Source organism: Protopterus annectens, chromosome 4.part0, assembly GCF_019279795.1.
Source record: "Protopterus annectens isolate FY-2018-M chromosome 4.part0, PAN1.0, whole genome shotgun sequence".
In the NCBI taxonomy this organism is placed as follows: Eukaryota; Metazoa; Chordata; order Ceratodontiformes; family Protopteridae; genus Protopterus; species Protopterus annectens.
The window spans coordinates 1,994,283,847-1,994,428,025 of NC_056733.1; the positions used below are offsets into that span (position 1 = coordinate 1,994,283,847).

At 38.0% G+C, this 144,179-nt stretch overlaps 1 protein-coding gene across 1 annotated transcript; it reads right to left on the minus strand.

Moving 5' to 3' along the window:
- Positions 1-10,197: 10,197 nt before the first annotated feature.
- Positions 10,198-101,290, minus strand: LOC122800517 (galactose-3-O-sulfotransferase 2-like). The gene is made up of 4 exons (XM_044069955.1): positions 101,238-101,290; positions 97,597-97,725; positions 91,303-91,543; positions 10,198-12,236 (listed from the first exon to the last, which is right to left on the minus strand). Exons 1-4 carry the CDS (start codon positions 101,288-101,290, stop codon positions 11,457-11,459), a joined length of 1,203 nt encoding a protein of 400 aa, XP_043925890.1. The 3' UTR covers positions 10,198-11,456.
- Positions 101,291-144,179: the final 42,889 nt, after the last annotated feature.

Here is a 144,179-nt window from a genome sequence, read left to right on the forward strand (position 1 = left end):
CCTGTTGTTTCATCTTGAAACATCTAACAATGTTATATAAACAAGTTGTGCATGTGTGCATGAATGCGGACAAACAAGATCTGGGGGATTAGTGGTGGTGCATCCTGGGATAAGAAATAGCTCAGCCAATAAGAGGCCTTGCTCTATAGCATAGCGTGCCGAGTTGGAGCCGCGGGATCGGCTCCGAGCCCATCAGTACAGAATGTAGGCGAGATGGATCCCAAACATCTAAAGTTATGGTAAGTACATAACTAAAAGTTAATGCATTCTGCAAGTCAAGTAACTAAACACACCTTGCACTGTGGTTTTGATGCCCTAGAAGCTTCTTGCAGGGCAGCAGTCACCGGTTCTATCCTTAGAAGGCATGCATTGCTTAAGGAACAGCCCTTGCTAGACCATGTTAAATCTAAATTGGTGGATGCCCCCTTGCACATAAGCAGCTTATTTGGCACTAAGGCAGAAGAGGTCTTAAAAAGGATGGAAGAAAAAGCAAAATCTATGCAGACAGTTAAGGATTTCTTACAGGTCCAGCCACCCAGTTTCAGCAGGCATTGTCCCTCCAAGCACTGGTCCTTTCCTGCTCCCACCAGGTCAGTTCAGCCCAGACCCCAGGGAACCAGACCTCACAGACAGCAGCTGTGGGAATGCAGAGATTTAAGCAATGGACTACCTCCATTTCAAAACCAGGGAGTTCTAAGCCGCCCCCTTATAGTAAGAAATCGCAATGACTCTCCTTCCCCACCCCCCTCCCTCTGTTAACCTCAACTTAGCCCTAGGAGGAAAACTCTCCTTTCATGCAAACACCTGGGCCACCATTACCAACGACCACTGGGTTCTCAACATAGTCTTCCAGGGATACAGATTTTCTTTCCACACCCTTCCAACCCCAAAAGGGTTCCCAGATCTTCCTAAAACCAGTGGGCAGAGGCAGAAAAGCAAGTTCTTTCCCTGCTCTTCGTGAGGGCAGTAGAGCCCCTTCCTGCAGAACAGAAAGGCCAAGGTTTCTACCCAGACTTTTTCTGGTATCCAGGAAAGATGGCACCTAGTGCCCCATCCTTGATCTAGCCATTTTAAACACCTTTGTGGTCATCCCAAAATTCAAAATGCTCACCCTCCAACAGCTGCTACCCATGCTGTCCAAGGATACTTGGCTAGCCACCCTAGACCAAAAGGAGGCCTACCTCCACATTCTTATCAGGGAATCATGCAGGAAATATCTCTGTTTCAGGGCAGGATCTCAGCACCTTTAGTTCTCTGCACTTCCCTTTGGCTTATCTACTGCTCCCAAAGTTTTCACAATATGTCTAGCTCCGGCCATTGCCTTTTGCAGACAAAGGAATATCCAGATTTACCCATACTTAGACGACTGCCTAATTCAGGCAGACACTCAGAAAAAGCTGCTCAAGCACCTGGCCTTTGCAAAGTCCCTACTAACCTCTCTAGGGTACACAATCAACTAAAAGAAAGCCAAACAAGTACCCACCTAAATATTATATTCCTCAGAGCAAACCTGGACACAGCATCTCAGATGGCATTCCCTACACCAGAAAAGCAAACTTTCCTGACAGCCTCCTTCTCTTAAGTAGCCACCAGACCCCAACTATCTGCAAGAAAAATCCTGCAAGCTTTGGAGTTCATGGTATCTTGTATTCTACTCCTTCCATATGCCAGACTGTATATGAGGAAACTTCAAAGGTACCTAAAAAGCCTTTGGTATCAACACTCTCAAGACCTGGAGACTCTTATACCTGTAATACCTTGCCTCAGAAAAGATTTTCTTTGGTGGGCAACAGCATGCTCCGTCAACAAAGAACTACCTTTCTCACCACCCCACGCCACCCAGACCCTCACCACAGATGCATCAGATTATGCCTGGGGTGCATACCTGGATGGCAGTTGCTTACAGGGCCAATGCAGCATACAGCAAATCCATCTGCACATCAACCAAAAAGAGATGATAGCTGTCCAGCATGCCTTGATAGCTTTCAAGCCCCTTCTATCCCCAGGGGCTCTCCTGATCAAAACAGACAATGCAACTGAGATGTGGTATAGCAACAAGCAGGGAGGGACTCAGTCCTACCCTCTATGCAGGCTGGCCATGACCCTTTGGCACACAGCCTCTGCCATGCAACTCCACCTGTTGGCACAATTCCTACCAGGTTCTCTCAACTCTCTGGTGAACCACTTAAGCAGAAGTCTTCTGGACCCTCGCAAGTGGCATCTGAACAGAAGAACATTCGCCCTAATAACTCAGAAATGGGACACCCCGAAGGTCGAACTCTTTGTCTTCCACACCAACCATCAGCTCAGCAAGTTCTGCACCAGGGAGCATCACTGCATGGCTTAGAAAGTGGATGCCCTGTCCTTCCCCTGGGTCAATCTATCAGTCTATGCCTTTCCTCCACTACCTCTCATCCACAGGGTACTGCTCAAAATAAAGGAGGAAAAACCAAGGACAATTCTTATAGCTCCAGACTGGTCTCACTAGCACTGGTATCCCTTGCTGTGCAGCCTGTCCCCTCTGTCACCTTGGCATCTCCCTTAGATTCCAAACCTCCTGACCCAGGGGGAAGGGGAATTCATGCGTCCCCAGTTGCAGACACTCAGTTTGGCAGCTTGACTTATTCCGTAACTGCCCATCAATCTGCCAACCTCAGCAAACAGGTTCTAGATGTTATATATGAGGCCAGACACCCTAGCACTAGGAAGTCTTATGCTGACAAATGGAAAAGGTTCTGCACCTGGATTCAGGCAAAGGGAGCCAATACGGCACAGCCCTTCCCTCCCTCTCATCCTGGATTAGTTAGCTGACCTGCTACACAGTGGACTCTCCTTTTCCTCTATTAAAATTCATGCCTGTGCTATCTCTGCTCATTTTCCCACTGAGCAGCCCCTTTTCTCACACCCTGTGATCACACAGTTCCTAAGAGGGGCTAACAACTTAAGGCCACCCAGAAGAGCACCAACCCTAGCTTGGGACCTTAACTTTGTGTAGGAAACTCACCCCCCCCCCCCTTTGAACCTGCCTCTTCAGCAGAGCTAAAAATTTCTCTCCTGGAAGACAGCTTTCCTTCTGGCCATCACTTCAGCCAGAAAGGTCTCCGAGCTGTAAGCAATCATGGCTGTGGAACCCTTCATCATCTTCCATGCTGACAGGGTATCCCTCAGGACTAACCCATCCTTCATGCCCAAGGTGGTTTCCAGTGTGGCTCTCAGCCAATCCATTAATTTGCCCACCTTTTTCCCTAACCCACAGAACAAGGGGGAAAGGATTCTGCATTCTCTAGATGTGCACAGACAGCTCATATTCTATCTAGACAGGACTAAATCCTTCAGAAAGTCTGATCAATTGCTGGTTAGCTTTGCTGCAGTGGCAGAGGGCAAAGCCATCTCCAAACAAGCCATCTCCAAATGGATAGCACACTGCATCCATTTCTGCTACACACAAAATGGAAAGCCTCCCCCCAAGGGGGTCAGGCCTCACTCCACCAGAGCAGCCTCCACTTCTGCAGCTTTCCTCAGAGGAGTCCCCACCAGGGACATCCTGGAGACTGCCACCTGGGCATCTGTTCACACCACCAAACATTACCACCTGCCTATCTTCTCCAAATCCAGGGCAGGGTTTGCCTCTGCGGTCTTGCAGGGCATCCTAGCCAGCCCCTAGTTTTCTTGACTGCCTCCACCCTTTTCCTCAGCTTTGGGAATCAACCCAACTGTGATGATTGCAACAGTGAAACACAAAGAATATAGTACAGTTGTGTACACTTACCATAAATGTAGATGTTTGAGTGTATTCACTGTTGCAGTCCTGGTTTCCCTCCCTCCATCCCCCTCTTCTTTCTTTTTCCTTACAAGGGACATATTGCAATTTACTTTCTACTGGTGGAGTTCTTCCACCAGAACCTGGCTGTCATTTGGGAGCTCCTGACATGTTAAGGCAAGAAAAACTGATGTAATGGTGTTGGCTGCCTTACTTTATACTACTGATGACCTGACATCTGTCCTGAAGCTACAGCAACAGATGCAGAAATACTAAGCCTCTGATATTCAGGCCGGCCAAGAGCTACCCTGGCAGGGATAACCCAACTGTGATGACTGCAATAGTGAATACACTCGAAAATCTACATATATGGCAAGTGTACACAACTGTACTTTCTTTTATATTTGTAAGACAAGCGTATGGATCATATTAATGTTCACAAATGACATAGAAGTATTTACAAAATTTCAGCTAGCTGAGCTGGCAGCCTCACAACACCATGGCATCTTTTTCATGCCACAGAAAATATCTCATTTAGGGACATGTGAGATGATGGATTGCTTCAAACAGCAGGTCAAAGAAGCCAAAGAATCATCTGCCACACAGCAATAATATATCATCCTTCTGGGCCTGGATGCAAATTTAAGCAATGGCCATTTCTCCAGACCTGGAGGGTTCGAAGGATGCATTTAATGCAGCATCATTGGAGATGGACTCAGCCCCATCTCTCCCTCCAAAAAAAAAAAAAAAACTACTTTCAGGGGGAGTGCTCTTCTTTCCTCTATATGAATCCCGTTGCTGCTTCAACTGTGGTGTCCCTAGATCCCAAAAGGGCTTAAGCTGGTTCCAGCCTCCAGCATTTCCCAATGACCATGAAAGGTATATCTTGGACCATTTTTTTTTTAAATAAGAAACACCTTTATTAAATTATCTCTTATGACATTGGCAATCCTACATTTATATAAATTAAAAAACAAACCATTCTTCCAGCCATAAAAAGAAGGACTGACTGTGGGACCAACAGTTTGTTTCATGATCTAGCTGAAAATTGTGCCTCTTTTCCAGGGAAAACAAGCACTAAATGCTGGTATAAACTAAATGTCTTTAAAAGTCACTTTTTCACAGACAGGTACATTCAAAAGCATTTTGAAATACTTTGTGAACTTCCACAAGGTAAAATAAACACAATTTTTCCACAGAAAATTTTCAGTTATTTTAAACAACTTTTAAACTGACAAGAAAAAAGTGCTTCCATTTAAAAGCACAGTACAGTCTTATGACAGTCCATTAAAACACAAACTCCTACCTATACAGTAACTTTCCTGATGAGGAAAGTATTACAAATAAACAAGAATATTGAATGGAAGTTTTTTCCTTATCTGCCCAGCAAATGAAAAACACAGTCTGACCATCGAGCTTCAAAAGCCTCAGAGGAGCATACTCTTCAGCGGCAGTAAAGCTTTGAAGGCCTTGGCTACCAAACTTGTCCTTTAGTTAGCTTAGCTCATACTGCCAGACAATTTAGGTACATGGAAGGTGACCTGAACATTTGGACTCTGGCCAGCTGTTACATCCTTTGCAAGATATAAACCCATAAAGCTAAGGCTATTGCAGCAGTGGTCAATATGATGAACATCTTCAAGAAAAATTGTTTAGCCTATTGTAAAAAAGTGAAACTACAGCTCAGAAGACAGGCCTTTACAGGAAACTGGGTACACAGAATGGCCTTAGTCTATAGTCACTCAAGAAGGGCCTACATCAAGAGTACAACATTTTCAACTATCCATACAGATGGCTTAAGTTCAACTTTAAAAGGTAACTGGGATGGTGCAATAAACTCAAAAGTGACAGACTATCAAGAAAGAGAATGGCACTGTTAGATGTACTGAACTACCTGTTAGATAGCAGGATAACCTAATATATTCCACATAGTATAACAGAAAATGGAAGAGAAATCAAAGAAGCAACATTAACTGCAAGCTCAAGTAAGTAAATTAAATTCTCTGATTTCCCCAGCAGCATCTTAAAATTGCAATGCTGTGAAAACAGGACACAAATATTATGGAAGTGTACTAGAGAAACTGTATGGACAGATGTATTGCATTACTGCTACTGAAAACTATTAAAAAAATTCAGCCTGTGTGAGGTAAATTCAATTAATATCATATAGTGATATGCTTATAACTTTTCTGATTAGTTCTAGTACAGAACAGCTCATTGACACCAAAGGGAATGCTGCTATGACCTAATTCCAATAAACTGAACACAGTGAGACTAACTAGTAATATATTTTTTCATATTTACGCTATAGGATTAAACAGAAGCACTTTAAATAGAATATGGGGCAGAACAAAGACTATTTGATGACAGTGTAAATTCAGGACATAGATTCATTGGTTCATAGGTGAGTACTAGGCTAGCTGCACCTGCAGGCCATTTTAAGCCAAGCCAATTTCCCTTTTTGTACTTGAAATAACCTATCCCATTTGGCTAAAGATTGGCCTTACCCATTCCATGGTCAATGATTATATATTACCCCTAATAAGAATAATTGAGATCATACCATAGATACACTGAGGGGACACATGCATGGGATAAAGAATTTAGGAGCTGCCTCTGTCCATTAGTATTATAAGGGGCAGTCCTGTGGTAAATTTTCTGTTTTCTATTCATTGATCTAAGTTGAGCTTGAAAATGGACAAGGATGAACTTGTTTTAAGTGGATAGCGAGTTTGTTCCACAGCAGCAGTACCCCCTGTGAAATATACCTGTTCCTCCAAACTGTTCTGTTGATGTTGAAGAGGTTTAGATCCCTAGACCAAGTATTTCTGAATCCATTTGACTTGCTGATACGCATTAAATCCTTCAGTAATGGGTCAGAGAATGCCTTGCATGCCAGACATAAGCCGTCTCTTAGCAGAATGTAGGATATCGAGTACAGTGATAGAATTTTGAGCCAATTATGGACAACTTATCTTTTGTTTCATTTCTTTGTTAGGAAAGGTGTGAATGAGCCATAAATGATATATTAATTTAATTTTAAACATAATTTTTTTCTAGTTAATAAAACACAATGAATGGTATCCAGAGATGTAGTCCATATTGTACATGGCTATAATACAGTTACATGCAAGGAAGGTTTAAAGTTGCTGTCCATGGACTACTTAACAGACAGCTTACAAAAGAATGCATTCCTGCACACAATGCAGGCAGATAATGAATTCTACGTATACAAAAAAGCTACAGATGATTAGTATCTGTATTTTTTAAACACCTTTATTGAATCATCACTTGTGACAAACTCAAATTTACATTTATGCAAAGTAATTAAATTGTATTAAATTAACATTATAAACATTATACTTCATTGCTATGTATCTTATAACCTAAGCAACATTACATAAATTATTCAATTCTTGCCCCCTTTCTAAAAACAAGAAACATCTTTATTAAACCATCACTTATGACATAAACAGTATTAGCACAATTCTGAGAGAGAGAGTTATGACATGCAGAAGACCTATATAGTAAAATGTCAATATGTCATATTTCCAGAGGTACACTAACAGAAGATAGTCCATTGTGCTTATATGAAAGAAAGTACAGTTGTGTAAGTAAACTTACCATAACAGAATGATCACAGCTGCAGCAGCCTTAGGTATATAGGGTTATACCCTGATAAGGATGTAACTAACAGCTGGTCATTTTCCAAAGCTTCAATGGCATTTTCCATGTGCCCAAACCATTAGTCAGCTCAAGTTGAGCTGAAGAAAAAGTTGGCTCATTTGTGTGCCAACAGTATACATTGCATCCCTCATAACATTACATTACACTAGTGTATGAAAATAATCTGTAGGTAAGGGCACAGCTGGCTAGGTTAGAAGATGAAGCAAGACTCTTTTACTTTTAGCATCTGGAATTACTATTTAACTGTAGGCTCCAAACAGGCTTTGTGCCTCATGAATGGAGAAAGACAACAGTCATCCCTCTCCACAAAGATGGGCCATCTACAGACCATGCAAACTACAGACCCATAAGTTTCACTAGTTTTATATGTAAAGCCATGGAAATAATTATCATGCAGATGATCAACAGAGATACAGTAAACCTCCAGACACTGGACCCAACCCAGTTTGGCTTCGTCAAGGGCAGATCATGCCTACTCAACCCGGTGGACTTCTTTGAAAAGGTTACCAAAGCAATGGATGAGAGCAAAATCGTTCACACTGCCTACCTTGACCTGGCCAAGGCATTTAACACAATATCCCACTTGGGCATTGGTGACAAACTCAAGAGGTTAGATACAAACCCATATGTCACCAGGTGGATAGCCAACTGGCTCACAGACAGGACCCAGGAAGTTAGATTTGGGGAGTCCACCTCTACAAAGAGGCCAGTCACAAGTGGAGTTCCTCAGGGATCAGGCCTGGGACTGCTCCTTTTTGGCATTTACTTCTCAGAAGTCAAGGCCAATGTCAGCGGTCTCTGGCTGACTAAATTTGCAGATGATTGCAAATTAGGAGCTGTCACTGAATCTCACACTAACACAAATGTTCTCCAGGAGGGGCTGATACAGACAAACAACTGGTGTCAGAGCCGTGGACTAAAACTAAATGTCAAGAAATACATAATAGTATCCTTTGGGAAATCATCCATCCCTGGTAACTATCATACTGACAACACACCCCTTAGAGCTGACCCAGTAATCAGGGACTTAAGGACACACATAGTAATCTAGCCTTTGACCATCATGTGTCTACAGTGGTAAGGAAATCATTCTATGTTGGGCAGCTTATGAACAAAGGTATGGCATCTAAGTCCAAGGAAGTCATTGTTCTACTGTATTCGGCATTCATCACACCTATCATTAAGCACAATGCCCCCTTTGGTATGTACCTAACGAGCCATATCCAACAACTGGAATGTCCACAGAGGTTATTCACTAAAAGAATACAGGGTGTAAGTAAAATGTCCTATGCAGACTGCCTCATGGCCAAATCCCTGTATTCTGTCTCTGACAGGCTTTTGAGAGGGGATCTATTTCTGGCATACAGGGCATTGTCAGACCTCACTCTGATGGACCTCCTGCATATCCACAAAATAAACAGCACCAGAATTACCCATTCTAAAGACTTAAACTTTGCCTGAGATATAAACAGGACCTGCTGGAAATATAGGTATGTATCCCAGGGACTACCCTGTCTATGGAACAGGCTCCACATCCATGTGAAGCAGAGTTCTTCCCTAACCCAATTCAAGTGGAACTTAGACAATTGGATGGGAAACCGGAAATTCATCCCTGGTTTGGCACCCTCTAATGGACACAGGAAACCTGTAAATGGTTCATTTCCAAGGCCCATGCTTAAACTTATCAAGGGTATTAGAACTTGTAAGAGATTTGGGATGCATGGCTAGGCTTAAAAAGCCATTGTGGTCGATAGCCTAGTAAACACCTATGAACCTATTTAAATGTTTGTGTTCAAAAAAGCTGCTTCGACACAATTACAACAACCGCTTTCCTTGCAGAGACCATCAGTTGAGTCTGCTTTATGAACTACGGTGGTAAAACCCTTGCTTGTGTAAAAATGATTTTCTAAAGTAACTTAGCAGCAATCAGAACATAGCCATGCAATAGCAGAACCATAATAGTTCATTAGGTGAGATCCCAGACATAAAACATTGAGATAAAACTAGTGTCAAAAGAGCTAAGAGATATTCACTAGCTTCTGGCCTTTAGAAATACACTAATCCAGAAATGTTCTGCTGGATTGTTATGTACTTTTAGGAGATACAAGGTTAGTAAAGTAATAAATAATTATTTCAAAGAAACTTTGCAAGTTTTAACTGAAATGTCAGGAAAGTTAAGATTTAAAGTTTGGAAGTGGTGGTTCTAACACAATGGACTTGCATCTGCCACAGCCTTTCTAAATTAATAATGTATGCAGAAAGAAGCTGCAACAAAGCATTAGTTTATTCTGACCATAAGCCCTTATTGTCCGATACAAAACACATCTGTTACATCTTGCACTTGAATGTGTTGTGCTTCACCCCCAGCTCTCGTGCTGATATGTTACTGCATCATGGACAGATATGTTGTATCTCAACATGTTATTTGGTAACAGCAGTGCTCCGAGAGTTGCCTGTAGTTGGCTCTTAAAGTTGCTTCTAATTTGCTTTGCTTAATGTCACACTGCCATTTCACAATGTGCTGAAAATGGAAGGCAGTATCACTGACCTCTCAGCTGTCAAGATTTTTGTTTCATATTTTTGGTCTGTTCCTCGTAACATTTGTGGTCTTCTGGCAAATCATTGAGAAAAAAATTAGCAAATAATAACATATGTTTGAATTTCAGACTTCATATCCTTTAGAAAATGCATTCTAACACAAATCCTGTTATTGTAACTTTTTAAGTTTATAAGAGCAATATTTGCTGTCACTATTTTTGAGCTTTTGTCAACCCATTATTTTAGACTTTGCCCAGCTTTCTTGCACTAAGAACACTAAGAAGTTGAGAGAGAATGTTACTGAAATTTGTGTTTTTGTTTTTAATAGTCTTTAAATTTAAGCTCAAAATTCTGCTCCAAGTCTGTCAGAGTATTGCTTCCGTACACATCTTTTTGAATTTATGCTTCTCTGAATCAAAAGAATGTGGCTGCATAAAACTTTGTATGGTAAGTAAATACAGATCTTTATTAAAAGATTGAACAGCCAGAACATTGAATCCCAGTTCATTGAGACCACAGCATCGAAGAATGCAATTGTTGAAAGCCAACTTGTTTGAATCTCACCTCATCAAATCACAGTAGTTGGCCTACAGCTGAGATAGTAACATCTTCCCTATTTCTTTTGGTATGTATAACACGATGGTGGTAAATATTTGTATTGATTCTGACTTAACATACAGATTTCTGAGCTGTTGGCCAACTACTGCAAATTGTTATGGTGAGATTCAAACAAGTTGTCTTTCGACAATTGAATTCTTCAATGCTCTGGTCTCAGTGAACTGGGATTTGATGTTGTGTCCATTTGATCTTTAAATATAGATCCAGTAAATGCATAGTTGAAGTACAATAAGATAAATACAGCAACGTCTGGTGACAGCATACATACACTTAACACTAACAGACTGCAGTTGGTGATAGAACACACTTTTGTTGCAATATAGGACTGCACCAGGCAAATACTGTTGAGTTCTGAGATAGCTTTTCCTATAAGGAAAGATGGCACAACCTGTTACAGTTGGGATCCATAGTGAGTTTAAGCTACTGAAGCTGTAACAGCCTGTTGTCCATGTGAAGCACTTTATGACCTTTTGGTTTTCCTTTGTGAGTTCCAGTGTCTGTGTACCTTAAACTAAGCAAGTCCCATAATTATGCCTGCACAATAAAAACAACAGTGCTAATAAACAATTGAGGTAATCTTATAAAAATCTTGCATTCACTAAAGACTACTAATTCTCCAGTTGCTATAATTTGTGTTTGAACTTAACAGAGGCATTTTCTGGAGTACTACTTGGTTACAGAAATATTTGATTTAAGCTCTGTAAAATAGCTTAATACACTAAATAGTATTACAGAAGACAATGGTTATTTTTTTTTTCACAAAGTGTAAACTGAGTCCATGCCCACACTGAAGCATGGATTGGATTTTGATGGTTGCATTTTTTTAAATATTCTATATCATTTACTGTTGTTTCTAGGTATTCTGCCTAGCATATAATTGTTGTGTAAACACCTTCTCAGAAAGTACCATTCTTTGGCATTGTATGCGGGTACTTATGTTCAAATCTGTTTTAAGGTTATAACCAAAGATCTGTAATTTGTTAGGCTGAAAAGGGAGAAAGGATATATTTTCAACTTTAGAAGGTTCCACTGCAATTCCATTTTTGATACAAGTATTTAACAGTTCTTTTTGCATCAGTCTAAGTAACTGTACTTCTTTCTTTAGCTTTTCTATTCCAATTGTCTCACTGATTCTTCTCCAGAATGTCCTGTTGAAGTGTAAATACAGCTTCCAATCCAAAGAGTTCCACATTGTCATCATATTAACTGTCTGTGTTGTCAGGTTCTGGATACTAGATTTTCCCCTGCTGTTAAGTATGAAGTAAACAACATCACTCATACTCCAGCAGAGTGTTTCCTTCAGAAGGATCATGGACTCATCAAAGTATTCATTGATGAGTATTAGCTGAAAGTTGCTCTCAATTTGTGTTACAACAGACTCAAAATATTCATTGTCATCGTTATGATTGTGGTCAAATCCAAAATCATACCAGAGCAAGTTTTTAGCAAAAAAAGAATTCTTCCAGTTTGGCTTATAGTAAGTCCACGGAGCCTTCATAAATTCATTCAAGTCCTTCACCTTCCTGAATATTTCACTTTCTTTATTGCAGTACATAAAGGCTGACTCCATCACTGAAACTGGATGGCGAATTATTGAGAAATAGAATGTGTCACTATGCAGGACTTTTGAGACCTGGAAGAAAACATAAACTGAGTGTGAGAAAATTATAGTACAACAGCGGTATAATCATCTGTTAAATTATGTTTTCTAAATATTAAAGTGAGTAACTAAAATCAGAAATACAGAAAAAGGGAAAAATAAACAAAATATCAGTCAGTGGGATGAAATTATGCAGTTAAACAAAGATGAAGGACTGAGAAGCTTTTTGCTAAACCATGCAATGAATTATCCTATGAAATGCTGAATGTGTACATTCATAAACTAGCAAAAGTAATGTAAGGGTTTACAGAAACAGATAATTTCTGAGGCTCATATGAATTAATTTGAAAATCATACAGGTTTGTATGTATTTATTAGGCATACAGTCCAGGAGACCATTAATGAGCCTAGCCCACATTTTCAAGTGCCCCAAAGCACTGTCTAGTTAAATGAGTTGCTCAAGGTCACATGAGGGAATCAAACCCTTCTACTACATTAAATAGCTCATTAGCAGCTCATAGCCTAAACCTTCTCTGATACCTGACAGACTGCTGAACATTTTATTAGTTTTACAGTCTTTTTCTTGGAAAGTAGATACCTCAAGGAGACAAAGGTGTGAACACATGAAATCTTTAAGCAAATACTGGAATGTCTTATTAATAGACAGCAAATGGTATTAAATGATACAAGAAGCTTGTTAAGATTATAAGGTTATAATAAGCCAACCTTAAAATATTCTACACAACTGGTAATCAGTATAAATCACGTGAGACTTAAGTGACGGTGATTGCTTTGAAAGACCTTCCCATTAATACTCGTTACAATGCTTATTAGCTGTAAATAATGGATTCATATGGCATCACTTCCTTGGAATAGCAGCTGACAAAAGCTGTCCTTAAAGTCACAAATGCATGAATTAATTTATGCATACTTCCCAGTGGAACTAGGTACTTTACCTCAGAGACATTATAAGCATGCAGATTTTACATTTGGTGATATCTGTTGTTTCATGTTCAGGGAATTGTGGGATATCATGTCTTTGTTATGTATCTGCTCCACTATTGTGAAATAGTATCAGGTCATATGAACTTCTTCCCATTTTGCCATCTGTACAGTGACCACATGTTCTGATTCATCTAGGTTGGGTTTCTCTTGCTTTCTTGCTCTCTTACAAGTCAAAGCCAACTCAGAAAGAGCCTGCAGACAACCACTGCTACTTGCTGCATTTTCAACATAAAGGTGTTTTGTGTGTGTGTGTGTGTGTGTGTGTGTGGGGGGATGAAGTAGCTTCCCAGGTCTTTTCAGTATCACACACATATGCAGTCACAATTACACTCAATTTAGAGTCCCTGATCTGCCTTGGCTGGATTTAGATGCACTCAAATTCACTCAATTATGCATGTCAGAGAAATAGATTTATTACAGAAATATCCACACTGCATATGGAATTACTATATATGTAGCTCAGAGTACTATTTTCATAACAGTAAATTTGCATATTTCATCAGGTGATCTCTCCTAATGTTTTAAAAAAATACCACTGAACGAATAGTCCAAATTAATTCTGTTCTGTAAAGGAAGACTTTTTGATAAGAGATTGCAGAAGTTAGTTGTCGGAAGCTGCATTTGAACAAAGCACTTAAAAAACATCTAAAGATTAATCACCCTAGTCCATAGCTGATTTACACATTTTCTAAAGGACAATGTGAACAGCAGTGTCAAATACTACTAAGAGAGATTAAGCAGAGTTAAGCTGGAATGAGAATTTTATTTTGTTTTTCACTAGGAAATCATCTGTCACCTGAACAAGAGTTTTCCTGGTGCTATACCCTTATCAGTGAGAAGCAAAATAAATGCAATCAGTTACATATTGTTTGAGTTACTTAGCTGCTCACCTTCTTTAGAACCTTCCCTAAAATGAAAGGTTGGCTGTAGATATAGGTAACTGGCTGTTAAGGAAGGATTTATCCAAGAAAGAGGTCTAACTAAAGCCACAGTTAAGGGGACTGGTAAGATATCATATTCCAATGAAGCCCTGCAAATCCTACTAAAATGAGGGCATAAAATGTTTATGTAACCTAGAACTAGGAGAACTGAACTATATGACACGTTATTGAAAGCAGACACAATCTGCTCATATAACCTCAAGTATTCCCAGTCTTTGAGAAGAGCAAGTCTGACCCAGCAAATGTAAGCAACAGCCATAGACTGATAGCTTTACCATCCCAGGAATGGGGAGGTATCCAGATGGATATGATTGTGGCAACCCTCTCCACACAGGAATAAGACAATTTCTCATACTAATCTTGGATGAAGAGTTTTCCAGAGTGAAAACAGGCTGGATTTTGCACTCTGTCTTTGAATTTTTAAAAGCTCTATTTGTTAGTTCTACCAAGTAATGATGTATATTTGACAGGAAACGTAGTGTGTCACAAGACAGTGCTAACTGGTAGGGTTTATACTAGCAATGTATGCATTCAGACAAGGCAATATTTCTTCCAGCATCTCTCTAACCTATGTGTCTATCCAAGTCTGTTTCTCAACTCCCCAGTAAACTATAGGTTTCTGGGATGAACAGAAAGGGGGCAAACAGTTTATGCTGCAGTTCTAAGCAACTGCTACAAAAACCACTTCATTATGAACCATGTCAATCTGCTGAATATCCTTTGTGAGAATACCTTCTGTACAAAACAAATTTTCCAAAACCACTTACAGTGAAAGATATTTTTGCAGAGGGCATGCTTCCTGCACCACCCTTGTGGGAGAAATACCCCACAACGTTTATCTACCAGCTCCATGGTTGCACAACTGTGATGAAAAGTGCAACACTTATGATTGCTGAAAGTTGTTTTTGGTGAATTTAATTCATACAAATGGTACTCACAAAAAAGGCATATGGCAGATTGACTGGGTTCCCTTTTTTATAACTGGTCACAAAATTAGGATCTTAAGCATCCTTCTGTAATAGGAAGAGATTAAATAATTGAAGGTCCTCGTCTTAAGTGTCATTACTTAGTCATTTCCATATGGGTAATGTGAAACAAGGTTTTAAAAAAAGAGGCTGATTATGTGATGTCATATCATGCAACTGGTTCCATCACCACAAAAATTACAAGTCACAGTCTTCAATAAGAAAGTCCAGTAGTTGACCAGCTGTAGCAGGAAGCAGAGGAGATCAAGTCTACCTTTAGGCCCAGCAAATTCATAATCTAATTGAAAATATGTTCAGAACAGTTGGGCTGATCATCAACTCTTTCTGTGAAACAATTTGGGAAAGGCTCATGACATCGATGATAATAACTTTTTTCCTTATAGAAACACTTTCGCATATTTGGTCGATAGTAAACCTTCTAACTAATCACTTCATCTCAGCTTTTATTATTGCGAAAACCAAAGAGTAAAAAGGCCATACAGGCAAACCAATTAGTAAAAACTACAAGAAAATAACTAGCCAAGCTAGAGTGGTGTGATACCTTAAACCTCCTGTAATAGAGGCCCATGGGCTATATGCAAATGACCCCTTAAGAGCATCAAGTGTTTCAGCAATATGGCTTCTGAATGTCCATGACTTTTTACTTTTTCTTTTTAGGCCAGTAAAGCTGAACCCCACTAGCTGTGGACATGCATGTTTCGACCTTCTTGTCTGTGTGACCTTTTTACACTTTGGTTGTATGTTACTTGGGATATTTTTCAGACACCTTAATGGTTATAGACATCAGCTGGATGTAAAGACTTTGTGTTTGTAAAGTATAGCAAACAATCCACTTATTCTGTGCTGATGAGGTCATATGACTTTACACTTGTTAACCCACTTCCTATATTGCTAAACCTGTGAAGAGTTCATCAAGTAAGAACCATTTACCTGACATTTCTTCATAAGTGAACTTGTACTTAGCATTACAAGACCTTTCATGTCATGCTCATCACGGTCTTCAGTCCTTTATATAATCCTACAATAGTATTATATAGAGAAATAATTTATAGTCAAGATCATCATTGCTTCTGTTACCTAACAAAAGCTTCTTCATGATGGGTATTGATATTACACCATCTATCCTTTAAAGCCACTGAGTATATGGGTATATACTTACACTTGCTGGCAATTATGGCGGCTGCTAACATTACACATACCTGTAAAGCTGTTAACAATTAATTTAACATGAATATACCATATGCAACTAACAGCTTAAAAAAATCTCTTTAGCTATCATTTGTTATAAATTGAACATGTATATGTCATTTTAAGAACTTTTGTGATGAAACACTCATTTTTCACACAATCTTTTAAAAAAACATTAACTTTAACATGTTCCTATTATTTTAAGAATTTTCATCAGTAAACATTTATTATATCATCAGCTTTTGAAAACATTGTTTCCAAAACATATATTAAAATATACAATCCTGTCAGTGTCCAGTTGTAAATCAGTCACCAAATTCTAGCACAGTTGAAAGACACACAGTCTAAATGTTATATATGATATAGCCAGCCTAGAATCCTAGCCCCCACATGGTCTTAAAAGTCACTTCTTCTTCTTTCGGCTTTTCCCGGTTAGGGGTCGCCACAGCAGATCACCTGTCCGCTGATGATTGGCAGTGGAGTTTTACGGTGTTGAGTTGCCAGCCCGGCGCCCAACCTTCCATAGAAGGCACACACATGCACGCACTCACACCTAGGGCCAATTTAGAGTGTCCAATCCACCTACAACATGTCTTTGGGATGTGGAGGAATATTGCTCTACTAAAGCATAGAAATGTCCAGTTCAAAAGCAGCCATGAAGTAGTAGCAAAACTGAAAAACACCCTGTTTGTTTACTTTCATTGGGTGTCTTTAGACCACCTAGGACTCGTTACTCCAGAAGTCTCCAGTTTAACTTGCATGGAGTTGAATTTCATATTATGGATATATTAATGAAAAAATGTGTGAACAAAACTTCACCTCCATGATGCAGGTGTCCCTTTACAACAATGCAAAGCATTACATTGATTTTAGCCAACTTAAACTAATATTGTCTATCAACTCTGTGTCCATTCACATGGTCAAATGACAGTTTCCTTCCCATCGCATACCTTCCATAGGATCATAGGAACTTACTAGGTTATTGGCCTTGAGGCCCTTACAAGCCTAGCCAAGAATTTAGCCCATGTTCTGACAAGTCAGCACCCATTGCCCCTGTCCAACAGAGACACAGGTGGAATCCCAGTGGTGCATTTTCTGTTCCTCATCCAGTTATCCAGGTTGTGCTTAAAAAGGGTTAATGAGTTACTCTGCTTGATGTGGAGAGGGAGTCTGTACCATAGAAGAGGGAGCTCAGGGACAAAAATCTGTCCCACCAACAAGTCCTGTTGATGTCACAGACCAGGTTGAGGTCACGCATGTGGATTATTTGAGTGGAGCTTGACTTGCAGATATGCAGCAGTCCCATCAAGACAGGGTCTGGGATTGCTTTGTATGCCAGACAGAGGTCACCTCTGAGGAGTTTGTATTAGACTGAGTAGAGGGACAGGGCTTTTAGCCTATCTGTGTAGGGTAAATGTTTGAGGCCCTGGATTCTCCTGGTGAGAAAACTCTATGTTATTTCCAGCTGCTGCATGTGCTTTGCCCAAAGGGACATTGTACTCAATAATGGGTCTTATAAGGGATGGATACAGGGATGTTATGACCTCCTTGTCTCTGGATGAGATACCCTAATCAGGTGGGCCATGTAGAAAGCTTTCCATACAATGGAGGCAATATGGTGGTCAAAAGTCAGTTTGCTATCATCCTGGGTGCCCAAGTCCCTCATGACTGATTGTGTGCTTAGGACTTTGTTATTAATGTGATAATTTGTGGGGACGTCACTCTCCCAAAGAGGATGATGATGCATTTTTTGGCATTCAGTTTGAGGCCATGTTTCCGGCACCAATCATTTGTTTGGGTGAGACCCTCTTGGAGGATGTCCACATCACTAGGGGAATTGATGACAGCACCCAGTTTGTAGTCATTTGCAGACTTGGTCAGCTGCAGCCCACTGGTTTTGGCCTGCACCTCAGAAAAGTATATCCCAAACAACAGAGGCCCCATGACTGATCCCTTGGGTACACTGCTCATTACGGGTCTACTCCTTGAGGTGGCTTCCCCTAGATTAGGTGGGTTCTATCGCTGAGCCAGTTTACTACCCATCTGGTAACATATGGATTGATGCCTAGTTGAGAGAGTTTATCTATTATACCAGAGTGGGGAATAGTATTGAAGGCTTTGGCCTGGTTAAGGTAGGTGGTGTGCACTGTCTTCCCCTCATCCACGGCTTTGGTGACTGTCTCAAAGAAGTCAACCAAATTTAACAGGCATGAACTCCCTTTGATGAAACCAATCTGTGTGGGATTGAGTGTTTGGAGGTTGCCAGTGTCCTTGTTAATGAGGTCCAGGATAATCTTTTCCATGGCCTTGCAGATCAGGCTAGTTAGGCTGATGGGTCTATAATTTCCTGAATCAGTGGACGCTCCACCTTTGTGTAAAGGGATGACAGTGGCTGTCCTGGGATGAAGCCGATACTCAGACTTTTGTTGAACAGGGTGCCTAATAGTGCTGCAAGTTCCTACCTGAGTTCATGTAGGATGCAGCCTGGGATTTTATCAGGTCCTATGGACGCTGTATTTTTTAGATTTGAGAGGGCAGTGATGACTTACTCCCTAGAGATAAGGGGAGGGGGGCAGGTGCTGGGGATGTCCTGATTTACTGATGGTGGGACAGAGGGGTGAAGTTTTCACTGAATCTGTCTGCCAGCAGTTTGGCTATATCTACGGTATTTGTGTATGTGGTGTCCTTGACCACCAGTTCTGAGCAGATTTGAGTGGTTCCTTTGAGACTGCAGACATATGTGAAGAAGCCTTATGATTGTCTTTAGTAGATGTGGCCAGTTTGGACTTGAAGTTTGCTTTGGAGGATTTCATTAGTGCTCTTATTTTCTTGTTCAGGCTAAGGAGACATTGCTTCCAATTAAGCACCTGCTCCTTCTTGTTTTTGGACAGCAATTTTTTCCTTTTATTATAGAGTTTATTTATTGCAGATGTCCACCAGACACATTTACTCTTCCATGAGGAGGATGATTTTGTCCTGTTGGGTATTCCTGATTCCATGCAGCTATATAAATTGCTCGTATAGTACTTTGGTCTAGATTTGGAAATATGTCCCTGTTCCTGTGGAGGGGGAGGGGCTGTGAAACTATTTATACCTTCCCTCAGGAGGTTGTAATCAGCTTTGGAGAAGTTTTTTGTTTGACCCTAGCTGGGGCAGTGTCGGGGGAGATGGTGACTTTGAAAGTGACTGATTTGTGGTCAGATCATACCAGCGATGCTGCAGTGGTTACTCATGTTGGTTAATACCAAGTCCAAAATGTTATCCCCTCTTGTGGCATGTTGACCAGCTGGTCCAAGGCATTTGCATTGACGAAATCAAGGAATGTCTGGGCATTTGTGTTTTGGCAGAGTATTTCTTCCAATCTATGGTTGGATAGTTAAAGTTGCCCATGATCAGGGTAAAGTGTTGAATCTTGATAGATTTGAAGAGGTCTAGATAGGTGGAGTGGCATATTGAGTCAAAGTTGGGGGCCTGTAGCTAACTATGATTTGAATAGGGTCTAGTCAATGGTTAACTGCACCTGGAGTGTCTCTTGTACGTCATACTGTTTGACCAGCCTGGAGGTGTGTATGTCTTTAATATATATTGCAACTTCACCTCCTTTTGCTTTGCTGCCCATGGTTTGCGGTCTGAATGTGTGACAGGATGAGTAACCATGGTATGGCTGGGGTGCTCTCCACAGCTTTGAAGCATGTTTCTGTAACTGCACAAATGACAGCATCTTCCAGGGTTAAGAATGCTTGCAATGAGTGCAGTTTCATGTTTAGACTCCTAGCATTTAACAGCATGGCTTTTAATTTGCGTTTTGATGACATTTTCATGTTGGTAGTTTTGATCTCATGGCATTGCCTAAAAAGGCATGTAAGAAAAACAGAAACTTAAGAATTATGAAGCCTGACAAGGGTGGGGTGGGGTGATTTTTATGGACAAAATACTATATGAAGGAAAAATGTTGGATAGTTAGGCGATGATAGTAAATATAGCAGAATTTCTTTAAATGAAGTGCATATTGCCTACAAGAGGATATATGTATGTTTGAAAGATTTAGGAGTCTAAACATGAAACTGCACTCATTGCAAGCATTCTTAACCCTGGAAGATGCTGACATTTGTGCAGTTACAGAAACATGCTTCAAAGCTGTGGAGAGCACCCCAGCCATACCATGGTTACTCATCCTGTCACACATTCAGACCCCAAACCATGGGCAGAAAAATCAAATCAACTTAGATGGTGATATCCATCCCAACCCAGGACCCAACAATGTACCAGATTCTAACCCCATTAAACTAACCAGAAAACCTACTGACTCCCTTCTAATATTACATCAGAACCTAAGAAGCATTAACAATAAAATTCACAACCTACATGCCATGATAGAAACTCACTCTCCTGACATTATGTGTCTAACTGAAACATGGCTAAAACCTTCCACTAAAGATCAAGAGATCCTCCCACCAGGATATAATATCTTCAGGGCCGATCGCATTAAGAAAAAAGGGGGCGGAATAGCTGTTATGTTCAGAAATACCCTGAGTATCCTTAGAAATCCGTTACAACCCCCTATTATCTCCAACCTAGAACTTATAGCCCTAAAAATATGCCTAAACACTCAAAAAACCATCAACCTTATAGTTACCTATATCCCACCAGGGAAGAACACAGAAAGCCTAGAGCAAACCCTAAGCTGGTTAGCCACCAACTACCCACAAGAAACCATAGTACTTGGGGACGTCAATATTGACTGGTCTCTCTGTTCTACCAACACTACCCCGCAACCCATTAACCTACATGGTTTTTCCCAACATATTTCATCCCCAACTAGGATAGGCAATAATCTACAAAAAGAAAGCACCATTGACTGGATCCTTACCAACAGAGACTCAAACAACTATACCACAGGTACCCTTCCCAGTGATCTCAGTGACCATCTAATAACTTATATTATTAAACATAAATACCTAACTTCCAACCCCCCCCCCCTATATAGACTTATTAGAAACAAAAATAAATTTATCCCACAACTATTTCTTGATGACCTAAAATCCTGCAACTGGACCCTATTAAAAACTCTACCCCTCCAGGAGAGTGTGTCCCACTTCAACTACACTTTCCTTAAGATACTTGATGCACATGCCCCACATAGACAAATTAGATCCAAAGTCTGTATAGCTCCCTGGCTAACTAGTGAAACAAAAAATAAAATTAAACTCCGTGACCAAGCCTGGGATACATGGCGAGCAACAAAAAACCCCCCAAAATCGTACTAAATTTCAACAACTAAGAAACACTACCAAAACAGCCATTACCCAAGACAAAAAACAATACTTCTGCCTCCTCCAGGACAAACACCAGAATAACCCAAAAAAATTCTGGGCTGGTTTTAACAACCTCCTGCGCCCAGGTAAAACTACTACCCCAACCCCCGAGGTACTTATTGAGAAAAGTCAGGAAGATGTAGCTAATACCTTTAACTCCTTCTTCACCGAGACAATCCAAACACTAGCCAATCAACTTACCTCCAATCCCCCATCAACCACAAAACCACAAGACACTGTCCCTACCCCTTTCACTTTAAACCCAGTCTCTTCCGCTTACATACGTACCCTCTTAAAAAAGCTCAAACCAACCACCCTTGCGGCTGACCACCTCCCAGCGGAATTCTTACAAATTGCGTCTGATGTAATTGCTTACCCTATATCAATCCTTATCAATAGAACCATAACTGAAGCCAACATCCCTTCTATCTGGAAGATCTCTTACATCATTCCGCTTCACAAAGGAGGTAACTCCACAGAAATATCTAACTATAGACCAATAGCTATACTGTCCCCAATAGCGAAAATCATGGAAAGATGCATCCACAAACAACTTCTTCACTATTTAACCTGTAATCATCTCCTGTCCAACTCCCAGCACGGCTTTCGCCCCCACCACAGTACCACCACGGCCCTCCTTTCCTTTGTCGACTCCATTAATAACAATCGTAACAACAAACTAATATCCTCTGCCCTCTTTCTTGACCTATCGAAAGCTTTCGATATGGTCAATCACCAGCTCCTTCTAAACAACCTTAGAACCCTACATCTGGACACCCCAGCACTAACCTGGTTCCAGGCTTACCTCACTGGTAGGCAACAAGCTGTCCGGTGGCAAAACAGACTATCAGGCCTACTCCCCAATACCATTGGCGTTCCTCAAGGCTCAATTCTGGGTCCACTTCTGTTTTCCATCTTCATAAATGACCTACACTCAGTCATCCCTAAATCCACCTGCATCTAATACGCCGATGATTCCACCTTGATCTGCTCTGATGTCTCTCTCCTAAATCTCCAAACTACCACTCAACAATGTTTTTCCCAAGTAGAAAAATGGTTCACCGACCTGAAACTCCTACTTAATCTAACTAAAACCAAACTACTACTATTTTCTCCCAACGTTTACTCAACCCTAGGAACAGAACTCACAAGTAACAACAATAAAACCTTCCATGTTAAATCCAGCAATGGGACTATCATAACCCCTGTCGCCAGTACCAAACTACTAGGTGTAACTATAGATCATAAACTCAAATTTGACATTCACATTACACAAACTGTAAAATCACTTAACAAAAAACTAGGATCCATGTACAGAATAAAAAACTATCTAACCCCAACTGCCAAATTAACTATTGCCCGCACACATCTTCTCTCCACCCTCCTCTATGCCTCCCCAATCTTTTCTTTCCTCAACAAACGTGAACTTAACAAGCTATCTACTGCCTACAACCACATTGCTAGATTTATTACTGGATCCCCCTATCGCACCCACCATTGTCTCAACCTAAGGAAACTTGGCTGGTTGGAACTCCCAAATCTTCCCAAACTTAACCAACTCACTGAAGCCTGCAAGCTAATCAACCAACCGGATAGAACTCCCTCTCTATCTAGCATTTTGACCCCATATACTAACCTCAATAGCCTTCGATCATCCAACAGCACCCAGATCCGAATCATCACTGCTAAGAACTCAGGTGGTGATGCACTCTTTGCCAACTCCATTGGCAAACCGTGGAACTCCCTGCCAAACTACCTTAGAAGTACAACCTCACACCATCAGTTCAAAAACAACCTAAAAGAATATCTCAAAAAACAATGGCTATGCCCATGTCGTGAACCTGACTAAACATATATTCTCAACCCCTTCCAAATGTCCAAATCTATCAACAATGTCAAACATGTTTATTCTTCTTGAAATGCTCTATTTACTATTTGTTTATAAGATACCTCAGCTATGTATAACCTTCTGATTGCTCTGCTGTCATTTTAACAACTATGTAAAAAATTTCTCAATCACCGTGTACTTTGGAAAATGTACATTATTTTTTTTTACTGTTTTTACTTGTATCTTTGAATTGTATTAACTACTATGTTGGAGCTTTTCTCCTCGGGCCTCTACTGAAAAAGGATATGTATCCAGCTAGACTAGCCCGGTTAGCAAATGTAAAATAAATAATAAATAAATAAAAAATTGTCTGAAGGTCTTATAGATAGTGACATTTTTTTCCTTCCTTCATGTGGACAAACCTAGGGTCCCTTCCATTTTTGGCATTCCGAAGATCCACAAACACGTCCATAATCCACCCCTCAGGCCAATAGTTTCTGCTGAAGGTTCAGTTACAGCTCCATTAGCTAAATATATTGATTCAAAATTAAAGAAACTATCATTGGAAGCGACTAATGTTATGAAAGATTCTTGGGATTTGCTATCCAGAATCAACAATGATTTATATTCTGAGGACTTAATATTTATAACTGTTGATGTTATAGACCTATTTACTTTTATTCCACATGATACTGGTATGGAGTAGATAGAAGAGGTTTTATTTGATAACAAAAATATTACACCTAATGATTCTCGTACATGTTTAATTCTTATGGACTTGGTACTGAAGAATAATTTTATTTATTTTGAAGATGAATATTTTAGACAATTGAGAGGGGTAGCCATGGGGGCTCATTGTGCACCGGCATATGCAAACATAATGTTATCATGTTGGGAAAACAAGTTTGTTTTTAATTGTGAATACACACAATATTGGAAGTTTTATGCTCATTTTCTGGATGACATTTGCCTTTTTTGGATTGGTTCTGAGATGACGTTTTTAGAGTTTTTAGATTATTTAACTAATAGCATACAATTTCTTAGGTTTACATATGAAATAACTTATAATGAAATGAACTACTTGGATGTTAAGATCTCTAAAGTTGGGGACAATTTAAATCTAACATATACAGAAAGACACTTCTTCAAATTTGTACTTGCATTATGGTAGTGCGCATCCATCTTACCAAAAAAAAGTGTGGTGAAGGGACAATTTGTACGTCTTAGCAGGCTGATTTCTGATAGTGAAGATTTTAAAAAAGAATGCATATATTTGATGGAACTTTTTAAAGCTAGGGGGTACCCAGATGGTCTTTTAAAGGAGATACATCATGAAGTTGTAGGGGCCAGGAATACAAGGTTTGCCCCACTCTTGGGAAAAGGTGTTGTAGATACTGCCCTGAAAAAGAATGATGGAGACATTACTTATAACAAGGTATTGATTATTACGTATGATGGAGAGGCTAAACTTGTCAAGGATATCATACAGGAAGGATGGAAAAGGTTTGCCAGTATTTCTGATTTGAATAATATATTTGAGAATCCCTTTAAATGTATTTATAAAAGGGGTCAGAACATAATGTTAGTTTTGGAAGGTGGTGCATTTAGATATAAAGGTACAAATTCTAGAAAGAGAGGCACATATAAGTGTGGCAACTGTGCCCAGTGTCCCTATATGAAGGTAGGGGAAATGGTACACTTAATCATAGGTTGGTACTAGGCTATCAGCCCTAGGGCCTATACAAGCCTAGCCATAACAATTCCCTGGCTATTTCTTCCCACACTATTTACTTCCCTGGACACCTGTCTAGCAGGGTGACTGACGTGATCCCTGGGGTGAATTTCCTTTCTTCCATCCAGTCATCAAGGTTCCTTTTAAAGATGGCCAAAGAGGTGATCTGCTTGACATGTATGGGCAGTCTATTCCAGAGTCTGGGGAGTCTCTGGGTCAGGAACCTATCCCTCCAGCATGTTTTGTTTATTGTGATGACAAGGTTTAAATCCCTGGAGCGTGTGGCTCTGAGGGATTGGGATTTCTTTAAGTGTAGCATGTCCAAAAGCTCTGGGTTTGACATGGCCTTGTATGTTAAGCAGAGACTGCCTCGGAGTAGACGATATGCGACAGAGTATAGCTGGAGTTTTTTAAGGCGGTCAGAATAGGGCATCTGCTTTAGGCCTATGATTCTTTTAGTGAGGTATTTCTGTGGCCTTTTCAGTTGTTGCAGATGTCTTGAGAGGTACATACCAAATGGGGCGTTGTATTCTATAATGGGTCTAATGAGGGATGAGTACAGTGGGACAATGATCTCTTTTTTTCTGGATGAAAAGCCCTTAGTGATGAGGTGTGCCACATAGAAGGATTTCCTGACTGTTGTAGGAATAAATTTATTAAAACCAGGGGGTATGTGATTTGTAGTACAAATGGCATTATTTATTTAGCTTTATGCGATCAATGTGATGCGTTTTACGTAGGGAAAACCGAGAGGAAATTTAAAATGAGGGTTTGTGAACACATGTATGATATTAGGAAGAAAAATATTAATAATGCTTTGTACAAACACAATCAAACCTGTATTAATGCCAATTTTATTTTTTATGCTATAGAAGTGTTACCTATAGATCCCAGGGGTGGTCCTTGGGAAACCTGTCTTGAATATAGGGAATTATATTGGCAATTAATTTTAGAATCAAATGCATACCCAGGTTTGAATGAAAATGTATAGCTTTGAAGCCTGTGTTGAAACTGAGATCAGCTAAGTTGTAATTTATAATTTAGTCAGTAGATGGTGATATTATATAGGTTTTGACATACATTGCATTTATATATGTATTTTTATTATTTCATATATTTATTATTTTATACATTTTATACATTGATGTGTTTAGTATTGTGCAATATGTCTAAATGTGCAATCTTTGAATGTTTTTAAGCTTTTCTAAACAGTCCTTTTTTAAAACAGTGATTTTTAATCAGTTATTTTATGCAACGTTTAAGATATGTACTGTTCCTTTTAATTTCATTGTTCCTTTAATCATTTAGTTTATTTGATTGGCTTTTAGGTTTTTAAACACTGTATATAATTACGTTTTTTAACTGTTGGTACGCTCATCTGATGAAGTTATAAGACGTAAACGCGGTGAATACAGTTAAAGTGTTTGTGTGGATCTAACCTTGCTGTCAGTGTGCTTTGTGTCTACAATAAACTTTTCTTGACTGATATCCAACCTGCCTAACCAGTGCCTTGCTTTTAGGTTTATTGCCTAAAAAGGCACTATGGGGGAGGCAAGAGCCTTTGTCAAAAGCCTGAAGCCCAAGGGAGACAGATGCAGGCCATCTCTGGCAAAGCATCGTGGTCTGTTGATCGACTTCTCTGGCTAACGAAGTTCGCAGATGACTGCAAACTAGGAGCCATAGTCAAGTCCCCAAATGATGTGGACATCCTACAGAAGGGACTCACTGAGACAGATGCCTGGTGTCAGAGCCATGGCCTCAAGCTCAATGCCAAAAAGTGCAGTGTCATCCCATTTGGTAAAAACTCTGTACCCATGAACTACCACATAGGCAGCAATCTACTTAACACCGAATGCGTGATAAGAGACCTTGGGACCCAGGTGGACAGTAGTCTCTCCTTTGATGGTCACATCGCCACAGTAGTCAGGAAGTCCTTCTACATGGCACACCTCATCATAAAAGGGTTCTCATCCAGGAAAAAAAGAGGTCATTGTTCCCCTCTACTCATCACTCATTAGACCCATTATAGAGTACAACGCCTCTTTTGGAATGTACCTCACAAGACATCAGTAACAGTTGGAAAGGCCACAGAAGTACCTCACAAAGAGGATTATTGGCCTCAAACAAATGCCCTACACTGACCGCCTCAAAAAACTCCAGCTTTACTCCGTAGCATATCCCCTACTCCGAGGTGATCTCTGCCTAACATATAAAGCTATGTCAAACCCAGAGCTGTTGGACATGCTACACCTAAAGAAATCCCAATCCCTCTGAGCTACACTCTCTAGGGACCTAAACCTTGTCACTACAATAAACAGGACATGCTGGAGGGATAGATTCCTATCCCAGAGCCTTCCTATACTCTGGAACAAGCTACCCATCTATGTCAAGCAAAGTTCTTCATTAGCACTCTTCAAGAAAAATCTTGATGAGTGGATAGGAAATAGGGAATACACCCCGGGGATTACTTCTGTGTCTCTGCTGGACAGTGACACTGGAAAATAACTTTCTTGGGTGGCATAAGCTATGGAACCTTGCTGGTTAGGCTTACGTAGGCCCTTGGGCTGATAGCCTAGTACCTACCTATGAACCTATGAACCTATGTCTTCCCAGGCTGTCAGGTACTGGATCCCCTTGGAATGACACCAGAAACTAAGCCAATTGTCAAAGTCAATCATTTTCTGTTTGTATTGAGGCATCATTCTGGGTAACAGTAGAATGCTGCTTAAGGCTAGGAACATACCTGCCTAGGACACATATTCCAGGGAGGTACGTCTCAAGTCATTTACACCAACATGGACTATGACAGAGTCATAACAGTACCTGTTGTTGAGAGACTTGAGTGTATGGGTGATATGGCGGATTCTGGCACCTGACAAACAACTAACTGTGACTTTCTCCTTATCCAGTCTGGTGAGGGGAACATCTGTGTGTCTTACACTAGAGTCTCCTATGACTAATATGTTGGGTTTATGGTTAGACCTTCATGGCTGTGAGACACAGATGTGTGGACTACATGTGGTGTGTGGTGAGGTGAGCAGTTGAGTTCACTTGTGTTTTTGTTTTGGAGGTCTCTGTTGTTTGGGAATGTTTTTGTTAAGGACCTTCGCATATGTGTGTGTGTGTGGATTCACTTCAGAATCTTGAAATTCCGAAACATCAAATTTCATACGATGGAGACCATATGATCGATGTTTTGGAATATTGAAATTCCAAAACAAATCCAAAAAAGTCCCCAACAACTTAAATGTTTCTGCAGGGGGGCAAGTCCCCCTGCACCCCCAACACCCCTGCTACTTAAATATTCCAACTCTGAGATAGCACTACAGCAAGGAAAAGGGAAATCTCCCATTCCGCACTGTATGCAGATCTCCATTCACAATGTCGGGATTCCAAAAGTTTGATCATATGGTCTCAGCTGTATGAAATTCAATCTTTCAGGATTTTGGCATTGTGAAGTGTTCCCGTGTGTGTGTGTGTGTGTGTGTGTGTGTGTGTGTGTGTGTGTGTGTGTGTGTGTGTGGTATTTGAGGTGTGGTGTTTGTGTTGACAACGTTCTTAGTGCCAGATATACTGGCTTGTGAGGGAGAGAGCATAGACTCTAGGTTCTTAATGTAATTGCATCTCTCACAAATTGTGTTCCAAGGTGGTAGAAGCAGAGGGTTGTCCATGTACATGAGGCAGTGCCTACACTGTCTCAGGATGCCCACATCAACCAGATTGGCAGGAGAAACTGTAGGGAATTGAGGCCAGAGAGAGTTAAGGGGTAAAGGGTGAAAGGTCAAGAGATGTACTCAAGGGTTGGGAATTAAATACCAAAAGGTTAAAACCTAAAACAACTTTTAAAAAGGATTAAAAAAAACAATCAGGTGCTTACTCCAAGCCCTAGATTAGCCACCCTTCACCAGCCAGGGACCAACCAGCACAATCCTCTCACAAGAGTGCAGAAGGAGCCTTTCTAATCCAAGATGGCCTGGAAAATGTGCTGGAACAAACAGCAACTACAAACAAACAACCAGGCCCAGAAACAGCATCCCTGAGTCTGGACTATGCTACAGCTACTAGCTATACTATTTTAGGCAGAAAACACTACAGAAATGCTTACTATAGCAGAAAAACAGCAGTGAGACACTAAATAAAAGTTTTAAATGAAAAAAAGAGCAAGGAGACTCTAGAGAATGCTTTTAACTACAAACAAATCAGTTGTATGATATACTTCTTGGCAGGAAAATCAGAACAAACAAAAAGATGCTTAACAAATGGAGAAAATTTCCAGTTAATACCTTTCAAACCGTGAAAATTGCTAAAAAAAGATTTACAAACAGTGAAAACAGTAACTGAAATGATTTAACAGGCCCAGTAGTCCAGACAGTTGCAGTATAACAGTGCAATTTGCAGTAATAAAATACAGTAAGGTCAGAAGTCTCTAGTCATCTGAAATCTCAGCAAAGAGTTCTGGCTGTGCCCCTCCTCTGTTCAGCTCAGTATGAGCACGCTTTGGCGGGCTTTTCTGGCATTAGAGAACTTGGCATAGCTCCTTGTGGTCCCCTGCAGAGTTCCTAAGCCAGCAGAGAGCAGAAAAAGCAACTTTCTTGATAATAAGTATTTTTTAAACATTTTATTTTGCATTTTTTGATCTTTTGAGCTTTTCGACTACTGTTTGTGCCTATATTACTGTTTTATTATCTGATTTTCCTGTTTTTCTGTGCTTAATTGTTGATTGCCCTTGTTGGCTAAAGTTTTGTTTAAAAGTAACAAACAGGCTAATACACTCAAGTGTACCAGCCTTTGATATCAATTTAGTCAAATACCAAAGCATTTACTGTATTTTTTCTGTCTGTTTGCAAAAAAACTAAAAAAAAAAAAATACTTCTCCTTTCCTAAACTTTCCTAGCTAGTTGTTCCAGTGATCAGATTTTGCTGATCCCTGGGCTTTGTATTTGGTTCCTGTTTCCTCCATTTTCTTGTGTGGCCAGAGGTAGTTTCTTTACTCACCAGTGGGAGTGGGGAGTACTGAGCTGCTTGTTTGTCCTCAGAGGAGTGGTTAGAGACAGCAACTAGTAATTCGTTGGCCATTTTGGGTCATTTCCTGTTTTTCCAGCCCCCTGCTATAAAGCATGCTTTGGCGGGCTTTTCTGACATTAGAGAACTTGGCATAGCTCCTCGTGGTCCCCTGCAGAGTTCCTAAGCCAGCAGAGAGCAGAAAAAGCAACTTTCTTGATAATAAGTATTTTTAAACATTTTATTTTGCATTTTTCGATCTTTTGAGCTTTTTGACTACTGTTTGTGCCTATATTACTGTTTTATTACCTGATTTTCCTGTTTTTCTGTGCTTAAATTGTTGATTGCACTTGTTGGCTAAAGTTTTGCTTAAAAGTAACAAACAGGCTAATACACTCAAGTGTACCAGCCTTTGATAGCAATTTAGTCGAATACCAAAGCATTTACTGTATTTTTTCTGTCTGTTTGCAAAAAAACTAAAAAAAAAAAAAAAAAAAAATACTTCTCCTTTCCTTAACTTTCCTAGCTAGTTGTTCCAGTGATCAGATTTTGCTGATCCCTGGGCTTTGTATTTGGTTCCTGTTTCCTCCATTTTCTTGTGTGGCCAGAGGTAGTTTCTTTACTCACCAGTGGGAGTGGGGAGTACTGAGCTGCTTGTTTGTCCTCAGAGGAGTGGTTAGAGACAGCAACTAGTAATTCGTTGGCCATTTTGGGTCATTTCCTGTTTTTCCAGCCCCCTGCTATAAAGCATGCGTTAGCGCGCTTTAGCGCGATTTAGCGCGGAGTTGCCACTGTTGCACACAAGAGCAGCGGCGGTTAAACAAGGTTAAACTATTCGGGCTACCTAAACTCCACTCTTCAATTTTTCCCTTAAAACTACCTTCCTCGAACTTTACTGCTGATCTAACCAGCGTATCCTATAAATAAAAAGTTCATCTCTACTTGATTCCCAAGCAGACTATTCTCTATCTGTAAAGCCTAGCACTTGCTCCTACAGTACTTTCACCTTGATAAAGCACTCGTATTATAGACAGTACTCCACCAGCCTAGAACCCACATCCCCCGGAGTCTTTTGTAAGTTTTTTATCTATTCCTTCTAGCATGTCGAGGGATCAGTTGTTAGTGTCCTCTCCTGCTCAGCTGGTGAACCTGGGAATATTGAGGCAATGTTACAATTGCCTCATGTACACAGACAACCCTCTCCTTCTCCCACAAAACAAAAATACATGTGAGAGATGCAACTATACAGCCAAACTGGAGGCCGAGCTCTCTCAACATAAGACTAGCAAGACCAGACAGGAGGAGAAGGGTACCACACACAACACACACCCAGTCTCACATAGCACTATCAAAACCTCAAATCTTACACATAAACGCACAAAGACATACTCGGAGGCTCTGATCAAAAATCTACCAAAACAGCAGAGGCCACCAAAGCAGACACCCAAATAACCACCACCTCAAGACACAACACATGCAACACATAGACCACACAGTCAGTGTGCTAAACAGTCACAGCCCTTAAGGCCAAACACAATGCCAGACACACTCGTCATCGGTGACTCCATAGTCAGACACACTGATGTCCCGCTCACCAGATTGAGTAAGGAAAAGGTCACAGTAAGCTGCCTGTCGGGCGCTAGAATCCGCCACATAACGCAAGCACTCAGGTCTCTCAACAGCAGGTACAAGTACGACTCAGTCATTGTCCATGCTGGTGTAAACGACCTGAGACGTACCTCCTTGGACTACATGAAAAGAGACATTGAGGAGCTCTCTGATTATGTAGCCCAGGCAGGTATGACCCTGACCTTGAGCAGTATCCTACCTTCACCAAGAATGATGCCACAATACGAAGATAAGATGATCAGCTTTAATAATTGGCTTAAACTCTGGTGTCATTCAAAGGGGATCCAATGTCTGTCTGCCTGGGATGACATGCTGGACAAGCCACGCTGCTTTGCAAGGGACGGCTTGCACCTGTCACCCTGGGCTTCGGATATTGGCAAAGACTCTTGCCACCCCGATAGTGAATTTTGGAGGCAAGGCTCAAATTCTAAACCTACCACCCTAGAACACAAAAAAGGAAAAAAACTAAGGGTAATGCTGCTCAATGCTAGAAGTCTCAACCTCAAGATGCACGCACTCGAGGCCCTTCTCAGTATGGAGAACATTGATGTCTGTGCTGTGACTGAAACCTGGTTCAAGGCTCCTGAGAGCACCCCAGCACTATCAGGTTTTACCTCATACCATGCGTTCAGGCCCCAAAATCCGGACAACACCAAGAAAGGAGGGGGGGTGTCCATATTCATCAAGGACACCCATACCTCAAGGTTGGTGGCAACGCATGATGCATCAGAGACCATCCAGGTGCAATTAACCATAGGCAAAACTGCTCTGCAATTTGTAGCATGTTACAGGCCACCCTCTCAAACTCAGGAAACTCACATAGCCTTCCTGAAAACACTGGAGGGGATAAATGTATCTCCAAACACCATCATACTAGGTGACTTCAACTACCCTAATATAGACTGGGATCACTACTCAAGCCCAAACACTCTAGCCCAAAGATTCCTGGAGTTCATAAACTCAAATGCCATGGAACAACTAGTCACCATCCCCACAAGAGGTGAAAACATACTTGACCTCATCATCACGAACATGGGATCACAATGTTCAACACCGGAAGTATACCCCTCACTGGTGAGATCAGATCATAAACTAATCTCACTGGAGGTCCTCATCCCGCCCCCACCTGAGATAAAAAAGACCACAGTGAAAAACTTCTCAAAAGCCAACTTCACTCTTCTAAAGACTAGTGTGGTCTCCTTTAAGGCCCTCGAGCCGGCGGTAAACATTACCCAAGCCGCTGAATCACTTACAAACGCCTTCTACCAGCACCTACAGGACTGCATGGATCAGGCAATCCCAAACAAAACAAAGACTCTTTGTACCAAAGGCAAGCATCCAGTCTGGTGGACCCCAGCCATAAACAAGCTCTACAACAAAAGGAGGAAGCTACTACAAGATAGAGCAAAATCCTTAAAAGGTAAGACACCTTTGATCACTATAAGTAAAAAACTAAGAGCTCTCATAAAATCATCCAAGGCAAATTTTGAGAGAAAAATCGCTAAGGACTCAAAAGACAACCATAAGGCCTTCTTTAGCTATGTTAGAAACCTGGGAGGAAACTCACAGATATGCTCAGAATTAGTTCAAAATGATGTGAAAATTACTGAACCTACAGACATTGCCAATATACTGGCTGACAGGTTCAGTGCAAACTTCTCCCCCCCCCAAAAGGAGAGATATCTATACCAGAGGATTGTAGCCCCCCAAACATCTCTAACGCCCAGGTGAGAACTGCTCTCTCTAAGGCAAAAAACACAGCATCCATGGGACCGGATGGTGTCCCCGGCTGTGTGCTCCACGAACTCAACGAGGAATTAAACCCGCAGTTAGGACAGTTGTTTAATCTTAGCCTCACCTCAGGATACGTACCCGAGGAGTGGCGCACGGCAACTGTGGTCCCACTTCACAAAGGCGGTGCCTCCACCGACCCTGGAAATTACCGTCCCATCAGCTTGACAAGCCTGATCTGCAAAGCCATGAAGAGGATCATAATGGAACTCATAAATAAAGACATAGGGAACTTGCAGACTTTGGATCCAACCCAGTTTGGCTTTGTCAAAGGCAGATCATGCCTTTTAAACTTGGTCGATTTTTTCGAAACAGTCACCAAGGCCATTGATGAGGGAAAGGCAGTCCATACAGCCTACCTCGACCTGGCAAAGGCTTTCAACACAATACCCCACTCAGGTATCGTCGAAAATCTCATCAGCTTAAATGTAAACCCATACATCACAAGATGGGTTGCAAACTGGCTAAGTGACAGAACCCACAGGGTCAGAGTTGCTGGCGCCATGTCAGACTCAAAGCCTGTCACAAGTGGAGTCCCACAGGGCTCAGTCCTGGGCCCACTCTTGTTTGGCATCTACTTTTCTGAAGTACAAGCAAACACAGGAGGGGTATGGCTGACAAAGTTTGCAGATGACTGCAAACTGGGCGCCATAGTCGAAAACACATCTGACACAGATATCCTTCAGAAGGGTCTCACAGAAACGGATAACTGGTGCCAGAGCCATGGCCTAAAGTTAAACACCAAGAAATGCATAGTCATACCCTTCGGGGAAAAACAAGGTTACCCCTAGCTACCATATAGGTGGCAATCCACTGAGCACAGAAGAAGTTATCAGAGATCTGGGGACTCAGGTTGACAGTAACCTATCGTTTGATACTCACGTTGCTAAAGTAGTTAGGAAGACCTTCTACATTGCCCACTTGATCATGAAGGGATTCACATCTAGATCAAGGGAGGTCATCGTCCCCCTATACTCATCACTCATCAGACCAATGATTGAGTACAATGCTCCATTCGGAATGTATCTGACCCGACACCTGCAGCAGCTGGAAAGGCCCCAAAAGTTCCTCACCAAAAGGATAAAGGGTCTCAAAAATATGTCTTATGCTGCCCGACTGAAAGAACTTCAGCTCTATTCAGTCGCTTACCGCCTGCTCAGAGGCGACCTGTGCCTGACATACAAGGCCATGTCAAACCCAGATTTGATGAACATGCTTCACCTCAAAAAATCTAGATCCCTCAGAACTACAAAGGCGGGAGACTTAAACCTTGACACGGTCATTAATAGGACATGCTGGAGGGACAGATTCATCACCCAAAGACTCCCTATGCTGTGGAACAAAATCCCGGTACATGTGAGGCAGAGCACCTCGCTGGCCATGTTCAAGAAAAATCTTGACCAATGGATGGGAGATCGCAGATATACCCCAGGGATTACCTCAGTGTCTCTGCTTGACAGAGGCACAGCAAAACAATGGGCATAGTTTTATTCAAACTAAAGGGGTGGCGAAAGCCACAAAAACTCTGGGCTAGGCTTATAAATGCCCATGGGCAGATAGCCTAGTATGAACCTATGAACCTATGAACAAGCAGAAACCCACTCAAGGATGAGGGTTAAATACCAAAAGGGTAAAACCTCAAACAACTTTAAAAAAAGCTCAAAGGAACTAATGAGGTGCTTACTCCAAGCCCTAGACCAGCCAACATTTACCAGCCAGGGACCAATCAGCACAATCCTCTCACCAGAGTGCAGAAGGGCCCTTTTTAATCCAAGATGGCAATGAACATGTTACAAATGCCTTACCTTCCCCCTTGATAGAATTTCTCCTCCCATCCATCTTCTAATTTCACTCTGCCTAAATACTCATTCTCTTTATCCAGTTCCACTGCCACTGATTCCTCATTCACATAGTCCAATGTTTTGGGCAACCCTTATAACTTGTCCAACACCAACTAAGCCAAGGTAGACATCTGCATAACTGATAGTCTGTATCTTAGCTTATGCCACTGATACTCTTATGACAGCAAAAAACTGTGCACGCTTATGCATGTTTGTCCCAGGGAAAATGTGACCCACATACATGAGTTGTACATCAACAGGTATCCATTTACCAGGCCATCAAAGCTATAGTAACACCTGCTGTTTCTCACAGTAAGTCACAAACTGAGCCAAAATCACACTTGGTCAGCTATATACTCTATCAACCACCAGTGACAGCAGTCTACATACCTTTTCAATGCCCAGTGCTCTCTTGGATAATCCAGTCCATTGTACCATCATGGTTTTCACAAACTCCAAACAGTCAAACCTTTTTTGTTCTTCTAGCTCTCAGCCAAACACAAATTTCAACTAATGTAACCAACTTCCATTTGATGTAAACCCTTTGGCTGCTTAATTCCACTGATTTATGTAATCCATCTGTCATGTTTCATTGATATGACAGCGCTCCAGTCTTTGTTTTTGGAACTAGACACAGTGAGATAATTATGTCCTGAAACTACATTTCCCTACTGTCAAGAAGTTAGAGCAGTGGCAAAACCTCCACCACATCATATTGATGTTTCAGAAATTCACTGGTATCATCTCCTGATAGCTCAAACTGTTTAACATAACATTTCAAAAGTCTGGACATCACCTTCAAGTGCTATCAGCTTCCTGAGAATCGTCTGTATCTGATTTCCATAATCTCATAACCATGCAACAGTTACTTTTCTCATTAGGTTGAGGTGCCCCTCATGTTCATTGTCTTAGCCAGATATAAAGCTATCCTTGCAAAGGTGACAAACACTGTTCCTCTAACACTCCCTTGGAGCTGGAGATTATTATAACTGTTAAAGTGTTCACCTCATGGATACAAGGTACAGCATTTGATTATCACGTTTGAAGGGGAAATTGACAAGGCTTAAAATGACCCACAAGGGCAGTTTCCCTAGTACTCACCTGTGAACTTATGATTCAAAATTCTGTCAAAAGTCACACATTAAACACTGAAGATACACTTTACATTGATATGCTCAATAGAGTGGCTTAAAAGGGAACCAACAGTCTTGTGAAGCACTTTGAGGTCCTGCAGGCATGGTTATTTTGATCTATGCTTGTATTTTGGAAGTAACTTAAGTCTTTGATCAGCAGTGATCAAGAAATATGATTTTAAATTGTAATGCATTGTATGTTCATAGGAGGAGTAATACCTATAACGTGCTGGCCTAAATGGGCTCCTGCCATTTTTTGTACATCCACTAAGGAGAGACATCTTGCAACATTTAAAAACAAACAATTTTACTAAAGATAATGCAGCTAAAACAATTTTTCTTAACAAGGGCATTTGATATAGAATATAAAAAAGTGGTATGTGAGGATGTAAAATGGACAATCACACTTCAAAAGGCAAATTGAATTTTTTATTAAAAAGGTAATCACTTCCATCCTTTAAAACTGAATAAAAAACAGGACTTAACATGGTAAAAGCTAACCCCATCTATCCTTTTTTAAATACTCAACAGTTTATGTAGTTTTAAAGGTTTAGTACAAAGAAAATGTAGTAAATAAACAATATTACAAAGCATGAAATATGTCATGTTTTTAAAATTCATTCAAACTATGTTATCCAGAACCATAAAAAAATAAATCACCCATAGTACAATCAATAACAAAATGTTTCAAAACAGCTCAATAAATCAAGTACAGATGTCATTGTGCAATACTGATGTTCCAAAAATAAACTAAAAAATCCAATATATCCAATCCATAACTGAATATAAATAAATAAATAAACGAAGAAGGTCCCTACAGAAATCTCTAAGTGAGCCAACACTAAATCTTAGCAAATGTCATTTTCAGCACTAGGGTTAAAGAAATAGAGTCATTCAGACCGGAATAATCAAGCCTTAACTGCCAACATAACTGCCAGAATTCAAGTTTCTTCTCCCAAGACCTACTTCTTGGGTCAACCAAAACAGTCTCCAATATCCGAAACTTGAAACTGGTATGATTTGTACATATCAACAAATGTTTATACAAGCCATTGTTTTGTTGGTATTGCCCTTACCCATATCATAAAGGTACTTGTAAATTCTCTTTTTAAAGGCTCTTTCAGTTTTACCTATGTGAAATCCAGGACACCCATTACACTTACAAATATGCACAACACCTGTAGTGTTACAATTCCCTAAAGAAATGGAAAGCTTACTTTGACTAAAATTGTCCAAAACAATTTGGTAGTCATTTACAATAAAGCTGCACTGAGAACATGTTCCACATTTTTTCACACCCATACCATTAATTTGGTTATGTCCTGAACTTTCTAATATATTTTTAAAGTTCTACCCTGTTTTTGTACACAAAATTACGTTTGGGTCCTGCTTTTTCCAATACCCATTCGTCTTAAAAAACACTCCAATTTTCATTAATAATACTTTCTAAACTTGAAGAATTAAAATTGTATTCAGTTACTAATACCTTGTCAAAAGTTCTACTTCCATTAAAACAACTGTAATTTCCAAAAGAATCAGTTAAACCTACCCCTAATAAGGGGTTAGTGCCCCCCATCCACTAAAAACATTAATACTAATCTCAGCTACCATTCTTTCATTACAATCCCTAGATAGAAACATTTTTGTCTTTTTTTTTCTTTCTACATTAAAATCGTCTATTCTAGAGGTCACCTGGGCTAGGCATATGAACTGACCCTTAACCAAACCTTTTTTCAAAGAAAAAGGGTGTGGCTTGTTAAAATGTAAATAAGTATTACTAAAAGTTGGTTTCCTGTATATCTGCAATTCAAACATATCCCCATGTATAGTTGTAGAAATGTTAAGGAAGTGTACCTCACCTACAGTGAGTTTGTAAGTAAAAACCAAAAATTCAGTAGCGTGGTTAACAAATCTAACAAACTCATCGGCCTTGTCTCTAGAAACATTCCATAAAACAAATATGTCATCAAAGTACCTTTGGTAAAGAACACAATGTTCTCCAAAATGATGAACATTCAACTTTCGCCTCGGAATTTAATGTCCCTTTAGAATTTCCCCCTCAGGAGATCAGAAAGAATTGTGAATTGCATCTGGAGGGGGGACAGCAAAAGGAAATCTTTCATCATTTATCCATATCAGAACAGGGACAAACACAACCACAATTACTCAAAAAAGTGTGGGATATTGGAGATTTTAGTTACCCACCAAGGGATTGTTTCTTCTTACAATGACTTTAACATTTTCAACTATAGCCTCCTTGATATCACCTTGGATTATTTTAAACATTTTGAAAAGGGATTTACTTTTGTACCCACACCATGTTTCAGTTTAGTGGACTGTTTAATTGAATGAAGCTATTTGCTAGACCATTTAATTTAGCCTTACAGTTGAACCCTAACAAAAAGGTTGAGAGTTCTATGAGTCAGTCCATTAACAATAATTATTTTAAGAAGAAGAGCACTTTCCAACCCCTGTTTCACCCTACTGTATATGTATTTAAAAAGCTTGTGAGAAAGATACATGCAAATATTATAATACCATTGTTAGAAGGTGTACCAATAATTTAAGTAAACCTGAGAGGTCATTATTAACTTCTTTACAAAATGATAAAGAGTATTTGAATCATGAAACCAGACAAAGAGGGAGGTATTATTTGTGATTCATTGATTACTCGGGATATGTTTTCAATTTTACATGACTATGATAAATATGAGCAAGTATCTAAGAGTCAAATCCATACTTCTTATAAAAAGATTGTTTTACAGTTGCACAATTGGTATGCCCAGAGGATAGTTTCTTTGCAGATGTACAATTTTTTGATTAACAAATTTCCCCTAATACCATCTATCTTTGCTGTTCTGGTTGACAGACTTTTGAAACCTTTTACAGATAGTGAGACTTACTTACTGAAGGATTCCTGGGATTTCCTGGGAAGAATTAAGGGAAACTATTACAAAGACAATTTGTTCTTTCTCACTGTGGATATCCAGGACTTGTTTTCCTGTGTCCCACAGCACACTTGACTGAATTTGTTCCATGACTTCTTAGGGGACTGTCAGTTCCTTTCAAATTTCAATATTAATCTCATTGTTGAATGTATGGCCATTGTTTTAGGGAACAACTGCATACATTTCAGAGGTGAATTTTTCAAAAATGTTAAGGGGGGTGACCCTGGGTGTAGCATGTGCTTCATCTTTTGCTTGTTTGGTATTATTGACCTGGGAGAAACATTTTATTTTTCCTTCCTAACACTTTTAACATTATGTTCTTCACCAAAGGTACATTTATGATAGATTTGTTTAATGGAATGGTACTAGAGATGATGCTGATGTGTTTGTTAGATTTATTAACCACACTACTGAGATTTTGGTTTTTGCTTACAAACTCACTGTAGGTGAGGTACACTTCCTTGACACTACTATAACTATACATACGGGTAGGTATGAATCAAAGATATACAAGAAACCAACTTTTAGTAATACTTATTGACATTTTAACAGTTCACATTGTTTTTCTTTGAAAAATGGTTTGATTAAGAGCCAGTTCATGTACCTAGCCTGGAAAACCTCTAGAATAAATGATTTTAATGTAGAAAAAAAAAACACTAGAAAAAATGTTTCTTTCTAGGGGTAATCAAGAAAGAATGGTAGTTGAGATTAATAATAATATTTTCAGTGGTAGGGGGACACTACAACCCCCTATATGGGTTAGGTTTAACTGATTCTTTTGGAAATGGCAACCATTTTAATAGTGGTAGAACTTTTGACAAGTTATTAGTGGAATACAATTCTAAATCTTCAGGTATAAAAATATTACTAACAAAAGCTGGAGTACTTTTAAGACAAATGAATGGGTATTGGCGAAAGCAGGACCCAAACCTAATTTTGTGTACAAAAACAGGAAGGAACTTTAAAAATATATTAGAAAGTAACCAAATTAATGGTATGGTAAAATAAATTGGAATGTGTTCTCAGTGCAGTTTTATTTTAACTGACTGCCAAATTGTATAATTTTAGTCAAAGTAGACTCTCCCTTTCTTCAGGGAATAGTAACTCTACAGGTGTTGTGTATATTGGTAAGTGTAATGGGTGTCCTGGATTTCACATAGGTAAAACTGAAAGAGCCTTTAAAAAGAATTTACAAGCACCTTTATGATATTGGTCAGAATATTGGCCTTGTTGACTAATGTCACCAAATGGGCATGGATGTTTTCTGGTGATAAGTGGGTTGAGGACCCAGCCTACTCTGACCTATGTTAGGGACCAATGCTAATGGTGGGAGGGGTGTAGGTGCCCCTATTGGCCAGTGTGTACTCACCCTAAAGCCCAGCAACCCTGGCTGGTCAGCTGGTGTCCCGTTGCCCAGCCTGGGTTACCTGGTATAGCTCTGTTAGGTGAAAACTGGAAGTAAAACCAGTCAACCTGCCAAACATGAACTAAGAATTGCTACACGCAGTGTAGGTTCACTGACAGGACGGAGCTTGGAATTGGATAACAGGAGGGTAAGGAGGAGGATGGACATCCTAAGTATCCAAGAGACAAGATAGAAGGGCAGTGCAGCAAAGCCACTTGGCTTGAGATCCAGAGTATAATAATCAAGAGGACGACAAGCTAGAAATGGTGAGGGAATCATAGTGACACTGAGCCTTCCGAAGACAGTGAGTGATATCATCAGATTTAGTGAAAGACTCATGGCAATCAGACTCCAGCCTAATGACAGGGCAGTATTCATAATCTCAGCCTATGGCGCACAGCAGGGTTGTGATAGTGAAGCTAAGAGTCTATTCAGACAGCAGTTGCAGGCACTACTATATAAACCAGGACAACATGAATTGGTGTTGATAATAGCTGACTTGAATGCACATATCAGGAAAGACAGAGCAGGATATGAGGACTGCCTGGCTCCATATGGATGAGGCAACAGGAAGAAAAAAGGAGAGGACATCCTAGATTTCTGTTTGTCGAATGATTTGATAGTAGGTTCATAGGTTCATAGGTAGGTACTAGGCTATTGGCCCTAGGGCCTATATAAGCCTAGCTTTCACCACTCAGGAAAATTATTTTCCTGTGCCACTGTCGAGCAGAGCCACAGAAGTGATCCACGGTGTGAATTTCCTATTTCCCATCCAATCATCAAGATTTTTCTTGAAGAGTGCTAATGATGAGCTTTGTTTGATATAGATAGGTAGTTTGTTCCAGAGTATGGGAAGTCTCTGGGACAGGAATCTATCCCTCCAGCATGTTCTGTTTATTGTGGTGACAAGGTTTAGGTCGCTAGAGAGTATAGCTCAGAAGGATTGGGATTTCTTTAAGTGGAGCATGTCCAACAGCTCTGAGTTTGAAATAGCTTTGTATGTTAGGCAGAGATCGCCTCTGAGTAGGTGATATGCAATGGAGTAAAGCTGGAGATTTTTGAGACGGTCTGCATAGGCCATCTGTTTGAGGCCAGTAATCCTCTTTGTGAGGTATTTCTGTGGACTTTCCAGTTGTTGTAGATGTCTTGTGAGGTACATACCAAAAGGGGTGTTGTACTCTATAATGGGTCTTATGAGTGACGAGTAGAGGGGAACAATGACCTCTTTTTTCCTGGATGAGAAACTGAGAAACCTTTTGTGATGAGGTGTACCACATAGAAGGATTTCCTAACTACTGTGGCAATGTGATTATCAAAGGAGAGATTACTGTCCACCTGTGTCCCAATGTCTCTCATCACACTTTTGGTGTTAAGTTTACTACCGCCTTTGTGGTACTTCATGGGTACAGTTTTTTTAACAAAGGGGATGACAATGCACTTTTTGGCATTGAGCTTGAGGCCATGGCTTTGACATCAGGCATCAGTCTCAGTGAGGACCTTTTGTAGGATGCCCACATTGTTAGGAGTTTCGATTAAGGCTCCTAGTTTGCAGTCATCTGCGAACTTCATTAGCCAAAGACCTTCTGTGTTAACCTGTACATCAGAGAAGTAGATACCAAACAGAAGAGGACACAGGACTGAACCTTGCGGTACTCCACTTGTTACTGGTCTGAAGTCGGATTTGGAGTCTGCTACTTTCACAGTGTGGGTTCTGTCAGTGAGCCAGTTGGCAACCCACCTTGTGACATAGGGATTTATACCTAGTTTAGTAAGTTTATCTATAATTCCAGAGTGGGGGGGTGGTGTTGAAAGCCTTGGTGAGATCTAGATAGGCTGTGTGAACCACCTTACCCTCGTCTACGGCTCTGGTGACTGCTTCAAAGAAGTCTATCAGGTTTAGGAGATATGATCTGCCTTTTACAAACCAGAACTAGGTGGGGTCCAGAGTTTGGAGATTACCAATGTCTTTGTTTATAAGTTCCATGATGATACGTTCCATGGCCTTGCAGAGGCCAACACATGGTACAGAAAGATAGACAGTTACAAGATCACATACAAGAGTGATCAAAATCCAACTCAGGTAGACCTCCTCCTAATAAGGAAAGGACATTGGGGTAGAATCAGTGATTGCGAAGGCATCCCCAGTGTAACATTTGTCCCACAGCATAAACCATTGATTGCCACCATCAACTGAGCTCTAAGGTTAACAGAGACCAGACTGAAGACCTAGTAGTTGACTGGAGAGAAAGCACAACAGTTCAAGGAATTACTCAGTGCTCAAACACCCGAAGAAGAGGAGGAAATAGGTGGAGCTGAAGAAGCTGAAAAAACAAAATCCAAAAAATGGATACACAAACCAGAAGTAAAATTCACCTTGTTGTGGTAAGAAGAACCAGAGCCATGGATCCATATCAAAAGCAAACAGAAAAGTTTAATAAAAGTTAAGGGCTTTTGTTCTCACTTTGAAGGAACTTCACCAGTACAGTAAAAAGCTTACTTCCTGTTCATTTTAAATGCGATTTTGTGCACAGATTTTAAAATGAACAGGAAGTAAGGTTTTTACTGTTCTGATGAAGTTCCTTCAAAGTGGGAGCAAAAGCCCTTAATTTTTATTTAACTTTTTGTTTGCTATTGTTGTGGATCTATGGCTCTGGTTCTACTTACCGCAACAAGGTGGATTTTACTACTGGAGTTGAAGAAGAATGGTAGTGCATCAAAACAGCATGTGTGAGGACTACAGAACAGATATGTGGCTGAGCCAGGTATGGAAATAAGGTAAATAAGGAAAGCTGGTCACAGAATGCAGAAGTCCAGGGAGTCATCAAAAGAAAGGAGTGCAGAAAAAAGTGGGAAACAGAAATGACCGACCAGGCTAGGAAGGGATACGGGTTGGCTAACAAAGTGGTTAAGAAAGGAATCACAGTAGCCAAAAACAAGGCATCAGAAGCACTCTATTAGCTTCTGAAAAGTGATTTAGTAGGTGACACAAAGAAACTATATCAGCTTGCAAGGCAAAGACAAAAAGATAAAGAATATAGCCCGACACCCTTCATAAGGGACGCCAGCAACAACCTGCTCACCAGTCAACATGACATCAAAGGCAGATGGAAGGAGTACTTCCAAAGTTTCTAAATAAAGAAAACACCACAGAAGCTGCATTGCCCCAGACACAGCCTACAATGAGAGAAGAAGAGGAGCCCACCATAGAAGAAGTAAGAACAGCACTTAAGAAAATTAAGTCAGGGAAAGCAGCAAGCTCAGATGAGGGTCACAGCAGATATGATAAAGATGCTGGGTGAGATAGGGGAGAAATGGCTCCTGAGGGTACTCATAGCAGTGTGGAGAGAAAAGTGTACCCCAGATGACTGCAGAATAAGCATACTAGTGCCACTGTACATAAACAAAGGGGACATCCCCAACAGTGGGCAATACAGAGGTATCAAACTCCTGTCACATTATATGAAAGTTCTGTAGAGGGTGATTAATAAATAGATACATAGACTAGTAGAAAGTGAGATGGGAGATGAGCAGTCTGGATTCAGATTAAGATGTGGTACAACTGACTTGATGTTTGCAGTGAGACAGATACTTGAGAAGAAGCTCGAGATGAGGAAAGAGTCTAACTGCGCATTCCTAGACTTGGAGAAAGTATGTGGCAAGGTCCCTAGAAAGCTGATTTGGCCAGTCCTGTGGTGGTTCAAAGTCCCAGAAACATCAGTAGAATTAGTGCAGGCTATGTACAAGAACCCAGTGACTCAAGTACAAACAGTGTTTGGTCTCACAGAGAAAGTCCCAGTGGGAGAGGGTGTGCGCCAGGGTTCAGCTCTGAGCCCACTGCTGTTCATACTGGTGAAGAACTACATTAGCAAACAGGTCAGAGGGAACAGATCAACAAAGTTGCTGTATACAAATGATATGGCATTACAGGCATATTTAGAGCAAGAACGTTTGAAAAGGATAGGGGAATGGAATGCAAAACTGAAGGCACATGGGATGAAACTGACTACAGATAAGACAGTGGTAATGGCAGTAAATGGGGAAAATAAGAAGAAGCTGAGAATTGAGAAAGAAGGGACAATAATGGAGCAGGTTAACAGCTTCAAGTGTCTGAGAGGGATGGTTGAGGAAAAGCAAAGTCTGAATGAAGAGGAGAAAGCTAGAATCAGAGACCAGTACTACTGTATAGTACAGAAACATGACAGTAAAGGCAATCCAACTGGAGAAGCTAGAGGTGATGGAAATGAAGTGCAAGTGCCTGAGATGGGTGATAGGATGCACACTGTAGGATAGACGAAGAAATGAGGACATAAGGGCAGAAGCCAAAGTAGCTTGAATTGCCAAAAAGATCAGAGAACAGATTATGGTAGTTTGGGCACATGTGCAGAAAAGCAGAAGGCAAACTGGTGAAGATTTGGGACAGATAGGAAGAAGGCAAGAAGAAACAATGGCATCCAGCAAAGAAGTGGATGGATTGTGTGAGAGAAGATCTGTGACAGTCAGGCATGAGTGTTGAAGAAGGCAGGAGTGTGGCATTGAATCGAGAGAGATGGCGACAGTTGACACGACAGCCTGACCAATGTAGAAAATGAGGAAGAAGGGGGTTTGATGATGATGATGATTAGGATTGTAATACTGGTAAAAGCAATACCAAGAATGCTTTATATAAACATTCATTGATATGTAAAAATTATATCTGTTTCAAGTTTGGGATCTTGGAGACTTTTGGTTGACCCAAGGAGTGGGTCATGGAAGAACAAAGATGAATACAGGGAGTTATTTTGCAATTAAGACTTAATGCTTCCACACACCCAGGTCTGAACAAATCTATTTCTTTAGCCCCAGTGTTGAAAATGAGGGCTGCTAAGTTATAATATAAAATTTAGCGGTGGTTCATTTGGTGATTTTTGTAGGGACCTTATTTATTTATTTAATTATTCCAGTTCGATTCTCAGCTGGGGTGCCCTCTGTGTGGAGTTTGCATGTCCTCACTGCAGTCACGTGAGTTTCCTCCAGTCATGTGAGTTTCCTCCAGGTGTTCCAGTTTCCTCCCACATTCCAAAGACATGCAGTAGGTGAATTGGACACTCTAAATTGGCCGTAGGTGAGAGTGTGTGTGCGAGTGAGTGGTATAAATGAACTAATGTGGCAGGGCTAGTCATCCGACGGTGTAAACCTTGGCTCAAGATGATTGTCACTGCTGCAGTGACACCCCAACCCCCATCTGCAAAATGGTAACAGGGGTTGACGATGGATGGATTTATTTATTTAAATATTATCCTAATGGGCTGGATATACTGAATGAATTTTTAGTTTATTTTTGGAACATCAATATTGCACAGTGATGTATGTGATTGATTTATTTTTTTTAATATTTTTAGGATAGTTTTTATTGATTGTACTATGGATGATTTACTTTTTTAGGGTTCTGGAAAACACAGTTTGAATGAGTTTTAAAAACTTGTCATATTTTATGTGTTTTAATATTGCTTATTTACATTTTCTTTGTACTATACTTTAAGACTATGTAAAGTGTTGAGCGAGTATTCAAAAAGGGAGAGGTCAGGTTAGTTTTTACTATTTTCTAATGAAGTCCTGTATTTATTTACTTTTAATGGATGAAAGTGCTGAACTTTTTAATAACATTTTCAGTTTGCCTATTGACACCCCCCCCCCACCATACCACTTTTTTATGTTCATGGTTGCTTATTTAGTAGTGTTTTGATGCTTTGCTGTGACATTTGATACAGACAAAATTACCTGTCCCTATAGTGTACTCGAGTCCATAGGTATATGGAAGCACCTGTTCCAGTGGGGAACATTTCTATTAGTACGAGGAAACATCCAAAAGATGCCAATAATCAGTAACTACGGGTCTCTGCTATACACACATGGCGTTAAAAGAATAGGCAAAATGTATAAAAGAAGCACAGCAGGGCAAGATACATCTTAAAATGACTATCTCACTTTATCCTGGGGTTATAGAACCAAACCCTTCCAACCCTAAAGTAGATGAATAAGAAGAAAGCACAGACGAGTTCTTGATTTTTTTTCTTGTTATGCCTCCCAAGTCATATTGTCCTCCCTACCAGAAAAAGGAAAAAATACTGGTAACACCTTCACTGTACAGCCTGAAATACCATCATCAACTGTAGCTGCCATGGGGCCTGGCTCAAAAAACACACCTCAGATAAAAAAAAAAAAACTGAGGAAATGTTTTCCTAATGTAAGTAACTTTGAAACATATCCTTATTGCAGATGACTCAAAAAGACAAGTTCAGTGTCATCATGGATGAAAAAATTAGACTATAAAAGCCAAAAGACAAGAAAATAAATCTGATACTAATGTCTGTTATGGTGCCTATAGAAATCAAGAAATACATTTTCTTTTTATCAAAGTTGACTGTCCTTTGTTGGAATCAAGGCAGCTTAACTGTACTACCATTAAGTTAACCTTGTTAATGCAACATTAGACCTTACAGGTGTATCCCAAAAAGACTCCAAGGTTAAAAACACATGCTTGCAAGAAAAGTAAAGGTGAATGTGTACTCGACTACCTAGAATACCTAAAGGTTGTTATCAAAACTCATTCATTGAATCTGGCTTTGTTTGCATAACTTGAGCACTAATCCAGGCCTTCTTAAAAGTATTCAGTTGTAATTATTACTGCTTGGTAGTAACCTGATTAAAGTGTAGCTATCATTCTAAGCATTTTGGTTTAAGCACTTGGGCTTCAGACCAGTTGTTTTACATTAAGAAGGTTTGTGGTCTGCACTGCTGTGGCAGTTCAGGTAGCATACATCCTTCTAAGTTGGGAACTGCTGATTGAGGGCTCAGTGTCTCTTATTCTAAAAGTGTATTAGTTCTGGTTTAAGCACTTGGGCTTCAGGCCAGTTATTTTACATTAAGAAGGTTCGTGGTCTGCACTCTTGTGGGAGGAGAGGCTGGACTCTGCCCTTCTGAGCTGGGAATTTCTGGTTAAAGGCTTATAGTGCCTGCATATTTGAACTGTTTCTTACTGAAATTGCTGCGCCTTGTTTGCTGTAGCATAGACTAGATCCAGGCCTGCTGAATCTAGCTTTGTTTGTATAATTTGAGCACTAATCCAGGCCTTCTTTTTTGGAGATGGTTCCCCTGCACCCCAGTGGCAGGAGTGTGCAGTTAGAACTTGCCTGATTGAAGACTACAGGAACAGGGCTCAGTTTTGAGATTTTTTTACTGGTTAATTGGGTAATTTGTTTAAAAGCCTTTTCTGATTGCTTGTAGTCATCTAAAGCTGTTTTAAGTGTATTTTTACTGTTTGTAGTTGTTTAAAGCTTTTTAAGTGTATTTATTACTGTTTTGCCTTATCTTTTCAAAAAGTTTTTCCTTGTTTCCCACCTTTCTAAGCTAGTTTAACAGGCTTCAACGGGGCTGTTAAGCTACCCATACCTTTTTAAATTTCTCCCCCTTAAAGGGGGGTTTAGAGTTTTGGGGGGTTTAGCCCAGATTTTATTTTTTTTCCATTTTGGGCTAATTTCTTTTTTATTTCCCCATTAAAACCTTTATTTTTTATCCGGACCTTAAGGGGGTAAACCCCACCCAATTTCCATTTTTTTTTTAAAATGTTTCCCCAAAACATTTAAAAAACCCTACAGTGCATTGCTCGACCAAAAAACTAAAACCCCCCAATTTTTTCCACAAACTATTTTTATAAAAAATAAGCAGTCCCCTACATTCAGGTGACCAAACAATTTCAGGTATTTCCCCAGCCAGGGTAAGGGTTTTGGGGAAATTCAACTCCCTATGTAAAACAACCCTTTCCCCTCCAAAAAACTTTAACTTGGAATTTCAAGTTTCTTCTCCCAAAGACTAACTTCTTGGGTTTTCCAACAAAGTCTCTTCAAAATGAAATGGGTTAAGAAAAAAAACCAAATCAAAAAAAATTTTTTTTTTAAAAGCAGTTTTTTAAACTCCCTTTTAACCCAAAATCCTTTAAAGTTACTTAAATTCCCCTTTTTTTAAAAAAAGCTCCAGTATAGGAAATTCAGCACCCATACACCTACAAAAATCAAACCCACCTAAAAATAAAAATTCCAAAAAATGGAGGCTCTAAATAAAATGCAAAAACAAATTGAGCAACAAAAAACTGCCCCTGAGAAAGCAACAACCAAAAAACCAAAATTTGGTAATCCGCTTTAATAAATTAAAAAATTTGGGCCTTTCCCCCTTTCCCCACCCCTGGTTTTAAAATTCATTTCATTTATACTCAAATTTTTAAATAAATTTAAAAGTCTAATACCTTCAAGGTTCACTTCCTAAACCTGTAATTTCCAAAAAACCATAACTTACCTTTTAGGTTGGGGTGCCCCCTTTTCATTTTTTAAATTAAACTACCCTTAAAAGGTACCACTTTCCCTTAAACACCCCCTTTGGATGGAATTTTTCTTTTTTCCCTCATAAAATCCTTTATTTAGGGGGGGAAATTGCAAGGCAAAAATGAACGGGACCCTTAACCAACTTTTTAAAAAGTAAAAGTCCCTTAAAATGAAAAAATTTTAATTAACTAAAAGTGGTTGGGAACCAAAATCAACTTTTATCCCCAGGGTTATTTTGAATGTTTAGGAAGTCTTTTTTTTTACACAGTGATAAGAAAAAAAATTGAAAGCTTTGGTTAAAATTACCAAACTCTGGCCCTTTGGGGCCCCTGAACATCCATAAAAAATTTCAACTTTTAAAAAAAACAATTTTCTAAAAAATGAAAAAAACTTTTTTCAACCCTTTAATTAAAATTTAAAAAAAGTTTTGGGGATTTCTCAATTCAAAAGGGAAATTGAATTTTTAAAAAGGAACCCTTCCCACCCTTTAAAAACAAAAAAACGGGAAACAGGGAAAACCCCCCAACCAAATACTCAAAAGTTTATGAGTTTTAAAAGGTTTAAAAAAAAAAAAAATGTTTCTTTAAAAAATAAAAATTTTTTTTTTAAAATTTTAAAACTTTTTACCCCTAAAAAAAATCCCCCTAAAAATTTTAAAAAAATTTTAAAAAGTTAAAAAAATGTACAATGTCATTGTAAAACTGTTTAAAAATAAACAAAAATCCTAACCAAATTAATAATTAAATAAATAAAAAAAGGTTAAAAAATTCTAAGTAGCCCAAAAACAAAATTATTTTAGAAGGGGAAAAAAAATAAGTTTAAACCTCTTTTTGGGGAATAAAACCCTTAAGAAATAATCCCAAATTTAATTTTTTAAACCATTTTGGGTCCCAAAAATTAAATTAAACTTAAAAAGGTTTTAAATTTTTTTACTTCACAAAATATAAAGGTTTTAAATCCCTTTAAACCCAACAAAAAGGAAATTTTAAATTCTTTTTAAAAGTTTTCTTTTTCCTAGAAATGGAAATTAACCTAAAATTTCAAACATTTATTTCTTTAAAAAAGGGAAAATTTTACTTTTCAAAAATTTTTTCCCAAAATTTTATTTTTTAAATTCCCCTTTTTGTTAAAAAAATTTTTTCCCCCAATACCATTTTTTTTTTTTAAACTTTTAAAAAAATTTTTAAGTTTATTTTGCTTACTTTTCCTGTTTTTCCAAAAGTTAAAAACAAAAAACATTTTCTTTCAAAATTTGGGAAAAATTTTTTTTCCTTGAAACAATTTTTCTTTTTTCCCCCAAAAACCTCCCTTAGGGTTAGTCCCCTTTCCAAAAAATTAATTCTTTTTAAAGTACCATTTTTTTAAAACTGATAAACATTTTTTTTAAAAAATTTAAGGGTACCTGGGTAGTTTGTGTTAAAAAAAATTTTTCTTTTTTGGTAAAAATTACAAAATTTTGGTTTCCTTTTAACCTTTAAAACATTTTTCCCCAAAAAGAAATTTTAGAAATTTTTAAGGAATTCCTAAATAATTTGTTTTAAAAACCCCAAAAATTTTGGTTTGTTAAAATTCACTAGGGGCCCCGAAATTTTCATAAAACAAATAGAAAAAAGAAAAAAAACCAATTTTAAAATTTTTTGAATTTTTAAATTCCCCCGTTTTTCTTTAAATTTTAAATTTAAAAGTTTGAACCCCTGGAAAAACCCCAAAAGGGAAAATTTTAAATTTTAATTAGGGAAAAAAAACTTTTAAAAAATTTTTTTTAGTTAACAAAAGGGTTTTTTTTAAAATTTTTATTTTAAAAAGCCTTTAACCCCTTTTGGGTTTTTTAAAAATTTTAAAAATTTCTTTTTAAAAACCATTTTAAAGGGTAAAAATTTTGACCAATTTATTATTTTAAAATAAAAATTTTAATCTTTCAGAAAAAATATTTTTTTTAAAAAAGGGGATTTTTAAACAGAATGTAAATTGGGGAAAGAAAGCAAATAATTTTTAAAAAAAAAAGGGAAATTTGGAGGTATTTTTAAAATTTTAAAAATTTTGATAAAATTTTTAAATTTACCAACTTTTGTTTTTAAATTTTAAACCAAAAAATAAAAACTAAGACCTTTTTAAAAAAAAATTTAAAAAGACTTTTTTTTTTAAAATTATTTTGTTCTTTCCCCCAAATCTATTTTTCTGTTTGGGGTTGCAGCCTTTAAATTTTAAACCATTTTAAGGTTTGGGAGGGGGAAAAGGGCCCATTCGTTTTTTCCATTTAAAAGGGGGGGTTCCTGTGCCCCCCGCTGTTTGGGTATGCCTTTGGGAAAAACTTTTTTTCCTTTTCAAATTTAAATTTAACTAAAGGAATTTTAAAAGGATTTTTTTGGGGGAAACTGAAACGAGGTTTGAATTTTTAAAAAAGAAGGGTAAAGGGGAGGGGCATCCTTTTTAAATTATTCCAGAAAAAAATTTGAACTTTTTAAAACCAGGTTTTTAATAGGTTTTTTAAAAGGAAAAAGCGTTGGTGGGGGAAAACCCTAGAATTTGGGTTTTTAAAACATGATGTTTCTTTCGAAAAAAAAATGGATTAAAATAAAAAAATAAAAGGGGCCCAATTTTTAATTTAACTTTTTTAAAGAAAATTTTTTGGGGAAAAAATTTTAAAAGATTGGGTTACTTTAAAACCGGGAAAAAATTTTTAAAAAAAACTGAAAGCTTTTAGGGAAAAGAAGGGTATTGGAAAAAAAATTTTATTTTTAAAAAAGGGGAAAAAAAAAAGGAACCAAATTTTTTTGGGAAAAATAAATTTTAATGTGGTTTTCAAGTTTTTTATGGTAAATTTTTTGGGGTAAAAAATTTTCCCCCAAAAAATTATTTTTGGGGGATGAAAAGAGACCAAAAAGTTAAAAAACGGGGAATTTTTTTAAATCCAAATAAGGTTTTTTTGAAGTGTTTAGGAGTTTTTTAATATAAAGGGAAATTTTTAAGGTGGGGGATCCTTTTTTCCAGGGAAATTACCCTCCCAGGGGTTTTTTTTAGGGTGTGAAAGGGGTTTGGTTTTCCTGGGGAAAAAAAAGTAAAAAATCAAAAAAATTTAAAAATTTTTTTGTGAAAGTCCAAAGGGGCGGAGTTTTTTGGGAAAAAGGGGTTGGGGGAAGTCTCAAAAGTAAAAGCAAGGGGTAAAGGGGTTTTAGGGCCCCTTTGGCCATTTTGGGGCCAGAATGGGGGGGTATTTCCCTGGGGCTTTCCGTTGTTGAGTCTGGAATCATACCAAAGGGGGGGTTTTAAACCTATAAGGGGGTTTATGGAAAAGGGGGAAAAAGGGGACCCTCTTTCCGGAAAAAAATGAAAACCCCTTTTGGGAATAATTCAAAAAGAAAAGGATTTCCCCTTCAGGGTGGAAAAGGAAAAAAAGGAAGATTCCTGTCCCCTTCCCCAATTTTTTAATCAATTTGGGAAAGGGTTTATTCCGCCTTTTGGGTACTTTGGAAAAATTTTTTTGTGCACTTCCAGAGCGAGGCCCTGGCCCTTTTAAAACAAAGGGGGGCCCCTTTTTTTGGATATTTGTTAGGAGTTTTTAAGGAAGTTTGGGGCGGGGATTCCCTAAAAAATTTTTTTGTTCAAGGAGCCAAGAAGGAAGGGGGGAACCTTTTATCTCCAAAATTTTTGGTCTAAGTGGTTTGGGAAATTTTGTATTTTTAAGGGGGTTCGGGGGCAGGACCTTCCCCCAACCTTGGACAAGGTTTATCCTAGTTAAAAAGGGTTTTATCTATAATTTCCCAAGTTGGGGGAGTTTGAAAAAGTTTTTGGTGAGATCCCTGAAGGTTTGAAATTTAAAGGGAGGTTTTTGACGTTCAAGGCCCATCTTTGGGTAATCCCTTTTTAAACCGGGACAGTTTTTAAGGGGGTTCCCAAGTTTTGTTTTGGGGCCAGGGTGAAAAAATGGCCTTTTTTGGAGGAAACGGGGAAGAAAGGGATAGGGCCCATTAAAGTTTTTCCCACATCAAGGTATCAAAAAAAAACTGGTCCCCCTTTTCCAATGGGGAACATTGGGGTTTTTAATTTTCATTTGGGGGTTTTCCCAGGTAATTTTTTAAACGGGGGGATAAACCTTTTGGGGCTTTAACTTACCAGGTTTGAACCCAGGCTAGTTTGGGAGGCCCCTTTTAAAACCAAACAGTTAAGGGGGAAATTACCATTTTGTAAAACCCAAGGGGAAAGAGGAAAATGGTACAAAAGAAGAAACAAACCAAAAAAGGAAACAAAACCCCCAAAGAAAATCCCTTGTTTGGGGTGAACGGTTTTGGACCATCCCCAGGTTTTGTGGGGCCCTTGGGCCCCACCTTTAAGGAAAACCCAGATAAGTTTTTTTATTTAAATGGGTTTTTGGGGGCCAATTAAAAATTGAACAAAAGAAGGTTTTATTTTTAAAGAAGTCTTCAAAAAGGGGGGACAAAACCCTTTAAAAATTACCTTTTGTTTTAAAGGGGGATCTATCCCAAAAAATTAAAAAAAAGGGTTTTTATTTTGGGATTTAAAAAAAAAGAATTTGGGTTTTAAATCAACAGATTTAAAATACAGAAAATTTATGTTGAGCCAAATTTAAAAAAGTAAATAAGGATGGGGAAATCAGGTCTTCAAAAGAAAAAAGGGGATTTCGGAAAAGTGAAAAAAAAAAGGGACCAAAAAACCAGGTAAAAACTTTTGTGGTAAAAAAGCCAGGAAAAAAAAGGAAAAAAAAGTTTTAAAAGGGTAGGGAACAAAGAAAAAAGGAGGAAAAGAAAAAGAAAAGAAAGCCCGAACCCTTAAAGGGGGCAAAATTAAAAACTGGCCCAAAAAGGGGGAATTTTACTTCAAAAGTTTTTAAAAAAGAAAAACCACAAAAAAGTGTTGGGCCCCCAGAAAAAACCCACCAATGAAAAAGGAAAAGGAGCCCAAAATAAAAAGAAAAAAAAAAGGGGGAAAAAAGTGGGAAAAGAAGCCCCAGGGGGGTAAGGTTGAAAAAGTGGGAAAAGAAAAGAGAAAAAGGCCGGGGGATATAGGTTTGAAAAAATGTTTAAGGGACCAAAAAAATAAGTGCCAAAAAAAGACAAAACAAAGGGGACATCCCCAACAGTAGGCAATACAGAGGTATCAAACTCCTGTCACATTGTATGAAAGTTCTGTAGAGGGTGATTAATAAATAGATACATAGACTAGTAGAAAGTGAGATGGGAGATGAGCAGTCTGGATTCAGATTAAGATGTGGTACAACTGACTTGATGTTTGCAGTGAGACAGATACTTGAGAAGAAGCTCGAGATGAGGAAAGAGTCTAACTGCGCATTCCTAGACTTGGAGAAAGTATATGGCAAGGTCCCTAGAAAGCTGATTTGGCCAGTACTGTGGTGGTTCAAAGTCCCAGAAACATCAGTAGAATTAGTGCAGGCTATGTACAAGAACCCAGTGACTCAAGTACAAACAGTGTTTGGTCTCACAGAGAAAGTCCCAGTGGGAGAGGGTGTGCGCCAGGGTTCAGCTCTGAGCCCACTGCTGTTCATACTGGTGAAGAACTACATTAGCAAACAGGTCAGAGGGAACAGATCAACAAAGTTGCTGTATACAAATGATATGGCATTACAGGCATATTTAGAGCAAGAACGTTTGAAAAGGATAGGGGAATGGAATGCAAAACTGAAGGCACATGGGATGAAACTGACTACAGATAAGACAGTGGTAATGGCAGTAAATGGGGAAAATAAGAAGAAGCTGAGAATTGAGAAAGAAGGGACAATAATGGAGCAGGTTAACAGCTTCAAGTGTCTGAGAGGGATGGTTGAGGAAAAGCAAAGTCTGAATGAAGAGGAGAAAGCTAGAATCAGAGGGGCTGCAGCCATCTGGCATATAGTGTCAGGTGTAGTGTATGACAGAAGAATGCCAAGTAACAGATGTGTGACCAGTACTACTGTATAGTACAGAAACATGACAGTAAAGGCAATCCAACTGGAGAAGCTAGAGGTGATGGAAATGAAGTGCAACTGCCTGAGATGGGTGATAGGATGCACACTGTAGGAAAGACGAAGAAATGAGGACATAAGGGCAGAAGCCAAAGTAGCTTGAATTGCAAAAAAGATCAGAGAACAGATTATGGTAGTTTGGGCACATTTGCAGAAAAGCAGAAGGCAAACTGGTAAAGATTTGGGACAGATAGGAAGAAGGCAAGAAGAAACAATGGCATCCAGCAAAGAAGTGGATGGATTGTGTGAGAGAAGATCTGTGACAGTCAGGCATGAGTGTTGAAGAAGGCAGGAGTGTGGCATTGAATCGAGAGAGATGGCGACAGTTGACACGACAGCCTGACCAATGTAGAAAATGGGGAAGAAGGGGGTTTGATGATGATGATGATTAGGATTGTAATACTGGTAAAAGCAATACCAAGAATGCTTTATATAAACATTCATTGATATGTAAAAATTATATCTGTTTCAAGTTTGGGATCTTGGAGACTTTTGGTTGACCCAAGGAGTGGGTCATGGAAGAACAAAGATGAATACAGGGAGTTATTTTGCAATTAAGACTTAATGCTTCCACACACCCAGGTCTGAACAAATCTATTTCTTTAGCCCCAGTGTTGAAAATGAGGGCTGCTAAGTTATAATATAAAATTTAGCGGTGGTTCATTTGGTGATTTTTGTAGGGACCTTATTTATTTATTTAATTATTCCAGTTCGATTCTCAGCTGGGGTGCCCTCTGTGTGGAGTTTGCATGTCCTCACTGCAGTCACGTGAGTTTCCTCCAGTCATGTGAGTTTCCTCCAGGTGTTCCAGTTTCCTCCCACATTCCAAAGACATGCAGTAGGTGAATTGGACACTCTAAATTGGCCGTAGGTGAGAGTGTGTGTGCGAGTGAGTGGTATAAATGAACTAATGTGGCAGGGCTAGTCATCCAACAGTGTAAACCTTGGCTCAAGATGATTGTCACTGCTGCAGTGACACCCCAACCCCCATCTGCAAAATGGTAACAGGGGTTGACGATGGATGGATTTATTTATTTAAATATTATCCTAATGGGCTGGATATACTGAATGAATTTTTAGTTTATTTTTGGAACATCAATATTGCACAGTGATGTATGTGATTGATTTATTTTTTTTAATATTTTTAGGATAGTTTTTATTGATTGTACTATGGATGATTTACTTTTTTAGGGTTCTGGAAAACACAGTTTGAATGAGTTTTAAAAACTTGTCATATTTTATGTGTTTTAATATTGCTTATTTACATTTTCTTTGTACTATACTTTAAGACTATGTAAAGTGTTGAGCGAGTATTCAAAAAGGGAGAGGTCAGGTTAGTTTTTACTATTTTCTAATGAAGTCCTGTATTTATTTACTTTTAATGGATGAAAGTGCTGAACTTTTTAATAACATTTTCAGTTTGCCTATTGACACCCCCCCCCCACCATACCACTTTTTTATGTTCATGGTTGCTTATTTAGTAGTGTTTTGATGCTTTGCTGTGACATTTGATACAGACAAAATTACCTGTCCCTATAGTGTACTCGAGTCCATAGGTATATGGAAGCACCTGTTCCAGTGGGGAACATTTCTATTAGTACGAGGAAACATCCAAAAGATGCCAATAATCAGTAACTACGGTCTCTGCTATACACACATGGCGTTAAAAGAATAGGCAAAATGTATAAAAGAAGCACAGCAGGGCAAGATACATCTTAAAATGACTATCTCACTTTATCCTGGGGTTATAGAACCAAACCCTTCCAACCCTAAAGTAGATGAATAAGAAGAAAGCACAGACGAGTTCTTGATTTTTTTTCTTGTTATGCCTCCCAAGTCATATTGTCCTCCCTACCAGAAAAAGGAAAAAATACTGGTAACACCTTCACTGTACAGCCTGAAATACCATCATCAACTGTAGCTGCCATGGGGCCTGGCTCAAAAAACACACCTCAGATAAAAAAAAAAAACAAAAAAAAACTGAGGAAATGTTTTCCTAATGTAAGTAACTTTGAAACATATCCTTATTGCATATGACTCAAAAAGACAAGTTCAGTGTCATCATGGATGAAAAAATTAGACTATAAAAGCCAAAAGACAAGAAAATAAATCTGATACTAATGTCTGTTATGGTGCCTATAGAAATCAAGAAATACATTTTCTTTTTATCAAAGTTGACTGTCCTTTGTTGGAATCAAGGCAGCTTAACTGTACTACCATTAAGTTAACCTTGTTAATGCAACATTAGACCTTACAGGTGTATCCCAAAAAGACTCCAAGGTTAAAAACACATGCTTGCAAGAAAAGTAAAGGTGAATGTGTACTCGACTACCTAGAATACCTAAAGGTTGTTATCAAAACTCATTCATTGAATCTGGCTTTGTTTGCATAACTTGAGCACTAATCCAGGCCTTCTTAAAAGTATTCAGTTGTAATTATTACTGCTTGGTAGTAACCTGATTAAAGTGTAGCTATCATTCTAAGCATTTTGGTTTAAGCACTTGGGCTTCAGACCAGTTGTTTTACATTAAGAAGGTTTGTGGTCTGCACTGCTGTGGCAGTTCAGGTAGCATACATCCTTCTAAGTTGGGAACTGCTGATTGAGGGCTCAGTGTCTCTTATTCTAAAAGTGTATTAGTTCTGGTTTAAGCACTTGGGCTTCAGGCCAGTTATTTTACATTAAGAAGGTTCGTGGTCTGCACTCTTGTGGGAGGAGAGGCTGGACTCTGCCCTTCTGAGCTGGGAATTTCTGGTTAAAGGCTTATAGTGCCTGCATATTTGAACTGTTTCTTACTGAAATTGCTGCGCCTTGTTTGCTGTAGCATAGACTAGATCCAGGCCTGCTGAATCTAGCTTTGTTTGTATAATTTGAGCACTAATCCAGGCCTTCTTTTTTGGAGATGGTTCCCCTGCACCCCAGTGGCAGGAGTGTGCAGTTAGAACTTGCCTGATTGAAGACTACAGGAACAGGGCTCAGTTTTGAGATTTTTTTACTGGTTAATTGGGTAATTTGTTTAAAAGCCTTTTCTGATTGCTTGTAGTCATCTAAAGCTGTTTTAAGTGTATTTTTACTGTTTGTAGTTGTTTAAAGCTTTTTAAGTGTATTTATTACTGTTTTTGCCTTATCTTTTCAAAAAAAGTTTTTCCTTGTTTCCCACCTTTCTAAGCTAGTTTAGTCCAGTTTTCAGGCTAGTGCTGAATTCAGGGCTGTTACAGTTTTCTGAGTTGCCCATACCTTACTTGGATAGAGGGACGTTTCTCTGTTCACCTGTGAGAGAGGGAGCTTTGAGCAGCCATCTGTCCCTGGAGGAGTGGTTCCAGCCCAGATGTTAGTAGTTTGTGGGCCATTTTGGGCTAATTTCTCTCTCTTTCATTTCCCTGATGTAAAAGCCAAGTTTGCATGGTTTTGCACGTCCGGGCAGCGCCGGTTAGCTAGGGCTCAATTTATCCCGGATCCAGCAAGTCTCATCTTCATTTTTTTCCCTTGAAAATAGTCTAACTCTCAACCTAAGCACTTAAAAAACATCCTACAGTCCAGCACTTGCTCAGACCTAATAGCAAGCACTAATATACCCCGACATTTGATTGCCTAGCAGGGCAAGGCTCATTATTCACCCCTCACCAACCAAGCGACTAAGCAGCTCACCCTACTATTCAGGCATGACCAAAGGGCAATTTCAGGTATACTCTCCAGTCCAGCTGGTGAACCTGGGTATCCTGAGGCAATGATACAACTGCCTCATGTACACAGACAACCCTCTCCTCCTACCACAAAACATTAACATATGCGAGAGATGCAATTACACAGCTAAATTGGAGGCTAAGCTCTCTCCACCCAAGACTGGAACAAGTTCTAAAAGAAATAAGGATGTTCCAACTGAAGAGTCTCGGTTCAAAAAGGTGAAATAGAGGTTCAAGAAGACTAAAACCACAGACTCACCACGAAAAAATCACTTTTCTGTTATTAAAAGTACAGCTTTATTTAACGGTAAGCGCTTTCACGTATCCGATAGATACGCTTCCTCAGACCATGAATTACTATAAAGCTTCACCTCTTTTTATACAAACAAGCTGGAACAAGCAGTCATGAGGAGAAGGTTAACACTTGCACCACACCTACAGCCTCACAAAGACATACTAAACCAGCACTGGCAAAAAATACAAATAAATACACAAAATCATACTCGGAGGCTCTAAATAAAAACCTGCAAAAGCATCACAGACCTTCAAAGCAGACAGACAAAAAAACTGCACCTCCCGTCAGAAAGCAGACAACACATAAAACACAAAATCAGTGTGCCGCTCAATCACAGCTCTTAAGGTGAAATAACATACATAACACACTAGTAATAGGCGACTCTATAGTCAGGCACACTGATGTCCCACTCACTAGTGTTTCAGAAATTCACTGGTATCATCTCCTGATAGCTCAAACTGTTTAACATAACATTTCAAAAGTCTGGACATCACCTTCAAGTGCTATCAGCTTCCTGAGAATCTTCTGTATCTGATTTCCATAATCTCATAACCATGCAACAGTTACTTTTCTCATTAGGTTGAGGTGCCCCTCATGTTCATTGTCTTAGCCAGATATAAAGCTATCCTTGCAAAGGTGACAAACACTGTTCCTCTAACACTCCCTTGGAGCTGGAGATTATTATAACTGTTAAAGTGTTCACCTCATGGATACAAGGTACAGCATTTGATTATCACGTTTGAAGGGGAAATTGACAAGGCTTAAAATGACCCACAAGGGCAGTTTCCCTAGTACTCACCTGTGAACTTATGATTCAAAATTCTGTCAAAAGTCACACATTAAACACTGAAGATACACTTTACATTGATATGCTCAATAGAGTGGCTTAAAAGGGAACCAACAGTCTTGTGAAGCACTTTGAGGTCCTGCAGGCATGGTTATTTTGATCTATGCTTGTATTTTGGAAGTAACTTAAGTCTTTGATCAGCAGTGATCAAGAAATATGATTTTAAATTGTAATGCGTTGTATGTTCATAGGAGGAGTAATACCTATAACGTGCTGGCCTAAATGGGCTCCTGCCATTTTTTGTACATCCACTAAGGAGAGACATCTTGCAACTTTTAAAAACAAACAATTTTACTAAAGATAATGCAGCTAAAACAATTTTTCTTAACAAGGGCATTTGATATAGAATATAAAAAAGTGGTATGTGAGGATGTAAAATGGACAATCACACTTCAAAAGGCAAATTGAATTTTTTATTAAAAAGGTAATCACTTCCATCCTTTAAAACTGAATAAAAAACAGGACTTCAACAGAACATGGTAAAAGCTAACCCCATCTATCCTTTTTTAAATACTCACTCAACAGTTTATGTAGTTTTAAAGGTTTAGTACAAAGAAAATGTAGTAAATAAACAATATTACAAAGCATGAAATATGTCATGTTTTTAAAATTCATTCAAACTATGTTATCCAGAACCATAAAAAAGTAAATCACCCATAGTACAATCAATAAAAAAATGTTTCAAAACAGCTAAATAAATCAAGTACAGATGTCATTGTGCAATACTGATGTTCCAAAAATAAACTAAAAAATCCAATATATCCAATCCATAACTGAATATAAATAAATAAATAAACGAAGAAGGTCCCTACAGAAATCTCTAAGTGAGCCAACACTAAATCTTAGCAAATGTCATTTTCAGCACTAGGGTTAAAGAAATAGAGTCATTCAGACCTGCTTATGTGGAATAATCAAGCCTTAACTGCCAACATAACTGCCAGAATTCAAGTTTCTTCTCCCAAGACCTACTTCTTGGGTCAACCAAAACAGTCTCCAATATCCGAAACTTGAAACTGGTATGATTTTTACATATCAACAAATGTTTATACAAGCCATTGTTTTGTGTTACTGCCCTTACCCATATCATAAAGGTACTTGTAAATTCTCTTTTTAAAGGCTCTTTCAGTTTTACCTATGTGAAATCCAGGACACCCATTACACTTACAAATATGCACAACACCTGTAGTGTTACAATTCCCTAAAGAAATGGAAAGCTTACTTTGACTAAAATTGTCCAAAACAATTTGGTAGTCATTTACAATAAAGCTGCACTGAGAACATGTTCCACATTTTTTCACACCCATACCATTAATTTGGTTATGTCCTGAACTTTCTAATATATTTTTAAAGTTCTACCCTGTTTTTGTACACAAAATTACGTTTGGGTCCTGCTTTTTCCAATACCCATTCGTCTTAAAAAACACTCCAATTTTCATTAATAATACTTTCTAAACTTGAAGAATTAAAATTGTATTCAGTTACTAATACCTTGTCAAAAGTTCTACTTCCATTAAAACAACTGTAATTTCCAAAAGAATCAGTTAAACCTACCCCTAATAAGGGGTTAGTGCCCCCCATCCACTAAAAACATTAATACTAATCTCAGCTACCATTCTTTCATTACAATCCCTAGATAGAAACATTTTTGTCTTTTTTTTCTTTCTACATTAAAATCTTCTATTCTAGAGGTCACCTGGGCTAGGCATATGAACTGACCCTTAACCAAACCTTTTTTCAAAGTAAAAGGGTGTGGCTTGTTAAAATGTAAATAAGTATTACTAAAAGTTGGTTTCCTGTATATCTGCAATTCAAACATATCCCCATGTATAGTTGTAGAAATGTTAAGGAAGTGTACCGGTCCTCACCTACAGTGAGATTGTAAGTAAAAACCAAAAATTCAGTAGCGTGGTTAACAAATCTAACAAACTCATCGGCCTTGTCTCTAGAAACATTCCATAAAACAAATATGTCATCAAAGTACCTTTGGTAAAGAACACAATGTTCTCCAAAATGATGAACATTCAACTTTCACCTCGGAATTTAATGTCCCTTTAGAATTTCCCTCAGGAGATCAGAAAGAATTGTGAATTGCATCTGGAGGGGGGACAGCAAAAGGAAATCTTTCATCATTTATCCATATCAGAACAGGGACAAACACAACCACAATTACTCAAAAAAGTGTGGGATATTGGAGATTTTAGTTACCCACCAAGGGATTGTTTCTTCTTACAATGACTTTAACATTTTCAACTATAGCCTCCTTGATATCACCTTGGATTATTTTAAACATTTTGAAAAGGGATTTACTTTTGTACCCACACCATGTTTCAGTTTAGTGGACTGTTTAATTGAATGAAGCTATTTGCTAGACCATTTAATTTAGCCTTACAGTTGAACCCTAACAAAAAGGTTGAGAGTTCTATGAGTCAGTCCATTAACAATAATTATTTTAAGAAGAAGAGCACTTTCCAACCCCTGTTTCACCCTACTGTATATGTATTTAAAAAGCTTGGGAGAAAGATATATGCAAATATTATAATACCATTGTTAGAAGGTGTACCAATAATTTAAGTAAACCTGAGAGGTCATTATTAACTTCTTTACAAAATGATAAAGAGTATTTGAATCATGAAACCAGACAAAGAGGGAGGTATTATTTGTGATTCATTGATTACTCGGGATATGTTTTCAATTTTACACGACTATGATAAATATGAGCAAGTATCTAAGAATCAAATCCATACTTCTTATAAAAAGATTGTTTTACAGTTGCACAATTGGTATGCCCAGAGGATAGTTTCTTTGCAGATGTACAATTTTTTGATTAACAAATTTCCCCTAATACCATCTATCTTTGCTGTTCTGGTTGACAGACTTTTGAAACCTTTTACAGATAGTGAGACTTACTTACTGAAGGATTCCTGGGATTTCCTGGGAAGAATTAAGGGAAACTATTACAAAGACAATTTGTTCTTTCTCACTGTGGATATCCAGGACTTGTTTTCCTGTGTCCCACAGCACACTTGACTGAATTTGTTCCATGACTCCTTAGGGGACTGTCAGTTCCTTTCAAATTTCAATATTAATCTCATTGTTGAATGTATGGCCATTGTTTTAGGGAACAACTGCATACATTTCAGAGGTGAATTTTTCAAAAATGTTAAGGGGGGTGACCCTGGGTGTAGCATGTGCTTCATCTTTTGCTTGTTTGGTATTATTGACCTGGGAGAAACATTTTGTTTTTCCTTCCTAACACTTTTAACATTATGTTCTTCACCAAAGGTACATTTATGATAGATTTGTTTAATGGAATGGTACTAGAGATGATGCTGATGTGTTTGTTAGATTTATTAACCACACTACTGAATTTTTGGTTTTTGCTTACAAACTCACTGTAGGTGAGGTACACTTCCTTGACACTACTATAACTATACATACGGGTAGGTATGAATCAAAGATATACAAGAAACCAACTTTTAGTAATACTTATTGACATTTTAACAGTTCACATCGTTTTTCTTTGAAAAATGGTTTGATTAAGAGCCAGTTCGTGTACCTAGCCTGGAAAACCTCTAGAATAAATGATTTTAATGTAGAAAAAAAAAAAACAATAGAAAAAATGTTTCTTTCTAGGGGTAATCAAGAAAGAATGGTAGTTGAGATTAATAATAATATTTTCAGTGGTAGGGGGACACTCTACAACCCCCTATATGGGTTAGGTTTAACTGATTCTTTTGGAAATGGCAACCATTTTAATAGTGGTAAAACTTTTGACAAGTTATTAGTGGAATACAATTCTAAATCTTCAGGTATAAAAATATTACTAACAAAAGCTGGAGTACTTTTAAGACAAATGAATGGGTATTGGCGAAAGCAGGACCCAAACCTAATTTTGTGTACAAAAACAGGAAGGAACTTTAAAAATATATTAGAAAGTAACCAAATTAATGGTATGGTAAAATAAATTGGAATGTGTTCTCAGTGCAGTTTTATTTTAACTGACTGCCAAATTGTATAATTTTAGTCAAAGTAGACTCTCCCTTTCTTCAGGGAATAGTAACTCTACAGGTGTTGTGTATATTGGTAAGTGTAATGGGTGTCCTGGATTTCACATAGGTAAAACTGAAAGAGCCTTTAAAAAGAATTTACAAGCACCTTTATGATATTGGTCAGAATATTGGCCTTGTTGACTAATGTCACCAAATGGGCATGGATGTTTTCTGGTGATAAGTGGGTTGAGGACCCAGCCTACACTGAACTATGTTAGGGACCAATGCTAATGGTGGGAGGGGTGTAGGTGCCCCTATTGGCCAGTGTGTACTCACCCTAAAGCCCAGCAACCCTGGCTGGTCAGCTGGTGTCCCGTTGCCCAGCCTGGGTTACCTGGTATAGCTCTGTTAGGTGAAAACTGGAAGTAAAACCAGTCAACCTGCCAAACATGAACTAAGAATTGCTACACGCAGTGTAGGTTCACTGACAGGACGGAGCTTGGAATTGGATAACAGGAGGGTAAGGAGGAGGATGGACATCCTAAGTATCCAAGAGACAAGATAGAAGGGCAGTGCAGCAAAGCCACTTGGCTTGAGATCCAGAGTATACTAATCAAGAGGACGACAAGCTAGAAATGGTGAGGGAATCATAGTGACACTGAGCCTTCAGAAGACAGTGAGTGATATCATCAGATTTAGTGAAAGACTCATGGCAATCAGACTCCAGCCTAATGACAGGGCAATATTCATAATCTCAGCCTATGGCCCACAGCAGGGTTGTGATAGAGAAGCTAAGAGTCTATTCAGACAGCAGTTGCAGGCCCTACTATATAAACCAGGACAACATGAATTGGTGTTGATAATAGCTGACTTGAATGCACATATCAGGAAAGACAGAGCAGGATATGAGGACTGCCTGGCTCCATATGGATGAGGCAACAGGAAGAAAAAAGGAGAGGACATCCTAGATTTCTGTTTGTCGAATGATTTGATAGTAGGTTCATAGGTTCATAGGTAGGTACTAGGCTATTGGCCCTAGGGCCTATATAAGCCTAGCTTTCTCCACTCAGGAAAATTATTTTCCTGTGCCACTGTCAAGCAGAGCCACAGAAGTGATCCACGGTGTGAATTTCCTATTTCCCATCCAATCATCAAGATTTTTCTTGAAGAGTGCTAATGATGAGCTTTGTTTGATATAGATAGGTAGTTTGTTCCAGAGTATGGGAAGTCTCTGGGACAGGAATCTATCCCTCCAGCATGTTCTGTTTATTGTGGTGACAAGGTTTAGGTCGCTAGAGAGTATAGCTCAGAAGGATTGGGATTTCTTTAAGTGGAGCATGTCCAACAGCTCTGAGTTTGAAATAGCTTTGTATGTTAGGCAGAGATCGCCTCTGAGTAGGTGATATGCAATGGAGTAAAGCTGGAGATTTTTGAGACGGTCTGCATAGGCCATCTGTTTGAGGCCAGTAATCCTCTTTGTGAGGTATTTCTGTGGACTTTCCAGTTGTTGTAGATGTCTTGTGAGGTACATACCAAAAGGGGTGTTGTACTCTATAATGGGTCTTATGAGTGACGAGTAGAGGGGAAATGTGACCTCTTTTTTCCTGGATGAGAAACTGAGAAACCTTTTGTGATGAGGTGTACCACATAGAAGGATTTCCTAACTACTGTGGCAATGTGATTATCAAAGGAGAGATTACTGTCCACCTGTGTCCCAATGTCTCTCATCACACTTTCGGTGTTAAGTTTACTACCGCCTTTGTGGTACTTCATGGGTACAGTTTTTTTAACAAAGGGGATGACAATGCACTTTTTGGCATTGAGCTTGAGGCCATGGCTTTGACACCAGGCATCAGTCTCAGTGAGGACCTTTTGTAGGATGCCCACATTGTTAGGAGTTTCGATTAAGGCTCCTAGTTTGCAGTCATCTGCGAACTTCATTAGCCAAAGACCTTCTGTGTTAACCTGTACATCAGAGAAGTAGATACCAAACAGAAGAGGACACAGGACTGAACCTTGCAGTACTCCACTTGTTACTGGTCTGAAGTCGGATTTGGAGTCTGCTACTTTCACAGTGTGGGTTCTGTCAGTGAGCCAGTTGGCAACCCACCTTGTGACATAGGGATTTATACCTAGTTTAGTAAGTTTATCTATAATTCCAGAGTGGGGGATGGTGTTGAAAGCCTTGGTGAGATCTAGATAGGCTGTGTGAACCACCTTACCCTCGTCTACGGCTTTGGTGACTGCTTCAAAGAAGTCTATCAGGTTTAGGAGATATGATCTGCCTTTTACAAACCAGAACTAGGTGGGGTCCAGAGTTTGGAGATTACCAATGTCTTTGTTTATAAGATCCATGATGATACATTCCATGGCCTTGCAGAGGCCAACACATGGTACAGAAAGATAGACAGTTACAAGATCACATACAAGAGTGATCAAAATCCAACTCAGGTAGACCTCCTCCTAATAAGGAAAGGACATTGGGGTAGAATCAGTGATTGCGAAGGCATCCCCAGTGTAACATTTGTCCCACAGCATAAACCATTGATTGCCACCATCAACTGAGCTCTAAGGTTAACAGAGACCAGACTGAAGACCTAGTAGTTGACTGGAGAGAAAGCACAACAGTTCAAGGAATTACTCAGTGCTCAAACACCCGAAGAAGAGGAGGAAATAGGTGGAGCTGAAGAAGCTGAAAAAACAAAATCCAAAAAATGGATACACAAACCAGAAGTAAAATTCACCTTGTTGTGGTAAGAAGAACCAGAGCCATGGATCCATATCAAAAGCAAACAGAAAAGTTTAATAAAAGTAAAGGGCTTTTGTTCTCACTTTGAAGGAACTTCACCAGTACAGTAAAAAGCTTACTTCCTGTTCATTTTAAATGCGATTTTGTGCACAGATTTTAAAATGAACAGGAAGTAAGGTTTTTACTGTTCTGATGAAGTTCCTTCAAAGTGGGAGCAAAAGCCCTTAATTTTTATTTAACTTTTTGTTTGCTATTGTTGTGGATCTATGGCTCTGGTTCTACTTACCGCAACAAGGTGGATTTTACTACTGGAGTTGAAGAAGAATGGTAGTGCATCAAAACAGCATGTGTGAGGACTACAGAACAGATATGTGGCTGAGCCAGGTATGGAAATAAGGTAAATAAGGAAAGCTGGTCACAGAATGCAGAAGTCCAGGGAGTCATCAAAAGAAAGAAGGAGTGCAGAAAAAAGTGGGAAACAGAAATGACCGACCAGGCTAGGAAGGGATACGGGTTGGCTAACAAAGTGGTTAAGAAACGAATCACAGTAGCCAAAAACAAGGCATCAGAGGCACTCTATTAGCTTCTGAAAAGTGATTTAGTAGGTGACACAAAGAAACTATATCAGCTTGCAAGGCAAAGACAAAAAGATAAAGAATATAGCCCGACACCCTTCATAAGGGATGCCAGCAACAACCTGCTCACCAGTCAACATGACATCAAAGGCAGATGGAAGGAGTACTTCCAAAGTTTATAAATAAAGAAAACACCACAGAAGCTGCATTGCCCCAGACACAGCCTACAATGAGAGAAGAAGAGGAGCCCACCATAGAAGAAGTAAGAACAGCACTTAAGAAAATTAAGTCAGGGAAAGCAGCAAGCTCAGATGAGGGTCACAGCAGATATGATAAAGATGCTGGGTGAGATAGGGGAGAAATGGCTCCTGAGGGTACTCATAGCAGTGTGGAGAGAAAAGTGTACCCCAGATGACTGCAGAATAAGCATACTAGTGCCACTGTACAAAAACAAAGGGGACATCCCCAACAGTAGGCAATACAGAGGTATCAAACTCCTGTCACATTGTATGAAAGTTCTGTAGAGGGTGATTAATAAATAGATACATAGACTAGTAGAAAGTGAGATGGGAGATGAGCAGTCTGGATTCAGATTAAGATGCGGTACAACTGACTTGATGTTTGCAGTGAGACAGATACTTGAGAAGAAGCTCGAGATGAGGAAAGAGTCTAACTGCGCATTCCTAGACTTGGAGAAAGTATATGGCAAGGTCCCTAGAAAGCTGATTTGGCCAGTACTGTGGTGGTTCAAAGTCCCAGAAACATTGGTAGAATTAGTGCAGGCTATGTACAAGAACCCAGTGACTGAAGTACAAACAGTGTTTGGTCTCACAGAGAAAGTCCCAGTGGGAGAGGGTGTGCGCCAGGGTTCAGCTCTGAGCCCACTGCTGTTCATACTGGTGAAGAACTACATTAGCAAACAGGTCAGAGGGAACAGATCAACAAAGTTGCTGTATACAAATGATATGGCATTACAGGCATATTTAGAGCAAGAACGTTTGAAAAGGATAGGGGAATGGAATGCAAAACTGAAGGCACATGGGATGAAACTGACTACAGATAAGACAGTGGTAATGGCAGTAAATGGGGAAAATAAGAAGAAGCTGAGAATTGAGAAAGAAGGGACAATAATGGAGCAGGTTAACAGCTTCAAGTGTCTGAGAGGGATGGTTGAGGAAAAGCAAAGTCTGAATGAAGAGGAGAAAGCTAGAATCAGAGGGGCTGCAGCCAACTGGCATATAGTGTCAGGTGTAGTGTATGACAGAAGAATGCCAAAGAAGCTGAAAAGTAACAGATGTGTGACCAGTACTACTGTATAGTACAGAAACATGACAGTAAAGGCAATCCAACTGGAGAAGCTAGAGGTGATGGAAATGAAGTGCAACTGCCTGAGATGGGTGATAGGATGCACACTGTAGGAAAGACGAAGAAATGAGGACATAAGGGCAGAAGCCAAAGTAGCTTGAATTGCAAAAAAGATCAGAGAACAGATTATGGTAGTTTGGGCACATTTGCAGAAAAGCAGAAGGCAAACTGGTAAAGATTTGGGACAGATAGGAAGAAGGCAAGAAGAAACAATGGCATCCAGCAAAGAAGTGGATGGATTGTGTGAGAGAAGATCTGTGACAGTCAGGCATGAGTGTTGAAGAAGGCAGGAGTGTGGCATTGAATCGAGAGAGATGGCGACAGTTGACACAACAGCCTGACCAATGTAGAAAATGGGGAAGAAGGGGGTTTGATGATGATGATGATTAGGATTGTAATACTGGTAAAAGCAATACCAAGAATGCTTTATATAAACATTCATTGATATGTAAAAATTATATCTGTTTCAAGTTTGGGATCTTGGAGACTTTTGGTTGACCCAAGGAGTGGGTCATGGAAGAACAAAGATGAATACAGGGAGTTATTTTGCAATTAAGACTTAATGCTTCCACACACCCAGGTCTGAACAAATCTATTTCTTTAGCCCCAGTGTTGAAAATGAGAGCTGCTAAGTTATAATATAAAATTTAGCGGTGGTTCATTTGGTGATTTTTGTAGGGACCTTATTTATTTATTTAATTATTCCAGTTCGATTCTCAGCTGGGGTGCCCTCTGTGTGGAGTTTGCATGTCCTCACTGCAGTCACGTGAGTTTCCTCCAGTCATGTGAGTTTCCTCCAGGTGTTCCAGTTTCCTCCCACATTCCAAAGACATGCAGTAGGTGAATTGGACACTCTAAATTGGCCGTAGGTGAGAGTGTGTGTGCGAGTGAGTGGTATAAATGAACTAATGTGGCAGGGCTAGTCATCCAACAGTGTAAACCTTGGCTCAAGATGATTGTCACTGCTGCAGTGACACCCCAACCCCCATCTGCAAAATGGTAACAGGGGTTGACGATGGATGGATTTATTTATTTAAATATTATCCTAATGGGCTGGATATACTGAATGAATTTTTAGTTTATTTTTGGAACATCAATATTGCACAGTGATGTATGCGATTGATTTATTTTTTTTAATATTTTTAGGATAGTTTTTATTGATTGTACTATGGATGATTTACTTTTTTAGGGTTCTGGAAAACACAGTTTGAATGAGTTTTAAAAACTTGTCATATTTTATGTGTTTTAATATTGCTTATTTACATTTTCTTTGTACTATACTTTAAGACTATGTAAAGTGTTGAGCGAGTATTCAAAAAGGGAGAGGTCAGGTTAGTTTTTACTATTTTCTAATGAAGTCCTGTATTTATTTACTTTTAATGGATGAAAGTGCTGAACTTTTTAATAACATTTTCAGTTTGCCTATTGACACCCCCCCCCCACCATACCACTTTTTTATGTTCATGGTTGCTTATTTAGTAGTGTTTTGATGCTTTGCTGTGACATTTGATACAGACAAAATTACCTGTCCCTATAGTGTACTCGAGTCCATAGGTATATGGAAGCACCTGTTCCAGTGGGGAACATTTCTATTAGTACGAGGAAACATCCAAAAGATGCCAATAATCAGTAACTACGGGTCTCTGCTATACACACATGGCGTTAAAAGAATAGGCAAAATGTATAAAAGAAGCACAGCAGGGCAAGATACATCTTAAAATGACTATCTCACTTTATCCTGGGGTTATAGAACCAAACCCTTCCAACCCTAAAGTAGATGAATAAGAAGAAAGCACAGACGAGTTCTTGATTTTTTTTCTTGTTATGCCTCCCAAGTCATATTGTCCTCCCTACCAGAAAAAGGAAAAAATACTGGTAACACCTTCACTGTACAGCCTGAAATACCATCATCAACTGTAGCTGCCATGGGGCCTGGCTCAAAAAACACACCTCAGATAAAAAAAAGAAAAAAAAACTGAGGAAATGTTTTCCTAATGTAAGTAACTTTGAAACATATCCTTATTGCAGATGACTCAAAAAGACAAGTTCAGTGTCATCATGGATGAAAAAATCAGACTATAAAAGCCAAAAGACAAGAAAATAAATCTGATACTAATGTCTGTTATGGTGCCTATAGAAATCAAGAAATACATTTTCTTTTTATCAAAGTTGACTGTCCTTTGTTGGAATCAAGGCAGCTTAACTGTACTACCATTAAGTTAACCTTGTTAATGCAACATTAGACCTTACAGGTGTATCCCAAAAAGTCTCCAAGGTTAAAAACACATGCTTGCAAGAAAAGTAAAGGTGAATGTGTACTCGACTACCTAGAATACCTAAAGGTTGTTATCAAAACTCATTCATTGAATCTGGCTTTGTTTGCATAACTTGAGCACTAATCCAGGCCTTCTTAAAAGTATTCAGTTGTAATTATTACTGCTTGGTAGTAACCTGATTAAAGTGTAGCTATCATTCTAAGCATTTTGGTTTAAGCACTTGGGCTTCAGACCAGTTGTTTTACATTAAGAAGGTTTGTGGTCTGCACTGCTGTGGCAGTTCAGGTAGCATACATCCTTCTAAGTTGGGAACTGCCGATTGAGGGCTCAATGTCTCTTATTCTAAAAGTGTATTAGTTCTGGTTTAAGCACTTGGGCTTCAGGCCAGTTATTTTACATTAAGAAGGTTCGTGGTCTGCACTGTTGTGGGAGGAGAGGCTGGACTCTGCCCTTCTGAGCTGGGAATTTCTGGTTAAAGGCTTATAGTGCCTGCATATTTGAACTGTTTCTTACTGAAATTGCTGCGCCTTGTTTGCTGTAGCATAGACTAGATCCAGGCCTGCTGAATCTAGCTTTGTTTGTATAATTTGAGCACTAATCCAGACCTTCTTTTTTGGAGATGGTTCCCCTGCACCCCAGTGGCAGGAGTGTGCAGTTAGAACTTGCCTGATTGAAGACTACAGGAACAGGGCTCAGTTTTGAGATTTTTTTACTGGTTAATTGGGTAAATTGTTTAAAAGCCTTTTCTGATTGCTTGTAGTCATCTAAAGCTGTTTTAAGTGTATTTTTACTGTTTGTAGTTGTTTAAAGCTTTTTAAGTGTATTTATTACTGTTTTTGCCTTATCTTTTCAAAAAAAGTTTTTCCTTGTTTCCAACTTTCTAAGCTAGTTTAGTCCAGTTTTCAGGCTAGTGCTGAATTCAGGGCTGTTACAGTTTTCTGAGTTGCCCATACCTTACTTGGATAGAGGGAGGTTTCTCTGTTCACCTGTGAGAGAGGGAGCTTTGAACAGCCATCTGTCCCTGGAGGAGTGGTTCCAGCCCAGATGTTAGTAGTTTGTGTGCCATTTTGGGCTAATTTCTCTCTCTTTCATTTCCCTGATGTAAAAGCCAAGTTTGCATGGTTTTGCACATCCGGGCAGCGCCGGTTAGCTAGGGCTCAATTTATCCCGGATCCAGCAAGTCTCATCTTCATTTTTTCCCTTGAAAATAGTCTAACTCTCAACCTAAGCACTTAAAAAACATCCTACAGTCCAGCACTTGCTCAGACCTAATAGCAAGCACTAATATACCCCGACATTTGATTGCCTAGCAGGGCAAGGCTCATTATTCACCCCTCACCAACCAAGCGACTAAGCAGCTCACCCTACTATTCAGACATGACCAAAGGGCAATTTCAGGTATACTCTCCAGTCCAGCTGGTGAACCTGGGTATCCTGAGGCAATGATACAACTGCCTCATGTACACAGACAACCCTCTCCTCCTACCACAAAACATTAACATATGCGAGAGATGCAATTACACAGCTAAATTGGAGGCTAAGCTCTCTCCACCCAAGACTGGAACAAGTTCTAAAAGAAATAAGGATGTTCCAACTGAAGAGTCTCGGTTCAAAAAGGTGAAATAGAGGTTCAAGAAGACTAAAACCACAGACTCACCACGAAAAAAATCACTTTTCTGTTATTAAAAGTACAGCTTTATTTAACGGTAAGCGCTTTCACGTATCCGATAGATACGCTTCCTCAGACCATGAATTACTATAAAGCTTCACCTCTTTTTATACAAACAAGCTGGAACAAGCAGTCATGAGGAGAAGGTTAACACTTGCACCACACCTACAGCCTCACAAAGACATACTAAACCAGCACTGGCAAAAAATACAAATAAATACACAAAATCATACTCGGAGGCTCTAAATAAAAACCTGCAAAAGCATCACAGACCTTCAAAGCAGACACCCAAAAAACCTGCACCTCCCGTCACAAACCAGACAACACATAAAACACAAAATCAGTGTGCCGCTCAATCACAGCCCTTAAGGTGAAATAACATACATAACACACTAGTAATAGGCGACTCTATAGTCAGGCCCACTGATGTCCCACTCACTAGGCTAGACAAGGCGAAGGTTACTGTTAGCTGCCTGTCGGGAGCCAGAATCTGCCACATAACACAAGCACTCATGTCACTCCAGAACAAGTACCAGTATGACTCTGTTATTGTTCATGTTGGTGTGAATGACCTGAGACGTACCTCCCTGGACTACATGAAAAGAGGCATGGAAGAGCTCTCTGATCATGTAGACCAGGCGGGTATGACCCTGACCCTGAGTATCATCCTGCCCTCACCAAAGAATGATACTGCAGTATAAAGGAAAAATGATCAATTTCAATAATTGGCTAAGCTTCTGGTGTCATTCAAAGGGGATCCAGTGTCTGTCAGCCTGGGACGACATGCTCAACAGGCCTCATTGCTTTGCAAGAGATGGCTTGCACCTGTCACCCCTAGGCTTTCGAATACTGGCCAAGGCTCTTGCTGCCCCCATAGTGCCTTTTTTAGGCAAGGCTCAAAAGTCAAACCCACCTCCGTAAACAGCACAAATAAAAAAATGAGGGTTATGCTACTCAACGCCAGGAGTTTAAATCTTAAAATGCATGCACTCGAAGCACTCCTCAGTATGGAGAACATTGACATCTGTGCAGTAACTGAAACCTGGTTCAAGGCTCCACAGAGCACCCCAGCACTACTGGGCTACAACTCATACCACACATTTCGGCCACAAAACATGGACTGAAACACAAAAGGAGGGGGTGTATCTATATTCATCAAGGATACCTACACCTCCAGGTTAGCGGCGCAGCATGATACCTTCGAGATCATCCATGTGCAACTAACATCAGGCAAATCTGCAATGCAAATTGTGGCCTTCTACAGATCACCCTCCATGACCCAGGACCACCACTCCACCTTTCTGGAGACACTGGAAAACATGAAGGTCCTACCGAACACCCTGATATTGGGTGATTTCAATTATCTTACCGTTAACTGGGAAAACTACTCAAGTACAAACTCCCAGGCCCAGCACTTCCGGGAATTTATCAACTCAAATGCCCTGGATCAGCTAGTAAACTTCCCTACCAGAGGTGAAAACATATTGGACCTGGTCATCACCAACATGGGCGACAGGTGTTCCACACCAGAGGTCAACCCATCACTGGTTAGATCAGACCATAAACTAATCACTCTGGATGTCCACACCACACCACACCACCACCTCCAACCAAGGAAACCGCAGTGAAAAACTTTTCTATAGCAAACTTCACCTTACTTAAGACAGAGGTGGTAAGTTTCACAGTCCCCATGCTAAAGGAGAACAGTGTCCAAGATGCAGGAACCTTTACAAATGCACTCTATGAGCACCTACAAGGATGCATGGATTGTGCCATCCCTTGCAAAACCAAGACTCACTCCCCTAAGAGAAGGAAACCAGTGTCGTGGACCCCTGCCATAAACAGGCTATACAATACAAGGAGGAAACTAGTTCAGAAAAAAAGCAAATCCCAAGAAGGAAAGACATCCCTGATCAGTATCAGTAAGAAACTAAGGTCCCGCATAGAATCCTCCAAGGCTAACTTCAAAAAAAAATAGGCAAGGATTCGAAAGATAACCACAAAGCCTTCTTTAGCTATGTCAAGAATCTAATTGGCAACTCGCTGATATGCTCTGAGCTAGTACAAAATAGAACAAAAATATACTGAACCCATTGATATTGCCAACATCCTGGCAGACAGATTCAGTGCAAACTTCACCCCCCTCTCACCCCCAAAATGGCCCACAACAATACCAGAAAAGTGTAGTGTCCCAAAAATCACAGACACACAGGTGAAAACAGCCCTTTCAAAAGCCAAAAGCACAGCGTCAATGGGGCCAGATGGTGTCCCAGGCTGCGTCTTGCATGAACTACAGAACGAACTAACCCCCCACCTAAACACACTGTTCAACCTCAGCCTCTCCACAGGCTACATGCCCATAGAATGTCACACAGCAATGGTTATTCAGCTCCACAAAGGAGGGTCCACAACTGACCCTTGTAACTATCGCCCATAAGCCTGACTAGCCTGGTCTGCAAGGCTATGGAGCGCATCATCATGGAACTCATTAACAAAGACATTGGGAACCTCCAAACACTTGACCCGACCCAGTTCAGCTTTGTTAAGGGCAGATCATGCCTACTAAACCTGGTTGACTTCTTTGAGACAGTCACCAAGGCCATAGATGAGAGGAAGGTAGTTCACACAGCCTACCTTGACCTCGCCAAGGCTTTTGACACCATTTCCCACTCGGAAATTATAGAAAAACTCACCAACCTGAACATAAACCCCTACGTCACGAGATGGGTTGCCAACTGGCTTACAGACAGAACTCACACGGTAAGAATAGCGGGCTCCAGGTTCAACTCTAAACCAGTCACAAGTGGTGTCCCACAAGGCTTGGTCCTGGGACCCCTACTGTTCAGCATATACTTCTCAGAAGTACAGGCAAACACAGAAGGACTATGGCTAACCAAGTTCGCCAATGACTGCAAACTGGGAGCCATAACTGACTCTCTGGCTGACACGGACATTCTCCTAAAGGGCCTTACTGAGACGGACACCTGGTGTCAAAGTCATGGTCTCAAGCTAAATGCCAAAAAATTCATAGTCATCCTATTTGGGAAAAACAAAACAACCATGAATTACCACATAGGTGGCAGCCCCCTTAATACAGAAGAGGTAATAAGAGATCTGGGGACCCAGGTAGATAGAAATCTCTCCTTTGACAATCATATTGCCAAAGTAGTTAGGAAATCCTTCTATGCAGCCCATCTAATTACTAAAGGGTTCGCATCTAGAAATAAAGAGGTTATAGTGCCCCTCTACTTGTCACTCATCAGACCCATCATAGACTACAATGCCCCGTTTGGGCTGTACCTCACAAGACACTTCCAACAGCTGGAAAGACCACAAAAGTACCTCACCAGGAGGATTACTGGTCTCAAACATATGTCCTATGCAGCCCGACTGGAAAAACTCCAGCTGTACTCAGTGGCATATCGCTTACTCAGAGGTAATCTCTGCCTGACTTATAAAGCCGTGTCCAACTCAGAATTGATGGACATGCTCCACCTAAAGAAATCCAAATCACTGCGAGCCACTCGCTCTAGTGAGCTAAACCTCACCACAACAATAAATAGAACATGCTGGAGGGATAGATTCCTGTCACAGAGACTCCCCATGCTTTGGAACAAAATTCCTAACTACATTAGGCAGAGCCCCTCACTAACACTCTTCAAGAGAAACCTTGACGAGTGGATGGGTAGCAGAAAATACACCCCTGGGATCACTTCACTGGCTCTTTTTGACAGAGGCTCAGTTAATTAATCAATGGGGCGGCGAATGCTGACACACTCTGGCTAGACTTATAAATGCCCTCGGGCAGATAGCCTAGTACCTACCTATGAACCTATGAACCTATGTAGCAAAAAATGTGAACCATGGCACTGTGGTATTAGCAGTAGCCTTTGTTTAAAGTCTGCTCCCTAAAATTTACAATCAGTTCTGGAGAACAGCAGTAGGTTTGGAAAGGTAAAGATATGAAAGAAACATTGGACACCTGTGTTAATTGTGTATATTACCATGAAAGGGAAAATGAAGCTTCTGAGATCAAGTTACTGCACTGCAAAAATGTCATCTTAACCTTGGGTTAGGGAAAAGGAAAAGTTGTGTAAAGGCAAAGACGGTCAAAGGGGAAAAGAACAACAAATGGGCAAAATGACACAACAATATGGGCCGTCACAATATCAAAACAAACTGCCACTGGTCAAAATAACAAATCTGTGACTGTTGTTATAATCTTGGACACTGGAAGTCTAAGTGCCCTAACCTTCCTTCTCTGCAATCTAGCTTCAGTCATTCAGCTTGGTCCCCTCCTTTGCTAAATTGTAATTTATTTTACTGATATTACATGACAGAAGTTGGAAGTTTTCTTGGCTCCACACCTTTCAACTGAGTGATCTGGACCCTTTGGTAACCTGCATCATTAACAATGTGCTTACAGAATGCTTGACTGAGGCTTATGTCACCTGTTCCATCTTGTGAGCTAAAACCTTTCAAAATACCGTTGTCAAATTCTGTATTACTTCAGTATGTATTTCTCAGCAGTTGTTCCCCATTCTCTGTGTCATTCATAAACTGTTTCAGGAGGCATAGGCTCAGCTCACCATGCCTTTCTTCTCAGTCTGTTTTCTCATGTTAGCCTTTTATGCCAGGACTTCCTCTGTGAACTGGACTGTATAATCTGTTTTCCCCCTGATAATGTTTATCCACCTGTTCTTCTTAAACATGAAGTCTGTTTTTGCTATCCTAACACAGCAACCCCAAAATGTTAAAATTTAGCCCTCTGAAGAAATACAAATCTTCATGGAGTTCCTCTTAGCTTTGGTTAAAACATTTTAATGACGTGGGCCAAATACATAGAGCTCATCTAGTCTATATACATGTAAATGTTAAGACGCCTTTACTAAAAGCATCTCAGTGCCCTTTGTGTCTAGATGCAGAAGAAGGAATATGCCTGTTCTCTAGCCCTTATCAGAGCAAGTTATTATTGTATCAGTGGAAAGCCCTTATAATATTCCTACTTCACCTGTGTAAAAGCCAGGAAAGCCTAGGTATAGTTTTGTACAAGACGTTAAAATGTTACATAAAGTAATTTTACTTATGTTTCTGTTGTCTGTATCATACGACTCATCTTTTCAGCATATTATCCCATTCTAGTTACTCCACAGTTGATGATTTATGTTTCACTTCCTTTTCTTTTCCTATTTATCCAAGTAGCAGGTACCTGTTTGTCTTTACTTACAAGAGTGAGCAGTACATATAGATGAGGTTACTTCATAGTTATAAAGAGCTCCTTCACAGTTTTCTCAAATCCTTAAGGAAGACTTTGATATTATTATTGATATTATTACTTTTTTATGGAGGGGGATCCTATTCATTTTCAATATATAGACAACTTAAGTTTGGCATCCATTTCCATAGAAATGTGCAAAATCGACAGTCTTCACTTACTTCCTTTTCCTTTACAAAAGAAAGACACAATGTGTCAAAACAAAACTTTCAGTTCTGTCTACCCTTCATATATTATTATGGTACGATGTCTCTGCTATGGAGTGCTCACTTCCCGGGTCATAACTTGAAGTACCCTTTAAGGGCATCAAACCAACTATTATTTCCCAAAACAGAATTTTCCTTTGACTAGCTAGCTATTGTCACCAGTGGATTCTGAGCAGTATAAAACCTTTTCAAACATGAATCTACCCCGATATGCCAGAACTTCTACTTGGACACTAGAAATTGATTTCTTTCATTAGCACTAGGCAAGCCTTACCTACTGTTCCTGCACTTGGACTTTCAGGTTGTGACAAACGTTTTATATTGTTTTGTTATGAAAAGATGAGATTTGTGCAAGGAGTTATAAGCCAAGTACTTGCAGATAAAAGTGTCCTGTTGGTTACCACACCTCCTCATTTAATGCTATATGTGGGACTTATGTCCCCCACCTAAGCACAGCTAATAGCTGCTACTTCCATAATGGCTTCCATAATGGAGCTGTCAAGCTCAGTTGTACAGTAAACTCTCAGTTAACTGGAACTCAAGCAACCAGAACTCTCAAGCAACCAGAAAAAAAAAAAATCAAAGAAATACAGTACAATTTTCATGTGTTGTACTTTCTGCCCCCCCTGCAGAAACATACCTTACGTTTTTAGAGTTTCAGAGTTTTAAAAAGGAAGATAGAATTAAATTCCCTCTCTTCCCTTCCTAAGAACAAGTCAAACCAGGCAAACAGTATAGGGCACAGTATTAATCAAGCCTATTTTTAATAGTAACTCTCAAGCAACCAGAAACTACAGTTATCCGGCATCTACCAATCCCCATGGGTGCCAGTTAACTGAGAGTTTACTGTAATTAGTTCTCTCCTCATTGTTACTGTGTTGCATTCAGTTGTTGTATTTCTCTTTAAAATCTAGCATCCGTCTATCATGATCAGCATAATAACTTAAAGGACATTGTAATTCCACTCCTTGACTCATATTGATGATTGTTGTCATAGAAATAATTTATTTATTTGTAGGTTATGCTGTGTATACTCCAAGTGACATTTGTTGAAAGTGACCGCATATATTCTGTGTATTCTACACAGGTGGCAAAACTAATTACCCTTTCAAGAGTGATTACTGTTACTACAGGTAAATCTATAAATATTTTCATTGATTTTCATTATGTCTTTGTTGTCATTCAAAATTAAGGATAGTTATTGAAGCAAAGGGGTTTCCTGACCTGAAAATGCACTCCGACCAAAAATGTTATTTATACTGCACAATTATCGCATGCTTTATAATCATATTCCTCCATTTCAGTCATAAAATTCATAGTCACCAATGAGTATATCTTTCAGATATGAAAGAAAATGGTATAGCTGTCTGTACAGTCAAGGTTGCAGCTTTATCTGACTCATGCAGAGCTTCTTTTACCTTCGCATACAAATATATCTCCACTAATGAAGTAACATATGCACAAGACAAAGCTACTGAAAAACAGCAAACCTATTGCAAAAATGCAGGTTACCATTGCATCATGATTGTCTTTGGCATTCTCTGGATGTCTACTTGGTGGCAACAAAGGCTTTATTATAAAATGTTTGCCTATGGAAACCATGATGTGACTCAAGCTGGTAAAGAGGGTTAATTGCTATAGTAATGACAAGTTGTACGGCTCTTGGTTTTGCTTCAATATTTCAAACTTATTGTCAGACTTGTGTTACACATCGGTGTTACAGTACTAGAAAAGATGAAAAGACTAAGCTTATAGAATTTCCACCTCCTTGTGAATCTTTTATAAATTTACAAATTGGCTTTGTAGAAATGAACGGGTGTTCCATGTTTAGATGCATTTTATAACAGGGTGCTTGGATTCAGAGTGTATTAAAACATATATAAAACATGACACAACCAAAGTTAGTAAAATAATTGCTAACATTGACAGGAACTTATATGCAAGTTTGGTATTCCTTTAACCATCAATGATGATACGGGTGTCTATTTCAAAAGAGAGATAAAGAAAGAATTATGCAACTTTTTAAAAACTGATATAAGGCTCTACTGTCCATATAGAACTCAAGCATCTGGTGCTGTTGAGAAACAAGATGGAATCTAAAGAACCATTAGCTAAGATTTGTACAGAAATGAGACTTAAGTCACCATGTGCACATTCTCCAGTATTCATGAGTATTAGTTCAGTCAGTAATCAAACGCAAAGCAGTGCAATTTCCCAATGGTAGGGCTGCTTGAAGAGAATTCCCCTTGCAGAAGTGAGTAGACATCCTCTACAGTCAGCAACCTCTCAACTGTCCAATATTTAGCAGAATGTCCACATTTTTGCCTGATATATTTGGTCTGTTCCTTTTACATTTGTACCTTTTCCTGAGAAATCATTGATTGAAATGACTTAAATAATGGCAGACATTTGAATTTCAGAGTTTTTATCCTTCAGAAAATGTCTGCAATTGCAAATTTATCAACATTCTAAGTGTATATGAGAAATATTTAAAATATGTCCTTGAATTTAGGGCTTTGTATCCCCCATTATTTTGGCTTTGTCCAGAATTCTTGTGCTAAGAGGTTGAGATGGTTGGGTCATCCCATTGCATATCCCTTCCCTGGCGCTTCGCTGGGTATTACTGAGAAGTAGAGCTTAAAACAGAATAAGCTCAAACCACTTCTAATGGAAGCATAAATGATGGTCCTACCTGGATTTCACTTGCCCAGGTGATGGGCAACAAATAGCCTGATTGATTTACAGATGGATGACAATAATCAGACTGTAGGGTCCAAAATGGAAAAAAAGATAGAAAAATGAAAAAAAAAATCATAGTTACTGTAAGTTCTTTATTAAACATTCCAGGTTTTTCCATCTTTCAGTTCACAGATCCAATCAGCTTTCCCAAGGAGCCAGATGATTACTATAATTTCATAACCTCGTTATCAGATCCACAGTAAAATAAACCAACAAAAAATGTGTACATCCTCAGTGGAAGGGGTCATAACAAGCACTACTCACCACTAACAATGCTGTGAAATGTTGAAGATTACAGATTTGGATTCGAGTTTCCCACTGGGAAAAAGTGCAGCTTTACAAGACAGACTAAATGTGGATTCTCAAGACTTGTTGTCTGGACCCATGAGCAATTAGTGTATTGGCCACAAGTGTCAGGACTTGCAGGTTAGGTGATAAGCTGGTAAATTGTCCCTATACACAGCTGGATTAAAACTCAGAACATAATGCTTAACTTTGCTGATCTACCAGTGTTTAATATTAGGGAAAGGTGACTGTGTCATTAATTTCTTCCTTAATCAAAAGACTTTCCACAGCATTCAAAAGAGTGCTTATAATTGCAGCATGGTGTTCCTCACAACTATGTTTTTCTGTTGCATGTGTCCTGCTCAATACAGAAATTGATACATACAAGAGTATCTTACATCTCTATGCCAGATCTCAACAAGACTGACCGTTGGCTTTGTGTCCAAATGCAACCACCACTTAAAAGGGGGGGGGGGCATTCCATGGTATCTGATCCCTGAATTTTAGAAGATTACCTCAATACATTTTAGTTCATAGACAAGCTGATCTTTAGAGGAAGCTTAAATAAACTTCCATATAATCCAGTTGGCTTTTGTTAACCTAGACCTGATTTGCATTGAGAAGAGTGACACCTAGTAACTGAACTAAAATTATCAGTAACATTTCAAATTTAACATCTGCTAATCTACTATTCATTCTTAACTCATTAACACCTCTGTGGTGTGGAATGACACACCTCTAGCATCTTAAACACGTTGCATTCCAGAGCATGTTCTGAAAAATCAGCTTAAAAAGCATAAAATAAACAAGAGAAACAAGGGTAAATATTCTGTGAACAACAAACGCTATCAAAAGTGTACAAATAATGTAATCAGTAAGAAGCATTCTTTACAGTGATAACAAGTGCTTCCATAGAATTTCCCTAAATGCTATTATATATTATAATGCACACAAACCTAGAATTATATTTTTTGCAAAATTTTCACAGACAAATTGTCATGTCATGGAAACAGTACAACCTAAACATATATTGTTAGAAAATTTATGTTAACCAGACATAAGCTTTCACATGACAAGACAATCTTTTCTTAGTGCATGTTTATTGAGATGTTTACAGAAATATAAAAGCATATGCTTAATTGTATAATTAGCAATATAAATAATACTGGGTATCTCTCAAAATGTGCTACTTACAATATGAATATCAAAGACAGTTTTCTTCAACAAGACCTAAGGTTTCATCTGAAGTCACGTAACAGTTTGCAAGTCTCTTGTTTCCTGAAGTATTAAGTACATATGGAAATATTGTTTATTTTATAATTACTAACAAGAAACTAGCAATATGTCAGGTAATGTAATGTAAATATACATTAGTAATGCATTTTCCTGTCTTCCACCATGGCATATCACTCCATACCCAACAATAACATATAGGTCTCTCAATTATGAAAATATGAACATAAACATGAAAATATGAATACTAAGTGACAGTGATTTATCTCTCTACTACAGGACATCCCAGATTAACAGTCTTAGTGTAATTTGTTCATACTACTAATTATGGTAAATCACTTGGTTAAAGAAGCCAGACCCAGAAGAGCTCTGGATGCCATAAGGAGCTATGTGTGTGAACTGGAAGTTTACAAAAAAGGCACTATAAGCTTGGATGAGCTACAAAAATGTGTAGCATGGAAAACAGCATGTTTTATGTTTGGAAATAGAGCCTATTCTTGGCTGCCTAGCAAGTGCTTGTAAAGTTGCAATTGAGTTACATTACATCAGAAATGAGACCCTGACCATAACAGGCTAATTATAGTAAGTTTTCATTGCTATTAGCATGATCAATTAAAGTAATTCTTACTTTGATGTTATCATATGATTGCTATTTAATATAAAACCAGTTTGGTATTTCTGTATTAATGCAAGTAATACCTTTTTAGTCTTTTGGCAAGGATTAACATAACATTTTGTAATCAACATTCAGTATTATATAAGTATATAACAGGAGCATAGAGATGGACCTTTATCATGTTTTAATAAAGGAGAAATTATTGCATATTTCCATGAAGGAGGAATGTTAAATGCAGTTTTAGTTTCTGTGAATACTTTCTGTAAAGAGAGAAAAAAACATGCTAAACAACAATTGATATAATTCAGGAATGATGTCATTACTTGAAGCTTTATTTTCTTCAGCCTTTTAATTTGCTCATTTATTTTTGATATAGAAACTGTTTTTTTCTGTTTTTCCTATTTTGTCTAAACTAAGTTTTGTATATTCATATTTAAAACATACCAATTGATTTTTTAGCTTCTATACTATTATTCTGTGCATTAATTTTCTCATACTGTTTTTAAACAATACAGAATTTCTTCAATGTCTGTATTGTTTCCTTTTAGTACCAGGGAGAGATTTATGGTTGATGTGATTAGTTCTTGCTATTATTTTAGATTTAAAAGCTAATTTATCTAAACATTTAGGACAGGGGTGTCCAACCTTTTGGCTTGCTGGGGCCGCATTGAGTGAACAGAAATGGTCTTGGGGCTGCATATAAAATATATCATATAGTTAACTCTTTCGTTGCTCCGAAAGACCACAGTCGACCTCCTGGCTGTACTGTAGGTGCATTTGAACAATGAATAAATGTAATAAATTCCTAATATTTGCCTTAAAATTCTAATTCTCATTCTAATTCTAATTCTGTAATCTAACAGTTAACTCTAATATCTTAGTTAATATATCTATCTATATATATATATATATATATATATATATATGTTTTTTTTTTTACAAATAAACAGATATTCACTACAACACTAGCATTTCTCACTGGGAAAACCATTCCAGCAGTCTAACTACGTAAAATGTCAACATCAGCAGTCCTACAATACTAAAATCCACAAACATAACCCAACAAATTTGCAATAAAGTAAATAATTCACATTACTGACTTAATAAAACAATTCTGAATAAGCTACAAGAGGGCCTCACCCAAACAAATAACTGGTGCCAGAAATATGGCCTCAAGCTAAATGCCAAAAAATGCATCATCATCCTCTTTGAGGAGAGTGATGTCCCCACAAATTATCACATTAATAACAATGTTGTAAGCACACAATAAGTCGTATGGTACTTGGGCACCCAGGTTTGATAGAAACCTGACTTTTGACCACCACGTTGTCTCCGTTGTAAGGAAAGCTTTTTACATGGCCCACTTCATTAGTAAGGGTATCTCATCCAGGGACAAGGAGGTCAAGAGCCATTAATGAGTGCAGTGCCCCTTTTGGCATATGCCTCAGCAAAACACCCTGCCAAAAGAAAGGCTACAACCATTTCTGACAAAAAAGGTCAAAGGACTAAGTTCACTTAGTTATTCAAACAGACTAAAAAGCTTCTTGCTTCCTCTGTCTCTCACTGGCCCCTATAAATTTCATCATTGGCTTGCTTTCCAGGCTAAGAAAGATCCTGCCTTAAGAGACTTCCTCTACCTTAGAAATACTGGTTATACTTAAAACGCTCACTACAAAGACCACAGCCTTCACTGCAACATAAACAAGCCACTTTTTATGGATAGGTTCTTGACACAAAAACCTTCAACTTCTGTAAAAAGCTCCTCTCATTATTAAACAATGTAGTTCAGCAACATGATGGCTGGATGGACAGCCATAAATGTAGTCCTTGGGTAAGTAGCATAGCCTTCATCAAACCAGATGGAAAATCCACATATTAACCTTTCCCAGCTGAATGGCTAAGATCTAATATTGGTTACTCAAGTCTAGTTGCCCAAGAAGAGGGACATGTTTAACTAAGAATTCCATTTGCAACATTATATTCAGTACACATATTAAATCTCTCTCTTTCTTACACACACACACACACACACACACACACACACACACACACACACACACACACACACACACACACACACACACACTCAAAAGCCCCTACTTGTAAAATAGGCAACCTCAGTAATCACTCACTGAATGAAATTGTCTGGAAGTCAAAATATCTGAAAAAAAAATCATAATAGAGATGGATTCATCCATGTAATTTCCCACTACCAAAAGGACCACCAATAAATCAACAAACAACCGCTCAGCAAAAAGTAAATCAATAAGAAAACCATAAACTATAATGCTACATACTGGTGTAAACATATAACTTGTGTCAATCCCCAGGTTAATCCATACCAAAAGATTGTTTCAGAGCTTCAGCTATGTACAAACAGCTTTCTCCTAAAAACTTAACTCATTGATATTTGCCTTGCTGTAATTATAACTGTAAAAAAATGTTTTTAAGTTTATTCTGTACCTCAATGATTCTCACTGTTACGAGATGTAATCTCTGTCATATTGTATGAGTACTACATCCATAATTTGCTTTCTCTCTCTCTCTCTCATGTATTGTATTATATTGTTTTCTGTTATTTTTGGAGCTTTTCTCCCCGGGCCTCTGCTGAAAATGGACCTGTGTCCAATCGGACTTTCCCGGTAAACAAATGTAAAATAAATAAAAATAAACTTCCCTCCAATCTAAAGCCATTTGACATTCACACATTTTAATTTGTGCAGAAGTTACTCACAGACTGACAGTTTACTGAGCTGTAATGCTGACCTTCGCTTTTGAAAAAAACAAATTCCCAGACTTTGTCAATAGCTCAAAGTGTAGAGAGGATTATTTATTTATTATATATTTATTTATACTTGGAAAACATCTTTAAAACTGTTAAATTGATTACACACCCAGAAACACAGAAAAGTTATTGTGATTATGTAAACCACAGAGTGCTGCAAGAAATCAAAGTCACATTAGCACTCTATGCTTATGTCCGAACAGATGAATCATACCTGTCAATTCCAAAAGAAGTAAAGTAGCTTAATAAGAAGGTTATTTGCAAGGTTACATGGCAGTTTATACTGGAAATAAGCAGAGATATTAAAAAGGCTCTGTTTTTCATAATTATGCCGAAAAGTCTTCCAAGGTAAATATAACTTCTGATTTAGTATGGAACCATACCTCTCAACCTTAGAGCAAGAAATTTGGACAAAGCAAAAAATAAAAGTGGGACACAGGCCCAAAATTAGTTATGCATCACAGACACCATTGAAACAACTGTAGCTGTAAACATTATACATCACTTATAATCTTTCTATCCCATTATTGTCAGTTAAACATTATATGGCTCATTCAGTTCTACCTTCTTTTGCATCAAAGAAAACCATGCTTTAAAATAACAAAATGTACTAAAATAATAAATAAAACACATTGCATCAACATCCTGCAACTTCCTACCTGCAAGCAACCACAGAGCATTCACTGAAACTAGGGCTGCTTGTTTCCCCAGAATGACAGCTCTCCCTAATTAAGTCTAATGGTATACAATCTACCAGTATCTGGACTACCTGAAATAAAGTAAATTATGGCCTGTAAATTGAAAGTAAACTTTGTTTAATTAAACTATATTTCAAGCCCACTTACTATATTTTTTCAGTAACATCCAAATATCCATTTCCAGGTCACTTTACAAGACATTGGCAGTGGTAGACTTGGCATCCTTCAGAACCCTACAGGCCCACGTTAATACATTGTCCATTAAATGTAAATATCCATCCACTGTAAATAGCAAGAAGCTATGTCTTAAAAAATCTACTTCTGGCATGCATTCCTAAGTATTAGGTTTTGAAACAAAGAAACATATTCTCTACAGTTCGCAAGCCTGCGTCTTTAATAAACATCTACTGTTGCAGCACTCCCAACACATAAGCATACACATACACACTAAAATCCCCAACATTAAAAAAAAATACATTGTGCCCACTTGATTTGCCAGTATTGATGATCCGCCAAAGCTATGCTTACTGTTGTCCAATCCACCACTGCTTAGAATCCACCAATGAAAAAAACAGTACTAGGTGCTTTTTTGTTTGTCTGAAAAAACATACAACTTTATATGCTACAGTCCCACATAGTCAGTCCAGTACTGACCCATTAACCCTAGGCTGCTGTCTCATTCTTACTCCCTGGAACTGCATTACCTTGGATGACTACTTTTATTTCCTAAGCAAAAGACACAAATTGGAAGATGAGGCAAAAATTCAGACATTCTTTGAAAATCCATAGAGTTAAGAGATATGAGTTCATGTTCAATACAACACTCTCCCTGTCAGGAAAGCACAATTTAATGAAAGTGTACTCTTAATGTATGATATATTTGTGAGCTAACTTGTTTGTGTTCAGTAGGTAGACTGATCATTGTTAGCCTCTTTGTGCATGCGTCTCTCTTGTCATGCACACATATACACACATACACACACACTCTTCTACTTTCACGCACGCAATTCTGCTTTCATGCATGTACTCACTCACTCCGTACTTGCCTATTAACACAGGTAATTGCTGTCCCTTTCAAAGGCAACAGCGGCAAATCCATACATGAGTCCCTCTTCAGCGAGAACACACACACACACACACACACACACACACACACACACACACACACACACACACACACACACACACACACACTGATTGTTTGGCACAAAATAATGGCATAAACACACTGACCCTTTTTTGGCTCAAAAACAAAACCAGAAGGGTGCTTTGGCACATGCGCACACCAACATTAGCGTTACAAGTAATGGGAATGAAAAACACAAAACAAAAAAAGTGTTTTGGTGCATGCGTACATCAATGTTGCAGTTAAAGGTTGAGGGCTGCATGGAAGAGCTCTGAGGGCCGCATGTGGCCCACGGGCCGCAGGTTGGACACGTCTACTGTAGATCTTTCTCATAGACCCTCTGTTTAAATTCCTCCATCATAATATTTAACTCGTCATTGCACTTTCTGTCATTAGTGGTTAGTCTGCTAGTTCTTTTGACAATACCCTTAAACGTATACGGGGTATGCATACTATTTCAATGAGTGTATTTATTTTTGCACATATCCTTCCAAAAAATATGGGTACTGATTTGATTATATTCATCCTTAACTAGACTAACATCGAAATAATCAATATTGTCATAAGAATATGTCCCTGAAAACTTTAAAAAATCTGTTGTACAATTTAAATACTCAATAAATTGTTCTAAATGGGAACTTCCACCATCCCATATCAAAAAGATGTCATCTACAAAATGTTTAAAAACCGGTATGTTGTCCTTATATTCTGATGGACCATTGTATGTATATATATATATATATATATATATATATATATATATATATATATATATATATATATCATTCTTTCCATTTAGCTACCACGATATTCACATATGCATTAGCTATCAGTGTCCCCATAGCAATACCATTAGTTTGGCGGTAAATTTTATGTTTGTTTTACTATGTCTTTTCTTTTTTAAATTTTCATTTTCATTAATTGGTTGCAAAATCTGATTGGGCTGTGCCAGTATGACATTTGTATTTAAATGATGTGATTGTTACTGGTTTTTATACACACTGAGGAAGACTCACTACCCGAAAGCTTTGTGAATTGTTGCAATAAAGTAAGGATTTGCTTTTATTTTTCTGTGTATCCGCTTTGTGGAATACTTTCTTTTGTTGTATTTGGTTGTTCTCCTGTCCGGTTCACCATAGTTCTGGTTTGGTTCATTTGGTATTAATAAATTCACCCAGGGCATGACTGGTATAACCGTCCTTGAAAAGGAAGGTACAGTCTAGGTTGGGAAATGGCAAGCTGTAATGGATGCGTGATTTCAGTAGCCTTGAACTTCCTATAACTCAAGACTGCTCTGGTTATCTTGTGTGGGTCTGTTGATTGTTCCAGAGACTTGGTAAAAGACTGAAGGTAAGGAACTCTGTATCTTATCATGTTCCTGTCCTCTGGATCCAGTTAGCATCCGGGATTCAGGTGTATGAGATGGAGCCTTCCTTCAGTTCATCCCTCAAACCCCATATTTTGGTAAGGTCCTCTGCAGGTCCAGTAGAGGTAGCTACACAAACTTTGGGTTTCTAAACTTTTGACTAGGCCCAGCTGCATATTCTTGTTATTTAATTAGTTACTATTATAGTTTTAAAATGCACTTATCTGGACCATGCAAGATTTTTCTATGCAACCTTGTTAACTGTCATTTTGGTTCTTATTTGGGATATTTTGCAGTCACCACAAAGTTATGGACATCAGACTTTTTTTGAAACCTGGGTCTTTTTAGAGGATGGCCAAACTATCCTCTTATGTTCTACTGATGAACCCATAAAAAGGGGGAAACATATCATGTCTGCAGCTAGCGGGGTTTGGCTTTATTATCTTGAATATATTATTAAATGCTTATGAGAAGTAAGAAATGCTGAAGTCAAGTAACTGAAATACTTGTTTGTCCTTAAGGAGTGTTCTTGAGCTAAATGAGTTTTAGAATAACTCTTTTATTGAAGAAAAGGAAAGGGATGCCAAGGTGGTTAATGCATTAAACTTATAACTTTTAGAGCAAGAAATCTCATCCATCTGCCTTCTTAACTAAATAAACTATTTGAAACTTCAGCAAGACATCTTTATTCCTCCCACAGGGATGGTATCACAGAGAGAAAGAGAGAGCCTCCTAGATCTGTTAGCTAAAGTGATTTTAACCGGACAAATCCTTTGTACTCTGTTTCTTAAATACCACAGAAGGAACGGGAGCTCCCTCCACCCCCCCCCCCTTTGACCAACCATCTAACACTTTCCTTTCTAAAATCATCATTGCAAAGTCAATTCCATTGTCATACAGGGATAAAGACCTGCCTCAGGTGAACTGTGTTCAGTATGGAGCACAGAACCTGGTTGAGCTGGAGTGGGAAGGATGACTGTTCCTATTCTCAGGGAGGAGGGGCAGAATGACATTATCCTATTCCTCAGACCCTCCCCCAAGGGACAAGTAATGATGCTTGAGGGTGATTCTGAGGCATGCATCTAACTTAGCAAGCCATGAACATTGTAGCCTCAGTAGCAGGTGCATGGATGCATATATGTGCTTGAAATGGCATACTGGCTCCTGCAGTGACACAGGCCACACATCAACTACCCAAGGATAGAGGCTAGGAACTTCCCTCATTGTCAGGATGCCCTACTAACCCCTATGTCTGCCCAGATTGTGGCCCCTCTGGAGCTGGAGGATACCTGATAATTGGTAGGTACGGGAGCAAAAGTCACACACAAATAAATCATTACTAGACAACTCATTGTCACAAACTACCAACATTTCTCCAAACAATCTTTAATAAATATTACTGACTACGTACAGAGATAATTTTTAACTTTAAAGTTGTAAGTTGTTGATACTGTAGTGCCACCTTAAAAGAAAACACCCATAGAAAAATGTTCAGAATCCAGTCACCCATTTTTCAGCCAACTGCTTTGCTGTACTGTGCAATGCCTTTAGTCCCTGCATCATTCAAGCCTTAAAACAGTGAATGCTTCCTGACTTATGGATCCCCTTCAACTTATAATTTTAACATTATTAACAAACAATCTTTTTCATGCCTTTCCAACCTCTGATGCAGATTTCTTTGCATCACTGTTTTCTGTTCTCTATATTTTCATAATTTTTCATCAGGTCATATTCATATATGGGCAACAATGGTTTTAAATCCTCTCAGAAAATAAACTATAGAATATGATAAGTAAAACATATGAAAGTTCAGATTTTTAATCTGCATTGCCTCATAAACACAGTAATGTATGCTCTTTGATACTGATTGACTATGAACAGCAGTAATCATTTAAAAAAAGTAATATCTGTCACTTTATACACCTTGCATCATAGTCGAAGCAGTGATAAAATTTGCTTTTTCATTTTGAAAATTTCAGTACTGCCATACTGTTTTAGTGCTTGAGTCTTTAGCTTTTGACTCTAGGTATTGAATTCTTAATACACAGTATTGCAGATGAGTCATGTCAATATTATTTACTTTCTATATTATTATTTTCTTTCTTTGTGTTACACCCTGAAACAGTATGGCTTTCTGATCACCTGTTTGCAGATAAAGAAGTTCAGTTACATATCCTAAAATAGGGTTTTATTAAGGACCATTATATACCTAGGATAGAACACATTTTGATTACCATAGATTCATCTTACCTCAGGAAGATTGAACCTCAGGTGGTGAGCCATAATATCAAATTTTTGTCCAGTTGCAGAACGCTTCACAAACTTTGCAGAGAAAAGCTTGGGGTAACCCAGATGTATGGGCCCGTAGTTAGACAAAGCAACACTGAGGTTGTTTCGATCTGCATACCTCAATAAGATATTTTGGACAGTCGTGCTTCCTGTTTTATGAGTCTTCAGGAACATTATATGAGTCATTGGCTGGCATGAACGGCTGTTAATACAGAATGGTAAATCTTATTAGCTTCAAAAAAATTATCTATTTTCTCTTAACTTTCTGTATGTGCCATTCCTAGAGGTATCTTTAAGCCCAACAACCTTGTTCATTTATTCAACTATTAGTTTTATATTTTCATTGTATGTACTGAATGCATAAAAATTAGTTTGTAATCCTGGTTGTATACATAATTTGCAAGTATTTCATGTGCTGTGCATAAGTATATTTCTAATTGTCACTATATCTCTGAAATTAGTTTAGTTTTCATTTAGAAAAAAAATGCCTTTTTCTAGCGAATCTAGCACCAAAACAAAAAAACTGATTCTTTCTTACTCTAAGTACTGGAATTCTAATGCTGTTCTCCCTTGTGTACCGCTCAGTCTAGTGAGTGTATGTCTGACATGTATTCTACTGCTGGACAAGATGCTTGCTTCTGTTGCTTTATTTCCCAAGACACAGATTTGTGGCTATTAAAAATGAAATTTCATTTTCCTGAGGTGAAATTATAGGAATTATACCCAAGAGAGTAAGTGTACAATATGTCAATAACGACAACAGATTACACTTGGAGTGTATAGACCACCAAAGTCAAGTGCTGAGGACCTAGGCAAATTTATACATTTCTTGCATGGAACATAGAAGGAAAAACATAATAACTGAGGAGCTAAAGTTACCAGAAAGTTTGGAATACTATTGATTCCACAACATTAGTAAGGAAATGATTTACAACATATGATTAGGCACAACAACTACTGCAGACTGTAAACACACCTACCAGAACATACATAACAGAACATACTGGATATCGTTTGTGCTCCTGAGGAGATAATTGGTACTTCATGTCGAGTATTATCACCATTGAAATATAGTGATCATGGGGTTATAAATGTCAAACTACTGCCAGATAATTCTCCCAAACTGTTATCTTAACAAAATGTAAAGACGATTAATAACAGACTACATGGAAGCAAAACATTCAGTGGGAAGACATCAGAAAGTATACGGCAAGTTTTGCAAAGGAAATTGTTGGAATGCAAAAAAATAAAATTAAAAAAGTTTAACATCAGGATCTAGGCACGCAAGATCAAGAGGATTTTCTTCCATAGGAACAAGATACTTAATTAAAATGAGAGATAAGAATATAAGAAATGGAAACAAAGTCAAACTATAATTTTGCAAAGTGAAATAAATAAATAAATTGTGCATACGAATTAAGCATAATGTGAGACAAGATCAGGGAAAATGTGAAGAAAAATTATATAAAGATATTGAACACAATAGGGAACAATTATTTAGATATATAAAATGAAGGAGTAAAGACATACGCATCAATGTGTGTGTACATTCTAAAATTTATTCTTGAACACAACAGGCTATATACATATATTTATGAAATCTTATGTAAAACAGATTGTGTCTGCAAAGGGGCATAATTTGTGTAAGTGCATCCAGGTAACACAAAATACTGAAATTAAATTAAATTAGATTATGTTTAAAATGTACTATGCAAACTAGACCCAAGCAAAATGCAGGGAGTAGACAGAATTAGCAATAATAATCTCAGAACACTTCAATGTGAATTTACAGTACCATTACATCAGTCAATTCACATATAATTTTAAGTATGGAGAGATTTCTCAAGATTGGAGACATGCACTTGTTCAAAAGAAATGAAAAGAGGAGAAACTCGAAGTCATATAGACCCATAAGTCTACTTTCTTGCTGTGAAAAAAATAATTTAATTTATTTTTGAACTGGATAGGTGAACTGGTCATCAAGGACCCCTTTCAGCCATGTTCTTGGCCAAGATGGCAAGAAAGAAGGCAACAGATGACACAGGGAATGCAGGAGAAAGATGATTATTCATCAGGGATGCCAGCAACAGCCTGCTCACCAGCCCAGAGGACATCAAAGGCAGATGGAAGGAGTATTTCAAGAAGCTTCTGAATGAAGAACACCCCCCCCAAAAACTGTACTGATGCAAGAAAGAGGAAATAGAACACACCCTAGAAGAGCTAAAAATTTCACTAAAGAAAATGAAGTCAGGGAAAGATGAAGTCATGGCAGATATCATATGATCAAAATGGTAGGATTGTTAGAGAGACATTCTTCCTGATCGTATGCATCACAGTTTGGAGGCTGGAGAGCAACATGATTACTGGAGAATAAGCATTCAATTGCCAGTGTAAAATAACAGACAGAAGGTTCACAGCTGCACGCAGAACATAAATATCAAGCTCCTGCCACATGGCATGGAAATGCTTGAAATGCTGCTTTGTAAATGAAATAGAAAGTTGGATAAGAGACAAGTTGTTTGGATTCAGATAAGAATGCTGTACAACCAACCCAATGTTTGCAGTGAAACAGATGATGGAGTAGAAGCTACAGATGAGAAAAGATTTAAACCAGGCATTTCTAGACTTGGAAAAAGGCATATGACAAGTTGCCAAGAAAGCTGATTTTGGCAGTGTTGTGATGATTCAAACTCCTGCAAACATTGGTAGAATTAGGGTAGGGTATGTCTGAGGACTCAGTGATGCAAGTGGGGTATTTGGACTCACAGAGGGGTTCCCTTTGGAAGTGAGTGTGATCAGGGTTCACCTCTGAGCCCACTGTTGTTCATAATGGTGATAGACTACATCAGCAAACAGGTCAGAGAGGACAGATGATGTGGCATTATAAGAAGACTCTGAAAAGGAATTTTAGCAAATGATAAGGGAATGGAATGCAAAACTGAAGCATATGGGTTGAAATAGCTTCCTACTAAAATGTCAGGATTAGCAAAAAAAAAAAAAAAAAAGACAAAAAAATGAAGGAGAAGAGCAAATATCAAATATTGCTGTTCTCCTTGAAGCTTATTGTTTACAGGGAGTCCAAGCTGCCCATACCCCACAAACTTATGTATATGTCTACAACTAATCTATATATATAAATATATATATATATATATATATATATATATATATAGATAGATAGATAGATAGATAGATACATGTACCAATTCCACAATCACCATACCTTGTGGAAAAGGGAATATTCTGAGAAATGGCAATCACAGACTTAGTACATATAAGTCCAGATTTTTGAGCATTCAGTCTTGACAGTATGGGGCTCAGCATTCCAAGTCTAGACCTTTCAAACCATAGCCAGCTGAAACTGTATACAGGCAAGACAATTGCTATGGCAACAAATGGGGGAAATCTGAATTAGTTGAAAATTGACACAGAAGGAAAAATAGTGGAATAGTTTAATAGCCTTCAAGAACCTGGGAAGTGCGGATGAAGAAAAAAGTCTGAATGAGGAGCTCATTCCTAAAGTTAGAGGTGCTGCATCCAATTGACACAGAGTTTTAAGGATAGTGTGTAACAGAATTCCAAGGAAGCAGGAAAGTAAGGTGTACAAAACAATGATAAGACCAGTCCTTTTGTATGTCCAAGAGACCTGGGCTGTGAAGGCAGAGCAGCTGAGGAAGTTAGAAGTAATTGAGATGAAGTGCCTTAGATGGGTAGTAAGATGCACACTATGGGACAGATGACGAAATTAGGACATCAGAACAGAAGCAAATGTAGCTCTAATTGTAGAGAAGGTCAAAGAGAACAGATTACAGTGGTATGCTCATATGTGCAGTAAATAGTAAATCAGATTTGGGAGAGGCAGGAAGAAGGCAAGAGGAGATGAAGAGGTCCAGTTAAAAGGTGGATGGGATGGACTGAGTGAGAGAAGACGTGTAACAGTCAGAAGGTAGGAGCGGGGCTCTGAATCCAGAGACATGAAATGCAAAACTGAAGGTACATGGGCTGAAATATCTTCCCATTGAAATGTCAGGATTCACAAAAAAAAAAAATCCAGAAGAGCAAATATCAAATATTGCTCTTCTTTAAACTTCTTTTTCGCAGGGGGGCTAGCTCCCTTAAACCTCAATGTGGAGGCAAGCTCCCCACAACTCGACCCACATAAATAATGAAAAAAGGGGGTTGATCATGATGATATATACATAGATATAGCTATATATATATATATATATATATATATATATATATATATATAGTTTTATATATATATATATATATATATATATATATATATATATATATATATATATATATATATATAGTTATATAGATATGTATGTATGTAGTTATATGAGTCTATGCTGAAATACCAATATGCACAAACATCAAATCACAAGCGAGGAATGCTAGCACTTCTGAAACAAACCTATGGTCAAACTCAACAAATCAAAAGTACAACTGATTGCAAAATGAAAACAAATCATTTCCTTTTGAAATTGATTACGCAAAACCTTACCACTAACTTCTGAAACACTTGGTCTGAATAATTGTAGTGTTATGGAAAGGGTTTTCTAAGGTAAAATGTAAGACTGGGGTGTGGGGCAGGTAAACATTAGGATTAGGGTTAGCACACATTAGTAAGGATGAGCAGGGGGGGGCTTTGCCTGCCTTATTAATGTCTGTTAACCCTAACTATGCCCCTAACCCCAAACTTAACACCTTATCTTAGCAAAAAGTCTCTTCATAGCACTACCAATATATAAAACAATCAAATGCACATTGCATACTCCAGCACACATCCACAGCACTAAATCTTTCTCTTTCCCCAACCCTTATGCTAACAGTAACTATCAAACTCACACACTCACAAAGATTTAGCTGCCTACTATACTCATCAAGGTCCCAAGGCTTCTGCACAACTACATGGCCACCAACATTTTCTATAGTGGTTCAAAGACAAACCCATTCAACAATCAACAAGTGAAGTAAGGTCAAGCTTAGGTGTGCCAGCATTTGTACCAGCACTCTGACCTTGCTTACTATCTTTTTAGTATGTACTTTATCCCTCATCAAAGACACTTTTCTCTATGAAACCGGCAGAAAATACCGACTTCATAGGGGATTCTTCACTATTTGAACACCTGTTTACATCTGTTACTAAACAAATAATTGCTGATGGCCTCTCTTGTTGTATACACTGGGAGAAACCAGTAACCTGCAACAGACACTATTGCAGAAACTTTTCAAAATATTTGCCCCCCTGCACCACTTTACTTGTGCTTACTAACCCTACCATGACCCTGACCCTAACCTCACACCTTACCTTTCAAAATGTCTTTCCATAAGACTAGCACTACACTAGAGCTGTCCCCTTCCTCTTACTTAGCCTTTACTGTGACCCTACTCAATAACACTCGCACACACTTTCACCTCCCTCACACATACAACGCTCCATCTATCGCCTCCCTTAGCCAGTATCTGACCCTAACCCACAAACACTTTTGCACATGCACTTGCTTCCTGCACTAAACTCAACAGCCATACACTTACCTTGCCCAGTCATATTTCTCTTTCAGATGTAACACACACAATCACACATCCACTCAATCAAACCCACACACTACACTTTGTTGACAAAACTGCAAGTTAGTAGAGTATCCTGGATCTACTGTTTCATATTTGTCAATGAACATGCATACTTCTAGGTCAAGTATGGCCAGAGATTCTGTGTTGGTAAACAGAACTGCTACAAAGGCACACTAGAGGCAGACTTCTAAAAATAGGCAAGTATGTTACAAGCTGGGAGATACTGGCCACCAACCAGTGTCACTTGTACCACAATGTCCATTAGGCAGTTACCTGCTTTGATGTTGAAAAGCTTGAGTATGAAACTTGAAGAAAGAGAGACAGAGTGGAGGAAGAAAGGAAAAAGAACTGAACAGAAGGCAGCTCTTCCACAAGAAAACAGTTGCTTATTTTATGAATGTATCTAGGATTTTAGGCTGATTTACTGACTCACCATTAGACCCATCAGTGAAACCTCTCAGAACGTCAGTGAAATGAGATGTGTTGCTGCTGCTGCTGATGATAAATTTGTACATGCAAACATTATGTACAAGAAATCAAAAACTCTCAGTCAGAGTGCTGCAGTAGAAGGGTGTACTACCATTTTCATTAAGTTTGAAGCCAAATGGTTTAGAGACAGGAGTGTGTGAATGACTGGAGAAAAGCATAATCCAATTTAAAACCATAACGTACCTTATCTCGGGCTGCTTCTCAGAAGGGTTTGTTTGGAAATAGGATATTTTCAGCTTGGATGTCACTATGAATGCTGTCACCAGGCAAAGTAACAGCAGTGACATGTAAAGGTAATAAATCTTCATTCTTCTATGAAAAAAGAGAAAATTGTTACTGAGAGCCTCCGAGTGTGTCTTTTATGACTGCCGAGGCCCATAATTCAGCCTAAAGTTGAAGGTAAGGCACAAAAAGTACATCTGTATTATGTTTACCTTTAGAAACGCTATAGATTTTGAGAACAAATTCTTTATCTACGTCTACTTTAGAAATGAACTGTATTTTTGTTATTTGTGCATATGCATTTTCATTAATTTACTGTAAGAAAACATGAGCAACATTGCACTGCTACACTAGTATAAATTATTTTTACTGTAATCGCAAGCACAAGTTTATTTATTATGGTGTTAACAAGACACAGTACTCCGTCCACATCATCCATAACCAGGATGACTGGAGTTCCACTCTGTTTACCTGCACATAATATAAATATATTTTTGATGCAGCTATAATATGAGAAAATAACTTCTGCTGATATACAGCATTTATTAATGAACAGCTAGAAAGACAAGACAAGACTTTTTCGTTTTCCAACAAGGAGCACATACTGTTATGAAGGGCTGATTCTGGACTCTGGTCTTGAGGCATCACCACACACATTACTTAGTTTGAAAACATGGGAAAGTGTCTTTGAGATCATTTTTTATTATTACTTACTAGTGGTCTTACTGAATAACCTAATCAAATCGCAGTCAGATGCAGGAAAATTCCATTTCTGATTCAGAATGTAACCTGACTTGTAATAACCACCATGCAATCACTGCCTGAATTTATTTTCTCCTGCAGCCAAATAACCACGGTGATGGAATTAGAAGAACTGACTTCTGCAGGAATGCAAACTGTATCTGATGTAGGCTACAACAAAAAAATCAGTACAGACAAAACACATTATATAATGTATACAGAACCTGTAAAAAACCTGTAACCAGCAAGTGCTTCTTTGCAATTCCGGGATATTGAAAAAAAGAAAACAAATGTGATGGCCTATAGGAGACATTGTAATATTATGCTGCAATTGCTTTTGGAGCTGCATGTCAGTTTCAGAGTGGTTTTACACTAGCAGGCTGTAAGAAAGTTATCTCCTTCCTGGACACAAATACTGTGGCTGCCTACGTCTAATCCTGACCAGTTCTTAATGTGTACAAAGCAACTTCCTTTTGCATCTGCATTCCTAGTTTCTTCAGTGTACAGTTTCATAATTATAGGTTCATAGTTCATAGGTTCATAGGTTGGTACTAGGCTATCAGCCCTAGGGCCTATACAAGCCTAGCCATAACAATTCCCTGGCTATTTCTTCCCACATTATTTACTTTTCTGGACCCCTGTCTAGCAGGGTGACTGACGTGATCCCTGGGGTGAATTTCCTTTCTCCCATCCAATCGTCAAGGTTCCTCTTGAAGAGGTCCAAAGAGGCACGCTGCTTGACATGTATGGGCAATCTATTCCAGAGTCTGGGGAGTCTCTGGGTCAGGAACCTATCCCTCCAGCATGTTTTGTTTATTGTGATGACAAGGTTTAGATCCCTGGAGCGTGTAGCTCTGAGGGATTGGGATTTCTTTAAGTGTAGCATGTCCAACAGCTCTGAGTTTGACATGGCCTTGTATGTTAAGCAGAGATCGCCTCTGAGTAGACGATATGCGACAGAGTATAGCTGGAGTTTTTTAAGGCGGTCAGCGTAGGGCATCAGCTTTAGGCCTGTGATTCTTTTAGTGAGGTATTTCTGAGGCCTTTCCAGTTGTTGCAGATGTCTTGAGAGGTACATACCAAATGGGGCGTTGTATTCTATAATGGGTCTAATGAGGGATGAGTACAGTGGGACAGTGACTTCCATTTTTCTGGATGAAAAGCCCTTCATGATGAGGTGTGCCACATAGAAGGAATTCCTGACTGTTGTGGCGATGTGGTTATCGAAGGTGAGACCACTGTCCACCTGTGTCCCTAAGTCTCTTATCACACTTTCTGTGTTTAGTGTACTGCCACCTATATGGTAATTCATGGATACATGTTTTTCCCCAAAGGGGATAACAATACATTTCTTGGCATTGAGCTTGAGCCCATGGCTCTGGCACCAAGCATCTGTTTCTGTAAGGCCCTTTTGTAGAGTATCCACATCATTTGGGGATTCAATAATGGCTCCCAGTTTGCAGTCATCTGCAAACTTTGTTAGCCAGAGTCCCTTAGTGTTGACCTGTACTTCAGAGAAGTAGATGCCAAACAAGAGCGGCCCCAGGACTGAACCCTGAGGTACTCCACTTGTCAATTGTCTGGAGCTGGATTTGGAGTCGGCTACTTTTACAGTGTGGGTTCTTTCAGTAAGCCATTTAGCAACCCATTGGGTGACATAGGGATTAATGCCCAACTTAGTAAGTTTATCTATGATTCCAGAGTGGGGGATGGTGTCAAAGGCCTTGGCATAGTCTAGATAGGCTGTGTGGACCACCTTACCCTTGTCCATGTCTCTGGAGACTGATTCAAAGAAGTCAATCAGGTTCAGGAGACAAGATCACAAACCCAAACTGGGTGGGGTCCAGTGTTTGAAGGTTGCCAATGTCTTTGTTTATAAGTTCCATGATAATACGCTCCATGGCCTTGCAGATAAGGCTTGTCAGACTGATGGGACGGTAGTTTCCGGGATCCAAGGTGGATCCCCCCTTGTGGATTGGGATAACTGTAGCTCTGCGCCACTCAGTGGGCACGAAACCTGAGGTGAGGCTATGATTAAACACGACACATATTGTAGTTCATGTAGTACACAGCCCGGGATGTCATCTGGTCCCATGGATGCTGTATTCTTGGCTTTAGAGAGTGCGTTTTGTACCTGTGTGGCCGTTATTACTGGAATTTGGCAATCTTCCGATTAAATAATTTTTTATGATTTGCCTGTAGAGGGGGGTTAAAGTTTGGAGGCACCCACTTAGGATTGTCTACAACTTAATTTCCTAGTCACTGCCATGCTCAGTGGCACGCTGCAGATACTATTGTTTTGCATTTGCTTGCTTGTTATGCTCTGTCATTTTAAGATGCCGACTACTTAAGCAGTTTCAGAGCCTGCAGATGTGACCATAATGTACTTTACTTGCTGGAATCATTGAGTCTAAATTGCATTATAAGTCACATTGTAATGCTCTATTCATGCAGACCCTATCTACATTATTTAAGCAAGGTATGTACCTTTGTTATACATAACCAAATCTTTCAGATTTCCATAAGCAGCAATATGTAACACAAGCCTGAGGATTCAGAAAGAATTCCAATTGTTGCAGTAACATCTGCGGTAAAAAATTGCCTGTTTCTATGATGTATAGATTTGGGATTCAGAGTCACATTAGCAGCAATGCTATATCTCTAAATCAGTTAACTACCATGAGCATCCCTGCACTCACTATGCCACGCACAACCACACATTCAGAGACACACTCACACACACACACACACACACACACACACACACACACACACACACACACACACACACACCCACACACACACACACACACACACACACACACACACACACACACTCACACACTACACATGTGTCTTACCTGTCCAAGAGTTCAGATAATGTCCCTGATGTCTCAGGTTTTTCTCCTGCCATCATAAATCAAGTATCCTTACAGTCAGTTAATAATGGCAAACATTAGAGTTTATGGTAAAACTGTCACTAATATATTTTTTAAGTGAGTCCAGGAGGTAGTTTAAATAATCTCCTAGTGCCATCTAGTGTATCTCCCATTTTACTGACGTCTCCCCCCACTGTTCCTCATGACTCACAGACTGTTAGAAGCACTGCAACATACCAGACATTAGAGATTCATACTTCTTATTATGTAAGAAACCCTACCTACACTAACAATTAGTTAGCATAGTGGGTTAATGCTGCTGTTCTCTGAGTGCAGGAATTGAAATCTCCCCTCCTTTCACTTTACATCTCTCTCTCTCTCTTTTTTTTTTTTTTGAGACAAACTTGAAGAATATTTTAAAGTTTTCCTGCTTCTAGTGACAGAGCAGAGGACAAATATTCCTCTAGGAGGGCACAGGCTTTGATTCTTTCTTAGTGCTTTTAAAGTACAATATATACTGTAGAGTATCCCTGGTGTCTAGTGACCCCCCCATGTCTCATTTAAGTACTGTTAAGACACAACAGTGAAGAGTTATCTCTGATATCTAGTGTCTTCCCCTGCCCAGATGATGGTTAAGGCATTAATGGAAAAGCTCACTCAGACTCGGCCACAGACTGCTAAGAGGGAAAGATTAGTTTGTTTCCTTATTCTGCTTCTTGTATTTTGTATTGCTTTGTTGCTTTCTTCTATTTTGTATATTGCATTGTATTTTCATTGCACTGTGTTTTAAATGCTTTCTGTTTTCAACTGCAAATTTAAACTAGAAAAGAAACCAAAGCTGTGTCAGTTGTGAGTCACACAGAAATTAGATTTTTTCACCCTCCCACCCTGCTGTCGTTGTATTTTTAAACTAGCTGTATCTTTAGTTGCTTGCCCTGTGTGTTAATTTGACCTCTTAACGCTTTCCCTCTCATCTTTCATTGGATGTTGTCAGTAAACATAAAATTATTATTTTGTGATGTCACTCCCTTAAGCTATTTACATTTATTTGCACTACCACTGTATTTTACAGAGCCAAAATACTAAGTACCCCCCATCCAAGCCAGCCTCCTCTTTTAAAATTTGTTGCTCTCTACTTAACCTGATAAAGCTTGAGTTACCCTCTTTTGTAGCTTCCTAATATCCGCCTAACAGCTTAAAGATCAAGTTTAAAGGCAAAAATGGATGTTATAAAAATGCTGTTCTACCCATCACATCTTTGTCATTAAATCACTTGGTCATTGTAAAAGTAAATCATTCTGAGAACCTTTTCTGTAAGAAATAATCTTTAAAAAGAGTATTGGAAAATGAAACTCGAATGCCCATCATCACATTCTGTCCAGGTGGGCATTCAGATCATGCTAATTATTGGCGGGGGGGGGGGGGGGCAATAAAAAACAACCAAAGTTTCTCTCAGCTGTTGGAAACATTAGTTTCCCCCATAAAAAAATGTGACTTGGCACAGACTTGCAGAAACCAGCAGATTATTTAACATTTTTTACAGTAATTGGTTATCTGCCAAACTGTTGCTTAATTAACAGTTTGTCAGATAACTAACTGCTTGCAATTGTGTTGCGCATTTCAATTAAAAAAAAAATGAGTAAGGTATGTGACTGTTTCCAATTCTGTTTTACAAAACCTACATTTGTCTGTTTCTCCAACATGTTCAATGGACTTTGTATTCCAACGTGTATGTAGCTCACTATTTTGGGCCGCCAATATTAACCTTTCATCTTTTGGTTTGAATTTGCCTCTCCTTAACCATTCCTGCATTTGATCCTGATCAACATGAGATTCTTACAGAAGTTTTCTAAACTTTCAGTTATATTTATGCATTTTCCACATTTCTTACCTTCTCATCTGATTGTTCACCTTCTATTCTTTCTTTAGCTTTTTGGCACATTTTGGTGCTGTCTGATTTTTATCTACTTCTGGTTTGATTTCCATTCCCGCTTGATGCTGATATGCTTCTGCTAGACTAAAAAGGGAAGTCATCTTAGATTTATTTTCCTCATGTTTCAAAACTTTCACTATATTTGGGTCTTGTGAGATCAGCAGATATGTATGCAGTCCCACGATAGCAGATCTATACATGCAATCAATTTCAAGTAGGCCCATACCTCCTTCAGAATGGGAAATATATAAACTTGGTATGCACTGATTTTTATAAATCATTAGATGAGCATGAAACATCCTTATTGTTGTCCTGTCTAATCTATCCAACAACTTTTGGGGCCAGTCAGTCACTCCAAAACTGTAAGTTAGGACAGGAAGAGCAAATTGATTTATAGCTTGATTTTGTTCCTAGATGTCAACGCTGTTTTCAGGGTTAATTTAAGTCTTCTAAAATATTCCTTACTAAGTTTTATTCACATTTATTCATGTTTTATTGTTGATCCTTCATCATTTCCCAAATATTTATACACTCCTTCTTGCTCAAGTTTTTTTATATCACATTCTTGTCCCAAACTGATATTTTCTTGGTACTGCAGCTTTCCCACTTTAAAGGTTGCTTTTGCACATTTATCAAGACCAAATGACATTCTTATATCATCTGAAAATGTTTTGACTACTTGCAGTTGTGGTTTCAGTTCCTCATCTGATGAGCTATAGAGCTTTAAATCATCAACAAAGAGAAGATGAGAAGTCTTTATACTTTGTTGCTTTCTGGCTGCCAAATTATAGCCATGACCTAATCTGTTAAGCAGACAGTTTAATGGGTAAAAGGCAAGGCAAAAGAGCAACTGTGACAGAGCATTAGCCTGGAATATCCCCCTTTGGAGTTTTATCTCTGGAATAATAATTTGTCCTTTATCATGGCTTAACTGCAAAGTAGTTTGCCACTGTTTCATAGTTGCTGTGATGTAATTTATCAGTGTAGGGTGTATCTTAAACATTTTTAAGCACCCTTTTATCCATGAATGTGGGATACTCTCAAATGCTTTTTTTGTAGTCAATCCATGCCATACTTAAATTCTTCCCCTTTTTACAGTTCTCCACTATGACTTTATTTAACAACAAATGATCCTTTGTTCCATATTACTTTCTTTTATTGCCCCTTTGTTTTCTTTCCACAATTGAGTTTTCTTCTAAATGACTATAAACTCTGTCAGCATCAATTCCAGTGTATAGTTTGTACGTCGTCAGAAGGCAAGTTATTGGTGTATAAGTTTTAGAGTAGCTTGCAGGTTCATTCTTAAGTAGAAGCATTGTTTTTCCTGTTGTTAGCCAGGTTGGTGTCTTTTCAGGGTGTGGATATAAATGATTCTTACTCATGGCTAGATCTGCATGCAAAGATGTTAATACTTTTAACCAGAAGTTAGGTACTGCATCTGGGCCTGGGGTTTTCCAATTAGAGGATTTTCTTTGTTTCAATTTCTCTGGCTATTACTTCATCCCATTTTATATTCTGTAACTTTGAACTTCTTATTATTTTTTTTTTTACTTCTTCTATCCATTTAGCATCTTTGTTATAGTCCACAGATCTTCATAAATGCTTCTCCAAAATGTATTTAGTTCCTTTTTTTGGTGGTCTTTCAATTCCTTTTACCTTGTTTCCCAATTCTTTTTTTTTTTGGGTCATCAAGGTCATCTTCCTCTCAGCGTGAGCAGAAGCATGGGATCTCAGATGCAAAGACCATATTTGTTGGGTTTGGTAAGATAAGGAAAAAACTCTTTTGTTGGAAGGGCACTGAAACAAATAAGAGGAAACGGATATAGTTTGTTTACAAGATTTAAAAGACAGAGGATTTACAAGATGGATGCACATTGATAAACAGCTTAACTTCAATTCTCACAATCTGAAAACAGAAACTGTGAAAAAATGAGTGCCACCGAAACTGTACCTGAGTACCAGCAAAGAAGAAACTGGGAAAACCTGAAAGAAAATCAACCAGAAAATGGGAAGAGAAAATACCATCTGGGAAGGATTTTCCAACTGCTCAGCAAAAAAGCAGTTCACACTTCTGGTTCAAGATATGGCTTCCAGTAATTTAGAGAAAAAAATAAATCAAATGTGCTCAGAGGTGATTAAAATAAAGGAAACACTGAAGGAAATATAGCAACTCAAATAACATAAGGTTTGACAAAAATAGAAGAAGCTTTAACTAGCTGTTCAGGTGAGCTGATAAAACTGCAAATATCAGAGGCTGAATTGAAGGAAAAAATGGCTTGGTATGAGGCTTGTCAGAAAGAGCTGTTTCAAAAAAATCAGAGTTAGAAGAAGACAGACCATGCAGAGAATGGATGAGATTTTTATACCAGAGAAACTGGAAGGAACAGACTGTATTAATTTTATGAAAGCACAAAGAAGCAACTGGACTGGTTTTCCACAACAAGAGTTGTTAATTGAAAAGGTACATCAAGTGTATGCTCCAATCATGGCCATGAGAAAGCATCCAACACCTATATTAGTAAAGAGGCAATCATACCAGCAGAAGGAATTGATCATGACAAAACTGTGGCAGAAGGGCAAAGTATTAAAAGTTGGAGACATCAGACTATTTTTGTAGAAAAAAATTATTCACTGTACATCAGGCAGAAGAGAGGCAAATTTATCCCAGCAATCAGGGAATATCAAAAGGCAGGTTTGAAATTCAAGTTGCTCTATGCAGCTGTATTCAGAGTATTTTTTTCCTGATGTTGAATAGGCTAAGGAGGAAATAAAAAAATGTATGCAACAAAAAATGAGTCAGCACACAGAAGTGGACTCTGCTTCTCATTCTTCTGACAGTAAAGTTCAAAGAGAGACTTTCCTAGTGAAACCTTGCCCAGTGTTCCAAAGGAAAATGCTTGATAGACAGAAAATAAGTACAGGAATTGTATAGAAGAGTCATGGCTACCATGGAACTAAACCAGAGTTTAGTGTTATAAGATGACCAGGAAGAAAGCCAGCAACACTGAAATTAGTGAATAAATGTGAGATTATAACACATGAACCACATTGGTGAAATATGGTATTGCAAATAAAAGTGGTTGAGAAAAGACTGGACTTTTGTTGAGTTTGTTAAACTTGTGGGTGGACTGTAAAGTATATACCCCACATTATGTCTTTAATGCTTCGAAGAACACTAAAGGACAAAAAAGTAACTGTAAGTAAAACTATTTTTGTTCTTTTTAGTATTTGTATAAAATGTTTCAGGATATAAACTGCATGTTGTACTATAAAGCAGTTTTGTATAATGTGCTGTCAGGAGTATTTTAAATGTGTGTGGGGGTAGTCTTTTCAGTGACTGTTATAAGTGTTAAATATATTAAAGTAAAAAAGTACTTTTTAATTGTAAGAAATATAGATTTTACAGTGTAAACAAGAGAAGAAAGGTTGAACAGAAGCAAGTTTAAGTTAATGTCATAGTGTGATTAGAGCTGCTGGGGTGGGGATGTAAAAGTGTACTGATTATATTTTTTTATATGTAGAACTAATATCATAATTTCCCATGTTTTTACAAGGGTTTATGTCTAGAATAATGCACTTGCTTTAAGCTCTGAACATTTTTGTAAGCAATAGGTTTGAAAACAAGACAACATGAAGAAAGCCATGAAGATACTAATCTGCTTGCAACGGCAAAGATATTAGCTTTATTCAAAAACAAATGTGTAGTGACAGACAAGAGGTCAGCAGCTAAAATCAGTTAGTCAGGGGAATTCCATACATTACGTTTTGAATAAAATTTACAAAGATTCCATCAAGCATCTGCAAGTTGTTAGCTGTGTTTTTCATTGCTGACTAATTTTACATAGAGACATTCAGTATGCTGGTACAAACAATTAATCTTCAGAGTTCTGGGCATTCTTTGCTGAGGAAATGCGACATTTAAATGTACAATAACAAGCAGTTCAGTAAAAATAAAGATTAAAATTAAGACAAGTAAATAAAAGGTAGTAGCCTTCCCAACAGCTTTAATACATTAATATATTTACTAGAACAGTTCATAATTCAGTTTTATTTAAAGATGGCCAGTACACCTTTTTCTTTAGGGCTAATACTTGAAACCACACAAGCTGTGTTTTTTACATCTGGGAAGGGAATAGAGACATGAAAAGAACAGACAGCAATCGATGTAGGTGGGAACACAGGCTGTAACATGCATTTTAGCATGGGTAACCTTAATTTTAGTTTAGGTTATGACTGTGGTTGCAGCTGTCAATTTGGGGTTATTATCCCTATCTGGAGGGTTAAACTTTATTTGTTAAAAATGTACATAATTTTGTGTGTTTAAAGTTTACAGGGGATGAGGTGTTCTGAAAATGTATTTAGTTTTTTGTTTGAGGGTTTCATTAAAACAAAGAAATCTTGAAAAATGTGACATAGGTTCAAATGGGGATGAGAAGAAACAACTGTATGAAAGATCATCCTACTAAACATTAGTGTATACATGTAAGACAAAAGTTGGAAATACAGACTCAAAGAAATGTCATGTATAATTAATGGGAACAATAGTGTTTTATCATAATGGCTACTCTATCCATATTATCTTGGAATTCAATGACCTTGCAGGTGTAGACAAAAAAGAAAGAGCACTGAATTTAAAAAAAATGCAGAGTGCAACTGGCAATCCTGCAGGAGACACATTTGGAAAGAAATGAGCATGTGAATTTGGCAAAGAAAGGATTTCAGAATGGATATTGAGCAGAATATCAGGAACAAAAGAAAAGGTGACTAATAATACTGATTGCAAGTGTAGCTCCAATAGTGATAGAAGAGGAAAAAAGACAATAATTGTTGATTAGTGGTAGTAAGGGGCTATTGGCACAGGGATTAGGATTAACCTGTATGTATTTATATTTCGCCAAAAATTATTATGGCTCTTAAGAGAAATTTTGGAGAAATAATCAGCTTTCAGCAGAGAATATTATTTATAGGTGGGGACTAGAACTTGATTTGCAACAGTGAAGATGTACTGGGGGACTTAGAAGAGAAAACATAACAAAAGAGGGTAGATTTCTGAAGAACTTTATGAAAATATTTTGCATGGAAGATGTGAATTCAGTAATAAGAACTTGGATAGAATTTACATATTATTCTCCAAGGTACAATAACTGGGCTAGACTGGATAGAAATTATATTTCACAGGAACATGTTCATTTCATTAAAAGCATTTCATTAAAAGCTTTGACACACATCCAATAACTATTTCAGTTCATGCACTGATGAAAACTAAGATAAAATTTCAGGGTAATGAAGTAAAAATGAGTGACTAGTGCTTTCCCACCTACCTGTCAAAAAGAGAGGAATTTAAGGTATGGGTAGTGGATTTTTTTTGAGAATTATTAGGAAAGATAGAAATTTATTCAGATGAAATAGTCAGGGAGTAGGATAAAATGAAAATGGAGTTTTAAAAGTGGGTAGCAATAGAAAAGAAAGAGATATGATTAATAAGTAATACAAATTATTTAAAGGGGCTGACAAAGGTTAATGAGTTGCAGAATAAGGGGAATCTCACCGAAAGAGGATCAACTCCAGAAAGCTAAACTGAAAGTAAAGTAAAGGAATATTTGGATAATATGCATGAGTTTAAAATATTGCTGTTAAGCAATAATGTTTTGATAACAACTCCAGAGCACAAAAACTTTTAGTACAGCAATTTAGGCAACAGAAAGTTGAAATGATTGTTGCCAAACTTAGAGAGTCCACAACAAAAAATAAACAAATAACCTGAGATCCTATGTAAGTGTTAGGGATATTTCAGAAACTTTATGAAAATTTGTATAGAGTAGAGGAATGTGGAAATCAAGGAAAGGCACAAACAGAAATATTTATGGAAGACTTACATGTGCCAATATCAGAAGGGGATGAGGCTCAACCTAATAGTTAAGATAGGAGGAGATGAGATAAAAATAGTGATGTATAATCAAGCTATAGAGTAGTCTCCAGGAACACATGGTATTTCTGTAGAAGTTTGGAAGTTAGGAGGAAAGAAAGTGAAAAAGATCTAGAAGATTTTGTTTACTAGTATTTTAAAATGAGGGGAAGCACTAGCATCTTGGAAGAAAGATGTAGTGGCTGTATTACCCAAAGAGGGTAAAGACCCTTCAGATACACACCTCATATACATCCATTTCAATTTTAATCATTATTATAAATTTTATATGTCTATGTTAGCTAAAAGAATGGCAAAAGTGTTTCCAAAATTAATAGATATGCATCAGTGTTGTTTTGCGGAGGAGAGGCAAATATTTGACAACATTAATGGAACAATGATGATCCAGACAGAAGGAGGATGTAAGAAAATACCACTTTGTTGGTGAGTCTTGATGCAGAGAAAGCATTGACACAGTACTCTGAGATTCTATGAGTAGGGCAATGGAAGCATTTGCATTCCCTGATACTATAATAATATTAATTAGGAGGATATATGAAGGATTGGAGGCAAGACTTAAAGTGGGAGGGTTCTTCTCTGATAAGCTGGGTTTGAACAGAGGAATCAGGCAGGGGTATTTTCTTTCCCCTTAGTTACTTGTTTTATACTTAGAGCTTTTGATAAAAAATAAGGGACCCAGAAGTTCAATTATACAATTGCTATGATAATCAAGAAAAGTTGACTTTATTTGCAGATGGTAATATTTTGCATTGATAAATCCAGACAGAGAGATTGTAAAGTTAATGAAGTTAAAACAAAGGTTATAGCAGTAAAATATGTACCCACTTATGACTTGGTTCAGCAATACTCATATTTCTGGAGACACAATAAGATGAAATATTTAGGAGTATGGATTAAAATGCCTTCTGTTATGGCAGCTAAAGATATGTGGGAAGAGATTATACAAAAGATAATAAAAAAACCTGAGAAACTGAAAGCTCTTATTTATGAATATGGATAGTAAGATACATGCTGTGAAAATGTTTTAGTCTTTAGTTTTATATACAGGTCATGCATCCTTTTAGCAAGCAAAGGAAAAGTTGTGGACAATAATTAATAAGCAGGAAGGAAAGAGGCCAGAAATTAAGTAGGATAAGTTGATCCTTCTAATAGAAAAAGGTGGTTTAGGATTACCTGATATGAAAGGATATATTTGAGGTACACATTTAAGGCACATATAGATAATGCAAGCAGAAGGTTATAATTCTAATGGAAATGGATGATGACAAAGCAATGGGGAAATTTAATAAATAGAGATGGATTTTGGATGCAAATCCTTAAGAAGAATAATAACAGCAACTACACAGAATATTATATTTACAAAGTATCACAGAGTATTCTAAGATTAAGCCAACATGAGAATGGAGAAAGAAGATTTTGCCAATAGGGGTAGAGAAAATAGGTAAGATACAGGCTGGAAGGGAGAAACCTGTTAAAGGAAACAAGGTATTGGGAGCAAATAACTGGAGAGGGAAAGGTAATAGAGCGGGACGAAGCCAAGAAGGTGTTTGGATTGCAGACTAGAGACTGCCTTCCCTACTAGGGATTAATATCAGAGTATAGCCGAAGAGAAGGGGATAAGGAAATCTTAATTGAAAGACCTGCTTTGGTGGAGGTTTAGTTGAATCTAGAAAGGATGGTGTTTAAAAAAGGAATAATCAGTAGGACATATAAAATATTGCATGATAACTATAATAACCAATCAGAGGAGGCTAGAAAAGATTTGGAAGAGATAATGGAAAACCAATTTACAAAAGAACAAAGGGAGGGTGTATATATGTGTATATATATATATATATATATATATATATATATATATATATAGCTCAAAAAGTAAGCAACATAGTCCAGAAGGTTTAATATCTTTGCTTGGAAGTATTTGCATAGATATTTTTCTACCCCAAGCGGACTTCAATGATTTTTTTTCTCAATTAGATAGCAATGTGGCTGTGTGATGGGAAGAAAAAGGTAAATGGGAACATATGTTTTGGGAGAGTAATGAGTTGGCAGGTTTGAAAAACTTCCTACAGAGTACTCCCTTAGAAATATTGGGTGAGCAAATGGCTGTAACCAAAGAAATTATTTTTTTGAGATGGGACACAGGATCTGAATTGCCTAGATGTAGTGAGGCGTTATTAAGCTTAATGATGCGAACTGCCAAAAAACAATTACGAAAATGGAAGTCAAAGTGTAACCCGACTGTGTTTGAAGTATTAAATATTATAAAAGAGATAAAATAACTGAAAGAGAGATATTTGGAAAAGGGAAGGAGCAAGTTACATAGAAGTAAATGAAAATTGTGGGAACAATACATGCATAATAATGTGCGGGAGGAGTGAGAATTAAGCGAAGGCAGGAATTCAGCAATTTATATAATGTTGGACTGTGATTTACAAGGAAAAAAAACATATGTATAATGTATGTTAAAAGAAAACAACATGAATATGGTTTGTATTCTTTTCTGTTGATGTATGCTTGACCATGTCTTAAGTGATAATTTAATAAAGGCGTTTAATCAAAAAATTAAAAGACCAAGGCTTTTTAGTAGACTGTACTATCTGCTGTATGTTAGCAACATCTAGTGAAGGATGGAATAAGGCCACAATTAAATGTTTTAAATCTATTTAGGAAGACTTGAATGATGACCTGAAAAAGTTATATGATGAAAATAGCTCAACGCCTATGGGGATCTAAACAAAAATATGGTAAAATGTAAAACTTGCACTTCTCTTTTAGAGGAACTAGAAATGGACATTATTGGCATCCATGCAGAATGTAGTGATTACAGGAAACATATTTTCTAGACTTTATACATCTTTTTATATATCCTGTAGTTCTATAACTGTCACTAACCAATTGGTTGATATGATTAGAAAAACTCAAAGCTGGATCTACCCTTATACCCAAGTCCTTAAATGAATCTACAGTTTCAGTCACTGTGTGGTGTATTAAATATTCACCTTTCAGTTTATGTCTCTCAAATCTGATATGCTTAGTTTTTGAAGTATTTATCAGCATATTATTATCCTGTGCCCAAATGGTCAATTTAGTCAAGTTCTTTTGCAGACATGCTCTATCTGCAACACTTTTAATCAGTTTACCCAATTTCAAGTGATCTGCATACAGATTATAGAATACCTCAGATTAAAAAGATAGATTTGAAATATACAATCTAAACAAGTATGGGCTTAGGACAGAGCCCTGTGGGATACCCTGACTGTAACCAAACGTTTTGCCTGTCCAGTTACTGTATGACACTTGCCATGTCCTATTTGTAGCCATGCAGCTATCCATCTTATTAAGAGGTACCTCAATACCTAGTTGTTCTAATTTATTCATCAGTGTTTTGTGTATGACCCTGTCAAATGCTGAAGTTAAATCTATATAAATTACATCATAGCACAATTTTTCATTCATAGCTGTTATTATAGTGTTATAGAACATCATGTTACAGGTGGTAATGGATATATTTTCAACACATGTGTACTGATATATGGTTTCAAGTCCCAACCTTTCCAATTCTGACAATAACTTCTCCAATACTACCTTCTCCATTATTTGTCCACAACATGAAAGCAGACTTCAGGGTCTATATGACTCTGGGTTTGAGTACTCCCTTTTCTCTTAAAGATAGGTTTAATAACTACATGTTTCCAATCTTGAGGAATATATCCATATTTATACGACCTAGTAAATAATAGATGTAATTGTAGTATGAGTTCTTGCCGAAGTGTTCTCAGGTCATTATTACTAATTCTGTCTCTTCCCTGTGCTTTGTTTGGATCCGGTTTACATAGTTCTTTTTCAATATAATCTAATTTGATTTCAGTGTCTGAGGTTACCTGGATGCCACTAGGACAACTTATCACCCCTTTGTGGAGCTAAACTGTTTTGCGTAAGATTTTGTAAATATGTCTATAATCTGTTGTATATGAGAATACATTTTAGAATCTACATAGTTTATCAATTTGTCTTTACTCTTTCCACATCTTATGTATATATAAAATGTTTTCCTATTATGCTCAATATATTTACATACATTTTCTTCAAAATTTTCTTGCTCTTGTCTCAGACTATGCTTAATTTATTTGTCCCACTTGTTATTTCAGTTTTCCAAGTTGTGGGTCGACCTCTTTTCCATTTCTTTTACTTTTGGTCTCTCACCATAAGTACCTTGTTCTTATGGAATTATATCCTTCTGATATTGTATGCCTTGCTCTTGATGTTAAACATTTTTTTTTAATTTTTTTGCTTTTAAACAATTTCTCTTTAAAAACTTTCCACATTCCTTCTGCAGTTTTTCCATGAATGCATCACTCCTGTCAGTTTTACACAGTGACTGGTTTGCTTCCATATAATCTGTTATTAATCTTCTGTGCATTGGTTTGGATTTCATTTTGGCTGATTTATATAGTAACAAATTAACCTTTATAACCCCATGCTAACTGCACATTAACATAAAACTTGACGTGAAGTAACAGTAATGTTTTTAGGTCTAATATGTTCCATTCTCTGGTAGTTTCTTTTTTTTTTTACAATCTGAATCAATTGTTGTTCCTGAACATGCGTTTTTAATACTTTCTTTACTAATGTTGTTGAATCAATATTATTCCAGTCTGTTTCTGGTAAATATAAGTCCCCAACTACTATTATTCTTCCCTCTTGTGTTTTGTGCAAGAAATGTATGAATCTCTCTAGATCAGCAGCACTTGACTTTGGTGGACTATATACTCCAACAATTGTTACATGTTTCAGGGGATGTCTTTATCGTCACAGTTACACGATATTTAGCATTGGTGTTATCATTGAACATATAATAATCACAGGTCTCATAACTCTTTTTAATCCCTATCATAACACCTCCACCTGATTTGTTTGTTAGAATGTTTGTTACAGTAAAAACATTTATACTTTGACAGAACTGGTCTCCAGTCATTGTTCTTTAACTATGTTTCACAGACAATAACAACATCAGTCTTGTCGGAAAATAGCAAATTTTCCAATAATACATTTTATTATGAATGCTCCTAACATTAGCAACCATCAAAGATGCATCAAATGTTGTTATGTCTGAAATGTTAAATTTTCAACATGGCAAAAATCTTGCCTTGTGTTTGTCAAATACTGTAAAACATCTGTTGCAAAAATTATCTTCCCTGATCTTGACAAGTGTGCGTCATACTGTCGGAACACATTTGTGTCCAGAATTAGGCTTGAATGCTCTACAAATTTGTATTTTTTTTAAACAGGATATTATTTTCATGTAGGCATTCACACAAAAAATCTTTTCATTCACAGTGACATGCCTCTCCTTTCTATATGTGATTTGTGAAAAATACGTCCTAACACATGTACAAGCTATGCTTTCTTAGAAGGCTGTAAGTTCCTTACTAACAGTCAGAGGGCCCTTGCATATGAGATCATGTACCGACATGAATAAGAACAGATCAGTACTTCCTTACATTAAGGCATTCTAAGGCCTGCCTCACATCCTCTATTTTCGCTCCTGGGAAGCATAACACTATTTCATAGTCATTATTTTCTCTGCAAGTGTTAAGTGTCAATTCCTCTAATAATTGAATCTCCAATTACAAGAATATCTTTTCTGACCAGATCTGAAGAATCTTCAACTTGTAATTCGATAATATCTGCTCTATCAGTTGTTACAAAGGAATGATCTTCACCACCATTAGTCTTGTTAATAGTACTGGTTTCATGGCTTATTACATCTGCAAGCATGCAATTCTCATCCGGTTGGCCTTGTATATCTACAACTTGAGCCATGTTGTCAGCATCTGTCTATCTCCTCTTTTTTCTTGTCGTAATGTTTTTCAATCCTTCCACATTCAGTTTTGATTTCCTCCTTTTTACCTACCTCTTGCCTCTTTTTTCATCCTTCTCTTTTGGAAAAAATTATGCCTTTTTCTGTAGACTGAAGGCTTTTTGATAGAAAAATGTTATTATTCTCTGCAATTTGTGTTACATAACAAAGCAGTGTCCTTTTTAGTATGTATTCTCTTTGCTTTACAGACATTTGTCAGTTTCTTTTTCTTCCTTGTTATTTGTTGTGAACTTCTTCCTTTCTTCCTTTTTTATTTCTTTTTATATGCTGTGAATCCCCAGACTGCTAGTTGCTTGTATCCAGAATTCAAGTTGTCAGTGGTATTATCTTGTTTCATTAGGGTTGAATGATCGTTACAGACAATTGACACATCATTTTGTAAATGTGTTATGTTTACTCTTTGCCTAGCATTATTTATCTTATCAGTCTAGTCATTAATATAAGTAGCAACTGTTCTAAAAGCCATGTCAATTGCACAAGTGCAATCATCCTCAGTAAGTCTGACTTACTACTAATACTGCTAACCAGATCATCCAGTTTTTGACATAGGTTTGTAGGATCATAGGTCAATACTAGGCTGTTGATCCAGAGGATCATTAACAGCCTAGCCACAATACCCAAAATTGTAGGTATTCATTGTCATGACTAATTTATACCCAGTTTTGACTCCTTTCAAGGAGGACTTGAGGGGCCAGACCCAGAATATATTTACAATCACCCATTCATTCATCCAGGTTACACCTGAAGAGGGTCAGGGAGCTACTTTATTTTACAGCCAAAGGAAGTCTATTCTATAAAAGTGGAATTCTTTGGGATATTTTGCATACATGTCTTGCCATTGGGTACTATTCATGCTTTGGAGACGTTAAGGCAACTGTACACAGGTGTTAAGGTTGCTATTAGTTTTATGGATGTACAGGCTGTCACATAGGACTGGATCCTTTCAGGCTTTGTATGATGGCCAGAACTCACCTCTCAAGAGTCTGCATGAAACATATATGAGAGAAAGAATTTTATGAGTGTCTGGGTAGCTCAAGAAAGTCATGCCCTTGATTACCTTAGTGAGAAAATGCCATGGTCTCTCAAGTTGTGCCATACGCTTAGACAGGGACATACCAAAGGTGCCAGTATACTCTATTATGGGTATAATGGAGGAGTAGAGAGGGATAATAAACTTCTTTAGATATGTAAAATATACCCCTGGTAATTAGTCTGGCAAAGCAAAATAAATTCTTACCAGTGGATACATGGTAGTCAAAGGATAGTTCATTGTCAATGAAATTGCCCAAGTTTCTAATGTCACAGTCAATTTTCAAAGGGGTGTCATATATCTGTTAAGGTACACTGGTGTCCAGTTTTGCCTAAGGACACAGTGTTGCATTTCTTGGCATTTAGCTTTAGGTTGTGGTTCAGGGCCTCCAGGCACAACTTATTGAAGCATGTTAGTCCCTCTAGAAGAATCTTGAAGTTAGATGGGTTGTTAATGACTGTTCCAAATTTGCAGTCATCTGCAAATTTGGTACAGCATAGGGCTTTGATTCCAGCCTTAACATCAGAGAAATAAATACCAAAGAGAAGTTCTAGGACTGATTCCTGCAGACACCATGGTAACTATTAATTTCAAATACAGCCTGCATCCTGCACTTATAGACTAGGTTTTGTTAGCTAACCAGTTTGCTATCCAGCGAGTAACATACTAGTTTACATGTAGTTTGATTAGCTTGTCAATGAAGCCAAAAGTTGGGATGGTATTAAAGGTCTTGGTCAGGACCAGGCAGGCAGTAGGAACTGACTTGCCAGAGTCTAATGCATCAGTGACATGTTCAAAGAAACCCACCAGGTTCAGGGGGCAGGATCTACCTTTAACAAACCCAAAATGGTTTTGGTCCAAGGCTTGTAGACTGTCTACATCCTTGTTAATTTCCACAACAATGCATTTTATTGCTTTGCAGTTAAGGCTGGTGAGGCTTATAGGTCTATAGTTTCTTGAATCAGCAGTGGATACCTCTTGTAGAGCAGAATGACTACCACCATTCACTGGATTTGTGCCAGAGGAATGGAGGGAAGACTGAAATTGAATAGGCTTAGTAGCACAAATCTACCCTGCCATATGCCTATGAGAGTGAATATTGTCAGTTCTTTGTATATCAAAACCTCTCCCTTGGCTAGGTTAAATACTTAATAGTGAATATTGCATGTCTATTACACACATTCCTTGTTAACTTATTGGACTTTGCTGCTAGTAAGACTATCACAGCAGTATAGGTCAAAACCATCACTGGCCTCTTATACTCTACTTCATACACCATTTCCGTCCACTGAATGCAGAGCCACAGCTCCCTCCTATAACATCCCCATAAACAGCCACCACCATCCACAGAGTTTACTAAGCTATTAGCATATGAAAGCAGATTGCCAAACATTTTGCTGATATAACACATTACTGCATATATACACTGCTCCAGAAATGGTAAGATTTGCAACTATACATTGCTTTCAAGATGGCTGCACATTGAGTAACAGCTTAATTCTAGTTCTCCCAGTGTGGAAACAGAAACTTACCAGAGAAAGCCAGTGAACCTTGATTTTTGGGTAAATTTCAGTAACTGGCTAGTAAGTGCACTGCTTGGATGCCAGGAAAAAAGAAATACAGAGGACCTGAAGGAAAATCAGCTACAAAAGGCAACAAAAAACATTGAATGGGAAATCAATTCAAACAATAAAAGGCTGGAAAAATAGAAGAAGCTTTAAACAAATATTCAGATAAGGTAATAAAACTGCAAAACTCAGAGGTCAAATGAGGTAAAGGTTGGCTCAATATGAGACTGCACAAGAAGAGATGTTTCAAAAATAATAGAATTAGAGGACACAGCATGTAGGACAAAACGAAGATTTTCTGCTGTACTAGAGAAGCTGGAAGGAACAGACTATATTAATTTTATGACAGCACAAATAAGCAATTGTACTGGTATTCCACAACAGGATTTTTTAATTGAAAGGGCACATTGTGTGTATGCTCAAACCTGGCTAGGAGAAAACAACCCAGACCTTTAATAGTAATGATGCAATCTTACTAGCAGAAAGAGTTGATTCTGACAAAACTGTGGCAAAAGGACAAAGTACTAAAAGTGGGAAACAGCAGAGTGTTTTTAGAAAATCATTACTCATTGTACACCAGGGAGAAGAGGAGTAAATGTATTCCATTATTCAGGGAATGTCGAGAAGCAGGCATGAGATTCAAACTACTGTACCCAGCTATCTTCAAAATATGTTTCTTGGATAAACAAAATAATTTTTTGATGAAATACATGCTAAGGAAGAAATACAAAGTTTGTCCAATAAAAGTGAGCTGTGAAACAGAAGGAGATTCTGCTTCTTGTTCTTCTGATAATAAAGACCACATAGAGACTGTGCCAGTGAAACCTTTTCCAGTGATTCAATGGAAAATGCTTGAGAGAGGGGTAAAAATGTACAGAAGTTGGCTAGAAGAATCAAAAGTATGTTGGAAATGAAGCAAAGACAGGGTTTGGGAGATGGAGATGAACAGGATCAGAACAAGAAAAAAAACTGTAGGGGACTCTAAAGCATATGCCCTACTTCCTGTCATTAATGTTTGGAGAATAAAATCAGTAACTTGGAAATTGACAAATGTGGGATTACAAAGCAATAATTATATTTGTGAAACATGACAAAACAAAAAATATCTGGAAATATTGCATTTTTATGGACTTTGTTAAACTTGTAGGGCACTCTAAAGCAAATGCCCTACTTCATAACATTCATGTTCAGAAAAATACCCAGGAGAGGGGAAGAGGAGGGAGAAAGTTAACTGTAAGTAAAACAAAATTTTTCTTAATAGTACTATTTTAATAGTGCATGATTTTCTTTGGATGTTATATAGCATTTTTTCAGTTATTTTTAAGTGTAATAGGGATAGTAATGTAAATAGTTGTTCCTGTTTTTCTTCTTTCTTCCTTCTTCTTTCTTTCTCCTTGTTCAGTTTTAAGAAATGTATGCACTGCAATGTAAAAAAAAAAGATCTAGTTAAAAGAGCATGACAAAAGAAAAACAGTGTGCTTTTTCTCATTCTTGCATAGGGGAATGACTGGTTTAAGGCAATTAGCTTAATCTAGTAACATGTTTTAAGAGATTAAATGAAAAAGAATATTGAATATTGTAAGGCTTTTTTTCTAGTAAACAGTTCTCTAGCAGACAATCTGATAAAGAGAAATGGCTTGGAGAAAGTGTTTTCTCAGTTGGGAGAGCTGTAAAGTTAAGAGAAAGCCAGACAGCACTTAATAGACCCACAAACTATGCGTTTTAGCATGGATAGCATTTATTTTAGGTTATCTCATGTCTATGGGTTTAGCTGCCAGTTTGGAACATTGTTTCTAGTAGGAGTGTAAAATTTCATTATTTGAAGATGTACATCGTTTTGTGTGTTAATATTAATTTAATAGTTTTAAGGGGGTATTGGGGTGTGTTGGCATTTTTGTTTGGGGGTTTTCAATAAAACAAATATTTCTAGAAGGTGTGACATAGGCTCAAATGGAGATGACAAGAACCCACTGTATAAAAAAATAACCTGCCAAACAGTACATGCATGTAACACAAAAGCTGGAACTAGACATTTAACAAAAAAGCTGTTATACATAAAAAGTGGCAATAATAAGTTTTTCAAGAATATGATGCTTTCTGTAATGTCTTTAAATGTTAATGGTCTTACAGATAAATACAAAAAAGAAAAGTAGTGAACTATATTAAAAATGTAGAGTGCAAATAGCTATGCTGCAGGAGACACACTTGGAAATAACTGAACATGCGAATTTGATGAAGAAAGTTTTCAGAATGGTTATTCAGGAATTACCTGGGGAAAAGGAAGAGAGAAGTACTTATATTAACTGCAAGAGGAGCTGCAATAGTGATAGAAGAGGCTAAAAAGACAATAATAGTAGATTTGTAGTATTAAGGGACTACTGGCAAGGGAGGAGGATTACAATGGCATGTATTTATATTCCACCAAAAACTACTATAATGGAGCTTAATAAAATTCTGGGATAAATAATCAGCTTTCAGCAAGGAATATTACTCATATGTGGGGACTGGAATTTCACTTGTAATTGTGAAGATGTGTCTGGGAAGCCAAGAAGGGAAAATATAACAAAGGAGGGTACATTTTTAAAGAAATTTATGAAAATATTTGGCATGGAAGATGTGAATTCAGTATCTTGGAGCTCAGAGTGAATTTACATATTATTCCCCAAGATACAAACACTGGGCTAGAGTAGACAGAATTTACATTTCACAGGAACATGTGCATTTAATTGAAGGTCTTGATATGCACCCAATAATTATTTCAGATCATGCACCAGTAATAACTAAAATAAAAATACAGGGTCATGAAATAAAAATGAGACACTAGCGCTTTCTCACCTTTCTGTTGAAAAGAGAGGAATCTAAGGAATGGGCAGTGAAAATTATTCAGGAGCTATTAGAGAAGATAGAAATGTCTTCTGAAAATATAGTTAGGGAGTGGGATAAAATTGAAGTTGAGTTTAAAAACAAGGTGAAATAAAAGAAAGGAAGATATGGTTAAGAAGTAACAAGAATTATTTAGAGAGACTGACAAATGTTAAAGTATTGCAAAATAGGGAGAATCTCATGGAACAAGAAGAAGAGCAACTGCAGAATGCTAAACAGAAAATAAGGTTTTACCTCGATAATATGCATGGGTTTAAAAAGACCACAGTTAAGCAACTGTTTTTAGATAATAACTCTACAGCACAAAAACTTTTAGCACAACGACTCAGGCAACAGAAAGTAAAAAGGGCTGTCATCAAGCTTAGGGGGCCTATAACAAGAAAGATAACAAGGCATCCTGCAGAATAAAATTTTTGGAAATTCTATGAAACTCTGTATAAAACAGAGAAATATGGAAATCAAGAAAAGGTACAAATGGAAATGTTTATGGAATAATTAAATTTGCCAAGGATAGCTGTAAAGGAGGCTCAGTTTCTAACTGTTAGGATAAGAGGAGTTGAGATGAAAATGGTAATGTATAACCGATCTACAGGAAAGTCCCCAGGAATAGATGGTATTCTTGTGGAAGTCTGGAAGCTAAGAGGGAAAAAATTATAAAGATATGGAAGGTTTTGTTTAACAGTATTTTAAGAGGAGGAGAAGTACCAACATCTTAGAAGAAAGTGGTGGTAGCTGTAATACCTAAATGGGGTAAAGATCCATCAGACCTAGCTTCATACAGGCCAATTTCAGTACTAAACTATGATTATAAAGTTTTTATGTCTATAATAGCTAAAAGAATGGCAATCATGATGTCAAAATTGATATAGATCAATGTGGTTTTATGGAGGGGAGGCAAACATTTGATGACATTAACAGAACACTAATGATCCACAGGGGTGCAAAATGGATAAAATTATAAGGTTGATTAGGGGGATATATGAGGAATTAGAGGTGAAAATGAAAGTGGGTGGGGTCCTGTCTGATAATCTCTGCTTGAGCAGAGGAACCAGGCAGGGATGTTCTCTCTCCCCTTTGTTATTTGCATTATATTTAGAACCACTGGCAAAAAAAAAAAAAAAAATAAGTGACTCAGAAATTCAAGGATATAATTTTTATGGTAGTCAAGAAAAACTGTCTCTATTTGAGATGATATTATTTTATACCTGACAAAACCAGAAAGGGAGACTGTTGTGGAACATATTGAGACAGTTTCAAATCTTTTCAGGATACAAAATTAATGAAGCTAAAACAAAGGCAATAGTGGTAAATTATGTGCCCACACAGAAACTGGTTCAGCAATATCCATATTTATGGGGACATGATAAAATGACGTATTTAAGAGTATGGATTAAAAAATGATTATGGTGTGGCAGCTAAGGATATGTAGGAATAGACTAAACAAAAGATAAGTTGAGGTGATACCTTACCCTGTGATTGAGTTCTTCTTTTTGTAAACAAAAGATAATACAAAAGCTGAGGAAATGGATCCTCTGTTATATGAATATCAATAGTAAGATACAAGCAGTTAAAATGTTTTAGTCCCTTTAGTCTTATACACAGGTCAGGCATATTTTTATTAACTGGAAGAGAAGTTGTGGATAGCAATTAATAAAAAGCTGAAGGATTTTTTCTGGGAGCAGAAGATGGCAAGAGTTAAGTGGGATAAGCTTTTTCGTCCAATAGAGCAGGGTAGATGGGGATTACCCGATTTGAAGGGGTATTTCAGAGCAACACAGTTAAGGCTCCTGTACATGGCACAAGCAGAAAACTAAGTGGAAAGAGATGATGATGAAACAAGGGGAAGCTCAAGAAACAAGGAGAGACTGGAATTTTGGATGTAGACACTTAAGCAAAATAACAATAATCATACAGAATATTATATTCACTGCAGTTAGGGATACAGACAATAGGAAAGATGGAGCCTTTAATTTATTGGAGAAAACTGGCAAAGAAACTAAGATGTTGTGAGCAAACAACTAGAGAGAGAAAGATAATAGAATGCGAAGACACCAGGGACTTATTTGGACTGTAGGTTAGAGACTGTTTTTCCTATCAAGGACTGATATCAGAGTATAGGCAAAGAGAAAGAAATAGGGGGTTTCTAAATGAAAGACCAGCACTGGTAGAGTTTTTAGTAGAATCTAGAATAGAAGTTGCCATTAAAAAAGGAATAATTATTAGAGCATATAAAATATTGCATGATAACTATAAGAATCAGTCAGAGGAGGTTAGAAAGGCTTGGGAAGAGAGACTGGATAAGCAATTCACAAAGAAACAATGAGGGGGATATATGTATGTCTCCCAAATATGCAACAAAGTCTATAAGATTTAGGATCTCTACTTTAGGATCTTTGCTTGGAAGTGTTTACATAGGTATGTTTAAATCTCAAGTAGACTCCAAAGAATTTTTCCTCAGGTAGGCAGCAAATGTTGGAGGTGTGATGGGGAAGAAAGAGGTAACTAGGAACATATTTTCTGGGAGTGTAATGAGTTGGCAGAGTTTAAAGATTCTCTGCAGACTGCTCTGTCGGAGATACTGGGTGAGCATGGGTGTAACTAAGGAAATTATTTTTTGAGCTATGATACAGAATCAGAATTGCCTAGACATAGGCCTTGCTGAGTCTAATTATGATGGCTGCCAAAAAAGCAATTACTAGAAAATGGATAGAAGTAGCGAAGATAGTAACAGAGAGGAAACAACTGGAACTGAGATTTTTGGAAAAGGGTACGAGCAAATTACATAGGAAAAATGGGGATTGTGGGATCAATACATGCAGAGGAGGAATGAGGTTTAAAAGAAAACAGGATTTGAATGAGCTATGTAATGTCTGACTGACAATGACTGGATATATTATAAGTGATGTATAATGTTTGCAGCTACAGTTGTGTCACATGGTTTGTAATGTATAATATTTGCAACTGAAATTGGGTTGGCAAGGTTTATTTTCATTAATATAAATGTAAGATTTCCTGTGTCATACATGATAATTTAATAAAGATGTTTCTTGTTAACAATAAAAAAAAGATTTGTCAATATGCCTACTACACATTTGTGATGGGAAGAAGGCATTGCAGAACCTGGAAGAAATCCATGCAAATGACAGGACAACATACAGTAGACATCCCAGCCATAAAGAGTGCTCTTGCTATGAGGCAACAATGCTCCTTAACTGCACCACTGTGTCACCCACACATCATTTATTACATTTCAAATCATAGTGAGTCAGAAATCGCAATTTCACCAGCAAAAATAGCTTAAATAAGTCCTGCTATCCATTTTCATGCATCTGAGACAATTAAGTAAAAATGTGGTATGCCGAGGACTAGAATGGGACTTTACATGCCAAAAGCGTACATCAAATGCCCAAAGTAGAACAGTCAGCTTTCCTGCACTCTCTGCATATCTTGCATTCTGAAACAAATGTGTAAATCTTAAAGATTAACTCATGCTGTCTTAGACAACCAAAGCAGCTTTCATCTTTAGTTCTCTTTAATGCACCTGCAAGTCCTCAAAAACCACTAGCCAGTGGTAACAATGTGGTAAGGTAACCACTAGCCAGTGGTAATAGTGTGGTAAGGCACTGGAATAATCTAAAATGCCAACTTGATATATAGCATAAGGTGTATGAGAGGAGCTGTCAGTCCTATAGAGAGATGGCCCTGATTTATTGCTACCTGCATAGCCTCTAATAGCTGTAGACTTGTTTCATGGTTTTAAGTGTGTATAAGTGCCTATATGCATTTCCCAGTGTTTTCTGGAGGTTGCAGTTTTTATACTTATTACATTTCATTCCTAGGATTCTAGCTACTTAACTGAATGGGATTATGGAACCACTTAAGTCTTTACACTTATTCAGCATACTGAGGTGGGACCAGTATCCTAGCTCATACCAAGGGAGCAGCATCAGTCCACACTGAAGTAAAAACAAACTGTGCCATAGCACTTGCTACCTGTATGTTGTGGATTCCAGCCTATGTCAGAATTCTACTCATTACGCTACTTCAGTGGTTCTGTACTAGCATTCACCTAGCAGTCAAAAGTAAGCTTTGCAGTCAGAAAATGCAACATTTAGTTTGTGTTTTAGCCTAAAACATGCAAGTCACAAATATATGTAATGCACAGACATGCTGGTACGCTTATACTGCACAACATTTCATGATATGGTAGGTCCAATTTCATTTCTTGGCATTAACTTGCTATAGATAATACAGTCAGACGTTAACTATGTAACAATCTACAAAAAGGTTGCATAAACACTTCTTGTACACTCACAGATTAAGAATCCTCAGTTACCAAATCTGCATCAGCATCCATGTCTTTCAGAAACAAATAACACCCTCAAATAAATACAATAATAAAAATGTTTACATTATTAATAACCTGTATACAAATCAAGTCATTTAAAGTAAAAGGTTAAAACAATGGAAATGACCAGGAGAAAAAGCCATGTTTTAAAGCACATAATAAAATAAGGCTTACCCTTATTCTTTCTATTCAAGTTAAAACACACACTGTAAAAGCCATGGTGCCTCAGTCATGGAGTAGAGCAGGCACCCTTTGCCAATCTCAGTTTGCTGAGGGACAAATCATGGAGCTAGCCACCATTCATACCAAGCTATTACCTGTTGCTGCTTTGTTGTACCAGTCCAGGTTCCTCACTGATAAAGCAGTCTTGTCATGGTCCAGGGAAGTTGCACAGTACATCAATTAATTAAACCTGAGCTCCAAGACAGTTAGATAACCTACTATGTTCTTGAAATGCAGTAACAGATAGGATGCCTATATTTCCTCCCACACAGAGGTCATCATTCCAGTTGTAAAACAAATCTACTGAATGGAATGTCTTATCATGCACTGACTTCTTGGAAAAGCAACAAAACCTCTGTTTTTCATTTAATACATAATTAAAACGTATTCCTAGTTATTGTATTAAGGAAGCTGTCAGATATTAGCTGAGGAACACAGATCACCAGTGTTATCAGGTGTTACCTTTAAATATACATAGGATTTATTACACTGTACAAGATATTTATGCTTTAGCAAATCATTAATGGCATACTAATTTAAGGAATTCATATTCAGCTGCAAATGAATAAAACATTCTAAAAGAAATGAATAATCAAAATCAGTTACCACAAAATTCAAACAGAATTTAAATCAACTTCTACAAGAAAAATCACACAAACAATATACAACTAAGAATTAAATTAAATAATATTGTTGCTTTGACCTCACAAGTTGTGACAGTCACACAAAAGCTGGAACTCCTTAACACTGTGCGTGAATGCTCGCAGTGGCTTCTGCTCACTATCATTTGCTGTCATACCTCTTTTTTTACAGTAAAGACCAATAAATTGCAAACTAAGATGGAATTGGTTAGAGGAGCTCTGGATTGTCCTCTCTGCAGTCTATGTGAATTTATAACTGACTAGGCTCCTTAGGATGGCTAGAGTTTGCCTATCTAAAACCTATCCCTTTCTAACAACTAACAGTGAAAATTAAAGGTAAAACAACAAAAATTATAAATCAAAGAAAATCTTCTTGTCTACCAGATATCCCCTCCTTCCTGCCAACAGTGAAAAACAGTGGTAAAAAAATCACAAGCCAATACAGGATTGTTTAGATAAGCTCATTATTGATGTTATAATGTGTGCTGGTAATAATGACATGGGGAAAGAAAGTCAAAACAAAGCTATACAAGAGGTACAATGAATTACAGATCATTGTAATAAGTTCGGAGTAAAGATAGTACATATAAATTTGATACTATCAGTTAAACAGTTATAAGGTTCAAGCTGCATATACTATACTAAATAGTGAAATTAGGAGAAATATGTATGAGACTACAGGGTGGCCGTGGTGGTGCAGCAGTAAGCATTGCTGCCTCACAGCAAGAGGTTCTCCGGTTCAATCCTTGGCTGGGATGCCTTCTGTGCGGAGTCTGCATGTCCTCCCTGTGGTCGCGTGGGTATCCTCCGGGTGCTCCGGTTTCCTCCCACATCCCAAAGACATGCTGTAGGTGGATTGGACAGTCTAAATTGGCCCTAGGAGTGAGTGTGTGTGTGTGTGTGTGTGTGTGTGTGTGTGTGTGTGTGTGTGTGTGTGTGTGTGTGTGTGTGCCTTCTGTGGAAGGTTGGGTGCCGGGCTGGCAACTCGACACTGTAAAAACTCCACTGCCAATCATGAGCTGACAGGTGATCTGCTGTGGTGACCCCTAACCAGGAAAAAGTCGAAAGAAGAAGAAGATGTATGAGACTACAAATTTTAGTTTATTAATTTGGGAATATACAGAAGGATGGACAGAATATTTTTCTGGAGATGGGGATCATCTTCTTCATGGAGCAATCAGAATTCTGGATCATGATTTTGGAAATAAAAGGAAGGATTTTTTTAGAATTAGAAGTGTTGTGTTGACACTATGGAGGAGTCTTTGCACTGACAAGTAGTAATGGGTTACTGCTATTAGTAATAAATGCAATAAGTGTGAATAATAAACTTGATAAGCTAAGACTAGACTTTGATAGAGAGGAAGTTTATATAGGAATAATAACAGAAATGTGGTTTAGCTCATTTGCTACATCAGCTGAAATTCTTGGGTATTCTTCATTCTACAATGTAAGGAAAATTGTGATAGGTGGTGGGATTTCAAATTACTTAGGCAGCTTTTATAAGGACTAGTTGAACTTTAACAGTACCTTAGCAGAAAGTACTTATTTCACCAATCTAGGTAAACATAAGGATATTATATTAACTGTTTGCTATATACTTCCATCTCAATCAGTAAATGATTTAACAGAATCTTAAATTAAAGGAATGCAGTGAAGGGTAAATCTTTTGCAATAGGTAGAAAATGACATTTCCTGGGAATTGACTTGGAATTAAGTAAAGGTAGTTCTAGCTAGGAAAAATTGTTGTTACTAAAGACGTGTGAATTAGGCACTACTCAGTATATTTCAAACGCAGCTAAAGGAGATTATATTATATTTTGGATGCTGTTTCGGCCTCAAGAGAATCTATAGTCTCTGAGGTTAAAGTTATCGAATCATTAGCAAATTCACATCACTGTGCTGCAAAGTGTAATGTTTATTCTGAGACACAGAAATATATGAGTATTACCCAAAGGAATAGAAACTATTTTATCACTGGTTTTATAGTTCTAAATATTTATATTTCAAAATGGAATTGGGGGCAATAGTTTCTATGGAGAAGTGCTCAGGAAATGTGTTTTTGTATTATAAATTACATAAGATCATACATCATTTTGTTCCTATGAAAAGAAAGGTTAGAGAAAACAAATAGGAACTCCATTAAGTAATAAAGTGTCAAGAATGATAAATAAGAAGAAAGTTTAATTGTATGAAATCAATCTTTATAAAGTAAATCAATTGAAGTAAGAAAATATGGCAGGGGAAGTAAGAAGAGCAAAAGAAATTTTGAAATTATTCTGTATTCTTATGTTTTAGATAATATGACTTCCTCTAAATATGTTAGAGAAAGTAAAAAGGGAAATACCGAAAAATGTTGAATTACAAAACAAGGAAAATTAGTTACTAATTTATAGGAGGATAGTTGAAAGTGTTGCAGATTTCTTTTTGTTGCATATAGATGGTAATTTCAAATCCATTGAAAGAAAATACTGTGAGGTATCTCGTGATTGTGAGATCCAACTAGTAACAAAGGAGCTGATTGAAGCAACATTAAATAAAATAATTCAGAATGCATTTTCTGGACCAGAGTAGATATTTTTTTTCTGGTGGTGAGTTCTGCAATCTTGGGGCCCTTAAATGAGCTTTTCAAAAAAAAAAAAACTTTAATTTCATGTAATGTACTTATTTCATGGAAAAATATCAATACTGTTCCTATTTACAAAGGAGGCACTTCTCTCATTGTTAATTTTACACCAATATGTTTAATACATTTAATAGGAAAGACGTTCAAAAGGGTTGTCTTGAGTTTGATAACTAAATCTGATTTTCCCTGCTAATTATGACATCTATCAACATGTTTTCACCCCAGAAAGATAAACAGTAAACAATTTAATTTGTTTTATGGGATATAGTGAGAGCAATGGATGCAAATATAGCAATAGATGTGATCTTTGTAGATTTAGCAAAAACATATGATTCCATCCATACTCAACAAAACCATTTGGAGACTTTGGTAAAATGAAATTTACTGGGCATACAGTGAGGTGGATTGCAAACTGGTTAAATGATAAAAAGCTAGGGTGTGTATATGTGATATAAGATCAGTAAAGATTCAGGTTAAAAGAGGTATCTTACAAGGATCAGTGTTGGGTCCATTTGTTCCATGATTTCACAGATGGCTTCTAAATGTTGAGTTGAAAAATCTGCAGATGAGTTCAAGATTGTTAATATAGTTACATCTGAGTGTGATCAAAGAATATTAGAATGTTTCTTTGACATATTGTGTATATGGGCCCAGTGTAATAGTGTGAGGTTCTTTTGTTCAATTCTTGGCTGGGGTGCCTTCTGTGCGGAGTCTGCATGTCCTCCCTGCGTTCACATGGGTTTCCTCTGGGTACTCCGGTTTCTTCCCAAATTCCAAAGACATGTGTCTGGAGAATTTTTCCCCGGGCCTCCACAGAAAATAGGCTCAGGCCTAGTCGGACTTTCCTGGTCATCAAATGATAAATAACTAAATACAAATAAAATAATTAGACCCATTTTGGCATATGGAAGTGGGTTTTACACTTATTCAACAGTGGAAATGAATAAGACTGAAAAAGTGCAAAAAAACTATGTGAAAATAATTCAGGGTTGTAGAAACTTAAATTATCAGGAGAGATACAAAAACATTAAATGAAATAATCTATGTTTGTAGATTTTATACAGGAGACTTAATATGGGAATATAACTGTTTAACTATTGAATAGGTTAAGAAGCACATTGGAAATGGAATCTATTATTCGTGAAAGATTTACAAGAAATAACATTGATATGGTAAAATTAGAATCTGTAAACTCAAGTTTGGGCTGAAATTATTTTTTTATTTCAGAATGTGTAGCAGATGGAATAGACTACCTTTAAAATTAGATTGGAAAAAAGCTTGGTAAGATTCAAAAGAAATGCTACAGAAGTACAGTTGTCTAAGCACTTGGTGTCATTCTGGGGGTGTGTGTGCTGTGCTTGTCAACTAGGGATGAAATGGTAGATGGACTGACTTGCTTTGCAAAAGATGACCTCCACCTTTCTTTCTATAATTTCCACTTACTGGCCACGACCCTTGTGGCCCCCATAGTGCCTTTTTTAGGCAGTTTGGCTACTACACATTCCAACATAAAGTTACAGGAAATTGAAATTCAGACTATATCAAGGTTGCTCTTCTCAAACAAAGTGTCTAAATATGAAGTCCTCCTGCAACTTGGACACATCTGTATAGTAAATTAGCTTGACTTCATTGTAAAGATAGAATGCCTTCCATACCTGGGTTAAGTGTTTAATATGAATTCAAAATTGGGGGAGCTGTGCGGTGTCTGCATATTTCTCTGAGACCAAATCACTTAGAGACGAATCCTCAGAGACCCCCCCCAAACAGAAATCTAAACAAGAAAAATATCAACTTATTGTCTGTTATAGGACACCCTTCTTATCCCAAGATGACCATACATTATTCTCAAATATACTCTCTGAAATACACAGAATGAAAAATACCTTTTTGTTGTCTACTTTTAACTCTCCATTGATAACGTGGAGCCTTATAACTCAAAAAGTGAGAATGTCCAAAGATTCCTGGACTTAGTAAATGATAACCCTCTAGATCATTTAGTTAACTACCCTACCAGATGATGAAACATTCTAGACATGTTCTATGCCTATAATATCTCCATCTGTGGTTAAATCCAGCAATAAGATAGTGACCTTCTCCTTTAAAGTTTCAACCTCACCCCATGAAAAATTTTAATTTAAGTACTTCAAATAATACTTAAACTCTGATGAGCTCTCAAAATGTACTATTATCAGCCCACATGAAGCTTCAGCTGCTACGTTTGCATCGGAGTTCTACTCCCACCTGAAAAAGTGCTTAGACCTGGAAGTTACTACTAGAGTTACATATGTTGGGAACTTCAAAACCAAACCCCTCCTCATGGTTTACTTGTATAAATATGTTCTATAACAAAAGGAAAAAAAATTCTCAAGTCCTCTAACAAATCTAAATCTGCTGAATCCTATACAAATGCACTTTATAAGCACTTACACGAGTGCATGGATGGTGCAATCCCTAACAGAAGCAAGATGCTATCCTCCAAAAAAAAGAAACCAATCTGGTGGTCCCCTGCCATAAATAAACTCTACAACAGAAGAAAGAAACTGTTCCAAATAGAGTAAAATCCCATGATTGGAGGAACTCTGTGGTCAGCCTCAGTAAAAAGCTGAGATCCCTCATAAAATCACCCAAAGCTAGTTACAAAAACAAAATTGCCACTGATTCTAAAGACAACCACAAAGCATTATATAGCTATGTCAAGAATCTCAATGTCAACACTCAGATCTGCTCTGAGTTACAGCACAATGGCACTAAATATACAAAACCAACTGATATTGCCAACATCCTGGCAGATAGGTTCAGTGCTAATTTTACCCCCCTCTCACCCCCTAAAAGGCCCATCTCTATACCGGAAGAATGCAAAGTTCCTGTAATCATGGCTGCAGAGGTAAAAACACACTTTCCAAAGCCAAGGACACAGCATCCATGGGACCTCACAACATCCCATACTGCATTCTACATAAACTACAGAATGAACTGGCACCCCACCTAAGTACCATGTTCAATCATAGCCTCACCTCAGGCTTTGTGCCCACTGAATGGCACACAGCAACAGTTATCCCACTCCACAAAGGGGGAGCCACCAGGGACCCTGGGAACTACCGCCCTATCAACCTGATGAGCCTGGTCTGCAAGGCTATGGAACGTATCATCATGTAACTTATAAACAATGACATTGGTAATCTCCAAACTCTGGACCCTACCCAGTTCTGGTTTGTAAAAGGCAGATCATGTCTCCTAAACCTGACAGACTTCTTTGAAGCAGTCACCAAAGCTGTAGATGAGGGTAAGGTGGTTCACACAGCCTACCTACATCTCGCCAAGGCTTTCAACACCACCACCCCTCTGGAATTATAGATAAACTCATTAAACTAGGTATAACTCCCTATGTCACAAGATGGGTTGCCAACTGGCTCACTGACAGAACCCACACTGTGAAAGTAGCAGACTCTAAATCCAACTTCAGACCAGTGACAAGTGGAGTACCACATGGTTCAGTCCTGGGTCCTCTCCTGTTTGGTATCTACTTCTTTGAAGTACAGGCTGACACAGAAGGTCTTTGGCTAACAAAGTTCGCAGATGAATGCAAACTAGGAGCCATAATCAAAACTCCTAACGATGTGGACATCCTACAAAAGGGCCTCACTGAGAGAGATGCCTGGTGTCAAAGCCATGGCCTCAAGCTCAATGCCAAAAAGTGCATTGTCATCCCTTTTGGTAAAAACTCTGTACCCATGAACTACATAGGTGATAGTCTACTTAACAATGAAAGTGTGATAAGAGACCTTGGGACACAGGTGGACAGTAGTCTCTCCTTTGATAATCACATCGCCACAGTAGTCAGAAAATCCTTCTACGTGGCACACCTCATCACAAAAAGTTTCTCCTCCAGGAAAAAAGAGGTCATTGTTCCCCTCTACTCATCACTAATTAGACCCATTATAGAGTACAACGCCCCTTTGGTATGTACCTCACAAGACATCTACAACAACTGGAAAGGCCACAGAAATACCTCACAAAGAGGATTACTAGCCAGCCTCAAACAGATGCCCTATGCAGACCGTCTCAAAAAACTCCAGCTTTACTCTGTCGCATATCGCCTACTCAGAGGCGATCTCTTCCTAACATACAAAGCTATGTCAAACCCAGAGCTGTTGGACATGCTCCACTTAAAGAAATCCCAATCTCTCTGAGCTACATACTCTAGGGACCTAAACCTTGTCACCGCAATAAACAGAACATGCTGGAGGGATAGATTCCTGTCCCAGACTCAGAGACTTTCCATGCTCTGGAACAAACTACCTATCTATATCAAACAAGTTCCTCATTAGCACTCTTCAAGAAAAATCTTGATGATTGGATGGGAGATAGGAAATTCACCCCCGGGATTACTTCTGTGGCTCTGCTTGACAGAGTCACAGGAAAATAATTTTCTTGGGTGGCAAAAGCCAGGGTACCATTTGATTAGGCTTATATATGCCCTAGGGACAATAGCCTAGTACCTACCGCTGAACCTATGAACCTATATTAAGGACACTATCAAAAGGATAAACAAAGCACTAAATGTTTCCATAACTGAAAGTAAAGCTAAACATGGACTGAAACTAGTATATGAAGCCAAGGACAATTATAAATCCTTCTTTAATTACATCAGAAAACTAAGAAACTATACTCAGCAGTTTTCTGAATTAAGACAAAATAACATCACTTATTCAGACACAAAGTTCATAGCAGATATTCTTGCAGATAAGTTTAGTACAAATTTTACCCAGGAAGCAGTCATAAATATTCTGCAAATCTCTGAATCCCTAACATCACCTTTGATATTAAGGGAACATGTCCTAACTGTTCTCTCAAAGGCAAACACTACTACTTCAGTGGGACCAGGCAACTTACGTGTGTGCCTAATAAACAGTATCAAACTGGCCCTTGTCAAACCCTTGCTAAACAAGTTTAAACTTATGCTTAGCCACAGGGAAATGTTCCTAAAGTATGGAGAACTGCTGTCATGATGCCCCTTGATAAAAGGGGCCCCACCACAAACTACAGCAATTGCAGACCTATCAGCCTGACTAGTCAAATCTGCAAGCTGATGTAATGTATCATATCTGACGTCTAAAACTTCAATATCAAAAATATCATTCACCTAGACCCACAGTAGTTTGGCTTTTTCAAAGGGTGAATTATGTCAACTTAATGTAGTTAACTTCTTCAAAAAGGTCATTGAGTCTATGGAAAGTGGTAACTCAGTCTGCATAGCCTACCTAGTTCTAGGTAAGGCTTTAAAATACAATTCCCCATGCTAGTATTCTAAAGACCTAAACATGGACTCACACAATGTGAGCTGGATAGCAAACTGGCTAAAAGACTGAACCCACATAGGTAAAGTAGCAGGTGACCCTCAGAAAGCAATAAATTAACTAGCAGTGCACATCAGGGATCAGTGCTAGAGACCCTCCTATTTTTCATGTATTTTGTCTGACCTCTAAACCATAAATACAGGTCTGTAGCTAACTAGGTTTGCTGTCTGACCTTATAAACCATAAATCCAGACCTGTGGCTAACTAAGTTTGCTGAAGATTATAAGTGAAGTGTTATTGTCTGATCACCTCTAAATATAGTGCCAGTGCAGCAAGAACTAATCTTCACTAGCCAGTAATGCACAGAAATGGGCTATAATTAAATGCAAAAAAGTTTAGTAACAGTGCATTTGGTAAAAACATTCCCAGCAACAGCTGCAATGTAGCTAGCATTCCTCCCCAGACTAATATGGTAATCAGGGATCTTGGTACCTGGGGAAATAGTAGTCAGGAAATCTTTTTTGGCACAAGTGGTATCCAGGAGTATCTCATCCTGGTTGAAGGAAGATATCATTCCACTCTAATTAAACCACTTATAGAATTCAACACTCTCTTTGGTACACACTTGTGCAGACACATCTCACAACACTTCCTAACAAAAAAGATAACTGGTTTAAAACCCTTACTTACCAAGACATGCTTGAAACCCTATCTCTGCGTTCAGTCTCTCACAGATTCTTATATGAAAACTATGCCTTGCTTTCCATTCTATAAAGGATCCACACCTCCTTGAACTCTTACATCACTGTAAGACATACAACTCCATTAACCCTAGAATTAAGGATTTAATTCCCCACCAGACAATAAATAAAATGTGCTGGAGTGGCAGATTTGCTACTCCATCTCTGGAATAAACCACCCTTCTCATATCCTTTAAGATTAACCTGGATGACAGAATGAGCAACCTCAAATTCATCCCTTGCCTGACCTGTGTTATTTTTATTTATTTATTTTATTTTATTTTACATTTGTTTACCGGGCTAGTCCAACTGGATATATTTCCATTTTCAGAAGAGGCCCGGGGAGAAATGCTCCACATTAAAGTTAATACAAACAAGTCATTACATAAAGAAAGCAAGTAGTTAGTAAGAATACAAACAGAAATAAGGTTCAATCTAAAATATACTAGTAGGAAATTTATACTAGGAAGGACATTTACTTTTATTTACAATATAAGAATAGGGGAGTTATACTTTAGTAAAACATTCATGAAGAGTATAATTGCATAAGCAATTATAAACCATACAACCATACAACGTTCTAAATTAATTTGTATCAGAGGCTAATTAACAAAGGTGTTTTTGAGATAGTCTTCTGAAGGGAGTGAGTAAACAGAGGTAAGAGAGGGTGTATAAGATTAGTCAGGATTGATGCACGGGCATAGCCAGAGTGTTTTTAGACGTTGTTTGAGCTTTTGTTTAAAGAGGAAGGGTGATGATGTAATAGTTAGAGTGGTAGGTAGTAGATTCCAGTATTTACCTATGGTGTTGGAGAAGAGAGAATCACTTGCAATGTTATTGGACTTAGCTTCACAAAAAGTTTATTAGAGGAGCGTAGTGAATTTAGATTAGAATAGGGAGAAATAAGGTCAGAAAGTATAGGGGTATTTTTTGGTTGGTGAAATATCCTGTGAACAAAGGTAAGTTGGGAGAGTAGTAGTGTATTTTTCAGTTCTAGACAGTTTAGTTGTAGTAGAGTCTGGCAGTGGTGAGTTCTAAATGGGTTTCCAGTAGCAAATCTGGCAATGCTATTGTATGCATTTGCTAGTTTAGTAAGGTTATTTTTCTTTAAGTTAGTGTATATGGGTGAGGCATAAAGAAGAGTAGAAGTAAGATGAGAGTAAGCGAGTGTAATTTTGGCCTGTGGAGTTAGAAAGGTTTTAATTCTATATAAGGAGCCAAGTTTTCTGTTTATGGTTTTAATAGTATTATTAATGTGGTTATCAAAGGTGAGGTTATTGTCAATTATAATACCTAACAGTTTTGTGGTAGAGTCAGGGACTATATGTGTACCATTATTGGAAGTAATAGTGAAGTCTAAGAGTGGGGACTTACTATTAGGTCTAAAAAGCAGGAGTTTGGTTTTACTGGCATTCAAAAGTAGGCAATGTTTCAAGAACCATGCCTCAACTGTGCTAAACATGTTCTGAGGAGGTATTTGCAGAGCATATGAGTGTTGAGTCGTCTGCATATTGAATACATGTAGCTTCAGGTATTGCTACATGTAAGTCATTTATGAATAAAGAGAATAGGAGAGGACCTAGGATGGAACCTTGTGGTACTCCAAGAGGGACTGGCAGAAGGGATGAAAGTGTATTTTCCCAGAGAACAGCCTGTTGTATGTTACTAAGGTAGGAAGTAAACCATTTGGTATCTAGAGAGAGAGATTCAAGGGTTTTTAAGAGCATATGGTGGTTTACCATGTCAAAGGCTTTTGACAGGTCTATGAAGAGTGCAGATGATAGGATACTATTATTGCGGTTTCTATTGATACACTCGGTAAAGGATAGGAGAGCTGTGGTAGTGCTATGAAATGGCCTAAAGCCATGTTGGCAGTTGGCTAGTAAGTTATATTGATTTAAGTGGTGCATTAGCTGATGATGAATACATTTCTCCATAATTTTAGCTAAGGGTGATAGGAGTGCTATAGGTCTGTAGTTAGAATACTCGTTTGAGCTGCCTCCTTTATGTAATGGGATTATGTGGGAAATTTTCCAGATAGCAGGGATGGTTCCTTCATTGATGGTTCTGTTTATAAGGAGAGATATAGGATAAGCTACTGCTTCTGCTGCTTTTTGTAGGTATTCAGATGGTAACTGATCTGCAGATGGGGTACAGGGTTTGAGTTTTTGGATGAGTTTTAGGATATAGGAAGTAGAGATAGGTTGTAGTTGAAATATGGGGAGATTAGCAGGTATACAGGTGGGGGGTAAGATTTGTCTATAGTAAGTTGACTTGCTAATGAATTAATGGTGTATGTGAAAAAGGAATTAAAGGCATTGGCAGTTTGGTATGAGGTATTCATTTCGGCCCCTGAGGGGGAAGGTGTACTAGAGTGGCCTGGGTGTAGGAGCGAATTTAAGGTTGACCAGAACCTTTTGGGGTTGTTATGATGAGTTTGCTGTAGTTTACAGTAATAGTTCTTTTTATCTGTAAAAACAGCTTTTTTGTGTTATTTCTTAACTGTCTAAAGGTTTGTTGGTGTGAAATAAATTTTGTAGTTCTCCATTTAGCCCAAGATTTATTCCTAAGTAGTATTTTATGTCTTGTCTCTTTGGACAGCCAGGGGGCAGGTTTAGATTTAACTCTGACAGATCGTTTTGGAGCATGTTGGTCAAGGATTGATAGGAATTTGGTATTGAAGTAATTGATAGCATCTTCAAGGGTTAGGGTTTTTAGAAGATTCCAGTTACAGGCTTTTAGTTCATTTCGGAATAGTAATGGGTTAAAGTGTTTATTGCTGCGTGAGACCCTGTAGGTAGGGGTGTAATTAATGTCACTTTTTTGTCTTGTGATGTAAGTTAAGGAATGATCACTTACATCATCAGGCAAAGTTCCTACTGTATATGTTTGTTGCAGTTTGTTAGTAAGAATCCAGTCTAAAATACTTTCGTTGTTATTGGGTTTACTGATTCTTGTGGGATTATTGATTGTCTGAGTAAAGCCATGAAGATTTATATGAGATGAAGGATTATTTGTATTGACAGTGGACCAATCACAATTAAAGTCACCTAAAATGATAGTTTCTTGTGGGTAAGAAGAAGATATACAACTAAGATTATTCTCAATTTTAGTGTAATTATTGCCAGGAGGTAGGTAGATACAGATGATATATATTGATTTATTAGGGTTTAGTTGTAGTTTAGAAATGAGGATTTCAGCTTTATCATCATTTAATGGGTTGGTAGGTTGTGAGGAGATTTTTAGTTCATTTTTAAACAGAAGTGCTACTCCTCCACCCTTACGTTTTAAGCGTTCAAGTCTCAAAATGTTATATCCAGGGGGAAGTATTGCATTGTCTTATAGAAGAAGAATACACATCATTAGAGTGGGTTTTGACAAGATGTAAATGGTCTAATGACTTACTTGTCTTGTAAATGCTACAATCCTATGATCCCATTCAGAAAACCTTGAAACTTTCTGTAAATTATTTAAATCCTTTCTGTAAGAGGGCTTCACTTCCCTCTGCCCCATACACCCCTGTTACTTATAACTACTAAGTGTAATGTTACTATACTTGGAGTAAAGTGTATACTAGGTACTGCAGCCTCAGAACGTTACTATACTTAGAGTAAGGTGTATATTAGGTACTGGGCCTCAGAGCATTACTTTACTTGGAGTAAGGTGTATACTAGGTACTGTGGCCTCAGAACATTACTATACTTGGAGTAAGGTGTATGCTAGGCACTGCGGCCTCAGAATGTTACTATACTTGGAGTACAGTGTATACTAGGTACTGTGGCCTCAGAACATTACTATACTTGGGGTACGGTGTATACTAGGTACTGTGGCCTCAGAAAGTTACTATACTTGGAGTACGGTGCATACTAGGTACTGCAGCCTCAGAGATAGTACAAATTCCCCATAGTCAAACTGTCATTTCACTATTGCAAGGCCTGCAATTATACTCCTCAGAATTTTAGTAGGAATCCACATAAGCTTGGAGGATTTACCTGAGCTGGTCACTCAGTACTATTAGTTAAATGCAGGGAATAGTCACTCAGTGGGTAGCTAAGCTGATGCTCATTGTTTCCAAACTGAAAACAGGACAGCAAAAGCAGCTATGTATGACTCACACCAGTCAAATGCTTTGCTGTCTAATTGTGTATGCATACAACTATTTTGCTGTTTAACCACATATACAGTTCACTTCTCTAGTACTGCAGTAAGATTACCTACCACTGTTCTCCAGTATTTAGCCAGGGAAAGGTACCTGGCCAACACACAGCACATTATCTTGCATTTTTATAGGAGGCAAAATTACCTTTATTGACCTTTCCAGATCTGAAGCAATGAAACCAGCCCCTATAATGGCCCTCCATGAAACAGTATTATTTTCTGAAAGGACACATGTTTAATGTAGACTCTACCTTCCTACAACAAACACATCACCTTAGATCTTTATAGGAGTTAGAGTGAACTTTATTGTCCCCAAGGAATCCCAAGCAAAAAAAAAAAAAACAAAATCATATATCATCATATATCCATAGTAGCTTTCAATGAAATAGTATTTTCTGAAAGAATACTTGGTCAGGGTAGGCTTCCTACAACCTCCCACCCACCCACAAACTGCACATCATCTTACATCTTTATAGCTGTTAGTCTGAGACTTAGTCTCCTTGCCAGATCACAGGTAACACAACTATCTATCCATTCCAGCCCTCTATTAAGCAACTTCTAAAAGGACACTTAGTAAGCACTATTAATATCCTCCATCCTGTGGATAACATGGAGGATTTTGACTGGGTCTCCAAACATAACCTAGTTGTTATGCGTTCATGAAAAGAGAAATTCTCAGTGAATATTTTAACCCATTTATCAAACATATAACAAATTGATTGTGATCAGAGACCTATGCATAATTCTTTGTAACACATGTGGAGTTTTAGCTGCCCTGATGTACTAGCAGTGACAAATTAAAAAAAGTGTAGAAGTGTGAAGCATGGTTATCTCTAGAATCAAGGAAATGGCATAATTAATCCCCACAATGCATTTGAGTCTGCAAAAGATAAACGTATTCTTAACAACAACTGTCCCACATAATGAAAATATATATATTTTAAACTTGGGGCGGACTAGTTAACTGATTTGAATATTAGGCCAAAAGCAAAAATGAGGCATCATGGGAAGTGGTGCACTGTAGAGGTCTCTGTTGAGTATTATTCAACTTCTGCTCAACTTTTCTTGCATTCAAGAATAAGTTGATAGTAAATGTGCATGTGACCGCAGAGGAAAAAGGACAAAAGTCATGTACCAGAGTCACTTTTTTAAATATTAGTCATATATATTTTAGAAGAGACAGCAACGTGCCTAAAATGTTTTAAAGCTGTTGGCTGGTTTCTGGTACACTTTTCTTCTGGTTGCTATTTGTGTGGTAGTGCAAGGTGAGTTACAGCTTTTAAAGCTGTTAGCTGGTTTCCAGTGCAGTTCTGATGAGACTGCCATCTCTTTAGTCAGGATTTATAGAGTTTTTGCATTTATGATGTGCAATGGTTGCACAATTAAGTGGTACTGCCTTGTGACATAGGGAGTCATTAAATATCCACATAAGGTAATGGGCATGAGCTACCTACTAGGTAAGGAGCTAGAACCCCCTCTGATGAGGCACTCCCATCCTCACTGCCATCATGCTTAATAACAACAGCCACAATATGAGCAGGATGCTGAGGAGGTTCCTGCTTAGCTAATCTATCATCTGAGTCTGCAGTGAGGAGACTCAGTGGGAAGTTTCCATTAGTGAATATATCCTGACAATGGACTGACTATATTTAAAACACATGTCTGCAGTGGTGAGTGGAACTGACTGTCACTATCCAGAGGCATCTTCTGCAGAAGGCAACATGCCTATTCAGAGAGAGAAAGGACACAGAGAACTGTGACAAGAGAGAGGTAAGATGCAAGTACAAGTTAAGTCACAGTCCCAAGCATATGTCCCTTTGGCAGCAAGATGGGCAGTAGGCAAATCCCCCCTCAGCACAAAAGTAAACATAATATATTTTTTAGTTGAGTGCCTTGATAAGTGTTTATATTAGAGATGTATTGACATTGACAACAATTCTTGTTTATGTACGTTTTACACATTTATGCATTTTAGCTTTGTTGTAAACTTGCTGCTGTTGTTTTAGTTACATTAAATACTGTGGATGTGTAGCATAAATCGCCTTCTTCTGGGCAGTGGCTGAAATGAGCTCACTGTGATCAGTCCATTGCTGAGGTTATCAAAGAAATAAATAAGAATGTATGTTTACCGATCAGCACAATATATGCTGTCACATGATTTACCAAAATCCAAAGGACTGATAGTCAGGCATCAGTAAGGCAAAAAAATTCTCCCCTGCCCATCTCACTTATGCATGCTAACCCTAACCATGTCTATGCCCCTAACCCTTATCCTATACATTACCTTAGAAATACCTTCCTGTAACAGTGATAATTCAGACAAATTATGTCTGATTGTATTGTTAGGTTGTTTTTGTTAAACTGCCTTGATTTTATTTAAACTGCAAAAGGAGACTGGTGGTCATATTTTGGTATTAGCTTAATGTGGAGGCTGTTTTTTTTTTTTTTTGTTTGTTTTTTTGGTATTGTTCTTTCAGGATTTTTAGCTGTCGCTGTTAATTAATGTTGATATTTTGGTGTCAGTATTTTGTGTACTGGAATTTTTTTTGCATCAATTGATAAATATATTTATATTTTGTGTGTGTGTGTGTGTGTGTGTGTGTGTGTGTGTGTGTGTGTGTGTGTGTGTGTGTGTGTGTGTGTGTGTGTGTGTGTCTGTGTATCAACACTTTCTCTCATACAACCTCCATTAGAGGAAAACATCTTTCAGATGTTTCAGCTCTACTGTACAAGCAAATATTCCGGTGTACACAGATTTTATAGCTATGCCGCAGTGGTACGGCAGTAGCATTGTTACCTCACAGCAAGAGGTTCTCCCATTTGATTCTCGGCTGGGCTTGGGAGTGCCTTCTGTGTGGAGTCTGCACGTCCTCCCCGCGGTTGGGTAGCATTCGAAAGACATGCGTGCGTAAATGGGCGTGCCTTCGTTGAAGGTTGAGCGTCGAGCTGGCACCTCGACGTTTCGTAAAAATCTACTGCCAATCATTAGTGGACCAGAGTTCCACTGTGGCGGCCCCTTACCGGGAAAAGCCGAAAGACAAACAACAACACAGATTTTATAACTGCTATAGTAATTAAAGTGTGATTATACAAACATATTTTGTAGTGTGTTCAGATTTTTACATAATGAGGTACTTTACGCATTTCCATGCTCAAACAGAAATACAAAAACAAGCATGTTAAGCTAGCATATAAATCACACTACATAACCTTACTGTTAAAAGTATAGTTGATTAAAAAATAAATTCAATGATCTCATTTTTATGTTGTGGATAGTCATATCTTTGTTCTTTACTGGTAATAGGTTTCAGTAAAAAAAATGCTTTCCAGTGCATATTCATCACCTGCAAATGCAACTTTGTTCCAGGGAAACTATAACTAGGGTAACTCTTATTCTGTACAGGTAATTGTAACTGTAAAAGATATACCAAAAATGTTCAGACGGTACAACATGCAACATAAAATTATAATTTAGCACTCTTGCTATTTCATATCCATTCTTATTAAAAGTTATTAAATAGGATGCATTCCTGCAAGAATTGTTTTTTGTTTCTTTTCAGTTGCATGTAACCATGCAGATATCAAACACAAAACAGACAAAACTGGATAAACATATTCAATAAAGTATTGCTGTATTTGCAAGAATAATCACTTAAAAATGCTAGAGTAAGTGAAATTTTAAACAATTAATCCAAGGCAGTGAATATGGGAAATAATATTTCCAGAAGGAAAAGCATCTGTAGAATTATTGCATTCTAGGCATAGAACTCATGTAAAATTATTTATATACATCAAAATTAACTTTTCAGCTTTGACCATAATGATTAATATAATATAGGATCCTTTACTGTGGCATAATGCCACACATTTGAAATGAAGTTTGAGGCAATTAAAACTATACAGACAACCAACACCATTCTAGCTCATAATTATACATCTCTGCTATCATGACACGGACATTCTGAGCTGCTTTTTCTTAAACACTTTCAGATATATAAATATTTCTTACCAGTATTCTGAAGTAAAACAGTCATGTGATTCCATCTATCTTTCTAATAATTCTAGCTATAGATTCATTCTCTCTTTTGTGGAAACGTTGCACAACTTTTGCTGCTGCAATGACTGCAAGTTTCTTTTCTGTTATTTGCTGTGAAGCATAGTCAAGCAATGCTTGGCAAATAAGCCTGTTTCTGTCTTTTTGGCTCAGATCAAGTATTATATATCAGTAATGTGACAGATGTGAAGTACAGAAGAGAAGGCAAGTCAGGCTCCGTCTGCTCTACAACCTATCGTGTGTAGCACATACTCATCTTTCAAATCATAGTGACTATAAACAGGATGCTCCTTCCTGTATAGCTAGCAACCCTCTCCACACGTCAAGATAGCAAGGATCACAGTTTAGCACAATAACTCTGCTACTGTTTGCATCTGGGACTATGTCAGTATGGTTTGTGATGCAAAATGCTTGCAACTAGGATTGTGTCGGTGTGGTTTGTTTTTATTTATATAAATGTATGATTACTTGTGTTGTAAGTGATGGTTTAATAATGATGTTTCTTGTTTAAAGAAAGGGGCAGGAATTTAATAATGTGTGTAATGTTGCTTAGGTTATGTGATATATAGCAATATATGGGAAGTCTCATGTTTGTTAATACAGTTTGATTACTTTTGTTTAAAAGTAAATTTGCCTAGGTCACAAGTGATAATTCAATAAAAGTGTTTAAAAAATAAATCTACTACTGCTTTTAAAAACTGTTTTCTCTAATTCATATGATTCTAATTCATAATTCTCTAATAATGATGTTTCTTGTTTAAAGAAAGGGGCAGGAATTTAATAAATAAAGTATCTCACCCATCTCGATATGCCCATACCTTCATCTACCCATGACATTACTTTTTATTTTTATTTATTTATTTATTTTTACATTTGTTAACTGGGAGAGTCTGACTGGATACATGTCCATTTTCAGCGGAGGCCCGGGGAGAAAAGCTCCAGGTACATAACAGACATATGAACATTGTTAATGCAAAAAAGGAAGATAGTTGAGTTCTAAATACAATATAAAGATACATCACATCTTGGGAAAAAAATAACAGCAGCATATAAAAAAAAAACATAGGTCAGTTACAAAGGCGAGGCGCCTTGTTAAAAAGCGGTTAAGGATAGTGAGGTAAGAGAAGGGTAAATGATAGTGGTTAATCAGGTTTGGAACAGGGACATTGCCAGAGATTTACTTGAGATAAAACTTTTGTCTGTGGCTTCTAACACAGACGAGACTACGGGTAGCCAGCCTGAAAACAGGTCTGCAACTGATGACTCCAAACTGAGAGATTTCTGTATTCTACCCAATGTTCAACATTTTCTTTATCTATGTCTTCTAATACTTATAATGGGATTCATGGTGGCCTCAGCATCTGGCAAACTGCTCATGGAGTGCTTACTTTTGTCTTAATGTCTGTTTTATGGTTACTGTGGTATTGTTTTAGCCACAAAAGTGGAACAGATTCAGTCCAAATACTCATCTTTTTGTTTCATGGTTAAATGCTTCCATGCAAGACTCTTACTTTCTAATCTTTTGCAGTTCCAGTATACGATCTTCATCTGCCCTTATCCAGATGTGCACATCACAGGCATAGTGCCAGTGCTTTCTATGTCATTTCCATTTTCATCATA

Coding starts and splice junctions, on each gene's coding strand:
- LOC122800517 (XM_044069955.1), bottom strand. CDS start 101,290: ATGGCAGGAGAAAAACCTGAGACATCAGGGACATTATCTGAACTCTTG. Junction 91,544..97,596: donor GAGAAGCAGCCCGAGATAAG/GTACGTTATGGT, acceptor CTGTATTAACAG/CCGTTCATGCCAGCCAATGA. Junction 12,237..91,302: donor TGAGGTTCAATCTTCCTGAG/GTAAGATGAATC, acceptor GTTTTCTTCCAG/GTCTCAAAAGTCCTGCATAG.